Raw genomic sequence first — 144,179 nt, forward strand, 5'->3', positions numbered from 1 at the left:
ACTTCAGATCTTTCATCAGAGTTTGGAAATCTGTAGGGACTCTTCGAGGAACGTGCTTTCCTTCTGTGCAGAAACATGCAGTCTTTGGGAGAAAATTTCCCAAGCTGTAAACTCCATTAGGCAGCCTTCCTTCTTGAACATGATTTCCATCTTTGCCCAGGAAATTGTCTCCCCACTCCCTCTAGCCCCAGCATTCTGAGCAGCGGTGAGCTAAACCAGCTCAAAGTTGTGTGAACAGGGAGGATGAGAACTTGGCTGGGCTCAGAGCAATAAACGATACAGATTCCAGGTGTTTTGTAAAGCAGTGACATATCAGTTCATGAAAGATGCAATGCAGTGGGCCTAGGAGCCTGCCCATGTCCACGGCGACATGATTGTATTTTATGGCCTAAAAACCAGCATTGCAAACTGTGTGGGGCGGGGGGCAGTCAGGAAGAATTAGACATTTGGTTGGATCAACTCCACAGTCTGAAGAGAAACCAAGTGGACAATGACAGCTTTTGTGTGGAGTCTTCTTAAGCCAAATGAACTGTAAGATGTGATGTGATGTATGTTTTCTGAGGTAATTAGCATTGTATTTGTTTACTCACCTGTCATTTAATGAGCAGGTCCCCCGAGCTAGGTGGCACTGTGATAGACCAGGGAACAGAAGGAAATTGGATCCTGAAGCAGCTCTGCCTACCAAGCTGGAATCTTGAAGGATCTCAGGGGCCAGAAGGACAAAATCCATCTAAACAAAAAGTGAAGTGGGACCACTTCCCCAGAGAAAAGAGGTAACAGATAATTTTACGTCTTTGATGCATGGTTGGTAAGCAAGGTGGCTATGGTCATGAACTCCAGAGCTACACAGTCTGGGATCGAATCCCTGCTCTGCTAATCACTTCCTGTGTGATTCTGGGTAGGTAGCTTAACCTCTCTGTGCATTTGCTTCCTCATCTGTAAAAAAGAGGATAATGATTGCTCCTACTTCGCAAAACTCAATCAGGACAAAAATAATGTCAAGTGTAGACACATGGTAGGCAACACAGGTCCGGCAGACGGCGAACATGCAACGAGTGTTCTCCAGCTCAATGAACTTGCACTAAAAAGCAACTTCTTTGGAACTATTCTCTCATTTAATTTCAGATTTGCCCAGTTTAGGTAAATAAGGAAACTGGCTTCAGCACTGACTTTCTCCTGTCCTCATCCTGTGAACTAAGAAAGCATTGTTCGTCTCTGGGCCTTGATTTCTGTAAGTGTAGAAAAGGAGAAATCAGAAGCTTGACCCTGATGCACAACAAAGTCCCTTCAAACTCCAGTATTGTATACTCCAGGAAGGGGAAATTGATGTGGGCTGTAACTTTGTAATTCTTACCAATTGCCTAAAGAAGCCCTGTTGGACTGAGTGTTTAGTAAAAAGGCCAATATTTCCCTCTAGTGGTGAGTTCAGAGCAGTGACCTACCTTGCCTGAGTGATTCTTTCGGGGTGCTTTCAACGTAGGGACATACAGGTGGGCAACTCAACAAAATGATTCTAGGTGGTACATTGACACTCATTTCTTCATTTCAGTATAGATAATTTACATTTAACACGCTTTGGATGAAACAGTGCATCAAACTTAGTGATTGCATGACTATTGCTTGTTCTTAGTTAAAGAAATGAAGCACTTTAAAAAACGATTAACTAATATATTTCAGCTTTCCATTAATAGAGATGGTAAAAGTCATACAAAGGAAACTTAGAAAACAGTAGTTTTAATTTAATTTTACTTTTTTCAAAAGTAAACATGCATGTGTTTGAAAAACATCAAATAGAGAAGACTTGTTAAGAAGAATAGCAGTCAAAAAAAAAAAAAAAAGAAGAAGAATAGCAGTCATGCCCCACCTTAGACACTATATTGTTCTGAGAAGCACTTGTTTGTAAATTTTTTAGCTTATTCTTTGGTATTTGCATCCATATTTTCCAATGGCATGATTGTACTTCTAGATCTTTCTGTTTTAGACATTACACATTGACATCCCAATATGGAAGATGGAAGATGGGATGTCGCATCCTTTTATTCACCCTTCCCCACCACTACCCTGTCTTTATCTCTCTTACTTTCCCCCATATTTCCTATTGCTCTATCCTATGCTTACCTGGCAATTTTGCTTCAGTTCAATATTCAGTATTACATTATTATTACCATGCATCTGCAACTCTTAGTAATGGGATTGTCTCTACTTCCCTGCAAAATATGAAGTCAATGATTTTTTTTGTTTTATTTACTTATTTGCTATCTACATATGATTAACTCAACTGTGAACTCTTCCCCAGTTATACAAATACCTTTTGAAAACACACAAATAGCTTAAGCATTTAAAAATGTCATCTTACCAGAGTAAACTCTTTTTGCCTGCCCTTCCTCTGGCCTATTGCATAGATAACTCCATTATTTCCCTTTGCTTCAGGGATATATTTTGTGTCTCCCTTGTATTGGATCACCTATTGGAATCCTGGATTCCATGATTTCTTCTTTTCTCCTGGTTTATGCACTTTTTTCAGAGAAAGCAGATCAAATCTGAGAAAAAATACACTACTGGAAACTTTAAGATCTTGCCTGTCTAAGAATATCCTATTGTGTCTTCATATGATATCAATAGATTGTGCAGGGAGGTCTTAGGGGGCAAATCATTTCCCCCTATCATTTTTAGCTTCCCATGTTGTTGTGGAGAAGTAAAGTGTTATATAGATTCTTGATCCTGTATGTAAAACTCCCTCCTCTGTGATATCTGGCCCCTTTTCTGGAAGCTTGTGTAATGTTGGTTTTTGTTTTCCTCCCTCCAATATTCTGAAACTTTCTGATGGTACGTCTTGATGTAGGATGGTTTCCATGCTTATGCTAAGCCCCTTGAAACAGAAATTTATGTGCTTCAGACTTGGGAAACTGTTTAGTTATTTCTCTGGTGAATGCTTTACCTTCAAATTTTCTACTTTTTTCTGAGAGTAATTCCTAATATTTGGATATTGAATCTTTTGGATGTGTCACAATTTCTTTTTGTTCCATTCATTTTGCATCTCTATTATTCTGTTCTACTTTCTATGAGATTTACTGAGTTTTATTTTGAAAAGCTTTCTTTTTCTGTGGGTTTCTTTTCATTTCTTCTCTCATATTTTTGCAATATCTCTATATTCATTAATATTTATCCTAATTCAAAGAGCTCTTTTTGTTGTTCTTTGGGGGTTCCTGTTTCATAGCTTTCTGTTCTTGTTTTGTTTATTACATAGTCTCTTATCTTTTGGAAGATACCAAAGATTGCATTTTTATTAAGTTCTCTTCTTTCTGTGTGGTTTCTCTTTCTTTCAATTTTCTCTCTCTCTCTTTCTCTCTTTCTCTCTCTCATCTTGACTTTTATATTAGATTCTCTTTTTCAATGTCAGGTGAACTTAGCTTGTTGCTGATTTATAAAGATGAACACTGATACCTGATTAGAAGTTTCATCTGTGTCAGTTGGCTTTTTCACCATAGGAGACTTAGCTGGCTGTTTTCATCAGAAACTCCTAAAACCAGTACTTTTAGGTCTATCCTCTTGGATTAATCCAAATCTCTAGAGAGAACTTTTCTGATCTTCAGGATATAAGTGGCTGCCAGAACTCTCAAAGCTGTGTTGGGAGACAGCAGGGAGGTCTCTATGACTCAACATTGAGTATGTAAACTTGTACTGTGTTTCCTGTTTTTACTACAGCATTCCCCTCTTCATGCCCAAGTGTGGCTGGTATTTGTCTCTCCAGAGACTCTTGATTTTACCATTCTTTTTATAAGTCTTCCCTTTTCTACCAGGTGAGTGGAATACTGTATAAACAAGAGATAGAGATCTAATGATCCTATTGTTTTTCAATAGAGTTTCGACTTGTTCCTCTTTTATTTTGCCTCACCTTCTCTCCCATCCTCAGAGGTATATGATGCTGCCAATTTCTGAGCCTTTCAGGAGTTCTGTGGTATAAATCAAGTTGCTTCCTGGATTCCTTTGCTGCCAGCTTAAGAATCTATTTTTGTGGGTCTGCTAAGTTAGTTACTACAACTCAGGCATCTGCTTTCCAGCTTCTAAAATTATGCTATTCTCTTCTCTTTGTCTTTACAAATTTATGCCTTTAAAAATAAGTTCCCTGTCCTTTTAGTGTTTATTTATTTATTTATTTATCTTTTTGAGGGGAGGAGCGAGTTGAAGAGGAGGATAGAACATGCGCTACACGTATAGTGTGTGCTTGTGGATATATATCTGTGCTCTATCTACTTTCTTTAACTGGAAGTCTCATAACAGTTATTTTCTTAGAATTCCTTTCTCATTCTCTGGCAAAGCATTTTTAGTAGGAATCCTTCTACAATGTGACTTAAAAAAAGAAATACTTGAAGGGTAGCAGTCATTTGAACTTTCTCTGGGTGTTCTATGAAAAATACCTGACTGGGGCTGAATACATGATCATAGTTCAGTGGAATCATAGGAGGAGAAAAAGAAATTTTAGAATCCCCACCATGTGTCGGCTTTACTCCTTAGCAAATATTGCCATATTTCATTTTAATGCAGCAGTGATTCCATGAAATAGATGTTGTTATCCTTGTTTTACAAAGAAGGAAACAGAAGGTAACCCATAGGCTAAAGAAACACATTGCATGTGAATAAAAAATAAAGATTCAGCTAAGGTTTTTTTGCAAGTGAAACTCATAGTCTCTGTACTCCAGTAAACTAAATTCATTGTGTGGCTGAAGCATGGAAAGGTGACTAAATAGTGCCTGGTTATTTACAATTATCCAAATTCTTTCTTGTCACAAACTCATGCTTGACTTAAAAGAAGGAAAGAGATTGCCTAGAGTGTGGTCTCTGATTGTGAACAAGGCTAACTCATTCTGTGACCTTGGGCACATTGCTTCACTCTCAGGGCCCCAATTTCTACATCAGTAAAACAAGGTCATCAGAATAAATGGTCTGTTACATTCTGATGATCTATCTTGCAGATGGTGAGCTAGAGGTGCTGAGAGCTTCAAGTCAGATGGGAAGTCCAATGCTCGGCCACCCTCTAACTCTCTGTTTATACTCTTTGCAAGAAACTTCCCAACAGATAGTTGGACGGCCTTCCAAATGCCAATGGGCATGAAATATGGTTTGCTCCCAAGTCCCTCTTTAGAACTGAATCTCTCCACATCCCCTTCAGGGACTGCAGGGTCTCCTGTAAGCTTAAGGTAAATAAATACTCCAAAATGTGGAATGGGAATGCAAGTCAAAGGAGTGATTTGGGAAAGGAGGCAGCAAACCTTGGGCCTTTTACCAGATGGGCTCAACACTTTTGATTATTTTATGAATGCATGAGGTGACACATTGGTTTCTTCAAAGCCATTCTTGTACATGCCTTTCAGGGTTATAATTCATGTGAATTTAGATAATGAGGTAATTGGGCTTAATGACTGAAGTAGTGATACAAGAAAGAAGAATTCAAATTATTTATAATAATAATTGTTACTGATACTGTATGATATTACTAAAGCAACATTAAATTGGTAATAACTTCCATTTGAGAAATGGAAGTAACCATACATATAATTTTTCTCAAGCCTCTTGTGTCTAGGTAAGGAATCTAAGACCAGAGACCCAATGTGACTTGAGCAAAAATTTGTCTGAAATTATGCTAATTACTAATTCAGTGCTTTTCCCATAATACTCCACTGTTCCACTGCTGATTAGTGTTAGCACTTCTCCCTCTTCAAATGTTACAGGGCTGATTTATAACTATTATGAATATGTATGATTAGATATTTATTGATTTTCTGATTACTTTGATTAATAATGATGTTCTAAGCAAAGTTAGTTTTAGATCATTAATAGGGAAAATAAATTTAATAAGGCAGGGTGAGGCACCTGAGTGGCTCAGTCAGTTGCGCATCTGCCTTTGGTTTAGGTCATGATCCCAGGGGTCCAGGGATTGAGCCCCAAATTGGCTCTCCGTTCAGCAGGGAAGTCTACTTTTCCCTACCCTCTACCTCTCCCCCTTCTCATGCTGTTTCTCTCCGTGTGTCAAATAAATGAATAAAATCTTTAAAAAAAAAGAAATCATGGCAATATAATGTTATTTTTAAGATAAAAAATTGTCCAACCACAACTGTGATGGTATTAGTAAATGAAATAAGGCCATTTCATGTCATGGCATACATACATTATATTTTAAAAATTTGCTTTCAGGGATCCCTGGGTGGCGCAGCGGTTTGGCGCCTGCCTTTGGCCCAGGGCGCGATCCTGGAGACCCGGGATCGAATCCCACGTCAGGCTCCCGGTGCATGGAGCCTGCTTCTCCTTCTGCCTGTGTCTCTGCCTCTCTCTCTCTCTCTCTCTGTGTGACTATCATAAATAAATAAAAATTAAAAAAAAAAATTAAAAAAAAAAATTTGCTTTCATTCAATAATTTCATTCTATTTTTTCCAGGTATCTTATATGTCAGGCATTTTTTTGTATGGTTTGGAAGGATTATCTCATAAAACCTCATAATATTAAATGAAGTAGTTATAATTATTTTACTCATTCCCTGGAGCTGAGAGAGGTTGGCGGGTCTCTTAAAGTTTACACATGGTATTCGGCAGAATTGGAACACAAAGCCAGGCAGACCTACCCTGGAACTCAGGATCTGTAATGCTAAATTATATCCCTAACACTTTCCCCCAAATGGAGAAATTTTACATGAAGCACACTGAAGAAAAATATCACACCTATTTAAGGTAGGCCATATTATTGCAATTTTTCCAACTTTGTCACATTGTTTAATCCAAGCCAAATTTTTCATTCATTTTGGTGGCCAGTTGTTTAGTGGTATCTAACTTTTTACCTTTATGTCCTGTTGACACCAGAGTAAGACTTTGTAGGAGAGTCGTTTGTGAATATGTTAAGAAACAACTTATTCCAAACCAACTTATCCCAAACAATAACACACTGCACTACCTTATTGATATCTTAACCTCTTCTATTATCTCATATCTTAAAAAATGACATCTTTCATCTTTCTATTCCTTAATGAAAGAAAAGGTCAAAACTCTATTTTTTGAGACTTATGAAAATAGGTAAAATTTTCAACCTCTTTGTATTTCAGATTTTTGTGGAGTTTTTATTTTATTTTATTTTATTTTATTCTATTTATTTATTTATTTATTTATTTATTTATTTATTTTTCAGAGAGAGAGAGAGAGCACAAGCAGGGAAGTAGCAGGCAGAGGGAGAGGGAGAAGCTAAGCAGAGAGCCTGATGTAGAGTTTGATCCTAGGACTTGAGCTCATGAGCTGAGCCAAATGCAGATGCTTAACTGACTGAGCCACCCACGTCCCCCTGTATTTCAGTTTAATTAGTTCAAAAATAGATAAAATAAAATAATTCATCCTTTGATTCAATAAGTCATTGATCATTTGCACTGTTAATTATAATAAAATGTTCATGAAGTTAATAAATTAATTAGAGTCAGAGACAAGATCTCAAATGTTGACTTTGCCTATTTATTAAATTATTTGGGGTATGTTTTCTTATCGTAATTTATAAAAAGTAGAACCATTATTGTCTCCCACCCAGGGTAGCTGGCTGAAATATCACACATGAGGGAGGATAAACCTCAAGAAACCCGTCACATAATTGACGGTAAATAATTGTTTCTCATTCATTTATCTAAGCTATTCACCCCCAAGGCTGCCTCTGCCTAGTATCTAGAAAGCCTGCCTCTTTCTAGACCTTGTTATTGAGCAAGCAGATTGCTTATACAAGGTAAGCAGTTCCAACTGTATTGAAATCATTTGCCTGAAATGTTTTCTTTCCCATTCAACATTGCTTATTTACATGGTGTCGGATCAAATGGAAGAGAGAAGAACAATGTGATTCATGATCTTTCTCCAAGGAGGCAGCTGCAACATAAATGATGTCTCAGGAAACAGGATAATCTGTTTGTGTGGCCACAACTCTGTGATCCCTGACCTGTCTTAATCTTCAGTAGTGGATATATGTGTGGCACTTTTGTCCCCAGGTGGAACTGAATGTTGAAAAAATCCCACAATTCATTTGGATATTTTTCTTCAATCACTGTAGATAGCTTAAGAACTATCGGTGAAGGCTGTAAATCTCTTTTTTCATTGGGCTCAAGAATTCATATCTCCTGTTTTCTAAATGAAATAAGGACCTTCCTGAAATCTCATCTCTCTTGAGGATTTGGGATGCTCTTGGGTATCTGCTGCAGTAAGAAAACAAGCTGAAGGAATGTGGAAATGTGAAGCCATCTGGCTGCTGGTCCACTTTCACACCGGCTCTAGGGGTCACTGAGAGCCCCCCAAGGGCTGTTGAGACCGAGCTCCGACAGGAAACATTTGATCTCAATCCAGCAGTGCCCGGACATGTGTACTCAGATATGTGGATCACCTATAAACACAGTGGTTAGAGAATATTTTAATTGGGGAATTTGAAGAAGTTCTTTGGAAACTGACTTCAGCTCCCTAGAATTATCAAAATTCCAAGTCCCAAGCACTTTGACTAAAAATCACATTTTGTTATATGTCAACTTTTTTTTTTCTTGAGTGTGTGTCATTGGAAATCATGAGCATTCAGTGTGGGAGAGACTTTGCTTAACATTAGTGGCATAACAATGAATGAATGACATGTAGTCCCTGCCTTCCAGGGTAAGTCAGCAAATGAATAAGCATTGGCAATATGAGGTGATGTATAAAGACAGATTCCAAGAGACTGGTTAAGACAGATTCATTCCTTTTTTTTTTTTAATTTAATTTTATTTATTTATGATAGGCACACAGTGAGAGAGATAGAGAGGCAGAGACATAGGCAGAGGGAGAAGCAGGCTCCATGCACCGGGAGCCTAACGTGGGATTCGATCCCGAGTCTCCAGGATCGCGCCCTGGGCCAAAGGCAGGCACCAAACCGCTGCGCCACCCAGGGATCCCAAGACAGATTCATTCCTAAAAGAGAAGGTGGGTACCCACTTCACTCAGAGGATTCAAAATGACTGGACCTGTCATTCATTCGATGGGTAATGAGCACCCTAACTCTGTGTCATACTCTGTGTACTAGTTTCTGTTGAACTGTCGTAAGGGGTGTATTGGTTTGTTAGGGCTTCCACATAAAATTTTTAAGAATGAATGGCTTCTTTTCTTAGAAATATATTTTCTCACAATTCAGGAAGCTGAGAAGTCCAAGATCAAGATGCTGGAAAGGTAGATTTCATACTGAGCCTTCTTCTGCTGGCCTGTGGGTCATCTCACTGTGTTCTCACATGACCCCTTTCTTTACATGTACATGGAGACAGAGGGAAAGAGAGAGCTCTCTGGAGTCTTTTTTATAAGGACAATAATTCTATTTGATGAGGGCCCTGCTCTTCTGACCTCATTTAACCTTATTATTTCCATAGAAGTTCCATCTCCAAGTACAGAGACACTGGGTATTGGGGCTTCAACATATGAATTTGGGCAGGAACACAGACATTCAGTCTATAAAAAGAGGTGATGAGGACTTATCCATTTAAAGTGCATGGAAGTGACACATGAGAACTCTTGACATAATAGCATCTGTATATCATTGAGGGATTAAAATAGCATTGTCAGATAAAAATACAGCATCCAGCTACATTTGGATTTCATATTAAAACAGAAAACTTGTTTTAGTATCAATATGACCCAAATATGAAATAGGATATACTTATACTAATAAAAATAATTCATTGTTTATCTGTAATTCAGATAAAACTGAGTGTTTTATATTTTGATTTGCTAAATTGGTCAGCCTTTGATTGGAGTACTTTTATATTTATAGAACTGGTTATAGAATAGTCAAGCTGGCACATTGGGCAGGAGACATAAGGATCCTGGAGAAAAAGTCAGGACTTGTTACGTTTAAGGAGTGCCAGGTTGTGAGTCATTACAGTGACAAGCCCTAATCTTCACCAAGCAGAGGATACAATGAAGTGCCCTTGTCTCTTTCAAGTCTGCTGCTTAGATAGTCACAAAGACCATGAACAATCCAAAGCAAAGTGGCATACTCATTTTTGTTCAGTCTTATTGTTATGGGCTGAATTGTGTCACCCCACATGTTCATATGTGAAATCCTAAACCCTAGGTTTCAGAGCAAGACTAGACTGTATTTAGACATAGGGTATTTAAAGAGTTACTCAAATTAAACTGTGATTATTAGGATGTGCTCTATTCCAATATGACTGGTGTCATAGAGGAGAGAAAATCTGGAGACAGGGAAATGATCTTGAGAGATGACAGGTGTCAACAAGCTAAGGAGACAGGCCTGGATCAGACCTTTCCTTTATAGCCCTCAAAAGGATCTAACACCTTGATCCTGGACTCCTAACTTCCATAACTATAGGGAAAATAAATTTCTGTTGTTTGAGCCCCCCAGTCTATGATATTTTGTGATGGCACCCCTAGCAAACTAATATGCCTACCTAAAAATTTTTTTAAACTGTAAAGAAAAAAGAACTCTAACATTTCATTTAGTTAAATTAGTATAAAGTACAGTATGAACCCACAGAAGGTCTAATCTGAACTTCCCATTCCTTTTTTTAAAAAGATTTATTTATTCATGAGAGGCACACAGAGAGAGGCAGAGACACAGGCAGAGGGAGGAGCAGGCTCCTCACAGGGAGCCAGATGTGGGACTCAATCCAGAATCCTGGGATCACACCCTGAGCCAAAGGCAGATGCTCAACTGCTGAGCCACTCAGGCATCCCTGAGCTTCCCATTTCATGATAAGAAGGCTGAAGATTATAGGGTTAAGAATTAGTTTAAGAGTGCATGCTTAATTTGAAAGAGAATATGAAGAACAGACACATTTATATACATCAAGAAAACCGGAATACAAAATGTTTACTCACAGGTGAGGAGCAGAGTGGATCACACTCTTCATTAGACTGAATCTACACTTGTAGGCATTTATTTTGCATTGCTGTAGGTTATCTACAATTTACAGAATTGCAAAGAGCTTGAAGACTAGGATGAGCTAGAACCAGAGCCTGTGAGGTCAGGCTATGCAAGTAGACAAAGCATCTTTGTTTTCCACTGAAATACATTTTCCTTACCCCGGGATAGGAATCCTGACATCTAGCAACAGTTAGAAGCAGAAATTCATTATGTGAATTTCATTATGTGAAACACAAAATCATTGTGTTTCAACACTGAACATCAACATGCATATTCAGGTGTCAGGAAGGCAAACAAGAATGTAAAGAGACAAGGGCATGCAAGAATCTAAAGGGATGGTGGAAGGCAGGAAGGAAGACATCTTCTCTCTGGACAGTTTTTATTGAAGAATTTATAGAATCAAACAATGCTAGGGCTGGTGGAGTCTGAGATATTGTCTAATTCACTTGTTTCATGGAAACAGAAGTACCTGTTGTTGAGGCAGGGTGGTCCAGTTATCTGACGTTGGAGTGAGATATATGGGCTGCTGAAGCCAGTAAGATCCTTCTGCCATGACATTCTGCTGCTTGGGTGCCTTTTACACCACCCTACACCTCTTCAAAGTGGTGCACAAAAAGGGCTTTCTCCTGGAAAGATCAAGTGGAAAAATGCAGTGAAAGAGGGTCAGCCACACCTAAGTCTTGAACACTTATATTTCGGGACCTGGAATAATTAAGTGCTTATTAAATGCTATTAGAATGAATGACACTGGTGGGGTGTCTGGGTGGTTCAGTCAGTTAAGTGCCTGACTCTTGGTTTCAACTCAAGTCATGATCTTGTGGTCCTGGGATCCAGCTTCGCATAGGGCTTTGCTCTCAGTGAGGAGTCTGCTTCAGATTCTCTCTCCCTCTCCCTCCGCCCCTCCCTGCTCTCTCTCTCTCTCTCAATCTCTCTCTCAAATAAATAAATAAAACCTCCTAGGAAAAAAGAATGAATAACACTCATGAGTGTTTCATTACATACCTTTAATATTTTTGAAGAGGTTGGGATCTTGTTGGTACCTAGAGGTGGCCTTCAAGTGGTGGCAGAGAGAGGAAATGGTGAAGTAGTTGGGGCACAGATCAAAGAGCCAGATGACACCTCTCCCCCTTCTGATCACTCTCATCCTTTGGTCTTTCTGCCATATCAGAGGCCCATCTCTGCATTTCAGCTTGACATTTCATTTTAGCATCTACTTGAACTGCATCCATTTACTTAAACTGAATCAGTACTTCACTTTTCTTAAACAGAACCCATGTTGTTGTATTTAAATATTCCTTATACTGAATATCTAAGTTTATATGCTACTTAAATGAAATAAATGCTCATTTTAAGGACAGAAGTCTACTTAAACTGAATCAATGCAACAATTCTCATGCACTTAAATTATTCACAGTATAGCTATTTTTTTCTCCTTTTTCAATGGAAAAGTCTAGCCCTGGGGCTCTTTAATGGACATCAGGAGATCATAGAGTTGCCCATGACCCTGAGAGTTTGCTGAAATAAAGCTGTGTGGAAAATAGTTCTCTTGTGGAATTTACATATATTACATTTAAGATGACATGATAGCCCATGAGACTGGTTTCATTTCCCTTATTTTACAGATATTGGACCAGGTTCAGAGGGGTGAGTTGCCTGCTCAAGACCAGCCTGCTGAGTGTAGAAGGTGGGGTTTGAAGTCAGGGCTGTCTGACTCATGTTTCTGCTGGTTGGCTCTGCCATCCCTCTTATCTTCCTAGCTCTGAAAGTTTGTCCATGTGTCTGTCCTGTGTGGACAGGCTGCGAGTAAGTGAGTAAATGACCCAGAGAGGAAAAATGATGCAGTTGCAGCTCCTGGGCTCTAGAACAACATCTCTATTGAAACCTTTTCTGAAAATTACAGCACAGGTTCAGTGGCTTCTTCAAAGTATCTACCAAAGCAAAAGGGTAATAAGACCTACTGTTGGATGGTTTTGATTGACCCATTCCCACCACTCTGACAAGGTGCATTAAACATTATCCTTGTTTAACAGGTGAGGATCCCCATTATCAAGTATAACAACAATCCTAGCCACTATTTATTAACTGTTTACTCTGGGCTAGGCACTGTTACAAACACTGTACCTGTATTAATACATTTAATCTTCTGTGGGAATAGATACCATCATTATTCTGGCTTTATCCATGAGGAAGCTGACACACAGAATGGTCACTTCAATCACCCAAGGTTTCAGTAACTGGTGAGCAGAATTGGTAGAAACAACTCAGGTCAAAAGCAGATCAGCTCCAAAGCTCATAATCACCATGCAGAAATTTTGAATGACTGGCTTGGGGTAGAGAGGCTGGTGCACAGAGAGTGGTAGAGATGGTCTGAGTCAAGGATCTGGCTTCAACGTCTATGTACTTTTTAACATACTACCACTCTAGATCACACAAGAATACAAGTTTGGAATCAGTTGGGTTTACTATTTGGCCCCTGTGTGGTCCCAGACAAGTCTCTTGATCTCTCTATGCCTGGAGATACTCATTTGTCAAACAAAAATGATCATTATCCCCATTTTATTATGTTCTTTTAAGATGAAATATGATGTTGTGTGTGAAGGCTTGGTAAACTACCTGCCATATGGAAAACAGTAAAGGTTAACTGCAATCATTTTTTTTTAAAGCTTCAGTTTATATTGTAACATTAGTGTTTACTAAATCATAGTTATTTTCATTAAAAAATGAGATATCTAAGTGTATTGGAAAGTGTCTTGAGAACGAGCAGCTCTGGGTTTACTCCTGGCTCAGAGAAGGGTATGTGGGAATATATATAAAGAAATGGGAAACTCCAAAAAACTATGTTTGAGGAGGAAGATAAAACAAAACCCAGACAGATCATCTGGGGCACTTGCTAAATGGCAGAGGCTAGACAAGCAGATGCATGGAGATGCTGGGGAGGGGTCAATGCAATTAGGCAGGTAAGTAAAATATTAAGAACAGATGAGAGAGGGACAAAAACACACTAGCTTTATGAGAAAAAGAGTTTCTTGAGATTTCTAAGCTTTCCAAGATAAGAAACTATATAGAGATGTGAGCAAAACATGTTGACAGAAATAACCTAATAGGCGTTGCTTATCAAGTTTCTTATGTATACATTTTTTGAGGTAATAGGAAATATACCTTATATAAATGGCTGCTTATGATATGATATTCATTACTATATTTATTAGCACTAAAAGTAAAAATTTCCCTGAAGCCAGCTATGATTGGTCAGTTTGCTTAAGCCCCCGTTGCTTCATTTACCACGTGGTAATAGTAACTTATTTTGTGGATTTCCAATTGAGATAATAAATAGAAAGCATAGTTTCAGGGATGTCTTAGGTGCTCACAAATGGTAGTACATTTTTTACTATAATTATTGTTTCCTAAAAAATAATCATCCCCAAAGTCCACCAAGTGGTTTGTCATAACGAAACCTGCCGCAGCTTGGATAGATGGAAAACCCAATCAACTCTTGTCAACAAGACCTGAGATGATAAATTAAGATGAAGCCAGTGGGTCTGGTGTGATGGCTTCTTGGGGGCTCATCTTGAAGTGCTTCGGTGAGGTCTGTTTTGTTTTGCTCTGTTTGGGATCATTTCTTTTGCCACTCCAGCTATGTAAAGATAATAATCGCACCAATAGAACGGGTGACCTTTCACCCTCTCTCCCTTTGATAAAGTCTCATTTTCTAGGAAAAGTATGACAAACGTCTCTACCTTCACCTTCAGCAAACCAGCAGATAATCTGTCTATTATGCTTAATATCCTCTTACTCCACAAGCCATTGGTATTTGGTTTGGGTTCCTCTGAATGGGGTGAACATTATATCTCTAACCTATGAAAAGGCTTTGCTCCTTTGCAATGTTGGTGGAGCTAAATTTGTTTTCACAGCTGGTTGTACTTGGAGAAGGGGTTAGCCGCCGTCTTGAAGGTTCTACCACAGCAGTTCATCACCAAGCCTGCTGTGTGGTGGGGGCTTTGAGCTGTTAACGGGAGGCGTGGAAGGAAGTCTAAATTAATCATTTATGATTTATTTATTCTTTTTCCATCATGGAGTAAAATGAGCAGATGCCAACATTTTTAGGGCCAAGGCTGTCTAGATGATGTGATGTTTGATAACTGACTCCTAATATTTATCTGCCAACAGGATCAATCTACAGGACTAATAAGAAAACCATATACTTACAGACCACTTCACAATTTACAGCTTGGTTTTCCTATTCTTGGCCTCAATGGGTTCCTGTAAATATCTAGGTAGTTAGAGGCTACATTCTTTTTATATCACTATTTTATAGGTGAGGATGAAGAAGCCTAAGAGTGGCTATGTGGCTCACTTTAGGTCACACAGCTCATAAATAACAGGTGACCGTCTTGAATCTCTATCTCAAGACTCTAAGGCCTGTACTATTTCCATGACTACATTGAAGAGGAGAAACCACATGGAGGCCTTCTGTGCCACTGAGGTGTTACTCGATTCCCTGTCCCCTTTCTGGCAAGGCTAAGAACCCTCACTCTCCTGCCACCCTGTGCCAATTTTGATGCAAGACTTTCGGTCAACCTAATGACCATCTGTTGCATTGGAAATATGCTCAGTACTCAAGGCGCAGAGATAAACTAAGACAGAGAAATTGCCTCCAATGGAGGAACTTTCCCACCAGAGCTATCTATCCAGAATGATGGCCACGAGCCACAAATGGCTATTTAAATATACAATGGAATATTACTCAGCCATTAGAAACGACAAATACCCGCCATTTGCTTCGACGTGGATGGAACTGGAGGGTATTATGCTGAGTGAAATAAGTCAATCAGAGGACAAAAATTATATGGTCTCATTCATTTGGGGAATATAAAAAATAGTGAAAGAGAATAAAGGGGAAAGGAGAAAAAATAAATGGGAAATATCAGAAAGGGAGACAGAACATGAAAGACTCCTAACTCTGGGAAACGAACTAGGGGTGGTGGAAGAGGAGGCGGGCGGGGGGTGGGGGTGACTGGGTGGCGGGCATTGATGTGGGTACTTGATGGGATGAGCCCTGGGTGTTATTCTGTATGTTGACAAATTGAACACCTATAAAAAATAAATTTATTAAAAAGAAGGAAAATGCCACATGAAGATGGAAGCATAGAATGAAGTCAAGGAATGCCAAAGATTGCTGACCATCACCAAAGCTAGGAGAGTGGCATGGAACAGATTTTCCCTCACTGCTGAAGGAAGGAACCAACATGCTGACACCTTGATTTCAGACTTTCTCTAAAACTGTGAGAGAGAAAATTCTGTTGTTCTAAGCCACTCAATTTGTGGTACTTTAGTACCCAAAGAAACAAACGCACATGGTATATATGTAGCGTGAATTTTCTTAACCATTCCCCTATATAAGACATTTAGATAGTTTTCCAATTATTCCCCATGAATAAAACTGCCAAGAATACTTTATATACTTAAATTATTTCCATGGAACACATTCCAAGTAGAATCATCATGTAAAGGCATATTAAAGCATATAAATATTTCAAAAAAATTTAAATGAAATAAAATTAGATATTCAGTCCCTTAGTTGAACTACTTACACTTCAAGTACTCATGTATTGCACATCACTGAGAGTTATTCAGCATAGCATTGGTCTAGAGGGGAAAACAGGTAGGCAGGCCCAAGGGGATATCTCTACAAAAAGCAGACAAACTTAAAAATGCAACATTACATTTATTGTGAAACCTGATAACTTTCTACAATAGTACTTATGTTGAAGTTCCTTTGCCATGTATTAGTGAATGAGATGATGTGATTAAATATTTATTCAATCAATAAATATTTGAGTGGCCAGTATGTGTACCATTCTGGGCACTGGGAATATACTGGTGAAAAAGACAAGGTCCTGGTTTATACCAAGGAGAGTCAAACAATTCAAGGAAAAGTGAAAAAGAAAACATTGTGTGTCATTGATTAGTAGTGTGTTATTGATTAGAAAGATAAGCAAGAAATTAAAATCTGCTGTTTTAAAGAGAGACTGACTATGACATGAGATGAGGTAGTTTGGAAGATGTCTCTGGTAAGATAATACTTAAGATGAGATCTGAGTGGCAAGATGGAGCCAGTCACGACAAGATTAGGGGTGAGCTACATAAACATAGCAGCATAAAACTTCCAGGCCCTTCATGGAAGAGCCAGAAAGAACATTTTTGTTGTGCTCAAGGAATTTTAAAAAGGATTGCTTATCTGGAACATAGTTTAAAAGTTAAAAAGTAGCCTTAGATGTTGAAAAAGGAAACAGTGATTAGCCGGAGTTAGGAGTTTGAATTTATCATAAGGCAATAGAAAACATCTAAGGTAAAAACTTTAAAGTAGGAGTATGGCATAATCTGATTTATAATACAAGGAGTGACTCTACCCAAAATATGGAGGATACACTATAATGGAATAAAGACAGGAAGTGTTTGGTAGATTATCATAGCAGTTCATGTAATAAAAAATGGTAACATGGACCAGGGAGCAGCCAGCCAAAATGTAGAGAAGTCAGTTAGGGGATATGCTTTAGAAGTAGAGTCAATCAGATACGCTGATGGATTAGATATAAGAGAAAGAGAGAATATATCCTAGATGTTGAGCTTGAGCAATGAGGCAGATGATGGATTTATCTACTCTGAGTAGGAAGAGGGTGGGTGAACTAAAAGTTAGGATCTAAGGGACAATCAAGAGAGAATAGAGTTGTATGAGCTGCACATTAAGCAACCAAGTAAAGATAACAAATAGTAGTTGTATACATGAATTTGGGAAATAATTCAGGGCTGTGAGAAACTTTTTAAAAAAAATATATATGCCAGGGGTATTTAAAACTAAAACTCTGTGTGAATGAGAGAGTAAATGTTGAGGAGAGGTAAACTCTCAGGAGTGAGTTTAAGGTCACTCCAATATTTAGAGGGCAACAAGGGGGAAAAGAATCAGTCAAGAAGAGGGGGGAACCCAGAAGCATATGATGTCACTCAAGCCAAGAGAAGATAGAATTTAAGAAGCAGTAAGAGTCATCAACTGTGTCCAATAATACTGAGATTAAAATCACTAAAAATGGAATCATTACTTTAGAATTTTTGAAAGGTTGAGGTCATTTTAAACCTTGATTTTGAGATCTTGGTGTATTTCTGCCAAGAAAACTGACTGGAGGAGACTATAGGAGAGAGTGTAAGGTGAGTAAGGGGAGGAGACAGCAATAGGCAATTCTTTAAGACCTTTTCTTCTTAAGAACAGAGAAAAGAAACAGCAACAGAAACCTATCTATCCAAAGTGTCATCATATGCATCATAACATATAATCAATTTGAAAAGTTAATGAAATAATTTATACTTTTTTTTTTATTGAGCCAAGTGTTCAGAATCTGTTGTATGTTTTATTCACAGAATATCTCAATTCAAACCAACTATAATTCAAGCACTCAATAATCATAAGTGCCTGGTTGCTACCACAGTGGATAGTAGAGGTATGGGGAGCTGGAATGCCTGCTCCAAGTGCCATGGTGGCCAAAGTGAGAGCTGAAACCACCTTAGGAATCTTCTCTTGCTGACAGTGTTTTTTCTTTCTTTCTTTCTTTCTTTCTTTCTTTCTTTCTTTCTTTCTTTCTTTCTTTCTTCTTTCTTTCTTTCTTTCTTTCTTTCTTTCTTTCTTTCTTTCTTTCTTCTTTCTTTAATTCTTTCTTTCTTTCTTCTTTCTTTTTCTTTCTTTCTTTCCTTTTTTTTACATGGCAATGTGCTATCTCATACAATTTCTTCAGGATTTTAAGAATTATTTTTAATATCTTTCATATACTACTTTCTCTCAGATATGTGCTTAGAAGCCTCTAATAACCAATTTTGAAGAAATTTAATATCTGTGATATTTTAATGCAGAACTTGACTCAGTTTGGAGTAATGTCTGGAGGACTTCATTTATAAGAAGAAAAAAACATGATAAACATCAACAACTACTTTTTATGGTGTCTTTAGTTAAAGAAATGTAAATTATCAGAATATGAGGGTGAGCCAAATTTGGAGAACTCTGGAAAAGTCATTAATATTGTGGTTTGTATAGTCATTGTAGAAGTTGGTCTTTCTGAGTACAATTCAAACTAGGATATTGGGCATAGATAAAATCATTTTTGAGTCAAGTGTCTTGAATCTGAATATTAAAGAATGATTGATAAAAGAAAAGTGGATTCAGGTAGCAGTTACCAACACAGGGCCTGGTGTATATTCAATAGAGTTTTATCAAAATGTATTGAAGATCCATAAGAAAGAGGAAAACAATAAAAATATTCTCAAAAAGAAAAAAATTGGATCATTCACTTAAAGGTTGCATTTATTCATTTTTAATTAATAGTAGCATTATTTAGTTATTAAATAACTCAGTGATTTGGCAAATGTTTATCAAACACCAGTTTTAGCCACTGGCTAAGCTCTGGGGATATGGAACTAAATGACAAAGAGCTCCAAAGTTAGCTGGAGACTGGCAAACAGACAGCTTCAGGGAAACTATCATGTGCCTGGACAAAAGTAGGTACAATGAATTCTAGCAGCATAAAAAATGATGCAGGTTTTAAATATGGAAGGTTTAGGGAAATGCCTCTGGTGTAATATTGAACAATGTTTCATTGCTGAAAGAAATACTGAGATTTGAGTAAATATTTTGATAAATTATGAGTCTTTTATTTTTCTATTCATTAATCTATGTGCTCTTCATTGTTCACATGAGCTTGTGACTGTTCCAACTGAATGGGTCAATCAATTTATTTCTGTGGATTTGTGCCAAAATAGTTCTAAAAAACTGACTATAATTTACTGGACCAAAATATATGTCAAATGATGAGAAAAGAATTCAATGTGGAGCTGAGTAAAGATGCAGCTGATGTGACCAGGATTGAAACAAGAAAAAAGCTGAGCAAGAAAGTGGCCAGTGCCCTGGAGCAGAGAAAGGTAAACAAGAAGGCTATAGTATAGTTATCATTGAACCAGAGAGAAGTGGTCTTATGGTCAAAAACCAGTCTTGCTGGAAGATTGGTACATAGAGGAGACTTGAACAAATAAAGTAACATATCAAGGACAATGGGAGTCTTGTTTCTCACTTTTGAAGAAGGGATTTAGAAATTGGAAAGGGGGAAAGCTAGATCATCTTAAAATTTAGATTAGAATTGGAGATACTGGAGTAAACCAATTGTTTTCAATGGATAGATATATAAACAAATATAAAAGTAAATGGGCATGTATATTATATAGATATATGCATACATATTTCTTAGTTCTGTTTACTAGAGGAGCTAAAAGCAATGAGATCCATGTTGCAATGAATACATGTAGAGCCTAGATGCTACTTTACAAATAACATTCTCTACTAAAAGAAATGAGGATTTTTGGAGAAATGAATGATTTTGAGTTTGACACTACAAAACCACATATTGAACATAGAACAATTTATTTTGACAGAAAGTAAAACAATGTTCAAAGAATAATGATAACATCACAGAATACAAAGGAGCAAACTGGCCAAATTTGGGATAAATTTATCATCAAAATAATATTATTGTATTTTAATCCACTGAATAAAGTAGGAATCTATGAATCTATTCTGATATAAATAAATAAATGGGGAGAAAAAGAATCTCTTCCTAATAGCAGAATGCAAACTAATCAATGTAGATGGAATCATAAAATTATAAAATAACCATTTGATAACCTTCATAATAATAACTGAGTAGAGTAAGAATCATCAACGGATCTTTAAACTTCTCTGTGAAAATTTAATGAGAAGTAGGATATTTTCATAATCTCAAAGTATCTGCTTATAAAATACTTTATAATTACAAAGGAGGATATGATTTCTATAGTGCAGATAAACCTGGCAGATAGCAAATTGACTGTGTAGTCATAGTTTACCTTGCCAATACTGATTTGTCACAGTATTATATCTGTGATTTTGCTGCCTCAAATGCATAATCTAGGTCTAATCATTAGGAAATATAGTATCCATGTGAATTCTTTGATTCTGAGGGGTATAATGAGGTTATATAGGAGGGTTTCTTTTCTCCCTTTGTTTTTAGAAAATACATACTAGATTATTTAAAATTATATGGGATCATGTCTACAAATTAATCTCAGCTCTTTCATAAGAAAATCAATATGCATAGATGTAAGATGGAAGAAAATAAAAAAGTAAATGTAGTAAAACAATAACTGTTGGGGAATCTAGATAATCCCTGTGCTATGATTGAAGCTATTATTTTGGTTTGACTTCTTCATTACATAAAGTAAAATTAAGGGGAAATAAAGAAAAGAAGAGAAAAACCAAGATGGCAAAGTCTGGTATTTGGCTAACTCCGCACTACTTCAATATAGTTTTGTTCAGATGTCAGAAAAGGCGAGCCCAACTACTTTATCTAGTAGATACATGACCCAGTTCTGGCTAATTAACTATAAAATACTGGAAAGTTTTTGGGGGTAATCTCCTCCATGAAAACAGGATGCTCTATGAAATAAAAAGACTGCCTTTCCTATGATTTACTTGCCTTGCCCTCCCACCCCCAAACAATCTTGCCTCTGAATGTACCTGTATAAGTATGTGATACATGGGACAGTTGTAGCCATTGGGTAGTCATGAAGTCAAATGGATCTTAGAGATGCTAATGCAGAGCCCTAATATCATTTGCCACTAAACCAACACCAACAGCAGATATATTTCGAGACTTCTGGTTATTGGAGAATAACAAATAATTGAGTTTAGGCTATTTGTAGTCAGATACTGTTACTTGCAGCTGGAGGCATTCCTAACAGACACAGATAATTATAGCAATAACACAAATGACTTCCACAGAGGAAGTGGAACCATCACAAAGATGTGAACCATCACTCCAGAAAAGCATAACTTAGGGTAGCATCAAATAAACATTATGTTAGATTTCCTGTGGAAAAGGATCAGTTTGCTTATTAATGTGTGTGGCTTCATAACCACAAGGATTGGTTAAAATTTTTAGGAAAACAGAAGGGCATTTTGTCTACCTCCGTCTCTTAGCTTTAAAATGTTGTGGGCATTCTTAGCACTTTATAAAAACTGAATCTTAAGAACTCACTGTTTTATGCCTGTATTGCATCTACCCTATGCAGGGATTTTTAAGAAACACTTCAACATTTTTGTAAAAGGACCCCTGCTGCCTGAATATTAGGAATGCACTTCTGTACCAGGATGTGGTCATCTGTTAAGACAAAAATGTTTTTACTGAATTTTTATGAATTCATTTTCCCTCTTCTCATTTTTTGGTAAATTTCATGTAATCTTAAACCATTCTATGTTTTCAAATACCCAGTTAAAACATAAGACCTAACATTATTTATTTTAAGGATTCACATAACCCAGGAGTGAAAGGCAGGCAACTACTGTGTGGCATCTTGGAATTAGCACAAAAAAACACAGTAAGTATTTCAAATAATAAAGCAAATCTACAAGCAAATTTTCAGTGAAGAGGAAAATGTGGTGTGACCCCACACAATAAATTCTTGTGGAAAAGTGGAGATTCATTTTCTAAGCCAAATATTTTCCTATCAATACACCTATATTTTGTCCAGCACTTTGCAGCCTATGAAGTTCTTTCAAACCCATTATATGATTTGATCTTCACAGCAACCTCATGAGACAGGTGGGAAGTAAGTTATCCATCTTATGGATAGACAAACAGGTCTATAGAGATGTGATGATGCTGTAGATCATCCAGCTGGCATGTGGAAGGGCTAATACTTAAACCTGTGCTTTATGATGCTGATTCTGGTCATTTCTCCACATGGAATTAATTAAGTTTTATAATATATTCACAATGTTTTTTAAATAAAATAGTTAAATAATTAATATATAATGTGCCATTTAGTGTTCTATACATTTATATATATATATAAATAATATATATATTATATAATATATAATATATAATATATAATATAATATAAATATAAATATATATATATATATATACTAATTTAGTTCTCACAAAAACTTTGTCATCACTATCATCTACATTTTATGGATGAAGACACTGATGCATAAAAATCTTAAATAATATGAGCAAGTTAAAGTAATTATTAAATGGCAGAGTTGGGGGATCCCTGGGTGGCTCAGCGGTTTAGCGCCTGCCTTTGGCCCAGGGCGCGATCCTGGAGACCTGGGATCGAATCCCACATCGGGCTCCCGGTGCATGGAGCCTGCTTCTCCCTCTGCCTGTGTCTCTGCCTCTCTCTCTCTCTGTGACTATAATAAATAAATAAAAAAAAAAAAAAAAAAAAAAAAAAACTTAAAAAAAAAAATCTTTAAATGGCAGAGTTGGAGTTCAAACCCAGAATGTTGGCCTCTAGAGTCCATGCTTCTAGCCATTCCACCATACAGTCTTCTCAACAGCGAAATGCCAGTTTCAGACTTAATCATGTCTTACTCCATGTAAGGAATACCACTGTTTCTTCTCTACACTCATGCTCTTTTCACGTTCTAGAATACTAAAACTACAGAGAGACTGTAGTCCTCTATAAAACTCTTATTTTATATAGCAACCTGCTCAGTCCAAAATAAAACTTGAATTGGTTGCTTCTTAGATTTTGAATCTGCAAATAACTTCTTTCCTCTTCCTTTGAAGATCTGGGATGGATGGCATGGGAAATCCTAGGAACTGCATTATTTCCTCTTCTAGAATTCAAGACAATAGTTAGACATCAGTAATGTTTGTTTTTTTGTTTGTGTTTCTGGGGTCCTACCTAGTCCTTTTAAGCTGATAACCACACAAACACAGGCATTGGCCTTCACTCAGGTTAGAAGAATTAAAAGAGAGTCTCCAAAAGTAACTGTTGATCATTTTGTTCCTTCCTGTGTCCCCTGTGGGTGGGTGTACTTGACTAGCTACCCCTCTCTTTGAGATTAGGAAAAGGAAGCAGGCGCAGGGGTGTGTTGTGTGAAAGAATGAAACCATTATTTCCTTACTAAATTTCTATTGCTCAATGAGGCCCTGGAAATCATTCATAACTTTTATATAATTTCTTCATAAATATTCATCAGACTTAAACCCAGCACACCCATTACTTCTTCAAGGTTGCACTACTACAAATTTACAGTGCAGATGATCTAATCTTTCTAATTTCTGAATCCTTGCATAGTGCCTGTTCACATATATCTTCATTTTCCCTCTCTACCAAAATCTTGCCCTCTGGTCTCTAACTTCTTGTTCTAACAGTATAATAGCAGCTACTTGTTACTGAACCTCTGCTGTGTGCTAATAAATGAGCATCAGCAAGTTTAATAACTCGTACATGGTTACAAAGCTTGTGAGTGACCGTCTCCATAGAGAGGGTTTCAGATGCCAGAATCCTTGACTAAATACTGTTTTTAAACCATCTTCAACAATTTTTATGGTTAGCAGTTCTGCTACAGTCTCATTCTCTTCCTAAAACATTTGCTATACTTACTGCATTTTACTGAATTCAATTATGAAGACAGCATCTCATCTACAGCCCCCTAAGGATGCTCATTCTTTCTCATGATTTAGAGGTTGGTTTTGTGTCCTTCCTGATTCTGAGAGCTCTTCCTCAGCATTATTCCTTAGTCTTCTTTATAAAATGTCAGCTTCTTAAAGGTCTTTGCCATTTAACAGCATAATGGTTTTCATCTATCAGCCTTATGAGAATTTGCCGTGATTGCCTGACACTTTGGCATATGGTCCCATGATCTTCTCTTCAAGTCCTGCTGTTATCTTTTTTTAAAAAAAACACCCTGATGTGGAGGTGAATTGGCATTGTTGCCACTGCCCAACAACACAGAGAATTTAGGGTAAGGCAGTGAAGTAAAGTGCTCACAGGAATCCTCCTGCAAATCACTTGTAGAGTCTAGACATAGTATTAAAAAAAAAAAACAGCTAAAAAAAAAAAAACCCAACAAAACAACCATTTAAAAACACTGGAATGTATCCAAAGTCAGAGAGATGCCAGAGGAGCATTTATTCTTTAAAAATCTCCAACAGTAAATGGTAATGATTGCAAGTTTGTGGCTTAGTTGCTGTGGGGCACTCCCCATGAGTTGGCAGCAGAAACTCAAAAACTTATTACCTCAAGGTGTCAAAAAACAGAATTTAGTTCTGAAAGAGAACTGGGCCCAATATCCAACCATTGCTATGTGAAAATCCTTGGCTGATCATTCAAGCTAGTGGTTAGACTGAAGGGGCTTAATGAAAATGCAAGCAGAGAACTGTGAGAATCTATCCTTAAAAAACAGAATTGCACTAGATGAGATCCATGAATGTGCTGTTTTTTTAAAATATTACTATTGAATGCATTTTCCAAATATATAGCTCACATGGCAAAAAGCTGAGCCTTACTGGTTTGGGAGATCAAAGGATGGAGACTGAGGTAAGCAGAGCAATTAGGGCAGGAATTTCCAGAATCAAGAGAATTAAGAGAAGATAAATCAAAAAATCTGAGTAGAAGCCCAAATCTTCACTGCCCAAATCTTTACTAATGACAAAATTACAAGCACAAAAGGGACACCCCAAAAGGATTGGGCTAAAATAATAGCAGCTTGAAGTTGTATGAAGTATGCAATGATTGCAGCTGATACATACCATGGAAGAGACAAACATTGTAGTTTGAATTCAAGTAAGTTAACTGCTTACTTACTAGAAAAAAAATAATCAAAACAATATAGAAGAATGCAAAGTGCCTATATAATATCTGAACTATCTAGTTTTAAATATAGAATTAGAAGATGTACATCAAAATCATAAAGTATGATCCATACTCAGAAAAAAAGACAGTCAATAGAATGGACATTGAACATGTCCATATGTTATATTTGGCAGATAAATCTTCAAAGCATACATTATGAATACATTAAAAAAATAAAGATAAAAATTCATTCAAAGAATTAAAGGAAAGAGTGGTCTTAATGAATGAATGAGAGAATCTCAACAGAAAAGCTAAATCAAAAAAAAAAAAAAAAGCTAAATCATTAGGAATAAATAAATGGAAACTCTTCAGCTAAAAAGTACAAAATCATAATGAAAAACTTACTAAATAGATTCAATATAAGAAAGTTCAGTTAAAGATAGATCAATAGAAATTAATCCAAAGAACAGAGAGGAAAAACAAAGGCTAAAGAAGTTGAATGTACTCAAGGTTATACACATGAAAACAATGACAAGCATTGTTTGAAAAACAAATGAGCTTAAAGGAAGGCACCTGAGAGTGAGAGAATGGGAGATTTACTGTTGAGTTTCCCATTCCTGATGGGTTGGGAAGGGCATAGCTGCTCTAAGCTGTTGGATGCTATATATAATACTCACTAAACCTCTGTTTACTTATGTTAGAAACAGTTTGAACAAGTACTCTGTGCTATTCAATAGATTAGGAAGAAATAAGACACTTTATGTGTAAAGATTCAGGAAGTAAATGATAGAACTAGTATTACTTGGTGTTGTGCAATTGTTTTTTTTTTCTTTTTTTAATTTAAATTCAATTTGCAAAGTTATAGTACATCATTATTTTCTGATGTAGTTTTCCATAATTCGTCAGATGCATATAACACCCAGTGCTCACCGTGTTTAAAATTGTGTTATTGGCACCAACTTGTCACTTTTCTCCTGTATTCCTTTAACTCTGCAGCACATTCACACCAAGGGATGTGGGCTGGAGGGATACATTTATACCCCAAATCTTGGCATGAGACTTGCTTTGTTAAAGAAGAAGTTTGCAGAAAGGAAGCAAGCAAAGTTTTGAGAAGTGTATTCATGGTAGACTTGTTTGCTCTTATGCTTCCAACATTTTCTTGAGAAGATCATGTGAGGGGATGAGGAACATGAGAACAGTGCTGTCTCAGTTAAGTTGCCTCAGCCCAAGTTAGAGTTAGAGAAAGGTGTCCCATTCAATCTTTAGATGCTTGTATGAGGGGATCAAAGATCAGACGAATTGCCCTGCTGAGCCCAAGTAAGTCAACACTACCATCTCACGGATCTATAAATTGTATTAATAAATACCTGTTGTCTAAGCCACTTGGGGTTTCAGGTAGTTTGAAATACTTAACCAATAGACTATTTAAAAGTGTCAGGCATTGGGCTAGATGTTTTATCTATATTGTCTTATTCAACACTCAAAACATCCTGATGAGATAGGTACTATAATTGTTTTTTAAATTTTCAACAGTGCATGTTCAGATGAGAAAAAAAATGGATTCCAAATGTTATTTCACATGCCAAAGTCATACAGCCATGAAATGAAGCCAGGACTCAAATGTAGGCTGCCTATGTTAGATATCCTATGTACATAAGAATTTGTGTCAAAGGATTTGTCTGTTAAGAGATTTTTCTATCTCCAAGTTGTCAGAATTACATGCTGACAACGGGAATGAAAAATAAACTGAGCTGTAGCAATATAGAACATTTCACAATGTGTTAGAACAAGAAATTTCTTTTTAATCTTTCTTCCTACACACCATTGACATATACAAATGCCATAATACAAATGCTTAAAGTAATGAAACACCAACTTCTGTGCTTGCTTACATTCAGAGTCAAAGTGTGCCAGGAAAAACACATGCCTGCTGCCATGCATAGATATTAGTTCCTGGACCTTCAAGATGCCTCCTATTAATTTATTTTCATCACTGGCAGTTTGAATTGTATCCCTTTTTTTCATCATTCAGCACCATTTACAAAAAGTGGGAGAAAAATTAAAGCCCTCACTCCCAAAATTTCAAGCATGTGGTGGGGGTTAAACAGATTCTATGGGACTGAAAAGCAGGGGACCTGAACTCTTGATTTGTTTCTACTCCAAAGTATCTACAGGTTGTCAGGTGAAACTCTACATATTACTTGGAACCTTAATTTTCTTTTCTGTATAATAGAGTCATTACCAGCTCTGGGAGCCTAGAAAACCCATTTATTTATTCATTCTGTCAATACTTAATTATTGTAAACCATCTAAATGTCAGATACAACACTACTCATGGGAGATAGAGAAACAAGACAAAATCCCTGCAGTTCCCAGTCTGGGACACAGGAATGGAGCCAACCAAGTAAAAGTCACAGACGAATGTACTTAGTGCTTATTATTATTTTTTTCTGTTACAAAAACCATACATTGACCATAAATTTAAAGCAAATGTGTTATTGGAATTTCAGTTAAGTAATTTATTGTTAGACATGATTTTTGCTTTCTAAGAGAATAGAACCAAAAACTTTCATTAAAAGAAACTTAACTTTGGTCATGCTTTCATCAGAAATTATTTCAGTTTTTTTTCTTTTTCTAACTATAAATGTCAAAGGCATATCCCTGCCTTAACAATATCCACAACTGTGTCATATATATGTGTGTATATATGTACACATGTGCATGCAAGTGTTTGTGTGTATACACATATGCATGTGTGTGCACATAACAAAAATAACGAGTAGAGTGACTTAAAGAAAGGCCCATGATGGCTCTGGCTCTTGGGATAAATGTAGAAGGAAACTTGGCATGGCAAAGTCATTATTTATTTACATAGCAACACAAGTATATGAATACTAAACATTCTCTCTCTCTTTTTCCCCCCCTTTCCCAATATTTTCTTGGTGGTATCCTTGGAGAAGTTGGAAAGACTATGCACTTGGTTTAGAAATACATTGATGAAAACCTACATTTTATTATCCTTGCAATTGACGTCTGCATGTTGTTTTAGTTAAGGGTAAGTCTGGCTATGACTAGCAGAAAAAATTAAATGGCAATGCTTTTAACAAGCTGGAAGTTTATTCTCTCAAATGGGCAAGAAGGGCTGATAATTTTTAGGATTTGCTATGTACCAGACACTATTCTGAGTGCTTCCCATTTGTTGATTCTTTTCATTCTCACAAAATACTACAGGATCTTTTTATCTCCATTTTACAAATGAGAAAAGTGAGACACAGGGCAATGAACTTTCCTGAGATTGAACACAGGCTATCCAGCTCCAGAGCCCATGCTCTTCTCTCTCTCACCCCGTGCCTGGAGACAAATCATCATGGGTGAATATGGAACTCCCAAGGTTCCTTTTGGAATGGCCCTTATTTTCATGGTGCAGTGTGGTGTCCACATTCTAGGCAGTAATATAGGGCCCAAGGTGAAAAACAGGACATATGCAGGTAACGGACTTACAAATGAATTCAGTTTCAATTGTGACATCCGCTGACCTCTTTCTCTTGGCCAAATCCAGATTCAGAGCTGCCTACAAGTGTGGCCTCCATTCTAAGCTCCTGTGCTCTGGCTAAAACTGTTCCATGTCCAAGGAAGGAATAGAAGGGAATATTGGTGGCAATTAACAGTTTTCTGCTCACCGGTCTCTTTTTATTGTCTTCAATTCAGAAATGTTTTTTATAAGGGTTGTACATATATATTAAAGACTCCAAATTGTTTTTAGTAAGTCTATTTGGAAGAAACATTGTTTTTCTTGTGTTCTAGAGGAAACATCCATTGTTCTAGAACATGAGAACACTGACTGTTGAACTCTAGTTGAATCATCTAATTTATTTATACCATTTTCTTTTCTGCTGAGTTCCAAAAGTCCAAACTCATGGATAATTATCAGAGATTTTTTTTTCTGTGAGCCAAGAACTGAAGTGTCATTGGGAGCCAGTGAGTTGACCACTCTAGATCTCTGTGGCAGCTATCATAAAATAGTCAATCTGACAACGAATTATGATGTGATGGACATTATATAAAATTTCCATGAAAATGACTCTTTTAAGTGTGTGTCAGCATTTTCATGGGAAATTCTGGTTATTTTCCCTTCATTCTCAACTGGCTAACAGTTTGCAATAAATATATCTGATGCATGTCCCCAATAGCTTCTTCCACACCCAGTACATTTTTAGGAGATTATAAATTTTAAAAAATGAAATAATCTTTATTTGTTTGTTTGCCTTTTCTGAATTTGTTTCAACTTACACAGTAAAATAAAATTCCAAGTCACGTGAAAAATTTAAATTTCCTTTGTAAAGTACATGGCATAAAGGAGTATCAAAGGAAACAAAAATAGCATAACACAAGAATGATATTGTAGATCACAAGGAAAAATAACAATAATAAACATTACTGACCTAAGTTATCCTGTCAGAAAACCTTAATTTCTAGAATGGATTAACATGTTACATAAAACAATATTTGTTTGGAAAAATACATATGATCAAAGTAATTCAGAAAAATCTAAAATATAGTGAACAAAGCTCTATTTTCACTCCAGCTTAACACAAAGGGAAAATAAAGGTGCCAATATTAGAGTCAGGCAAGTTAGAAATAATTTAACATTATTAATAAATAGCATTACTAAAGTATAACGAAAGATATTCAATTATGAAGTTTTGACATAAGTAAATAGAAGTTAAGTAGCACAAAATCTGAATACATGAGCAAACAATTATTTGAGGCACATGAGAAGAAATTGACAGGGAAACAATTGTAAAAGGAGAGTCTGCATCAGCATGAGTGAATAAGAATACCTAATGATGCAGAATTGTTTCTATAAGCCAGTCTTTTTTCCCCCAAGCCATAGACAGTGCATGCATTTTCCCAATAAACTGAGTTTAATACTAAATATGAACAGTGGGAGAAGAAATCATACTATTAATAATATGGAACTAATAGTTTTCTAAGAAAATGTAGCTCATTATGAAGAATTACATCTACTTTTCAAAAACTCACGGCTTGGATTATTTGTAGATGTTGGCCACAACAAAATATCAATATATTCAAAGTACGGAAAATATGAGTCACTTTGACTCATAATTAAACATTAATATGTTTAATTCTCAAACAATAAACATTTAGAAAAGATTATTAGTCTTAAAAAGACTTTAAAAGACTAAAAAGACTTTCCTCAAAAAGGAAAGTTGAGGGGTGCCTGGGTGTCATAGTTGGTTGAGCAACTGACTCTTGGTTCTGTCTCGGGTCATGATGTCAGGGTTATGGGACAGAGCTCCACATTGGGCTCCATGCTCAGTGTGGAATCTGCTTGAGTTTCTCTCTCCATCTCCCTCTGCTCCTACCCCACACCCACACTCCTTAAATAATAAATAAATAAATAAATAATAAATAAATCTATCTTTAAAAATGTTGGGTTATGAGAGTAACTTAAGACCTAATACAGAAAAAAATTAAAAATAATAAATAGGACATTACATTTTAAAACCGATATCAGAGTAATTGAAGGTAATTGAAAGCCAGTTAAAAAACTTTTTTCACTATGAAATAAGGAAAAATAAAATTTATGATGTAACTTAAAACATTAAATTAAAAAGAAATCATGCATTGTTGATGGGGATGTAAAAATGCTGCAACTTTTTTTGGTAAACAGCTTGACAATTCTTTAAAATGTTACTATATGACCCAGCAATATCCTGGTGCACTCCTAGGTGCATATCCAAGAAACTATATCAAAGTAGGAGGAGGTTGGAAAATGCCTGCTAAGAGATGAATGATTTCTTTGGGGTCAGATGAAAATGTTCTAAAATTAGACTGTGCCAATGATTGTACGACTTTGCAAATATACTAGATATCATTGAATTGTATGCTTTACACGGGCGAATTCTGTGGTGTGTGAATTATATCTCAATAGAAATGTTACAAAAGAGAGGGGAAAAAATCAGGAAAATTAAAATATAGTTTTGTATCTGTGATTTCCATTTGCATTATAGAAAGAAATTGCCCAATTAATCCTTAGTTCTAATCCAGTTTGCTCTTCATCCTAGGTCTTATCCAGGGTTGATTCTTAGCTGTTATGTGTTGTGTTGATATGTATTTGGTTAAGGATAAATTACTTCACAATGCTTTGATGGAAATTTTCATACTGAAGAGCATTTTTGGTAAGTAATGCTTGGTGAAAGGAGCTTGAAATGGAAACTATGCCACATTGTCTTAGCTTAGAGGTATGGGGAAAGCTTTGTTATGTTCCTGAATACATTATTTGTGTTCAAAGAAGTTTAGGGGTGAAAAACTAAAGCAAGGATTCATGTCTGATATGATAAGAAACTAGAACAAAAGTGGTTCTATGGAAGAGATAATTTTTTAAAATTTTTACTTATGGTAGTCACACACACACACACACACAGAGGAGAGAGAGAGAGGGAGAGTGAGAGAGAGAGAGAGAGAGAGAGAGAGGCAGAGACACAGGCAGAGGGAGAAGCAGGCTCCATGCACCGGGAGCCCGATGTGGGATTCGATCCCGGGTCTCCAGGATCGCGCCCTGGGCCAAAGGCAGGCGCCAAACTGCTGCGCCACCCAGGGATCCCGGAAGATATAATTTCTATAGGTCTTTACTTCTCTTGTGTAAACTCTGAAAGGACAGCTTGATAGTATATTAATAATGTTTTCTTTTTTTAAGATTTTATTTACTTATTCATGAGAGACACAGAGAGGGAGAGAGGCAGAGACACAGGCAGAGGGAGCAGCAGGCTCCATGTAGGGAGCCCAACGTGGGACTCGATCCTGGGTCTCCAAGATCAGGCCCTGGGCTGAAGGCAGAGCTAAACCGCTGAGCCACTGGGCTGCCCTTAATAATATCTTCATGGAAGGAAATAACAGCAGGAAATCAAACAAAACAAACAAGTAATTGATGGAGTATGAGAGTGCTGACAGAAGAGAGATGTTGCCAGCCTCAAGTCAACAAATGTCACCTCAGCTCAATTCTGCTCATGGAATTCATATGATAATCAAATAAGGCTACATATAAAAATATTTGGTGAACTGTAAAGTGCCCTAAAAATACAAGTCTGTTGCTCATTTTGTTTTCTTAGACGATCTCCTGCAAAGCCATCAATTATGGCTTATGATTCAGTGGTTCATAGATCAATGTTCAATTGGTTAGACTGGTCAGAGTTCAACTCTCCTAGCTTATGAGTATTTTTTCACTTTCTCAAATATTGATACAGATGTAGATAAATAGATACATACACACTTAAGTATGTATATGTATGTGTGGGTGTGTAATATAAGGATACATACTTATTTAATTCTCTCAATAATTGTAATATGGGACATAGGCAGGGTAATGATCTGTTTAGGTAATAAAATTGAGACTCAGAGGCAAGGTGTCTGCTCACACTGGGGCAAGAATCTCGGATTTCTTACTCATCCTGGTCTTTAGCTCGATGTCACACTATCACCTTATCAGAGTATCTATGGCACATCCCTGTTTCTTCCCTCCTCACCCCTCTGTCACATTTCCCATTTCTCTCTACATACACCCACATACACAAGGATATTCATACAACTGGTCTGATGGTTTGCTCTCTCTGCCACCCTTCCCCTGTATATCCAAGCACATGCAGAGGAAAGTTACTTTTCAAAAAAGTTGAATATTTTGTTATACAGAGATACAAAGTTGAATAAGACAGACTCCCTCAACAAGGTTGATGCTTCTACCCCTAGCAAGAAAGAGGAGACAATGCCATGAGGGAAAAAGAAGAAGGAAGAAAAACCCACTCCTTGGATCCTTTCAGTTTTTATGTTTCACTGTGTTTCAATGAGAGTGTAGCAATCTGTTTCATCTGCTAGGGTATCATTTATCCATCATATTATTTATCATCAAATGCACCCAAATGCCTGACACTTAGTAGCATTTCAGTAACATTGGTCTGATGGCTTTTATGGGTGTCTATTTCCTAAATTAATAAATGGATAAAATTTTCATTTAAAAATAATATTGGTACAATCCATTGCTTCCCCTTTATCTCCTGATAGATAGTAAAGTTTAACCTAATCATTTTATTCGTTGAATATAGGCAGTAGGTGAAGGACGTGGCAAAATATTGCATTGGAGACAGAAGCTAAACTCAGAGATAATCTACAGTAGTGCACATACATAGTGAATGTATCTTTATAACCAAACATGAATATAAAAACAGCGAGGAGGAGCTAGTATACCAAGAACTGCAATGTCTGTACTCCTACCAATCCCTTTCTTGCATTAGGGAGTTTAAAATGCATGATAACAACAATATTGAAGTTGTGTTAAATTAACGTTTTCCTGGCTGGAGGAAATCCTGGCTATGAAAGCATTCTCCATGGGAAGTTGTTTACAACCTGGCTCCAGGTTCATGTCTGAAATTATTAGGCAGGGGCTAACCATTCTAAGATGTGTTTCTAGTCCATTTCTTTAATTTGGGATTTTATGCTAGCCATCATAAAAGGGAGGGTTAAGAGTGTGTGAGGCTACAGTAAGAAGGAAGACACAGATATATAGATTAGAATTTAGCTAATGAGGACTAATCTACATCAAACTACAGACATGACATCTGGGGATTTTGAAATCAACAATACTAGGAGCTGGCCAAATGAAAATCAAGAGAGTCCAGAAAATGTTTCTTTCTAGTTCCAATTTTTTCTTTAATGTCACTTTCCCATCACTAATTGAATCTTTTCTAGTTTTCATACCTCTATTTTTTCTAGGTTAGTTTGCATTCGTGTGTCACCAATTTTGTTTTTGTCATTTGTACAAAATCTACACTAAAACTCAACTTTGAAAAATTTAGTTCAACTAAACAAAAGATTTAACTTTTACTACAAATTATTTATTGCATAATTCCTATGTGTTAGATTCTTGGCCTGAAATAAGATGGATCTGAAGAGATGGGTAGTAAAGAATTACAATCTAATCAAAGTATCCTGTGAGGGATCTGTGTGGGGGATGATAGAGAGCAGGAGAAAAGCAGCTGTCTGTCTATCCATATTCTATCTATTATCTAGCTATGAATTCATGTATCTTAAATTCACATATCTATTCTCTCTATAGATATATATTTGTGAATATATTGTATGTATATATGTCTTTCTATATGTACATATTTGTATATATCTATACATACATATAATCTATATATACATGCATATGTATGATTATACAGATTTATTATATACACAGATTTTATATGATTTTACAAATATCTTATCAGAGAATACTTTTTTCTTTACATTTCTTTTTTTCTCTTAAAACTATGAGTGGAGATGACCAACTGTTAAAATCCACTTTCTTTTCTCCTATAATACTAGAATTGTAACTAAACACCCAGTTTTCCAGTTCCACTTGAATGTCTTTCACTGTGAAATCTCTATTCAAGTCAATTAATATCTATAATTTAAGATTTTAAACAAGTCAGGTTAAGGCTATAAATAGTAACCTTTTCCTATTTTTGATGTAAACATTTTCCTATTGCTCTCTTATGACTTTTCATTTTACTTTTATTATTTTCTTGCTGTGAATATATTATTTTTTACATAAACAATCATATCATTCCTTTCCATATAATCTCTTCCATAACATTTCAAGTGTTATAAAATTATGAACGATTCAAAGAGATGATTAATATTTCATTTAGAATTGTTTACTAATTTATACTAATTTATGATTTACACCTAGTACATTGCATTAGAGTTATTTATGTTAGTGTCTCCTTTGCTTATTCTTATGTATTTCCTTACAGCTTGTTAAATAGATAAGATACATTCTTAATTGAATTGAGTGGGATTAGAAGCCCTTTGAGTCAATTTTTCATAATATGTGAAAGATGGCAGTCAATAAAAAGTTTTAATTATACTATATTATAAATACACACCTCACAGGCCTTTATAGATAGAAAAAATCTTAATGTATAGAGCTGTAAGTCAGGTATTGCACCTGATTTTATACACATATTAAAGAATCCTCACCACAATCCTTTCAATTAGGACTGTGACCTCAAAGAATCAGTATTTTAGAGGAAGAAACTTAAAGAGATATGTGGCTGCCCCTACTCACATAATGTAATGGGTGATAGACTAGAGACTCAGTCATTAACCTTTTGATGACAAATGCTGAGCCACATCAGGGATCAGTTTGTGGGCTGCATGAAAAATGTGGAAATCCCCAGAAACATATTCCAATAGTGCTATTGCCTACGAGGATTACTTTTGGCTACTGGACAATGGGAAGACCTATCTCTTAGGCCTGTAGCCCACAGCCTTTATCACTCCTCTTGTGATAAGCTTGCAGAACTTTTGCCAGTGCATTTCCCTCTCTTGCGTGGGATTTGCTTACTTGGTATTAGGAAAATTGAAGTATTACTGGAAGAAAATGGCTAAGGTACATGAAACAGTTGCTCAGCCCTTGTCTCAGAGACAGTGTGCCATCTTAAAATGTGGATTTTGAATAAATTATTATAAATGAAGATACAACCCTCGAAAGGTATTGTATTGTGGTTTTTTTTTGCTATACCAAATAAGGGATGCAAGCCTATAATAGTAAGGAATAAATCACCTTTTGCATCAGAGTAAGAAAATTGTGGTCTTGGAATTTGATGGACTTTGGCTCTAATCTGTGATTTGATACTTGCCAACAAGTTACTTCCTTTTTAAATTTTAGCTTGTCTAAGATTAGAAAAAAATGTTTTAGTATTTTGTGAAGGTTAAAGATGACAGATATAAAGTACTCAGAACACTCAGTTATATAAAAGTTACCCAACAAAGGCTCCCTCTCCCAGTGCTCAGATACAAATATCCTTGCCACCTTTTGAAGGTTTTTATTAATATCCCTGGACTCTGAGTCAATTGTGACTGGACTCATGTACATAGAGTACATTATAACATATAGTATTAGCTTTATTAGTTGTGAAGTTTGGTCAGTGAGTATGAGAGCATAGAGCAGGAAAACTCTATTTTCTTCTAACTACTCTTCAGTCAGGCACTTGGGAGCTACCTGTGGGAAGAGCAGACACCTGCCCAGCAGTATCATACAGCAGCACAAAGAGTGGAGGCCTCCCTTTACCCTGTCAGTGCAGAAGAGACCTAGAGCTCTCCAAGTCTGATACTCACTAGTACTAAATATCTACCTCAATAATCATCACCCTTATGCAGAGGAGCAAAAGCAGGGAGAGAATAGCATAGGATTCTTGTCCATATTTTCCTGAGAGGGCTGATATCTTGTCAACCTTTCCCATTTTATGGGTTGGTTTTCACATATTATGAATAGAGTAAGAAGAAAAGAAAGTATGTCTATTAGGATGCTTTTGACAGAGAGTAATAGAAATTTAATCTCAAATGGATGTGAATATTATGGAAACATGTGAGTTCAGATGTGAAAGAATTCAGAGGTGGGTGAGCTTTAAGATTGATCAATCCAACTGTTAACAATATCATCAGGTCAGCCACTAGTTCTGTCCTAAGGCAAGTTCTACCATGATTATAATTTACCTGTTAGTAGCTCAGGATGCAATTTTCTCATTCTTGACTTGGAGGAAAGAGTAAACCTGGCTTGTGTTTTAAAAAGCCAGAAAGCATCTTCTCAGGAACCCCCTGCAAGCTTCTCTGCTCATCTGCCCAAAATGACTTAGAGTGTTTTATCCCTATGTGAATTATGAGTAAGAGGGCTTAGAATAATCAGCTAGAGTGGAAGAGATGTTGGAAAAATAGCATTTTGCTACAGAAGACTTCCTTCTAAAACCTGAAGCCTATTTGCTGGATTCAAGTATGTATGGCTTCACCCTGGCAGTAGCAATGCTCAGCTCAGGACCTCCAATAATTTGTGTGGCTGGATTTTCTATATCTACCCCTGCTGGGTGTTGAACCTGATGGTCTAGAGATGAAAACTAAAAATAGACATTTCCCTGAGTCTTTATTTGGAAGGAGAAACTACTTTCAGATATTGAAGCAACTGAGCGTAGACTGTCATTTAGGCTGTAAATGATCTTCCTTTTTGTTTGTATCAAATAAACTCAAGTGTGCATTTTCTGAGAGAGTTTTATTTTTCTGAACCTACATGATATTTTTTAAAAAGACTTATTTTATAACCCTTACAATCATCTCTGAACACATTCTTACACTCTTGATGTTTTGGTTAACAGAAATGATGATGTGTTTTTTCAAGTTTATAATACACTTGAACATTAGCTCCTGGAGAACTCACCAGATTGGATTCCATTTCAACAGTGCTTAAATGGGATATTTTTTGATCCAAAGAAATATGTTTTTTTTTTTTTATTCGGAAGACTTTCTGGACATAAAACAATACTCACAAAATATGTGGAATACTTAAGAGAAAATTATTCTTGAAACATAGGGATTGAATTTTCTTAGAAATTCACATGGGTTCAAAATTAAGAGATATTCAACACAGTGTCCTTGGTCAGCTCTGAATTGTTCCTTAGGGAATACAAAGGTTTCCTATTTTGAAATACACTGTTTCAAAAACAATTTACCAAATTGCCTCAATTTCCTTTCTGAATTTTGGCCATTTGTGAAATAAAAAAAAATATGGTTGGCAGTAATTGTAAATTGTTGGGAACTTCAATTTCCAAAATATAAGTTAATATTTGAGTAGATTAATGCCAAAGTTGTTCTGGATGAATTTCTGAGGCATTGCCTCATAAAAATGACATTCTTTTGTGGGAGATCTAGAAAGAAATACAATATTATCTTTCCATCACACCTTGTAAGATATATAGAGCTCTCTAAAAATCTTCAAGTATAATTTAAGGACTTGGCATGTCCAACAAATTTACCATTCAAAGGTCCTGTCCTAGTATTGTGGCCTCACAGTTGGTGAGTTTAGAGTGGGTTTACCTTTCATCTTTTGTACTGGAGGTAGAGTAAAGTTTAGAGTGGGTTTAGAGTGATTTGCCTTTTAGGTTTAGAGTGATTTGCCTTTTGTCTTTTGTATATAAGAGACTTGGTGTGCTAGTCTGACTAAACCTGACGGACTGTCCTCATGAACTGAAGATAATACCTGTGGATAAGGAGCACATCTGTATGGTTTGAAGTGGTTTGTTGAAATGCTGTGATCTAGGAGGTTAGGTAATAGAGGACAAAGAATGACATCCTCCCATTGGGGTGATCAAAGATAAGGCAGTTCCCTTGAGCTCAGGCAGTGATTGTTTTCAACAAGGGTAAACTGTTCTATTCTCTGTGAAGAATTCATATAGATGCCAGTCTTACTAACACTGAAAGCCACATTAGGGTTACCAGTGAGGTATCTAACCACCAGCGTTTCCTTTTTTTTTTTTTTTTTAAGATTTTATTTATTAATTCATGAGAAACACACAGAGAGAAAGAGAGAGAGGCAGAGACACAGGCAGAGAAAGAAGCAGGCTCCATGCAGGGAGCCCGACGTGGGACTCGATCCCAGGACTCCAGTAACACACCCTGGGCAGATGCTTAACCACTGAGCCACCCAGGCATCCCACCACCAGTGTTTCCACTTATTCTAGATATAAATTTTTATTACTAGTGGGGATCAGTGCATATTTTTGAAAATCTAATAAAGCTGATCATTTTCCATTTTGTTTAATAATTTTTACTGGTGTAGAAATAGTTTTATAATACTGACAAATTTTAATGTATTATCATATTACAAATGTTAACAAACAAAACAAAACAAAAAAAAAGCTAGAGGGTATCTGAGAATGACAGCCAGGGCATGTGGTAAATCCCCAAAATGCTGGTTAATATTGCCAGATTTTATTTTCCAATTTCCTTTTCTTTACAAAAATCATATGACTAAATGTAAAGTGATAGTAGGGGTTATTTATTGAATTTAAACTGCTAATCCATCCAATTCTTCTACTTTTTCTGCTTTGAAGTACATTCTGATCTGAGACAAACATCAAGTTGCCACTCAGTTCCAATTCCTCCAAGACACTTTTCCAATCCTACTTCAGATTAAGTAGTTTTTCTCTTCTAAAAGAGAAGATTGGAATGGATGATAACCAAAGTCATTGTCAGTTGGGAAACCATGTGGTATTATGATCCACTGTGACACTGCTTAGGTAATATAGGCAAATTCTAATAATCCTCAGTGTGATTGTATTAGAAAGTGGAGTCTCTGGGAGGTGACTCAGTCATGACATGAGAGCACAGCCTTCATGAATAAAATTAGTGCCCATATATATTAGACTGCAGAGAGATACCTTGCCCCTTTGGCCACTTGAGGACACAGTGAAAAGACTGCTATCTATTAATAAAAAAGCTGGCCCACCCTAGACATCTGACTGTCTGGTGCCCTGATCTTGGACTTCCCAGCCTACAGAACTGTGAGAAATCAGTTTCTGTTTTTTATAAACTATTTAGTCTATGGAATTTTATTATAATGGCCTGAACAGATTGAGACAGAAATTGACACTAAGCTGTGGGATGCTGCTGCAACAAATACCTAAAAATGTGCAGCTGGCTTTGAAATTGGGTCATGGGTAGAGGTTGTAAGAGTTTGGAGGTACATGCTAGAAAAGACTTCATTGCTGTCAAAGTACCATTAAGGATGATTCTGGTGAAGACCCAGGAAGAAGAGAGCTATAGGTAAGGTTTCAATCCTTTTATAGAATCCTTAACTAATCCTGAACAAACTGTTATAGTAATATGGACAAAAAAGACCTTTCTGATGAGGTCTCAGACAGAAATAAGGAACATGTTGTTGAACACTGAAGGAAAGAAAATCTTTGTTATAAAGTGACAAAGAACATGACTGAACTGTGTTCCTGGCCTGGAGGCTTGTAGAAAGTAAAATTTGAGAGCTCTGGAGTTGAATATTTGACTGAGGAAATGTCTAAGCAAAGTGTTGGAGGAGCAGTCTGATTCCTCCTGTTTATAGGAAGTATAAGAAGAGAGAAATGATTTCAAACAGAAAGTCTGTCCAGGAATGGCCAAATAACCCTTTCTTAAGGAGATTAGGCAACAAGTAGATGGTCCTTGAAGACACCGCGGGGAGGAAATTAGTTAACAAAAGCATACAGAATAAAAAGGTAGAGGACTGATGTCATATGAATGGGTGCAGAGGGGCAATTCAGTTCATAGGAGTCTCCAAATATCCCTTTCCTAAAAAGGATAAGAGCCATTGGATTTAAGGCCTATCCTAAGCTAGGACCACCTCACCTCAACCTGACTGTATCTGCAAAGACACCTGATCTAAAAAGATCATATTCAGGAGTTAAGATTTTAGCGTATCTTTTTGGGGACACAATTCAACATACAAAAGCAGCAAACACAATTGTTGAATGTATAGAGTTCCTAGTGCAGAAATCAAGGCAGGAAACTATGAGCTTCATGCCTAACAGTCCATATTACCTCAAAAAATTGAAATACACAGTTATCTGAGAGGTAGAAGGGAAATGCTGGTCTATAAATTCCAATACACACTGAAAAACACTTTTATCAAAGTCTGATTGTGGCTCTTGTGGGACACAGCAGAGGGAGTGGGTAGGTAGGTATAGGCTGGGAGGTAGAAAGGTTTCTTTTGAGGAGAGGACATGGACTTCTATGTAAGATGGGTAGAAAAATGCCCCAGGGGCACCTAGGTGGCTCAATGGTTGAGCATCTGCCATTGGCTCAGGTTGTGATCCTGGGTCCCTGGATTGAGTCCCGCATCAGGCTCCCCGCAGGGAGCCTGCTTCTCCCTCTGCCTATGTCTCTGCCTCTCTCTTTGTGTCTCACATGAATAAATAAACAAAATCTTTTTAAAAATGTCCCGGAGAAAGCACATGTGGTTGGAGACAATTACAGGCAGATAGAGGACCATGGGAAAAGCTGTAGGGCTGCAGAAAGGCCAGAGAACTTCATTAACTGCCCACGGTGCCACAGCGAGCTGTGGGAGGACCCTACATTGGAGCTCAGTATTGTTTACTCAAAATTCCTTTTTCTTCCACTCTGCCACCCTGGAAAAGAAAAGAGGGATGCTGATTCTGGTCCAGCAGTGTTTCTGTTCTGATTGAGTATCCTCTTACTTACTGTCCCATTATCAATCCCAAAAGGCCTTGAGGCTTAATGAAATGCACAAGGTGGAAGCAATGATTAATGCACCCGGGCCAAGGAGCTGCAGGAGTGGGGATGCCTGCCTCCTCACAGAGATGCCATTGTTCTTCCCTGAGACGATGTCCCTCCCTCTCACACCCTGACCACTGCTTCCCCAAGCAGAGTGTTTATGTGTTGAGTGCAACACTCCGTGGACTTTGGGGCCTAATGGGGTGTGAGAGGGGGCCTGGGGTTTTTCATCTTGTTTTCAGCTGTACAAACACCACACACTTTCCTCATCCACTCAGGGTCTAAGTTCAGGCCTTCTAAGATACCAGAGGCTGCAAGGTGGTGGCAGGGACTCCACAAGTCAAAAAAGAGGGACCAGGCACCTTCCCCCCTAACACCAAACACATTCAAAGTGTTTATTTTCTCAGCCCCCATCTAAGCTCTCAGATAAACAACTCATTGGTGGTTGATACTTTAGGGCTCCTCAGAAGCTTTGTTTAAAGGCAGCAGGATGGGCTCTCCATTGTCCAGAGAAAGTAGAACCTGCTTCCCCAAAATGCAGTTAGAAAAAATGAATTAAGAAATTTTCTTTCCTGCCTGTCATGTTTTTTTCTTCCTTCTTTCATCTTTCCTTCTTGCCTCTCTCCCTCCTTCATTCCTCCTTCCTTTCCTTCTCTCTTTCTAGCTTGTTAGCATTGACTTAAGACTTAAGAAAGCAGCATCTGCTGTACTCTTGGCTGCTCAGGTTTATACACCTTTCTGTAAACCCCTCCCCTTGAGTGAGAGCAGGATCTGTGATTGGCTTATAATGAACAGAATATGGTGAAGGTGATGGAATATCACTTCAGTGGTTATTACATTATATAAGATCTTTGTTGCTAGTGAACATGTTACTATTGAGACTTTCTCTCTTGATGACCTTGGAGAAATAATGAGCAAAATTGGGAGTCCTATATCACAAGAAGGTAAGGGTGTTTTACGGCCGACAGCTCACAATGGGCTGGGTCTCTCAAACTGCAAGCAAATGAGTTTTGCCAACAATTCTGCCCAAAGGAAAGACACACCTGGAAAAATATCAAAATCTGGATGTGCAGACCTCAATATAGTCCTTTCTCTTTGTTCTGCTCTAATGAGGCATATTTAGCCACTTTCTGTTTCAGAGTGTTATTTTGATTTTCTTTAGGCTTGATTATGATACCAACTCAAGACATGTTGACTTGTCCAAGTGGTTTTCTGAAGCTTCCCTTACTTTATTTAAGTGTAGGCTGGGCATGTGAGTAGGAGGACACACTCTATTCTTTAGAGAAAGGTGAAGAAAAGCATTATACTCCAGGAGTAGCAGTCTCCTAGAGGCTCCCATTACTAATAGAGTCTTTATCTTGAATTCCTCCTCTCTCCCTCCTTCCTTCATCTCTCCCTCCTATCTCTCTCTCATTCTCTCTCTCCTTCTTCTTCTCCTCCACCTTCTCCTTCTTCATTATCATCATCTTGAATTCTTCCTTTTTACATTGCCTTATATGCCCTGGTGGTAGGTAATGGGCTGATGGCAAGTTTAGTGGCACCATCTTTGCAAGTTCTGTACACATGGTTTTCAGTTTTGGAGGCTTAGCTGAAAGACAGAAATAGAGTGAATCTATTTTACTGTTTTTTTTTTTTTCAAGTGGGGAGAGGTAAAGTGAGAGGGAGAGAGAGAACCTTAAGCAGACTCCACACCCAGTTTGGAGACCTAGGTGTAGCTCACTCAGGACCCTGAGATCATGACCTGAGCCATCATCAGGAGTCTGATGCTCAACCAGCTGAGCCACCCAGAAGCCCCATCTATTTTACTATTTTCTTTATCCAATATAAATTTTGGAACAAGTTGCTTTTTCTCTGATCATCAGTTGCATCACCCATACAAAGGGAGTATTAATAATGCTGACCTGTCAATGTCATAAACCTGGCAATGAGGAAGTGCATAATAACTCTTTTATTCTTAGGAGTGGTCGGTCTTGCAAATACCCACTATTTGCTTCGACGTGGAGGGACCTGGAGGGTATTATACTGAGTGAAATAAGTCAGTCGGAAAAGGACAAACATTATATGGTCTCATTCATTTGGGGAATACAAAAATTAGTGAAAGGGAATAAAGGGAAAGGAGAGAAAATGAGTGAAAATATCAACGAGGGTGACAAAAACATGAGAGACACCTAACTCTGGGAAATGAACAAGGGGTAGTGGAAGGGGAAGTGGGTGGGTGGTTGGGGAGACTGGGTGATGGGCAATGAGGGAGGAACTTGGTGGGATGAGCACTGGGTGTTATGCTATATGTTGGCAAATTGAACTCCAATAAAAAAAATTTAAAAAAGAAAGGAGTGGTCAGTCTTCTCCTTGGGTTGCTCTAGTAAAGAGGTTAGAAGCTTAGATTAAAAGAAGGGAATCCTAAGTTTAAATCTCAACTCAGCTGCATACCAGCTTATTAATGTTGTACCATAAATAATTTATCTCTGTCATGATTTTCTCATCTGAAAATAGGGATAATAATAGTATTTCCCAAATAGGGTTATTATAATAACCTGCATTAGCCAGCACCTACCACACACAAAATGTTCAGAAATATTGGCTACTTTTAATATGAATACAATGTTAATTACTGTTACACAAATATCAACAAGATATATCCTGGGATGTTTTATACAAATGACTACTCACTTTCTCAGTGATAAAAATGTATAATGATACAATTTTTGTGCTGAAACTATTTGTCTTAGAACACTGTAAAATAGGGGTTTATAAACGACAGAAATATATTTTTCACAGTTCTGGAGGCTGAAGTCCAAGATCAAGGCACTGGCAGGCTGAATGAGTGGTGAGGGCTTGCTTCCTTGTTCCGAGGTAGACAACATCCTTTCACTGTATACTCATAGAGATATCTCTGAGGGTTTCTCTCATAAAAATATTAATCTCAGACAGCTATGTTCTGTTGACCCCATCACTTCCCAGAGGCTCCCTCTCCTAATACCATCACATTGGGAGTTACAGTTTCAACAAAGGATTTTTTTTGCAGGGAGCATACTTAGTCGATAGCATTCTTCCTTGGTCTCCCCAAATGAATGTTTTGCTCTATGCAAAACATGTTCATTCCCTCCCAACACCCCTAAAGTCTCAGTTTGTTCCAGCATCAATTCTAGTCTAAAATCCAAAGTCTTATCTGATGAACCACTAATCTGGATTTCTAATCCAACTTTTTAAGTCCATCTTTCCTGTTGCAGCTATAGTAAACTCTGTAAAATGGAAATCAGATTATGGTACTTTCCTGTTCGTTTATTTATTTATTTATTTATTTATTTATTTATTCATTTATTTATTTTTAAGTAGTCTCTAGGCTCAGTGTGGAGCTTAATGTGGATCTTGAATCATAATCCTGGGATCAAGATCTGCGTGGAGATTAAGAGTAGGGTGCTTAATCCTGTTTTATTCATTTTAGAGTCTCTCCTTAACCACTTATACAATAACCACTATAAGCTGCTCTTGCTCGCATCTTCAATTTCTCCCCCACCACCTCTCTCACCTCTACTTTGCCTCACAGATGGTGATCTAGACATACCCTAGTATTTTTGGTTCCCATGTGATAGATTTCCCATTTCACTATGCCTTTGTTCAAGAATGTCCTTCATCAGAAGCTACATAGTGAAAAGCTCTCACCTCCCATGACTGAGCAAGCATCATTCTTGCTCACCCCAGCTTCAGATGGGATTACCACATTCTTTGTGTCTGGGGACATCCCATCTTTGCTTTTGGCCAAAAGTTTTGCATTTTGCTTGCATAACCATTTTTTTCCCATTAGAGTGTGAAGACATTTAGGGCATGCACTATGACTTGCACATCCATATATTCCCATTGCCCTTCATAAAGTTAGATAGACACACAGTGGGCATACACTGAGTTAACAGAGGAATAAATTAATAAATAAACTAGTGGATAAATCTACTAGAGATAGAAACGTTCATCCTATCTTCCTCTCAGGGTTTATGATGAAATGAGATGATGAGTATCAAAATGCCTAAATGTAGACCCTAAAGAATTATAGACAACCACCGAGTAAATAATCTTATGCCTAATTTGAAAGGAAATCCCTTATATTGCCATTGTTACCCTAGGATTTTCACTTTAGTATGTTCTTTGGGGGGTCCCTAACAGGGTAGAAATTGAACAAGAATTCACAAAAGACTTTTCATCTTTTCTCTTTCATGTCTGCTAGGCTGGAGCAAAAACATGCCTGGACTGGAAAGCAGGAGATCTGAAATCTCATGGGACCTTGAGCAATTTACTTCCGTTCTCTCTGCCATAGTTAGAAGGTGAGTCTTAGTATTGGTTGAAATATGATATATGCTGTTTGTGTTTTCATTTCACAGATGGAGAAACTGAAGATTGGAGAGGTTAAATAAGCTTAGGGTCGAGCCAGGACTGGAACGTTGCCTGAATTTTGGGTCCGTGCTCTTAACTGCTCTTAACTGTATGGTACATTGCCTTTCATGGAGTACATATTTGTTATAAGAGAGATGCTAAGAGAAACAATGAGATAGTCATCTAATTTTTGAAATAAAAATTGAGTTATGTAGAAAACTAAGTTTTTCAGTCAGGTTATTTTCTTGAAAATAAAATTATTATGTTCCTCTAGGTCCTGATCTTAGCCTGAATTACTAAAAAGAAGTCAGATAAGAGCTTGATACAGGGGATTATTTTGGGAAAACCCTCCAGGGAAGGAGTGGGAAGCTGGGATGTACAAAACAGAGAAGGAGAAAAGCCCATTTGAGAGTGCATTGTCACGTTGATCACAGCTGGGCAACTGGGGCTAATCCCTCTGGGGACTCTGATTAGTATTATCCCCAGCTCTCAATCCCTTATATGATGAATTTCCTGAAGGGATGGTTCTCTAGCCTCCCAAGGTGATATATGCATCAGAACAGCTGAGTGTATTTCTGGGGTATCCCAAGCTGCAGAAGCTTAGAAGTCTGGGGCAAGACTTACACAATCCAGCAGAAGCAAGGTGCAGTCAAGTCACACCTGTCCACAGAGGACTGCTGTGACAGTACCTAGTGTAAAAAGGTAGGCAAAAGAAAAAGGAGGATGTGAGATGGAATACAGTAGGTATGTGCTACACTCTCTTTTTAACATATTAACAATGGACTCTGGAGGACTCCAAAGCGATGCCCCATCTGTACGGGCGTCGGTGGGTTGCCCCGTATTAGTGTAGGTAGAAGAAGTAATAGGAAAGCTTGACCTTGCAGTGATGCCAGCCGATTGTGTCTTCTCATTTACCACACTGAGGTGTATCTCAATGAGATGTATTGAGAACCTCTGGTCAAGTTTTTAAAGGAGAACTGAGTTAGCTGGAAACTGAGCCCTGTCCAGCAGATACTTTCTCCTTCCTGCTGCCTGGAATGCAGACATCATAGATGGAGCTGCAGTGGTCATTCTGTGACCATGAAACAATCCTTGAGAATGGAAGTCACTTGCTGAGGATAGTGAGGATGGTGAAGAATGATAGAAGTTGCTTAGGTGTCTGATGCTATCTTTGATGTACCATCTACACCAGCCTTGTGTATTTCTAAACTTGCTTTTTCTAAGAAAAAAAAAACCCTTAGTTTTTATTTTAAATACTCTTACATGCAGCCAAACTAAATCCTCAGTGATATATTTCTATTCTTGGTAATTGATACATTCATGTCCTTCCAAACAACGGTTGTTGACTTACTCTTTACTAGAGTTTGTTTGAAACAAAAGAAATAAGCTCAGTCATTTTCACTTAAATTAGAAGTAATGCATTATATAAAACTAAATTATGTGCAGAATCACAAGAGATGTAATCTACATGAAGTAAAAATATCTGCTATGGGCAAGGTATGTCCAGAGCCTCCCCAACATGGAATCTGTTTTGTCACAGATGTCCAATTATCCTGAGTCTGGCATGTAATTTGTGAAGAAATAATAGATGGCAAATCAGAACTTGCTTTTGGAGGGAAAGTGGCAGTGGCCTAAAGTCCCTGACCCTGGAAAAAGATTGAGTTTATTTGCTTGGTTCAGTTTCTATAGAACTATAAGTAACTAGATACAGTGCCCCTAATATCAAGGCAATATGAATAGTGTGGAGGTGTTAGTCCATGGCTGGAGTAAAGTGGCAGGAAGTTCTAGGATGGCTGCTGGCCATGCAAAACCACTTGCCATCACAAGAGGACAAACAGTTACTAAAATTGGCTCTGTCTTCCAAGAGCAGAGGGATCAACAGAGACCATATATTGCCAATTTAGTGGGCTGAAGATCAAATTATAATGATTGTGAAACCTTGGGATATATAGTTTTTAAAATAAATGGTGATGATATATATATATGCAATTGAATATTGCTCAGCCATCAAAAAGAATGAAATCTTGCCATTTGCAATGATGTGGATGGAACTAGAGGGTATTATGCTAAGTAGAATAAGTTAGAGAAAGAGAAATAACATATGATTTCACTCATATGTGTAATTGAGAAACAAAACAGATGAACACAGAGGAAGTGAAGGAAAAAGAAAATGAGATAAAAACAGAGAGAGAAGCAAACCATCAGAGGTTCTTTTTTTTTTTTTTTAAAGATTTTATTTATTTATTCATGAGAGAGAAGCAGAGACATAGGCAGAGGGAGAAACAGGCTCCATGCAAGAAGCCCGACATGGGACTCGATCCCAGGACTCCAGGATCACGCCCTGGGCTGAAGGCGGCACTACACCGCTGAGCCACCTGGGCTGCCCCCATCAGAGGTTCTTAATGCTAGGAAACAAACAGGGTTGCCAGAGGGGAGGTGGGGGTGGATGGGGTAACTGGGGGATGGGCAGCAAGGAGGGCACGTGATGTAATAAGCACTGAGTGTTCAATGCAACTGATGAATCACTAAATTTTACTCCTGAAACTAATACTATACTATATATTAACTCACTTGAATTTAAATATAATCTTAAATATGTATATTTTTTTCAAAAAATTAAATTAAATGGCAAATAGCAAGTTGATGTGTATTTACACGAAGGTGTGATATTTGAAAAATGATTCATGGAACACTGTAAACATAAAGTGGATTAGTATATAGAATTAATTTAATAAATTAGAAATGTCTCTTAGTGAAATATTTCTCAGCTACAGAATAAAATCACTGATTTTTTTTATCAACTGAGATAAAACAAAATTAAAAATAGCTAATATTTACTATATGCTGATTTTCTGCAAGGCCTTGGCATATTTTATGCTTATTATTTCATTATTTAAGCTTCTCTATAGCCCAGTGAGATAAGCACTCTAATGATTCCCATTTTACATAGCAGGGGTCAAGGAGAGGTTTGGCTAATTTTCCCAGAAGTCCACAGCTAGATTCTGGAAAGCCTGGTTTTGAGCGTGGATAGTAAGTAGTTTGACTAAACAGCCTGTGTGGCCTCTGCTGTGAGCACAAACACTAGAAGAGTGCTTCCATTCTCACACAGTAGGCGCAGTGCCTTGGTGTAGGATCTGTGGAGTAACTAAGGTGTTGGTTAGAGTGTTGTGCTATAATGCTTCCAACACCTTGCCCCTTCTCTATTCTCATAAAACACATTCAACTTGCTATTAATAGACTTCTTCCAGTCCCTTCCCTCCCTTCCTCCTTCATTCCTTTCTTCTTTCCCTTCCTCTCTCCTTCCTTCCCTCCTTCCATACATATTGGCTTCCATACATATGTCTTCCATATATATAGTCAATTTTCAGTTTTCATGGTAGCTATGTTCTGTAGTCACTATGAACACTGAATTAGCCAGGACTGAGCCATCACTCCTAGGGGAAATACAGATTTAGCTTCCTGCAAGCTCTGGTCATAACATCTTAACCAACCAATCAATACATAATCTTGTCTTATGTGCATTTTCATTTAAAGACATCTTATTCAATATACACTGTTGATGCATTAGTATTGAACTCACAACCAACAGCACTATAGCTCATATCTGAATGAAGCTTATCTAATATATACACTTTCTCTGTAAAGTCCATCACAGCCTTCTTGCACTTAGAAACTTTAAACAGCCTTTTAACGCTACACTCAAGGACCATTTAAACAGTGAAATTCATCAACAAAATATGCAAAATGAGGAAACATGCACATTAAGTAGAAAAGAATATTTGTTTACAGTATGAGAGCTATAGCATGGAGAGAAAGCACTGGGTCACCTTGTTTGACCTCAGCTGGGAACATGTGTGTCAGGTGCTCACATTTTTTGTTACTTTGTCCCTGTCCATTATTGACTATGAAAATGGCTTGGATATTGATTTAATTTAAATGAGTGAGAACACTTGCAAATACATGAGAATCAACTGTTTTCTGTTCCAAGTCTTGTGTGAGGCATTGAGGATCTAATAGTAAGCAAAAAACAAAAACAGTCCCTTCTTCTCACCAATAGTACAATATCTAGATGAAGGGAGTGGTTATTAACGAATAGTCACATAAATATAGAGAAAATTCTCATAAGTACCATATTATATTGTGTTCCTTAATTGATCAGTTTATTCATCTAATTATTACTTTATTTAAAAGGACATTTTTGCATGTTTGCTACACATTAAGCACTACGTAAAATAGTCAAATGTATTATTACTGCCCATTTTTTTTGTTTGATCTTGTCACCCCCTAAGGATGTTAGCCTCTTGAGGACAGGGAGAGCATCTTACACATTTTTATATTCCTTCACACATAGATAATTGTTTAGTGGATTTGAGATCAGGAGTCCCCAGGGTTCTGCTATTTTTTTAGTAAAATAAGGAAGTTTGACTAAACAGTCTCCATAGGCCCACTGAAGTCTGAGTCTATATGAATCACTCAATATTTGCTGAAATTGATTTATGGGAACTTCTCTCCTAGGACTTTCAGATAAGAAATTCAGTGGCAAACTCTGATACTTCAAGTAGGAAAGGCATGTATGAGCAGTGATAGAGTCCAATATTTGATTCTGAAGAGCAAACCTCTAACTTTTGCTTCTGTGGGGCTCCATGACTGCAAGTAAATTTTAAAGATGCTATGTAAGCAGAGTGTGTAGTTCTCACAGTGAATATGAAAGCCCGGGAGCCACATTCTAGCACATTATGGGTAGTTTATGGAGCACATCAGTTCATAACGTGAGACAAACTGGCACCAGGGACTCCAATGGCTGCAGTCCAAGTGGACCACAAAGGAAGAAACATGAAGGGAATGCCAGCAAGAGAAGGTCTTAGGGTCCTCTCCTTACAACTGGAGTTTCTAATTCCTCAAAATGTTCCTTTAACAAAAGGCTCACATCCTAGTCACTTTATACTTTGTGACTCGAAATGAGACATGCAGGCATTCATTTGTTCACTCAGTCATTTATTCGTTCATCATTTAATGAGCAAGGATTTGAGCCCTTAAAAAATGCCATGCAATGTGGCAGGTTTGGGAATTATGGGGGTGAAGGGAATTCTCTATGTCCCTGACCAAATGGAATTTAAAGTCTAATGGGAAAAATCTATACTGGGACAGAGCATTGTACTACATAGGATCACAATCTGGGAGAACTAACCTTGTTCTACAAGGCCTCCTCCTTGATGAGTTAGAGTCAAAACTGGCATGATGGGCAATGATATAAGGGATATAAGGGTGGGGAGGGCTGGCTGGGGAATAAAAAGCCCTAGGCACAGAATACCTCTCTGTAAAGAGAGTGCCTGATCCTATAGTGTATTAAAAGTCCAGACTGGAAAGCAGGGAAGTAGTAGGAATTTGTGATGGAGCTGGGGAAGGAGGTGGATGGAGCCCAGGGCCTCCAAAGCCCCATAAACAATTGCGATATATATATATATAATCTCACATTCACCATAAAATAGGAAGATTTGGGGGGAATATTAAGCCACGGGAGGGACATGATCAGATTTGCATCCAAAATGGGCTTTGCTATTCTGGGTGAAAATAGACTGTAGCCAGGACAAAGCATAAGTGGAAAAACTAGTTAGGGGCTGTCATTATAATCCAGGCAAGGAATGTCCCTGGCTGGTACTCAGATGGCAGTTAAGAAGCTGGAGAGATACACTTGGATTCCTAACAGGAAGTAAAGTTGGTAGGACTTGACAATTGGTTAGCTATATGAGCAAGAAAGAGGAAAAAAGACAAGGCTGCCTCTCAAATGTCTATGTGAAGTGATGGAGTGATTATTCAGGAAGGATGATTCCTTACTGAGCTATAGTTCACAGCATGGCAAAGTTCTTTAGAAGGGACATTAGTAGCCAGGTTTTGAAATAATGCTTTTTAGGGGATGGTGAGAAACCCATACAGAAATGTCACTGCAAAATGTTAGCGAAAGGGTTTTGAAGGCAAGAGGCAAGACCTCAGGCAAGAGGTCTGGGTTGGAGACCCAGAAGACTAGGGAAATGAGGAAGGCTTCAGAAAGCCTGTAATTTTCCAGGGAAGGAAAACAAAGAGAAAAGGAAGGGAGACAAATACAGGGGACTCCCAAGTTTTGAGGGTCAGGCAGGGAAGAATACATGTTAGGAAGCCATAGAGGCCTCTCCAGGGAGTGTGCTGACAAACCAGGATCATGTCTTCTGCTTGCATGGAGACCTGCAACAAGAAATATCTATCCAAGTCTGTGTTTATTATGACAATGTCATGCAAGAGTTTTACTCACCATATTACCTAGAATTTCCAAATTAGAAATTCTTAGCTTTGGTAACTAGAAAAATTGTACTCTAGGAAAAACTAGCCTATTCCCATATTACAGATAATGTGCACATTACAGTGCACAGGTATTGCCCTTTTTATGTGGATATGAGGAAGCTCTGTGATATAATTTCAGTCAGAGTTTTATTTTTATGAACTTTAAGAACTTTGGGCAGGTATCTCTATTCATGGCTCTCTATTACTTCATTTTTCCATTTAACTCTTATTTTTTCTCACTTTCATTTATTTTAAACTATTTCCCCCTACCAAATACTTTATATTTTTGTAATCTACCTAATGCCATTTTTGAAATGAAATGGGATATGTATTCACTACATGAAAATATTCTCATTTAATAACAATGTTTTTGACTGTCATTGGATTTATTATTCAATTCAGTTGAGAGAAAACAAAGGAAACTCCTAAAGCTGTATTTCATCAAAAAATTTCTTTCAAACTTATTTAGGTTGTCTCAAAGAACCCTTCATCATTGTGTTGTCACTGGAAAATGGAATCAAATGACTAATAAATATCTCATTCTGGATAGAAACTTGTAATACAATTTTACTATAGGTGCATATTTATATCAGGATTTATTATTTGCTGCTAAAATGTCATTTGAGCTATAGACAAGACTCTAATGCAATTGCTATGTGCAAAAGGAATATAGTGATTGAAAATTCAAAAGCAGAAAAATATAGGTAGCAGAGGGTTGCTTTTAGGGGCATTATTCTGTCCCTGGCAGAGGTAGAAGAGTCAAGGGAATTAAAGATGATGTTACAGGGACCATCGGCATAGACATCTACAGCTAAAGCCCACCATATTTGCATAGGAATACCCGTCCCTTCTTTTTGTCTTATGGCAGAGAGGAAGGAGAGAGAGAAGTGGTGGGGAGTGGATGGAGGAGCACAGCAGTGGCTCCCAAACTTTCCTTACTGCAGGTGTTCTTGTAAAACATTCTTATCTCAGCCAACATTCCTCTATATACTGGGAAGCACAGCCCCAGGTTCAATGATGGCAATAATTAATTGTTTTCAGATCGGTAGTGAATGGACAATAGATCTGAAAGATCCCTTGAATCATTCCATGTAAAATTATATGGTAAATTGTGCAAAACTTACCAACACAAAGATGTAAGTCACATGTATGGTAGCTCTGGATCAGAGAATGGAGCAGGAAGTCAAACATGGTAAAATACACCCATAAAACTTCTATTCAAACTTTAATACATGAACAGTGCTCTTTCTCTGTGAAGACTTTTCCAACTTTCCCCAAAACTCTCAGTAATTTGTTCATCCCAGAAGCTAATTCATGTGGGTGAGTGAAATGTTGACTAAAGGATCATCTGTTTTTGAGCTTAAATTTAGACTTGTGACATGATCTCCAAATAATTTTTAAAAGATTTTTTTTTTAATGAGAGACACAGACTGAGAGAGAGAGGCAGAGACATAGGCAGAGGAAGAAGCAGGCTCCTCACAGGGATCCTGATGCAGGACTCTATCCCGGATGCCCGGATCATGACCTGAGCCGAAGGCAGGCGCCCAACCACTGAGCCAGCCAGGCGTCCCAACCTCCAAATGAATTTCTTTGTATTGTCACAGAAAAATGCCAACAAGATTGGAAAAAAAGACATTAATCACATATTTAGATTTTCTTTGTATTTAAATTCCAGTCCAAATTGATTATTAGCTTTAAATTTTACATTCTTATTAAATCCTGCATTTATTTTATAAATAGTACAATTGTGTGAGTTTACTTTTTTTGGTAATTTTGATTTAGCTTCTTTAGTTTTTAGTGTACTGAGAACCCCCAAAACACACACAGAAATGACCTTGGGACCCTTGATATTTTTGAGAGATCCTGATTTATTTTCTATTGTAGATGTTATTATCATATTTAATGATGCCCGTTTTTACACTTCCTCTATGTACTCTGAACTTCTACATGGCAGGGTCTATGCCTTACACAGGTAGTTCCCAACTTATGATGGGTTGAGCTATTATTTTTTAAATGATTTTATGTATCTATTCATGAGAGACACCAAGAGAGTCAGAGACATAGGCAGAGGGAGAAGCAGGCCCCCAGCAGGGAGTGTGATGAGGACTCTATCCCAGGACCCTGGAATCATGACCTGAGCCAAAGGCAGATGCTCAACTACTGAGCCATCCAGGTCCCCAATAGTTTGAGTTATGATTACTCAACTTTATGATGGTGTGAAAGCCCATCATTAGAAACCCTTCATTAGAAGCTGTATTTGAAATTTTGAATTCTGATCTTTTCCCCAAATAGTGATCTGCAGTATGATCCTCTTTCATGACTTTGGGCAGCAGCAGCAGCTCCTAATCAGCCGTGTGATCGCAAAGGTAAACACCTGATACATTTACAACCATTCTGCACCCACACAACCATCCTGTTTCTCACTTTCAGTACAGTATTCAATAAATTACTTGAGATATTCAACATTTTATTTTAAAATAGGCTTTTTGATAGTTGATTTTGCCCAACTATTGGCTAATATAAGAATTTTGAGCACATTGAACATATACTAGGCTAAACAGTGATGTTTAGTTGGTTCAGTTGTATTCAATGAATTTTCAACTAATGATATTTTCAGCTATGATGGATTAAACAAGATGTAACCCCATCATAACTCAATGAAAATCTGTATTCATCTTGTCAAAGTGAACTGAAGTAACAGTGGTGTTTAAATGATGATGCGCTTAAAGAAACATCTTGGAAAACTGTCAAAAATCCATAGTCTTGGGGCTTAACTACAGAAATTTGGATTCACTAGGATTTTGCTGGGGCTCAAGGGTTGCAGTTTTAGTGAGGTCTCCAGGTTACTGTAATGCAGTGATCTATGGACTGCACTTTCTTAATGGAGACCCAGGTGTTAGGTATACTTGACCCCTTATGCCAATGCTTCTCAGTGGGTCATGGTGCTACCCAGGGAAGTTTTAAGAAGAATTATATGGCTGCACTATGTTTCAATGGGAAATACTTCTAAACCAGAAAAATAGATTGGTGTCAGAATGAACCTTAGCTCTGTATTGTCAGCATTGGTTTAAACCAAGAAGCAATAAGGGAGCTAACACTTATTCAATGTTTTCTATGAATCAAAATCTATACTAGATACTTACATACAAAATCATTTGTTATCTCATCTCAGTCCAGTGAGTCAGGAAGGAACAGAGAAGTTAATTTGGTTGAGATCTTACAGGCAGGTAGTGGTGTTGGGGTTTAACTTCTCCTCATTATTAGTCCATGTTTTGTCGACTTCATAGAAAAACTGAGAAGCTTTTCAATGGCAAATTAAAATGAGTTATTTCTGGACTAAGAACTCTGATATGCAAAATCAGGTTGCTATCTGCAATACTAAGTATTTTATGGCTTTCTTAATGAATTTGTCAGGACTTGCCCTGTTATTATTCTGGTTGACTGATGAACTACCTGCCTGGGGCTGGATGTCTGAATTGATAGATGGTTTTGCCTGGAGCCTGTGTGCTGTTAGGGCTCAAAGCACTTTTATGTTATTCTAAAAGTCAGTTTCAATGTGAAAAAACTTAACATATTTTCAAATATCCTGTGTCAACCTGTGTAATATAACTTTGAAAAATTAGACAACGAATTTGGTTATTTTGTGTTTTAATTCCTATAACAAAAATATTTCAAAACTGTTTTTAAAAAGTAAATGTGACCTTTATGAGTAGCTGCATGAAGTCAATGAGCATGCTTGACATTGTTTACTTCTGTTGGCTGTTTGTTAGATAAAGAAAAAATATATTGAGAAATCAATTTCATATTTGTTGAGTCTATATAATGGTTCTTTTTTTTAAAAAAACATTATTTATTTATTTATTTATGATAGTCACACAGAGAGAGAGAGAGGCAGAGACACAGACAGAGGGAGAAGCAGGCTCCATGTACCGGGAGCCCGACTTGGGATTCGATCCCTGGTCTCCAGGATCGCGCCCTGGGCCAAAGGCAGGCGCCAAACCGCTGCACCACCCAGGGATCCCTATATAATGGTTCTTATAAAATTTGAAAAAATGCAATAAAAATGACAAATGTGAGGGCCTGGGTCACTCAGTCAGTTAAGCATTTGCCTTCAGCTTAGGTCATGATCCCTAGGTCCTGGGATTGAGCCCCAAGTTAGGGTCCCTGCTCAGTGGGGACCCTGCCTCTTCCCCTCCTTTCTGACTCTCCCCTCTGCTCATGCTCTCTTTCTCTGTCTCTCTGTATCTCTCTCTCAAATAAATAAAACCTTTTAAAAATCCAGTGACAATACACACATGTATTCACACAAATAAACACAGAATAATTAGGCCAACTTATAAATATGGAATGGGATAGGGATAGATTTCAATCATTCTCTGAAAGTCAGATCATAGACTTGTAGAATTTTATTAATTCAACTGAATGTACTGCATGCTAAGAATTACACCAACAATTGTAAATAATCAGTTGTGTAAGACATGATTCTCTGCTCTCATAGAGAGCATTATCATGTATAGAAAATAAGTAAACCTATTGAATCACACTCTGTACTTGGGAACACAGAGGCTGAGAGATGGAGAATCTAAAGCAGTTTTGGGGATGTGGGAAGTCCTCTCAGTAGAGGTGATGTTTGTGTTGACAAAAAAGGGGAAAAGGAAAAAGCATTTCAAATATCAGCATGTGAAAAAATGCAGAGACATGGGATTGACCGTGAAAGGAGGTGGTAGGGGTTGCAAAGTAAGGTTTAGGTTTCAGGTAAGGACTTCCTGATCAAGTAGATGGGTGAATACTAACTTCAAATTTCTGGTTCTCTGTTTCTATGCATTATAATTACATGGAGACTGAATGAAATGGTCTGATTCTATATTCACTCATTCAACAAATAGATACTGAAAATTTATGTACCAAGCACAGTTCTAAGCACCTGGAATCTATCAGTTATTATAATAAGATTCATAAAGTCCTTTGGTGTGCCTGGGTGGCCCAGTCATCTAAGCATATGTCTTTGGCTCAGGTCATGATCTCGGGATCCTAGGATCGAGCCACTCATGGGGCTCCTTGCTCAGTAGAAGTTGCTTCTTCCTCTCTCTCTGCCTCTCCCCCTGCTCATGCTCTCTCTCTCTCTCTCAAATAAATAAATAAAGTCTTTAAAAAAAAAAGATTCAGGGGATCCCTGGGTGGCTCAGCGGTTTGGCACCTTCCTTTGGCCCAGGGCATGATCCTGGAGTCCCAGGACTGAGTCCAACGTCAGGCTCCTAGCATGGAGCCTGCTTCTCCCTCTGCCTGTGTCTCTGCCTCTGTCTCTCATGAATAAATTAATAAAATCTTTTAAAAAATGCGTTAAGTCCCTTTTTTCATTAAGCTGGTATTCTTGGGGACTTTACAAATTAAATACACATAAGTATAAATCATATAGTATGTAAAAAGTAGTAGCTGCAATGTATAAAAGAAAAATAAAGCAGGAAGAAGAATGGCGCAGATTCTAATTTTAAAAAGGTGGCCATGAAAGATAAGATGAACCAATGCAGCCTAATTTTAAGACTTACACAACTACAGTAATCGAGTCAATATGGTAATGACACAAAGATAGAAAATATATAATGAAAAGGAGTCCAGAAATAAATCTACACATAAATGGACAACTGTTTCTTGATATAGATGCAAAGGAAACTTTATGGAGAAAAGTTAATAGTGTTGGAACAATTAGTTATCTGTGAGCAAAAAAAGAAAATATCTGTATTTGTACCACATTAAGAAAAAAATCCCCTCAGAATGTATCATATGCTTAAGTCTAAAACTTAGAACTAAAAAAAAAAAATAGCAAAACAAAATTATTACTTTGAAATTAGTAAAGATTTCTTCTTATATATGATAACAAAAGCATAACTTACAAAAGAACAAACTGATGAATTAGATTTCATCAAAAATATTTGTAAATGTATGTTTTGAAAGACACTGCAAAGATAAAAAACAAGCCATAGACTGGGAGAAAATTTTGCAAATCCTATATCTAGTAGCCAGAATATATAAAGAACTATAAAACTCAGTAATAAGAAATTAAACAACCCAACTATTTTACTAAAGAAGACATGGATAACATATAAGCACATGAAAAAAAAAATACCTGACATCATTAGTCATTAGGGATATGTACATTAAACCCACGATGAGATAATAGTATACACCTATTAGAAGGACTAAAATTAAAGAGACTAACAATACCAAATGTTGACAAGGATGTAGAGAAGATAGAACCCATCCATTTCTGGTAATGCTGGAATGTGAAATGATACAACCACTTTGGAGAACAATTTAGCAGTTTCTTAAAAAGATAAACATCCATTCCACCATTCCACTCCTAGGTATTACCTAAAAGGAAAATAAACCTGAGTTCACAAAAAAGACGTGTGCACAAATGTTTATAGCAGTTTTTGTTTTTGTGTTTGTAATAGCCAAAAACTAGAAACAACTCAAATATCCATCAACAGGTCAATGGACAAACAAGTTACAGATAGGTCAACATGGTGGAGTACTACACAGTAATACAAAGAGATTGTTATACAATCACATGGATGAATCTAAAAATAGTTAAAAATAGTTAAGCTCAATAAAAGCAGTCAGACCAAAAAGTACATACTCTATGATTCATTTCTGTAAAATCCAGAAAATTCAAACGAATTTATTGTTAAAGAAATCCATTGCCTGCAGGTGGAAAGGAAGATCAGGTCGGAGTGGGAGGAGCTGCAGGTGAGATCAGAAAGGGACATGCAAAAGCTTTGGGGTTGGTGGATATGCTATTTTGTCTCTGGTGATGATGAGGTCTGTTCATATTTCAGAACATCTAATTGTATACTTTCAATATATGCAATTTATTACATGTCAAGTATATCTCTATGAAGCTATTAGAAAAACAAAACAAAACAAAACTAGTCACACTGGGTTTCATTGAGAAGATGCCATTTGAGCAACATTTTGATGGAATAAGGAATTCATTACTTAGCTATTTGGAAGAAGAGCATTCCAGGCAAAAAGAACAGTTAACAGCAAAACACTAGGTTGGGAACATGTCTAGCAAGCTTGAAAAATAGAAAAGAATCTAAACTGAGTGAGCAAGAATAGAGACTAGGGCACGAGATCAAAAAAGTCATGGGACTCAGCCTTTCAGAGACCTTGAGGGGGTTGTTCTAATGATGTTGGATTTTTTGTGAATAAAATAAGGATTCATTACACATTGTGAGTAGATTTCTTTTTTCTTTCTTTCTTGTCTTCTCTCTCTCTCTCTCTCTCTCTCTCTCTCTCTCTTTTTGAAGAGAGAGCTTATATTATAAAAGGACAGATCTAGGTGCTGTTCTGAAAACAGTGTAGAGAGGCGAGAGTTGAAGCTAATGGACCAGTAAGAAGACAAACTTAATAATTTAGAAGGGAGATGACAGTGTCTTGCACCACGGGGTAGTTTTAAGTGTGGGAGGAAGTGGCCAGAGTATTGGTATCTTTTGAAGATAGATATTATAGATTTCCTGAAATTTGATTGAAAGTTGAAGGATAATGAGAGTGGTTAAGAATGACTCCATGTTTTGTTATGTTTTTGTTTGTGCTTTTTACCTGAGCAACTGAAAAATAAAGTGTTTCCATCAACTGAGATGAGGAAAGCTATAGATAGAGCAGGTTTGGGGATCGGCTACAGCAGGAAATCCAATCAACCAACCCTCTGCCTTCAAGGGTTTACATTCTTGAATGGGAAATCAGAAAATAAACATAAATATGTGCCTATTTCTAGACCCTGGGTTGATGAAAGGAAGAGTGGGAAAGAATCAAGTCATCTCTGTCATTATATTTTGTATAATGTAACCCTCTTGGAAGATGATGAACTGAATGCTTTTCATCTCTGCTTCCAACCTCCCCAGATGCTTATCCTAAGCCAAGGATTCTACAAGCAATTTGGGATGAGTAAATTCTTTGGTTTGCTGACAACCTGATGGGGAGAGCTGGAGCAAAATAGTTTAAACTTAGAGCAGATAAAGCCCAAAGAGCAGTGGGAAGCCCTAGAGCAAGAACTGAAATGCTGAAAATCCTGGGAAGAGCTCATTCCACAGAGATCCAAGGAATGTTATGAAGAAAATAAACACTCACCTCATGTTAGTGTACTTCATCTTTCATGATAGGAAAAATAAGCTCATTTAGATGGGATGAGCCTCTTGATCCTGAGGTTGGTGAAGTTGAATAATACCAGGGAGAAGGGAGACATCCTTTTGGGGTCCTAAGAGGAGACTTGATGCATGCTTGCTGCCACCCATTCCAGCCATTTGAACCTTTCATTACTACTACTTAGAATCAATAGCAAACTCCAATAAAGTCCACAAAGAAAAATTACACCTTTAGAGGGGTCCAACTATCAGAGAGAATAACCTCTGCTCCTACAGCTGAGGAACAGAGCAAAATAGAATTTCTGCAGACAGCTCTGAACTTGAATAAACCAATTAAGAGTATTTCAAAATTTTTGTATGGCAAAAGTAATGATTTTGAACAGAAAAACCATTAATATGCAAATTGACAGAAAGAAGAGTTGACATCAAAATCTGAATACGGGACCTAGATAATCAAGTGAACAAACTGCAAGAACACAGCAAAATCCCAAAGCTACGGAATTCATAAAGGAAATGATAAAAAGTATGAAGGGTCGAAGAGGCAAACAATCGGATTTCTACATGGCACCCAATAAACATAGGAAGAACAGGAAATAATCACAAACGATATGAAAATTTTTTCTCGAGTTGGAAGAATGACTGCATGTTCAGAATGAAAGAGATGTTTAATGAAAAAAGATTCATACCTAGACATATCTTAGCAAAATTCATGAATTTCAAAGATAATGGTAAGAATGAATACCAGATGTAAAATTTAGCTACAGAGAAAAACAAAATCGTTTGATAAATGGACTACTTACATGAAAGAGTGGAAAACAGAAGATGGTAGGATAACATCCACGCATATTGTTGAGAGAAGAGCTAATACCTATTAATCATGCACTTATAACTCATTGATAGGATAGAAGAAAGATACTTGCAGCTATTAAGAGATTCAGAGCCTACCATCCACTCATACTATCAATAAATTAATAAAGGAAAGACTTTGATCAAACAACAGAGACAGAGATCTCAAAGTTGTAGTTGATAAAGAGGAGGAGACAAGATTGAGCAAAGGTGTCTGGAAGAAATTACTTTTCTCAGGCAAATAGAAGTATGAATACTTAAAAAAAAGAAGTATGTATACTTACCTAATATTACAAAATTTTGTCATTTTTACATATACTGAATTCCTTAAATGCAGAGTTTATACTAATGTTATTAGTGTCCTTGGCAGCCTTGGCCAATGTTGGTTTCATTTTTTATTAAGCAACTTAATTATCTAATTAAAATACACACAGTATGTATGGTATATTAGGCATAGTTCTTAACCTACTTCTTCCTATAGATATTACTATTATCTCAAAGTTACAGGTGAAATGGCCGGAATACAGAAAAGTTACATAACTGATCAAAGTTGTAACTAAGTAAATGTCAGAGTCAGGATTGAACTCTCTACCTGTTTGACTCTGAAGTTCATGCTCTTAACTACTATCCCATGCTAACGAAAGTAAGGATGAAGGAATCAAGGGATGTTAAGGAACACTGAAAAATTTTGTTTAGAAATCCTCTTGGTCAAAAGAGGGGCCAGTTTATCATTTTACAAATCTTCATATCATACATGAGGAAGCTGAGATTCGAAGACATTTGGCAACTTTCCAAATGTACTGAGTCAGAGGTGGTGGGAGAGAAACTCACACCAGCATTATTTGACTAAATGATCCAAGCGCATAACTACATTTTTTGTTGTTGTTGTTATCTTCACTGTGAGATGACCAGAACATGCCAGTTAAAGAAAAAAAATACACATTTTGAATCTGTTGGAAAGTAATAGAAACAGGCAGACTTTTGCCAAAATATTACTTCTATAAATAATAAAACTCTTCTAAGAGAAAATGTCCTTGCTAAGGGAGAAATTACTCTCCAATGCTGAACCTCGGCTTCAGGTAGGTTCACTACCCACCTGCATGAAGGGAATATCAGAAAAGGAGTAGACTCCTTCTAACCCAACACAGGGGGAAAGAACAGGGCATAACAGTCCTCAGTGAAAGCTGGCTTTGTGGTATTTTAATTTTTGTCTGGCAAACTGGTTAACCAACTCTTCTAAATCATATCCTAACTTCTATAGTAGAGTTGAAATGGTCAATTTAATTGAAATATAAGAAGGAAATGCCAGTTTTGTTAATTTGAGTTGTCATGACCTTTCTCTCTTGTTCACTTGACAAATTACTGTCCATTCTTACAACTCCTGCACAAATATCATTTCCTCTGAGAATTCTGATCACTATATGCTGTTCACCCTCAGTCCTTCCCTGGCCCCATTACACTTTATCTCCCACTGCTCTAAATTATCCCTGAACCAGGTGTGTGCTCTGTATCCTAAATATGCACACAGTCCTGCATTCTAAATTCTTTGGTGTTCTGGGTCTGAGACCCCTGATGTATTGACAAGAGATAAGACCCTATCTATGTCTATCTGCCAGGCATCCAGGAAAGTTGCCAGCATTGTATTAGGCCCCTACACTGGACTTTTGGTCAAATAATTAGATTCTAAAGATTTGTTGAATTCAAGGACATCTTTGATTCAGTTCCAGAGGAAATATATAATTGTCTGATTCCTTCAAACTATAGATAAGAGAATGGTGATAAGTTCTAAGGAAACAATTATGAACATCTCTTCAAAGAGCAGCTGCACATCTTATTTTAAAGGAAAAAAAAAAGATCATATCTATGAAATGAAATCTTATATTTCCCACTTCCTCATTTGAGAGTCAGAGGCACTGAAGGAGTACAGCAGATGCACACACAGTGATCAATCAATTGGTTGGAAATGTCTAATGTGTTTAGTTATCTGTAAAATGTCAAGAAATTAGTGACATCTGATTTAAAAGACTGACACATTCTATGGCTCTTCCCTCATCTTTTTTCTTCACCCATTTTCACATTAGGGAAAAAACTTCTTTTTCCAGATGGTAGCATAAATTTTCGGGTCAAGTGATATTAAAAATAGATAATAGCCAGGACCCCATGAGTCTCTACAGAAAGACTAAACAGTCACAATGGGAGCTATCATTGTTTTGGTTTTCTTTATGGGCTTTTATGTACTCAGCTGCTTCTCAGGCAGGCTTTTACTGCAGTGGGACCTGCATCATTCTGAATTCCGGTTCCACATCACTTCCCATCCTTTACACTGAGCTCCATGCCACACAAGTCAAGGGAAAAAGCCTTACAGCTGCACTCAGATTCTGAATAGTGCTCTCCCCCAAGGAGCTGGCTTGGTTTGGCTTCAGGAGTCAGAATTCTATACCTCTCCTCTCTCGGTGCTGATGTTTATACATACTCTGCTGTCTTCAGGAACTTGTACTGACGGAAAAAATGTAAAAGGGGAAACCAAGTTATTTCAAATCAAGTTAAAAGGTTCAGCTAGTTTTGTTTAAAAATTATAGTGATTATTATTGATTCAGGTTAATAATTATTCTTGGCTAGTATGCTCAATCCTCATCTCAAATCAAATGCTACTCCTTTCGGGAAGCATTCTCCAACTCCACCAACTCTTAAATGATCTCACTGTTTATACTTTCTAGAGTTCCATCCCTTCATTCTCATGTGCTCCTAAGTCATGAAGCACTTGCTCCGTAGAACATTCTGCATCTAATTGTTAGTGTCCTTTTTGGTGGCTGGCTAAGGCACTCAGTTTATATTTGCTAAATGTTATGGACATAAGCTGTGATATGTTCAGAATTTTGATACTATAAACCTAAACTCATTGAATTATTAATGTTGAATGACTACCTTTTTATCGTTTTAATTAAAATAACCATTTCATTTATTATCAATATTTATTTGTATGGATCATATTCAGAATTACTGCAAAAATCAAAATGGGCAACTTGTAAATAGGATCAAACCAAATAGCAAGTAGAATACAAGTTTCATAAAAGTTAAAACTAAGAGGGACCCTAAAGATATCATGTAGAATCCTCTTACTTCATAGATGAGAAATATTGAGGCTTGAGTTGCGTTATGCCAGATGGCACAGTGAATCAGTGATCGACTCTAGGCTAAACTGAGGTTTTAAGAGAAGCATTACCTAATGTACTCTGACAGGTGTGGGTTTTCTTGAGACTTCATTCCAATTGTGTAACTTGGGCAAATTACTCAAAATTCCGAAGATTAACTGTGATGTTGTGATTTATAGTAAGTAATAATATATTTGGTCTTCATCCTCCATTCTAGCTCAGGACTCTTAAATCCCGGGAATTTCCTAAAGTGTGAAAACAATAAATGGCTATTTTGTTATGTTAATGAGGTGGCTTTAGGAAAGCTGCTAAAAATGGGGGCTGGTTCCCAGGGGTAGTCAACCCTGTGATTAGAAGATTGGAACCTTTAGTTTCCCTTACTCCCTACTTCCAGGAAGGGGAGAGGGCTGGAGGTTGCATTGCTTGCTAATGGCCAATGATTTAATCAACCATGCCTATGTAATGAAGCCTCAGTAGAAAGCTTCCAAGTTGGGAAACACAAGATGAAATGGGGAGAATGGTTTCTACAGCTTTTCCCTAGACATTGCCCAGTTCATCTCTGCCATAAGAGATAAGAGCCTATCTATATCTATCTGCCAGGCATCCAGAAAAGTTGCCAGCATTGTATTAGACCCTTACACTGGACTTTTGATCAAATAATTGAATTGTAAAGATTTTGCTGAATTCAATATCTATAGTCTCAGAGAAAACATATAACTCCTGAGCCATATCTTTTATAATAATTTTTTTTTTTTTTAATTTTATTTATTTAGATAGTCATACAGAGAGAAAGAGGAGAGGCAGAGACACAGGCAGAGGAAAGCAGCTCATGCACGGAGCTGATGTGGGATTCGATCCCGGGTCTCCAGGATCGCGCCCTGGGCCAAAGGCAGGCGCCAAACCGCTGCGCCACCCAGGGATCCCCATATCTTTTATAATAAACCAGAGATCTAGTATGTAAAATGTTTCTCTGAGTTCTGTGAGCCCCTCTAGCAAATTAACTGAACCCAAGGAGGGGATCAATCTACAGCAGGTCTGTCAGAAGCACGGGTGACAACCTGAGTTTGCAAGTGCATCTGGAGTGGCAGGGGCTGTGGTGGTGGTCTTGTTGGATCCAGCCCTTAATCTGTGGGATGTGATACTATCTCCAGGTAGAGTATCAGAATTGAGTTGAATTGTAGCACATCTAGCTGGTGTCTGATAATTGCCCTGTGGTGTGGGGAAAATCTCCCCTACCCCCATGAATCAGAATTGGTGACCAGAACCTTCTCTGATTCTTGAATTTGTAACATAGACAATAATGTCAGCTCCACAACATTTCTATGAGGATGAAATGATAGAACATAAAGGAAAATATCTGGTTCTCCATAGCAAATTCTCAGTAATTATTAATTGCTGTTAAAAGGCTAGTATCTCACATAATAAGGTGAATTGCCATGTATGTAGTTTCTGGTATTTAAGACACATGTCCCCCTCTAATCCTTTCTTAGTGTTTGTTACCTTATGTCCAACACTAGTGTTTTGTCAGCAAGTATGCCTCTTTTCCTCTAGGAAGAAAGTGCTGCAGGCATGTCAATTGCTAACTCTAGTAGGCAGTTAAGGGCCTTAGGAAGGGCCACCCTAAAATGCACATGTAACTTCTATTGCCTTGCTTGTCCTATGAGTGACACTGACCTATCCGGTCAGTGGGATCAGTGGAATTCTCCCTAAACAATTAAGAACAGTGACACCGAGAGAATGAGTGCATGGGAATGGCAGACACTTGCATTAAAAAATCATGCAGAGTATGCCCAGTGTTAGCAATATGCCAAATTAAAGCCCCAGAGAGGGCCTTTGGAGAAGAGGAGCTGTGAATGTAACAGAGAAAGCCAGACCAAGCAGGTGAGCAGAGGACCAGAAGAAGAGATGCAAGGGAAGTAATGATACAGCCCCTGGAACACTGACATTGATTTGGACCCGTGAGATGGTTAAATAGTGCCCTTGTGGGAAAGCATGCTTCACTTCCACTAGCCTGAGCACATCCTCGGCTGGCAATCAAAACCCCATGCCTAGAACTGTGTGTTAGTGGTACAGATAGCTTTTCAATGGCTAAAGGAGAAGAGACATGACTCATTCCAAATACCAGAAATCTACTGGCAGTGTTCACGGTAATTCAGAATGTTTATATCAGTCTCTTTCCAATGTGACATCATGTATCTTTCCTATAGCATACAGTTTTGGCACAGGGGACTGCTCTTCCACCCACCCCTGCCTCGGTGCAGGCCTCTTCTTATTCCTTCTCTGAATTCTTGAATGGTGACCATGTGAGCTGCCACCCAAATGTGTGGTCTGAGCTGGCCTTTGAAGATTGCCATAATGATCTTTGCTGACTTCTGGCCTGTGCTTTTATTTGGAACCCCTGGTTAGTTGTTTGCTTTCCTAAATGTTAGCAGACTCTGAGCTGATGAGTTTTAAGTGCCTACAGTGATCAACACCAGGTCCTTCTTGATAAGTGACTAAGTTTTGTGTTCATAGATTGAAAATGGAAAATGTAAAAGAGAGAGAGCATCCTGCGTTCCTCCTTTCCTTGCTTCCCTCTTTCTTTCTTTCCTTCTTTTTCTGTACTTTCATTTTCCTTCTTTTCCACGATTTCTTAGTTTTGAACATAACTGTGTGATAATAATGAAAACATTTACCTTTTCTCCGTGGTTTCAAAGTTATATTCATTATAGAAAACTTGAAAAATAAAAGAGAATATAAAGAAAAATACTAGGATTCTACTACACTGAACAATTAAAATTAAGTTTCTGGTTTACTTTTTTTTGTTCCCAGTTTTGTCTCAGATACACAGATCAATCGATGGTTGGATAGATGATAGATAGACAATACAGAGACACAGAGAAAGAGCTGGTATAATATATACACATTTTGTTTCCTGTATTTATCACTTTATATTTCATATGCATATTTTTCAAAGTTAAATATATCTTGGAAATCATCATATTTTAAAAATGTTTTTAAGTTTTTATTTTAATTCTAGTTGGTTAACATACAATGTTATAGTAGTTGCATGTGTACAGAAATCATTATCTTTATTTTTTTAAGATTTTATTTATTTATTCATGAGAGAAAGGAGAGAGAGAGAGAGAGAGAGAGAGAGAGGGAGAGAGACAGAGGCAGAGACACAGGCAGAGGGAGAAGCAGGCTCCACGCAGGGAGCTGAAGTGGGACTCGATCCCAGGTCTCCAGGATAACGTCCTGGGCCGAAGGCAGGCACTAAACTGCTGAACCACCCAGGGATCCCTGAAATCATTACCATTAATGTCTGAAAGTAATATCATATAGATACATCATTATATATTTAATTAATTCTGTACTTCAACTAATAAAGTTGTTCTATTTTTTAGATGTGTAAAAAGTTATAATGAACATTTTTCATATCTTTATGAACAAAAATTAAATGTGTAATTGATCTTCTCTAGGATAAATTAAGATAAACAAATTTATATGGCTGTATGGCATAAACTTCTTAAGAGATCTTAATGTACATGCTGAGACTATCCTCCAGAAAGTTTATTCAAAGCTAAATTTAAAGATACCATTAAACAAATACATAAATAAAATGTAAGATAATTAAATGTGATCATTATTCATTTGTCCTGATAAATTATTAATGTGAACAAAATAACATGAGAAAAATATCATGCTCCTATATAACTCAAATGAAATATAACTGGGCATTTACAAAACAGTAGTGACAGCTTTATTCTTGAAACCTAATTCCATGACACAAGAGGTGATTAGTACTATGCATTTAATGATCTATACCAAATCAAAAAAACTAAATTTCTAAACAATTTTGTTCATCAATGATATGTAACAATAATATTCATGCATTTGGGTGGTAAGAGTGAATAAGCTCAGGCCTTGAAGTCACATGGATAAGAAGATCAATATTATTGGAAGGTAAAGAAAGAATATTGCCTTCCATTTAACAAAGACAGCATAAGCATGGGAATTAACTTATAGAAGCCGAGTCTTCAACCTAAATTAGAAAGCATATGGTCATGTTCATCACTCCATGAAAGTAAGAGTTGTAAAAAAATTACAGCAATCATCTTTAAACAAGCTTAGAGTTTTCAGATTGATAAGAGCAAAGGCTTCTACTTACGGATCTACGGGGCACTCTATAATTTGAAAATTTCTCCCAATAGAAAATGAAACTACATATATGTATAGATACTATAGGCATATAACTATAGTTTTATATATATATCATTATCTATTTATTTTAAAGGTTCAAATTCCTGGCTGAGCTAGTATGAAAGGAATCTATAGGAGCCATAAAATAAGCAAAAGCAAGAACTCTGTAATTAAAGGAGTTTCCTTTCTCTCTTAAGATTCTTGCTGGATTCTGGGGTCCTGGAGCTCCTTGGTAATAGCTGCACCGGACGTACCAAGCAGAGACAATATGGGAACTACTATAAGAGATCCATGTATAAAGCTGGGACCCAAAATGACAGTGCATGCAGTATAAGGGTAAATGCTAACTAATAGACCATATAAACATGCGAATAAAAAAATTGCCTTACTCAATACTTTGTAAATTAGTGACTATAAGATGGAAGACTCTTGAGTTGTTGGGGTGGCGAACTCATGCTACCTATGTGTCCAAACCTCAGCCAGATAATTTAAAGTGTAATGAAGTGATAATGTTCAGAAATCCCTGCAAGAGGCAAACATAATTTGTGTCTAGAGACAATTCAGGGCACACGCTGTACCCTATATAAAGATTCAAGGAAATTGGCAACTTCCAATAAAAGAAAAAAATAATAAAGCATGCAAATAAATAAGATGTCCTGAATGACAGCTAAGAAGCAGGGGTGGGGGAATCTCCCCACTTACAATAGAATTTCACTTACAAACATTTTAGATATTTGAATTCTTTAAAAAATGATATAAATTAACCAGGCTTAATATAAGAGAAGCTTGAAAATATGAACAAGGCAGAGAGGATTTCAAAATAATAAAGAAACTCTAAAATTGGAACCCCTGGGTGGCTCAGTGGTTGAGCAGATGCCTTTGGCTCAGGTTGTGATCTCAACGTCCGGGGATTGAGTTCTGCATCCGGCTCCCTTTGGGGAGCCTGATTCTCCCTCTGCTTATGTCTCTGTCTCTCTGTGTGTGTCTCTCATGAATAAATAAATAAAATCTTTAAAAAAAACTTTTAAAATGGAATGAAATATGTCTATAAATGAAAAGGTAATAACTGAAATTCAAAGCTCAACAGATTAGGTACTTGTACATTCATGCCCATAGCAGCATTATTCGAAAGAGCTACAATGTGGAAGCCCAGTGTCCAGCGAGAGATACACAGATAAATAAAATGTGACAAATACATACACTAGAATATTATTCAACTTTAAGAAGGATGGAAATCCTGGCACATGCTACAACAAGGTGAACCTGGTAAACACTATGCTAAGTAAGCCAGACACAAGAAGGCAAATACTATATGATTCTACCTGTTGAGGTATCTAGAATAGTTGAATTATTAGAGACAGAAAGAATGGTAGTTGGTAGGGGCTGGGGGAGAAGGGAATGCAGAGTCATTTCATAGGGACAGTGTCAGTTTTGCAGGATGGAAACAGTTCTGGATATTGGTTGTGCAACAATGTGAGCATACTTAAAGCCACTGAAATGGCATTATAGTAATGGTTATGACGGCAAGTTTTATGTAGATTATATCACAACTAAAAATTGTTTTAAAAGAACAGAAAACACAATAATTAAAGAGAAAAAATTTAAAGACTTTATTTAAGAGAGAGAGAGCACACATATGGGGAGGGGCAGAGGAAGAGTGAGAGGGACAAGCAGACTCCTCATTGAGCAGGGAACCTGACTTGGGCTGGATCCTAGGACCACGTAATCATGACCAGAGTTGAAGGCAGGCACTTAACTTACTGAACCAACACAGGCACCTCAAAGAGAAATATTAAAGTGAAATATGGAGCTAAGAGATTGCCTACAATATAGCTCAGAGAATAAAAGAGAGGGAGAGATTTGAAAACTATGAAGTTGTACCATGTTCTGATTAGGGTACCAGAAGTACATCATAAAGAGAATAGGAAAGAGGCAACACTCAAAACGGGAGAGTTTGAAAACCTCACAGAATTGTTGACAAATACTAATCTTCAGATCTCAAAAGCACAATCGAACACCAAGCACAGAAAGCTGCATGAAATCCTCACCTAGAAACATTTAAACACCACAAAAGAGATTTTTAAAGCAATCAAGAGAAAAAAGATCAAACATCTAGAAGGGATTGCTGGAACAGAATGGACTTGTTAACAGCAATAACTACAGACAGGAGACTAGAATAATTTTTTACTATACTTCAAAAAATAATGCTTGTGGAGCTGGAATTATTTACATATGTAAATTATCTTTTATGAATGAGAGTAAAATGAAGTTGTTACAGGCATAAAAATGACCTTTTACCAGCCACTGTAGGAAATTCTGAAAGATGCAGTACTTCAGGCAGAAAGACAATGATCCCAAATGTACAATCTCAAATGCAGAAGAAAAAGGCGAGAAAATATGTTGGTAATTTTGAGGGTGACTTTAAACAATTATTGACTGCATAAAATAATGACAATGTCTAATGTAAGGAAAAATATAAAATAGAACCAAAATGCTGAACAAAAATATATAGAATTTGGAAATGGTTATTGTATAAAAAGTAATATAAGGTTTATTAGTTTTATTAATTGTCACTGTTATTGTTTTGGAAGAGAGTGAAAATACTAACTAATTTTATTTTTTATTTATTTTATTTTATTTTTTATTATTTTTTATTTTTTAAAAAATACTAATTAATTTTAAGCTTATCAGGTCAAAGATACCAAATAATTCTTCTAACCACTAAAATAACATGCAGAGTCCATTATTTCCAAGCAAGTAGAAGAGAAAAATGAAGGAAGAAAATGAAAAAAAAAGTTAACTCAAAAAGGGGAAGAAGGAATAGCAGTGAGCAAAGAATAAAACTGAGCAGAAAGTACATAATAAATTAGCCCACATAAACCCAGAATAGAATAGTGACCATAAAAAAAAATGTGCAGGGAGTCACTATCTAGTTAAGGACAAAACTGTCAGTGTGCCTTAAAATCAAATCCAACATTATGTTATTTAGAGGAGACATGCAAAATATACAGAAGTAAAAGGTTTTGAATTCAAAAGATATAAAATATTTGCCATGTAAACAACCAACAAAAAAAGTTGATTTAACTATATTAATATCAGGTAAAACATATTTAGAAACAAAGGATAAGATATTAGAAACTCTATAAAGTTCAATGACTAGACAACATATTATTTAGAATATTATATATTACATAGGTAGGATATATATATATATGTATACAATATATGTATATATGCCTACACATATTTATCTATCTCCGTATATTCCCTATATATCTATTCCACAATTTATATACATACAAATATGAAGGAAAAACAAGGAAATTATTAGAATAAATTTATATATTTAAAGATTTTATTTATTTATTCATGAGAGACATAGAAAGGGAGGCAGAGACATAGGCAGAGGGAGAATCAGGCTCCCCAAAAGGAGCTTGATGCAGAATTTCATCCTGGACTCAGGGATCATGTGCTGAGCCAAAGGCGAAAGGAGAAAAAATGAGTGGGAAATATCAGAAAGGGAGACAGAACATGAGAGACTCCTAACTCTGGGAAACGAACAAGGGGTGGTGGAAAGGGAGGTGGGCGAGGGGTTTGGGTAACTGGGTGACGGGCACTGAGGGGGGCATTTGATGGGATGAGCGCTGGATGTTATGCTATATGTTGGCAAATTGAACTCCAATTAAAAAAAAAAAAAAAGGCAGACACTCAACCGCTGAGCCACACAGGCAACCCTAGAATGAAATGTAGAGTAGACATTAATTCTGGTGGCAGCAGCCTGGGGGAATCCAGTTGAGGAGGGATGTGAACAGAATTCTAGCATACCAATAATCTACTTTTTAGTCATCAGTGTGTGTGAAATGAAAATTTATTATTTCTACTCGAAACTGGTGTTTGCATTTTATTCATTTTTTTATGTGTGTTTAAACACACACAAAAATAATTTGCTAAAGGATAGCATTTTTCTTTGGGATGATACATGGAAGTTACAAAATATATATTGGTATATTTGGGAAAGAAGCAATTGGCAGTCTTGGAATTGGGAATATATATAATGATGATGGGATTAATGCGTCTGACACTAGACCTGAAAACCCAAATGCAATACAAATTTATAAAATGACAAAAAATATTAAAGACCTTTCAAGAACATGTAATATACTCAAAGACTCTATCATACATCTACTAGATGGTTTGGAAAGGGAGAAAAGTTTTAAGTCCACACACTGAAAAGTTTTTCCAAGTATGGAAAGAAATTATTTTTAAAAATGCATATTTGGATGCATCATAATACATTAGAGAACAACAAAAATAAAGGGAGTTTCTAAATGTAATCTAAGAGAATACACTCATAAATTGTCTACAGAGGAGTTGATTCAGATTGATGACAGACTTCCTTTGAGCAATGATAGATGCCTGAAGATATGGATTATTGTGAACCAAGTAATCAGAATAAATAACTACTGCTCTATGATTCTAAACTCCTTAATGAGCAAGATGAAATAAAATCATGTTTAGATGCATAAAGGATAAGGGAGAATAATTACCCACAGACATTTGTTGAAAAAAAACCATGAAAGAATAGTCTTAGTAGGAATAAAAATGGGGGCATTTTTAAGTGGTCAAAATGCTAAATTTGTATCCTCTAAATAACTTAACTTTGTAATGTATAAAGCAGAAATTACTAGAACAAAAAGGAGAAATAGATAAATTTGGAAGTTGGTAATCGTATTATGTACATCCTCAATATTCCTACTGGATTTTGACTGCTCTGCCTGTCAGGCACCAAAAGTCAGAGATTGAAATCTCTCATTTCATTGGGAATTGGAATTCCATTTCTAAATATCTTATAGGGTGTACCCTATGACCCCACAGAAATGCTTACATATATACACCCCCCAAAAGTGTTTAAGAATGCTAAAAAAAAATAGCCTTATTTGTAAGGTCTCCATATTGGAGATACCCAACTATCTTTTCACAGTAGAAGGGATAAACTAATTTTGGTACATTCATGTAATAGAATACTATACACCAGTGGAAATAAATTTCATTTACTTATTTTTCCTATATTCACATATATAATGTTGAACAAAAGAAATAATGTATGATTTTATTTATATTCAGTACAAATGCAGGCTGAACTAATCTCTGAGAGCCTGAGAAAGGGTTATCTTTGAGAAGGAAGAGTTAGTGCCTGGGTAAGAGAAGGAAGGGCCATCTGGGTGTCAGCACTGTTTCTTCACCTGACTGGTGGTAACTCTGGCACATTTATTTTGTAAAAATTCATCAAGTCATAGCAGTCATATAGGTAATTTTCTATATGTTTGATATCAGCAAAGCAAAATATTTTATTAAAAAATACATGTACATGGTTTAAACAATGAACTAATTCTTTAAGTTTATGTATGTATGTATTTTATTTTACAAAATCACAGCCATGGTCTCTCATTTCCAGCTTTACTTTCAGCCACTTGACTCTGTAAGCTGATGGTTTTGGTGTTAACCTGTAGGATAACATGTTTATCTCTACTTCTAATTTTTCAGTATTAATATCATTTTTGCCTCTCAATAAATATTTGTTCATTGAAGAAGTCCAGGTTTTATTTATTGCTTTCTCTTTTTTTCTTTGTTGTTTTTAATTGAAACATAGGTGGAAATATTTATAAACATATTATTACAATACATGTATTGGTCATAGCATGGCCCATTTAAAGACCGTTCTATCTTAAATTAGTCAGTGTTGAAGACAAACACAACCACGTAGTCATAGTTTGAGGGTGAGTGTCACTGTATATACACACTGCATGGAACCAACTGCACCAACTATGATTTTGTAGAATTATCTGTATTATGTATTATGTGTGTGGGTGACTGGGAGAGGTACGACAGAGAGAAAGACAAAGCACCACTCTTGTTAAATAGCAGGAAAGGGACAGACAACTTGACAATGACAGCAAAGTTCTCTACCTGGAGTGGTGTGATAGTCTCAGAGAAAGTTCTGAGAGTATAGGAGTGGGGCCTCCTCGTGAGCAGGGTGAACCGAAAACCTCCTCTTGGAGGACAGGGAATTCCAACTGATCCTGGAAAGATGAATAATTCAGCAAGGGAGAAGAAAAAGAAGGGATTTCAGACAGATGAAGCCAACATAGAAATCAGGGTACTGTGATGCTTTCAGATAAGCTTGGGGAGCAGAGCACAAAGAGTGGGAGGGGTTGTGGGGAGACAAGTCAGCCACTGCAGCCAGGCCCAGGTGCCTGAAGGGCTCTTTGTCCCTTTAACCAACCTTGCTCTCCAGTGGGGCTGCCCCTTCTTGCAGGTTTGGTCTAGTTCCTGGTTGTGCAGAATAGGAAACAAGGCACAGAACAGCACTGGTAGGTTCCAGCAAGCATGTCATAGTGGGAAGCTACTTTTGCTCCACGAGATTGAAGTACAGCTGGTCCTTGAACAATGTGGGAGTTAGAGGCACGGTTGAAAATCCACATATAACTTATGACTCCCCCAAAACTTAATTACTAATAACCCACTGTTGACCAAAATCCTTACTGATAACTAACAGAGTCCATTGACACATATTTTACTATTTGTACTATGTTATCTGTACCATATACTGTATTCTTACAATAAAGTAAGCTGGAGGAAAGAAAGTGTTATTAAGATAACATAAGGTAGAGAAGATACATTTACAATGCTGTACCATCTTTTTCAAAAAACAAAACAAAACAAAACAAAACACCCTTCCATGTAGGGATGACTGGCTGGCTCAGTCTGTAGAGCACGCAACTTTTAATCTCTAGGTTGTGAGTTTGAGCCCCACTTTGGGTGTAGAGATTACTTGAAAAAATCTTTTAAAAATCCATGTTTAAGTGGATCCATACAGTTCAAACCTGGGCTATTCAAGGGTCACCTGTACTTAGAACCCAGTTTTAAGGGTGTGCAGGTTAAGAAACACAAGACAGGAACTAGAAGGGAATAGAAGTCCCTGTGGTGCCTGTCTGCTGTGTGCCAGAAACGAGGAGAGACTCTTCTGCATACATGATGTCATTTCTTCTTTGCAGCAAACAAGCCACAGATGGATGCAACTCTGTCCATTCCGCGGATGGGGGACACTGAGGCTAACAAGAGTTGATCAAAGTCACATGGCTGGTTGAACGGGGTGGCCAGGATGCCTGGGGTTTCCAAGCTGAGGATGCTTTGGCTTAATTGGTTCTGGGGGTGAAAATCAGTTGCTGTGGGAAGCGCGGCAAGATTTAGTACTTTCCTGACATCTGAAATGGAGTCTAGGCACCGGGGGATGACTACACATTTAAGTCCTCGCCTGCTATTAACTCTCCAGGCAAGGAAACACGCGTCTCCATTTATACTGCAAGCCTTGGCGGTCATGCTGGAGCATGTGTTTCTCCGTGGCCGTGGCAGGAGGCCACACGCCATGCCTAAGTGCACGGTAACATGACATAAATGTTAATGTCCTGTTCTAAAACCAAAGCCTGCAGGAGAGGAAATTCCACCCCCGCCGTACCCAGGGCCCATGTTTGGATACTGCAGTCTATATTTTGACTCCAGAGTGTGATGACTATGTAACTTTTCACAAGGATTTCATTTTTTCCCTGTCAAGCCACATTATTTTAAGGGTGACAATAACTTGGCTGCAAATGAGCTGAAACCATCAAGGTGATAAATGAGTTTCTGGGGGAGGGAGGCATCGGCCGGGCCCCTACTTTGCAGGACCACACACCTCTGTCGCCCTTCCACCTTCTTCGCAGAACAATGTGTCACAGATCTGCCCTCTCCGCATCTCTCGAGGCCCCCCTCACTCCCAGTCTCCTACCTCTTAAGCCAATACAGCACTGTGAGCACTTGCCTTTGGAAAATAACCTTATTTCCCAGAGTTGGGGAAGTGGGGGCCCTGGGGGGAGAAAGATTTGATATTTTCCTCTGGCTCTTAGCAAGGATCTGATTTATAAAACTTCCTTGGAGACAACTCCTCACCCTGTTTATTTGCTCTGTCACCCAGGTCTGTCTCTGAAGTGGGGTTGCCCATGGTCAACTCAGTGGTCAGCTTGCGTTTCTGAATTGAAACCCAAGAGTTGTATTCGGAAGGACCTGGTGAACTGGGGAGCTGCGTTTCTTATCAAGAAAGATGACTTTCATTCTGATTTTACTGGGTCAGTTGGGAAGTAATGGGAAAGGCAGGTCACAAGAGTTTTATATACATGATCTCCTCTAAATTATTCTCATTTTACTCTTTTAACCTACCTATGTTAAACAATTTACTTAAGGGATCTTCCTGAGATTTTTAGCTGTCAAATTTGAACCAAGAGCTGTTGTGCTCTGAAGCATCCCCCTCTGTCTTCCCCTTCAGTTTTGTTATGCGAGGTAACATTCACATCACTGGGAAGTACTGGCAAAAAGTGGGCTCACCACTGTCTTACACACTCAATGGAAAGGAACACTTGGGAGCAAGGCTTTGTCGTGGTAAAAGCGCATAAAACATGGTTTCGAGCTGTGCCCTTTTTATTTGCTGTTATTGTTGTTCGTATTTGCTAGTCATATTCACATCTGTTATGTGATGTCTTGAGCGTGGGAAAGAGAAGGGGCATCAGGGAGTGGGTTGACTTCACATCACCAAAGGAAGTAAGGAGCTTCTAGCTGGTGAAAAACCTCAGTGTCTAATGACTTCATTCCACGTGCCGTGGAGCAAAGAGAGGCGTCAGTTGGTTAATTTCGACGTGCGAAGGGATAGCCTCTCTCTAAGGATGGTGGGCTACAAGGACGGAGTTCCTGTGTCATGAAGACCAGAAAAAATGCACTTGATTGCTTTCTTTTGCCTTTTACTTGTTTTGCTATTGCTCTCAGTGCTGTGTGGAAGTTATGTGATGGGTTGAAGTTCAAATGCACAGATTCGCATGTGTTTAGAGCAATTATTTGTGTATGTCATGTAACACCTTCTCCAGGCATGAAGCGGCTGGAGGGCATGGCTTTTGTCTTAAGCAGTTGTATTTTCCCAGAGCTTTGGACACATGCTCAGTGAGGGTTGGGGGGCGTCAGTGATGGGAGAGGTAGATAAGTCTGCCTGAACACTCGGTTTACTTCCTTATCCTAGAAGTAAAAATGCCAGTCTGATGGGGCTGCTGGGAACATCCAAGAAAAGCAGCTATGGGCAAGACGTGGTGTGAATGACAATATTATTTTTGAGAATATATTTTAGAATACTTAACATATAATGAAATTCATTTATTAATAATTGTACTATGTACACAAGTAACTCAGAAACCAATCTCCGTTTCTGCCCAGTCTTCTCCATGTGGTTATTTGGTGGCACCTAAAATTTACAAGACAGAAGGTTACATTCTACATAACCCCAAACTCCTCCCTAGGCTTCCAATCTTAGGAAATGTCATCAACGTTCTCCCAGTTGCTCAGACCAAAACATTTGGAGACATCTTTAACTCCTCTCTCTCTCTCTCTTTTTTTTTCCCCCGCATCCATAGCCTTATCACCATATTATGTTTTAGCTTCAAATTTATTAAATTCACTGATCTTTTGCAAGCTCAGGACTTTTAGTTCTATTAAGACTTTCTCCACCCCAATTTTAAAGTTACTTATTTTTCTACTAGTGTTATTTTGATTCGGGGCGGTGTCAACATCATCAAACCATATGGAGTGTATTGTGATGCAAGAAGGGATGGGTAGGGGTAAAATCCGATGGTTATTCCAGATGGCTAATAGGCTGTTCCTATGCCATCTACACAATCCACTGATAAACAATGTCACATTTGTCATATTCTACATTCTCGTACATGTGTGAGTCTCTTCTGTTGACTCCTCTCTACTTACACATTACCACTACTACTCTCTGTGAGCTTTTGTTACATGATTTAATATCCTGTGGGAATTATCCACTTCATCACCATTCCCCTGGCACACCGTTTCTGGTTCTTTTTTAAATGAGGCTTGCTAGATAAACTTCTAGACTTTGAAATAAGACTGGGTTCAAATGCAGTCTTTGCCATGTACAAGCTGAGAAATTTTAAAATTTCTTAAATTCTTAAAATTTCTTTAAATTGCTGTCTGTAAATGTGGAACTACAATAATGCCTTTCTCCTACAAATGTTGATACAACTGTACCGTTTAATATGTGGACAATGCTTTAAAATGCATCTGGCACATCATCAATAGTTAGTTTATTTTGATTTTTATTTGTCTTTCCACATGACAATTATATTCACATTGCCTAGATACTAGAAAATTGATATTTTGTTGTAGTTTTTTAAGTTTATAGATTAATTTAGAAAAAAAAACTACACCTTTATGATACCGAATCTTCCTCTCCAACCACAAGATACACTTTTCCACTTCGTCCAATATTCTTCTGAGACTCTCATAGCTGTTTAGCATTTCCTTGTATAGATCTTGCTAATTTTCAAGAAAAATTTATCTGTATTTTATCTTTTTTTCTTATTTCTTATTGCTGTAATGTACTATTTTCTTCACTAGATTTTTAACTGGTTTGTATTTTATATAGGAAGACTGTTATTGCATATGTTAATCTTGTTTCCAGTTACCTCTAATATTTACTAATTTACTGTACTATGGTCTGAAAGTTCATGTAGCCCCTGAATTTATATCTTGAATCCTAACCCCCAAAGTGGTGGTATTAACAGGCAGAACCTTTGGGAAATGTTTAGGTCATGTGGTCAAAACTCTCATAAATGGGATTAGTGTCCTTATAAAAGTAGTCAGGGGAAGCTCCCTCACCCCTTCTGCCATGTGACAGAGAGAAAATATGGGGGTCTATGAATCAGGAAGCAGGTCCAATTCAGACACTGAATCTGTTGGCTTTGTGGTCTCAAACTTCCAGCCTCCAAAACCCTAAGAAATAAATTCCTGTTGTTTTGTTCCTAGCATTTTGTCATAGCAACCCAAATGGACCAAGACAATCCTAAAAAGTGAATTTGATGTGATGATATTTATAGTAATAAAATGCTTGAAATATTTCCTTGCACTTTCCTAAGGAAATGTAAGCATTCATTTGTAAAATCTTGCACTGAGATAAAAGGGATGAAATCACCAACTCTCTTATTGTAAATTATGCTTCCTTAAATTTTTCTGATGACTTTTTCTCTTTTAACTCAAAAGCTAGATGGAAACAACAAAAATGCACTACATATTTGTTAGAGTGGCTCAAATCCAAAACACTGACAACATCAAGTGCTGGTGAGAATGTGGAGCATCAGGAAATTTTTGTTCATTGTTGGTGGGATGTAAAATGTTACAGTCACCCCAGAAGATGATGGTTTGGCAGTTTCTTTCTTTCTTTTTTTTTTAATTGATGTATAGTTGACATACAATGCTACTTTAGTTTCAGTTGTACAACATAGTTATTCCACAGCTCCCTACACTATGCTATGCTCACCATGAGTGCAGTTGCCATCTGTCACCACACAATAACACCCCCGACTATATTCTCTTTTCTGTACCTTTCATCCCTATAACTTACTCATTCTATAACTGGAAGCTTGCACCTTCTATTCTGTTTCACCCATCTTGTCCATATCCCTACCCTCCTTCACTCTGACAACCTTCAGTTTGTTCTCTGTATTTATAGATCTGTTCCTGATTTTTTATCTCTCTGGTTTTTTTTTTTTTTTTTAGATTCCACATATGAGTGAGATCATATGGTATTTGCCTTTCTCTGACTGGCTTATTTTACTTAGCATAATACTCTCTAGGTCCATCCATTTTGGCAGTTTCTTACAAAACTAAACATACCCTTACCATAGGATCTAGTTATCACACACCTAGGTGTTTACCTGAAGGAATTCAAAGTTTATGTCCACAGAAAAATCTGCACAGGGATGCTCATAGCAGCTTCATTCATAATTGCCAAAACTTGGAAATACCATGAAGATGTCCTTCAGTAGGTGAATGGGGAGAATGGATAGAAAAACTGTGGTACATCCAGACAATGGAATATTATTGAGAGATGAAACCAAATGAAATATCAAGTGATCAAAAAACATGGAAGAATCTTAAACACGTATTCTTAAACTAAAGAAGCCAAACTGAAAAGGCTGTATGCTATATGGTTTCAACAATATGACATTCTGGAAAAAGGCAAAATGATAGAAACAATAAAAAAGATAAAGTGGTTGGCAGGAGATCATGAGGAGAGAGAGATGTGTAGTGGAGCACAGAGGAATTTTAAAGCAGTGAAACTATCCCATGTGATACTGTAATGACAGATACATAACATTTGCCCAAACCCATGGGATGTACATTATCAAGAGTGAACTCCAATGTAAATTGTGGACTTTGAATGATATTAACATGTCAACAATGTAGGTTGATGGATTGTAACAAAGATACTACTCTGGTGGAGGATGTTGATAGTGTGGGAGGCTGTGCATGTGGGGGAAGGGGGCAAATGGGAATTCTTGCTACTTTCTACTCAATTTTGCTCTGAACCTACAATAGCTCTAAAGATAAAGTCTATTAAGAATTTATGTAGTATTCAAAAGGGATGCTTAATATTATCACACAGAGATGGTAGGCATATACAAATCCATGGGTGCACTTTATTAATTCAACAAGCATTTGCCGATTCCATTCTGTTCCATCCCACAGTTGCACATACTAAGGCTATTCAGTCGGAGAGGTGCTACAATTTTAGTGACAATAGCAGCCTGGCAGAGGAATACTTATTAACACAGCCTGATGAGTGCTGTGAGGAAAGTGAGCATTCTCTCTTAATCTTTCTGTTCCTGGTTTTCTATAAATTCACACAGTAAAGGCTAGAAGACAAAGAATCTGATCTGGTATTTGTTTTGATTGCTCTTCAATGCTGCACCTGTGACCTCAAAGTTCTAGATGACTAACATTGACCACTAGAGAAGCTGAACTGACTTGCCCTGACCTTTCATGACCTACCTTCTGGCTAAATCTACGCCTAGAGGAACAGACACTGGTATGGACAGAGCCCTGTTTCAGCTGTGTTTATCAAAAGCAGATCACAGGGTTGTCTTTCTGCAAGGCAACCTTCTCTCTGTGCATTCCATTTTCACAATGCTTGGAATCATTAATGCATGTATTGCTTCTGTTCTAATCCATCATTTAAAACAGTGTATGTCTTCGTATCTGATGATAGGATGGGACTCTGCCCTAGCAATCACCTTACAGTAAGTGAGAGTGGGAAGGAGAGCCCAATCTATTGTCAAAATTTCCCAAACTCCCTCTGTGTGGAAAGCAGGCCTTATCAAAGTGGATAAGCTTCGAGTTCTGATCACAGGTGACTGGAAGAGGAAGGAGCAGAGGACTCTGAAGTCTACTTTCTGCTTCACCCTTCACTCATAGGCCATAGTATATGATTGCTATTGCTCTGTCATTGCACTTAGTATTACTCTACATGAGCTGCTTCCTTTTTCTGATTCTCATTTCCTCAAGTGTAAAATGAAAATTGTAGCCTACATCAGCAGTCTTCACCCCGTTTGCACATCAACATCCCCTGAGAGGCTTGTAAAAATGATAATCCCTGGACCCTATCTCAGATCAATTGAATTCAAATGTTTGTGGGTTTGGTTATTGGCTCTGGCATTTTGTTTTGTTTTGTTTCACCTGTCCCAGGGGACTCTAACATGCAGCCTACATGAAGAATCTGTTGGAAAGAGCATCTCAAAGAATCTGTTGGAAAGAGCATCCCAGAATCTCTGATTCTCTGAGATTTTGCAAAGGCTAACTCCTCTCCCAAGAATGGACTTTCTCTTGAGCAAATTTAAAGTAATCAATTTATTTTAAATGTTTAAGTTCATTTAAATAGGTGCAGATTGAGGATGTGTTGTGCCTTAGACCCTGTGGCAGTTATTGTGGAAAAAATGCTAATTCTCCAGCCTCCTCACAGGGCTTCTGAGTCAGAATCTTAAATCGGAGGCACAAAAGCAGAAACAGCTAAAGAATTTATGGGACCCAGTGAAAAATGCACATGAGGACTCCTTGTTAAAATTATTAAGAATTTCAAAATGGGGGCAGCAGAATATTGAACCAAAAGCAGGGAACTTCTGAGCCGGGGGGGCCCGTGAGACTACATAGTCTGCATGCTCATGAAGATGGCTGAGCACAGGGGATGCCTGGGTGGCTCAGCAGTTGAGCGCTTGCCTTTGGTCCAGGGCATGATCCTGGAGTCCCACATCCGGCTCCCTGCATGGAGTCTGCTTCTCCCTCTGCCTGTGTCTCTGCCTCTCTCTTTCTCTGTGTGTCTCTCTCACGAATAAATAAATAAAATCTTAAAAAAAAAAAGGTGGCTGAGCACAGGACTTTGTTATTAAAAAAATTTCTTAAGTCATTTTGATAGGGCACCTAATTTCAGAAACTCTGTGGTAGGGAATTAAAAGACAAATAATCCACATTATTTATCCCAATGCAATGGGGAGAACAGGCCAACAAGTCAAGGGGCTAATCAGGTATCTTTGCATACAAGGATTAGAGACTCACTCAAGGTTTTATTGAAAATGTTCAAAAGGTACTTGAGGAGAGATGAGACTTTTAGAGGGATAAAGAAGCTCTAGTGCAGAAAGTCTGATGGATACTCCCTAAAGCTGACCAGGGGCGGCTGTTTAGAATCCAGGGAGCTCTCCCAACTGGTGGCATCAGTTCGAACTCTGTTGCTTGTGAGAGACAGAAACCCCAATCCACTTACACATAAAGAAAATTGCATTAGCTCACATAACAGGAAAGCTTGTCTACGGGGCTGGTTTCAGACATTCTTGGCATAGGACCCGGTTTTTTCTGTTCTTGACTCGGTTCTATTATCATTTTATTGGCTTCTTTCTGGGACAGATGTTCTCCATAGTGTGAAAATGCTGCAGCTGACACTGGAGACTTTCTGTCTGGTGGGGAGAAGGGCAGCTTCTTTCCCCAAGGATAGAATTGTCTTCTAGGAGTGACTCAAATTATTCCTCACACTAATTCCTTATGCAATTAAGGAGGACTGGGGGATGAGACATATTAATTAGTATAGGTCAGTAAGAGCCCATTGAGAGAAAGTTGTTCTTCTCTCCTCTTCATGGATGAGGAAATTGAAGGAAAGAGGGTCATAGTTTGCCAAAGTCATAAAGCTAGTAGGAAAGAAGCCTGGAATTTAAACCTACACACCTGACTTCAAGACCCACTTTATTAACCACTTAGCTATCTTAAAATTTTTGATTAAACAGATTTTTAATTTTTCATGGTTTCTTCTTACTTATAAATTCAGCTGTCTCATAATTTCAGCACACTGGTGGCCCCTCATGACTTACTTTCTGCCCCCTGATATTTTGGTGGAAATGCCACTGCTGCTAACTCCCTAATTTCCTGTTTTTCTTGTTTCAGATCTCTGACTGTGATAATATGATTGACCTGGTTTGACCTTGTTTGAGCAGAGCTTTAAATGTCAAACCTCTTCATCAGCCACTGGCCACCGTATTGTGGTAGGTGAGGGGTCTCCTCTTGGTCTAATGCCCTTGACAAGTGAAGCTGGTCATGATGATATGATATATAGGCTGAGTCTCTTTCGCTTTTTCCTTGTGTACCAATCCATGCATCCAACTGGAGCTTGGAGCATGGCTATTTCTCTTAGATGTGCATACTGGGATTGATCTATGATGTATACACATGTGTACTGAGAAGTATACTATGAGGCAGAGTAAATGTATGTCCTAAAGCAATGCAAACCCAGTGCTGTGAAACTGAAGAAAAGAGAGGTGTCATTTGGCATGGGCTTTGGAGATGTGGCCATAAGGATGGTGAGTCTGGTAAAGGGGACTGCTACAATAAGGCAGAGTCTGATTATTATAGACATTGCGATTAGTCACTTCCTCATTCAAGAGATGTATGTTGAACAAATACTATAGTCTCAGGGAGGTTATATATATATATATATATATATATATATATTATATAATTTCAAATTCAAGACTTCTGAAAGAAGACAGTTTAGTTGGAAAAGGAGGGAGAGTTTCCATGCACAGACCTCTTACTGCCATGAGTCAGAGGGGTTGCTACATTAGTTCTGAAGTTCTACAATCCAAGCTCAGGCACCCTCTGTAACAATGTCTTTGCTTCTCCCCAAGGAAAGTTGGCTGATCCTCCTGTGTGTGAGTTCAGGTCTTCTGAGAAGCAGACACTATGACAGAAAATATTTAGTGGAGGGAATGTTGATGAAGGGTAAGTAGGGTGAGAACAAGAGACAGTTGAAGAGAGTCTTCAGATCATAGTGCAGGTCTAGCATCTGCAGCAGGAGAGAGAAGAGTAGGTTGGGATGAAGGAACTTTAGATCATAGTGCAACTCTGAGAACGTGTCAGGCCCAAGGGTGTCCAGAGCCAAGGCTACCCACCAGAGGAGTCCTACATTTGACAGGAGTGGCCCATTCCAGCACAGCCTGAGAAGAGTGTGACCTTGCTCTGAACATGGTGGGTGATCCCAAAGGTGCAGCCACCTGGAGGCTTTCAGCCAGCTACACAACTGAAGGCATCTTAAGAAATCTAGGTAGCACACACCCTTATGACAGTTCCATACCTCCAGAACAGTAACTCATATTTGATACTCTATGTCATATGATTTGAATTATCAATGTATTTTGTCCTTTTTACATGTGACATAATAATTACTTATGTCTTTTGCCCCACTAAATTTAGCTTCTTGGTACAAAGACCATGTATTATCACTCATTTCTGCATCCCAAACATCTAGCAAAACATAAGGTAGGTATTCAGCAATAATTATTGAATAAATGAATGAAAATGAATGCTGATCCAATCAATTAATCAGTCTATGAAGGGGTGGTCAGAAGACATGAAATGATTGGAGTCAATCTTTTTGGAAGGTTATTGTGGCATTACCATAATTTTAGAAGTACAACTGAAAGACCCTGGATTCTCAAGTCTGACAGTTTTCAATTTGAATCAGATTCATGCTGCTTATTTTGTTTGTATCTTTGGCTGAAAGCCTGGCTTTTCTTACACTCAGTTTTCTCATGTATAAAATGAAAATTGCACTTACGTTATGGCTTTTTGTAAGGGTTAAAGATATGGTGCCCATAAATGGCTGATACAGAGCCTAGAACACAGGGCAACTTCTCTCCTTGTTGCATGCTTCATCTCTTTTCCTTCTGAGATTGAAGGGGGCATCCCACCCGTGACTTCTATGGCCCCAAACTTGTCATAATAACAATCTGACTGAGTACTTACCACATACATGGCATTTTAATCATCATACTAGCCTCTAATTAATGGAACAGAGTATATAATAATGCTATTCTCACTTACAGAGGGGGAAGTAGAAGTTTGAGGTGTTGAATCACTCTTCTCTAGGCTGCATTTCAGTAAGTGGAACTAGTAAGATTCAGATTCAATTCTGTATTGAATCTGAGCTACTACCAGTTATACTGGCTTTCTAGGAATGGGCAAGCAGTTAGGTGACCCCAAGTACTGAACCTGCTCCTGAGTTCTCTGAGGGTATTCCCAAATTCCCAAGAAGCTGCTTGAGGGGGCTCTAATCCTAAATAGCAGGAAACAAATAATACCAATCTAGAGAGAAGATTTAGGACTGTGGGAGATACCTATTCCTCTTTTGTTAGAGTGCTCTGCCCTCTACTGGTTGCTTTTAACGCTTTTAATACACTTGGGTCATTTAAAATGCCATGTATATTAGCACCGGTCTCTAACTAATTGAACTATATAACAGCTGATTGAATTTAAGTTTTTTTAAAAAAGGAAAAAAAATGCCATGTATACACATGTTTTAGGTCCCTTTGGTGATTACTTCATAATATGTGTAACTATTTTATACACAAGTCTGACTACTCGCAAGGATGTCTGTGTGTTTGCAAGCATGTACCCTCACTGACAAAGCTATAAAGCATAGCACAATGCCTGTTACCCAATAGGTGATGAGTAAATATCCCATGAATGAAAGACTGGAAGCTCACATACAGGAAGAACACCAATAATTACAGAGTTGTGTTGAGTATAGGATTAAGGCAATAGAAAAAAGCTGGCATAGCTACAAGGAACCTTAGTAGTTTGTGTAAGTGCATTGAAAAATAAACTAATTCCCATCATTGTGCACTAAGAGAATGATGTCATAGGAGCTTAAAAAGCTTGATCAAAATCTTACTCAAATGAGTTGCCAGCCAGTTTTCCAACTCCAATACCTAAGTTCAAATTGGCTTCTGGGGCAAATCAATCCCACATCTGCCCTAAGCTGGTAAAGACTTCAACACCAAAGCTTGAAATGAATCATGGAGTCATAGGTGATCCAGAAAGTATGAAAGGAAGTGAGAGTTTGGATGCATTCAAGAGTAACACGTGCAGGTGTAATGTGAAGAGATGCAGGACAGAGACTTACAAAGTCATCATGATGATGAAGAGCTTAATAGAAACCTGGCATGCTGATATAAGGTTGGCAAATACTGTTTCATTTGAGTAGCAGAACTAAAAAGTAGAGTTTTTCTCAGTGTTTTTGGATTTAAAAAAAAAAAAGAGGTTCAAAAAGGGCTCAGAAGTTGAAACTTTCACGGTTACCTTTGTCTCAGGAATTGATAAGTGGTCTGGGGCCCCAGAGTGGCAACATCCAGAAAAGACAAGTATCAAAACATTTATATGGTGATTTTTCTGGATCCTAGGGCCTTGTTTAAAACAGTATTTCTTTAAGTTTAATGTGCACACAAAGACCTGGGAGTTTTGTTGAAATGCAGGCTTCGATTCATTAGTTCTGGAATGGGGCTTGAAATTGTGGTCTTTTTTTTTTTTTTTTTTTAAGGTTTTATTTATTTATTTACTTGAAAGAGAAAAAACGAACAAGCAGAGGGGAGAAGCACAGTGAGAGGGACAAGTAGACTCTGCTGAATGTGGAGCCCAATGCAGGGCTCAATCTCAGCACTCTGAGATCATGATCTGAGCTGAAATCAAGAGTTGAATGCTTAAATGACTGAGCCATGCAGATGCTATGAAATTGTGCACTTCTAATAAAGTTGTAGGGGACCTAGTTGTTCTGGTTCGTAAGCCACACTTCCATAGCGAGAATCTACATTGCTTCTAAATACTCAGCTTGTCATCTGGCAAAAGGTTGATGTTCCATTGTTTGTTCAATGAATGAATGAATAAATGAATGAATCAATCAATCAATCAATTAGCCAGTGTTGACATATTTTGCAATTGCAATAGAATCATAAGTCAACAAAATGTGTCCTCTTTTGAGCCTAAAATCAGTTTAATTAACAAAGCTGTTTTTCCTTATTTTGCCCTCTTGCTAGTCACATTGAGATCTTTGCATCTTCTGCTTTCTGGTTAAGAAAGTCATCAGCATGAGAGAGAGCACTACTTCCCAGGCTGGGAGATTTTGGAGACAACATTTTTAAGTAAGAATATCTTGATGTATTGCTGAAAATATCTGACACTTTGGGCTTTAGGGATTTTTCTCACTCATCTCCTTCCTCTCCTCCCTCCTCTTCATCAATGCTTCCTTCTTTTTATCGAAAAATAAATGTGAAATGCCTGGATTTTTGTGATTTCTATTTTCCCTTGTTTTCCTTCTCTATCGGCGACACTCTTAAGGACATGAGGAACACAGCTGCAAATGGGGAGGATGCTAGGCCTCCTTTCCTTATTTCATCCCATCCAAACCCCAAATGTAGATGAATTATTTTGGAAGCGATTCTGGCACTTTCCCCACTTCAGTGTCAACTAACTCACTATTTCTAGACCAAGTATGCAAATTCATCATGCAGATCAGCAAAATCAGGAGCTATGCATGGGTACATGGACTTAATGAGTATTTTATTACTTTCAAAGCAGTGCTAAGAAGGCTGCCCATTTAGTATTTTGCTGAACACTGCTCAGAACTGTTGATATCAGCCCAAACCTCAGCTGATCATCGCCAGAGGCTTCACTCTCCAGTTCCTCTAGGGAAAACAGAAAAGTGTTAGAGGAAGGGGAATGAGGGCATGGTCAGAAGTGATGGCACCTACTTTTCTGAATTTTCAAATTGGAGTCATTTGGATTCTAAGTAAAAGGAATCATAGAAACAAGGAAAATATCTCAATGCTGTAGTGAGACTTTTTCTCTAAATTCAAATTCTGAAGTGAAAACTAGGTATATATACACATATATGTGCACATATTTTTATATAAGTATATATATATATGTTTTAAAATGACTTTATCATGGTAAGTGCACTCCTTAAGCTCCATCCCTTATTGCCTCCATTCCTCTACCCATCTCCTTTTTGATAACCAATAGTTTGTTCTGTGTAGTTGAGTGTGTTTCTTGGTTTGTCTCTCTTTTTTTCCATTGCTCATTTGTTTTGTTTATTAAATTCCACATATTAATGAGATCATATGGCATCTGTCTTTTTCTGACTGGCTTATTTCGCTTCGCATGATACTCTCTAGCTCCATTCAGGTTGTCACGAATGGCAAGATTTCAATTTTTGATGACTGAATAATATTCCATTATATATCCATAATATTCCACATCTTCTTTATCCATTCATCAGTTGATGGACACTTGGGTTGCTTCCATAGTTTGGCTATTGTACATAAAGCTGCTATAAACATAGAAGTGCATGTATCCCTTTGAATTAGTATTTTTGTATTTTGTTGGGTAAATATACAAAGTAAAATAAAATAATAAAAAAATAATGACTTTAATAAAAATCTATGCTTTAGTTGCTTTGAGTCACAAATGGCAACAATAACCCAACATTGGCAGCCCACCACACTTCCAATCAGTTAACAAGGGGAATTGGGTGTTTTCCACTATAACTATAGCAATAATAAATTATATATAATGTTGTATATTAATATAAAATATTATAGTACTATATACTACTACTTTATTATTAATAATAATGATATTGTCATAAAATTATTCTAAAGGTTATAAAGCCATGGTATTACGACAGTTTGGAGAAAGAAAGGAAAAATCATCCCCACCCTACTATTTTAACACAATCAGTGCATACTGGATTTCATTTTCTGCCTATCGTTTCATTACACATGCCAGATTTCATAGGTAACCTTGTAATTTTGTGCCCTGATCTTTTTTTCACTTACTGTTATTCATTTATCATTACGAGCATATTTATATAGAATGATCTGATATTTAGGCTGATTATTTTTAATAGCTTAGTAATGTTCTATCAAGTAAATACAAACACTTAACTAGCAAATCCACTATGGTGTTGTCCATTAATAAGAAGAAGTTTTCAAAGGTACAAAGATGCTCTATGATAGTGTCTAGAATTCAGATTTAAAAACCGGCATTTTCTTGTCCATAGTTAAAGCCACAGGTAAGCCAGGATGAAAAGAGGGAGTCAGCTGGCTTGGATCCTATTACTGGCTCAACCAGTCATGCTACTTTCAATGCCTTGCTTAATGTTAATCTTTGGTTTCTATGAAATAGGGCTTAGTGACATCTGTTTAAGCTTAGCTTAACGTGCTGTAGTGAGAACTCCATGGAAGAAAGCATGTTTAGATCTGGAAAGCACATATGTAACAAATTGCAATGTCGTTTGCTTGTCGTCATTTTTTGTTGTTTGCTGTTCTCTTACTATGCCCTTGATCTTGGAAAGGCAGGGCACCCTGGGCAGCTACTGGAAAGCATAGCTATCAACATCAAAATTAAAAAACAAGCAAATGATAGACTTCTCATGGCTAGCTGGGGTCCAGAATGTTCAGCATAAGGCACGGTGGGCTTTGCTTGTGACTTTGGGGGCTGCCCAGGAGGTTACCTTTTTGGGGGGACCTCAGAAACTCTCTGCCCTAGAATCCATCTCTCCATCTCTCACATGGCCACTTAGATTCACTGTTCTTTCAGGTGGGGTCCTGCCTCTATCCTAGGCTTGTCTCTCATTTAATTACAGCTGGGTTTTTTTTTTTTTTAGATTGAGTGAGAGAAAATTTCGGATTTGTGAGTGCTGTGGTGAAAGGGAAGACAAGCCAAGCTACATGGCTTTAGAAGCAATTACTTATAAAATGAAAGAATCAGATTTTTTTTTTTTACTTCGCTGATAAATTCTGGTACATTGTTATGCACAATCTATATCCCCGTCTCTCTCTTTGTCTTTCTCCTTGATATCAGCACGTGTGAGATGGTAGGAAATAAAATCTGTCTTGCCACTTTCGTATAACCAAAAACCAGCAGACACAGTTAGGTGTGACATACCAGTGAATACTGTCATAACAAGAGCCCAAAGGGGTAAAATATGGTCAGGAAACCATTGATGAAAGTAATATACAATACTACCTGATCCCCAAAGCAGCAGCAACATGCATATTGTCTCAATAGCACCTTGTGTCACGCCTTTCTTTTGCTAATGGACACAGAACAGTTTGGAGCCTGAGGGGAAAGGCTAACTACAAATGGAACTTTTCTCAGTGAGACACTATGCCATTTCCTTCCATTTGTTGTCTTTCAAAATTATTTTACCAATGTTTTCAGAGAAGTATTTGTCTCAAAAATGCCTTCCAGTAAGTTGAACTTTTTTGAATTATTTTTCCCATTCATACAAACCCGTAGACCAACTGTCACCTGTGCTGCTTTCAGACCCCAGAGCAGAGACGCTTACTCTCCCTCCACCTGCGTGTGCCGTACTCCTTGTTTCTAGTCTACCTTGCAGGTGGGTTAGGTCATGCCACCAATTTTGGTAAACGGATTGAGAACAGAAGTGGTGATTAAACCTGCTTGCCTCTTCTACCCCTTTCTGCCCCTGCTGCAGCAACCTTGAGGGTCATGCTTTCCAGATGGAGGTTCAAGAGTAAAAAAGGTACAAAATAACATTTAAAGCAAAAGCAGCCATTGAATGCATATCAAACGATGATACAAGTGAAAAATAAGGTCTTATTGTACTAAGCCATTGAGATATCAGGGCTTCTGTGTTGCGCGAGTTAGCATTAATTAACCTGACTAATACAGCTTTGCAAAAAGTCAGGTTCAAATGCCCAAATGGCTTGGGCAAGGGACACATCTGCATATATTGCCAGTATTTTGTGCATCAAATTAGCGAACCATGGATGCTGCATAGATAATTTAAATTCACTACCCAATTACTTTGAAAAGATTGTTTTTATCATCCGAATTTTGCACAGTGGCCATAATTATCTCTTTGTCTCTTCTTAAGATGCTTTATTTCTGAGTGTGGTCATCTTTACTAGATTTTTAGATGCAGAATAACTGACATTATGAGAGGAGTTTCTATCCCTAACATGACCTAACCTAATAGAGTATTCGGTCAGCAGGCGGCTGATGCCAAATCTGCTTCATGAACGAATGAATCAGGGCATTCATTTTGATATCTATCTCATTTTCAGAAGTGGCAATTTACTGATTTGTTTTCTTGTAAGACAGATAGCCAAGACTTTTTGCAAGATTTCTATCCTTCCCCAGATTGTACCCCACTTCCCTGAAAATAGGAAATGGGGAGATATTTCATTGGGTTGTTGTGAAATCATATGGATAAAGTTACCAAAAGTATGTGAGATTTCATCACACAGCAAAAGAATTTCTCAACCAACATTAGTTATTCTCTATAAACATTAAATTCTTTAGGGGAATCAACAGCTTCCTGGGAAGAAAGGAGGAAAAAGGCCCGCAGATTCAGGCGATTTTTGACATATGACCACCAGGTGGCACCATTGAGTCAATATTAACGTTTTTCCTGGCACAGAGGGGGAACCCTCAATTTTGAAAGTCTAAAAATGTACTTTTATCCCGTGTGATCATAACACAGATAGTTGCTAAAGATTATGCAATCTCTGTGTTATAAGAGCAAGACCTATGTGCCGTATCTTTCCATTATGATTGTTTTCTAATACTTAGGAAATCACCATTGACAGATTTTATTGTATTTTTTTTATTTTAATTTTAATTTTTCTTATGCAGCGAGAATGGAGATGTTTTAACTTTCTTTTTTTAAATAAATTTATTTTTATTGGTGTTCAATTTGCCAACATATAGAATAACATCCAGTGCTCATCCCATCTAGTGCCCCCCTCAGTGCCTGTCACCCAGTCACCCCCATGTTTTAACTTTCTTAGCCCAGAGATGTTTATCAAGGAATGATCAGACTTTCACAGAAGGAAAAGGAAACTTTTAAGTTCCTTGTCTAAAGAACATTTAAATTTTGCCAGTGCAGAAATAAGGCTTTTCCCATAAAGATTGGCCCCTGAGTGAAAGAATGAAGAGCTACCCACATGCCTCCACACACTCCTTTGGGAAGCTGAGCAATAGAAAATGAGTAGATGGAGCTCTTAGGGAATGGTCGTCCTTTGTCTTCAACTTCTGGGGCTTGTCAGAGGGGTCCTTTCCTTGGTCCTTAGAAACTCTCTCCACTGCCAATCCTCTCTTCTCTCCACAAGTATCTCCCTGTCCTGGATTCTGCTCCACTTCCTGCTGGGACCCTGTCTCTCCCTGCCCTCTGGACCATGTTGGAAGTCACCGGGTTGCCACGGCTCTTCCACTGTGTGAGTGCCTGAGGGCTTCAGATACCCACCGACTGGGCAGGAAATGGAGAACAGCTTCATTTCTTTCTTTTTCTTTTTTTTTTTTTTAAGGAAATATTTAAAGCATTTAGAAAAGTGTGGAATATGACAGTACTTGCATACTCACCACCTATATTTTACCGATATTACCATTTCATTATATTTATTTCGGCTTTCTAAAAAAAAAAAATACAGACCACTGAGATTATCGACCACGATCCTATTTCCTCCTTTCTCTCCCCAAGAGAACTGTTACCAGGGAATGGGGTGTATCTTGCAGTGCACATTTTGATTCTTTGGCTACTTATTTATATAATGGCTATGAAAGTAATTCAGTGCCATGCACATACTTTCTCTGCTTTGGAAATGGAGAGAATGAGGCAGACAGAGGTCGGTAGATTCATGCAGTGGTCCCTTGCCCTTCCCCTGCTCTGCACCCAGTGACCTAAGCCAACATCCGCCCAATCCCATTTTGCTTTCCTGCTCTCATTTCCCAGGTTGTGGCTCAGAAAGGAGCATGCTGCTTATCTCAAAGGGCAGAGGTTGTGGTCCTAGTTCTGCCGTGGATGAGCTAGAAGAACTTGTGCAAATCACATCATTTCTCTGAGCTACATCAGGTAATCAACGTAAAGTGTATGAAATAATACTGTTTCTATAGGGATCATTAATTTAATGTGCAATTACACAATGTAGAGTTTAACTACACTTGAAAATCACATATTTCTCATGCTTGGTATTAGAAGCACAAACTCAGATAAGACAGTATCTCTAAGAAAAAAAATCCCCTTCTTGAATGGAAAACAGGTGCATTAAAAACTGTTAGTGTCGGATGTGATCCATGTTATAACCGAGGTGTTTATTAACTGCTGTGGGAGCCCAAGAGAGGAAAATGTTAGTTGTGCCTGTGGGCATCAGAGGGAGCTTTTTGTTGTTGTTTACTTTTGCATTTGATTTGTTTTAAAGATTTTATTTATTTATTCGTAAGAGACACACACAGAGAGAGGCAGAGACATAGGCAGAGGGAGAAGCAAACTCCCTGTGGGGAGCCAGATGTGGGACTGGATCCAGGGACTCCAGGATCATGCCCCCTGGCTGAAGGCAGGCGCCAAACCATGGAGCCACTCAGGCATCCCTGCATTTGATTTTTTAAGGTGACAATCAGAGTCGTGCATGGAAGTGAAAAGAAGGGAGAAGTCAACGTTTATTTGATTCTTACTGAATGAATATCCATCTCAGCTATCCATTCATATTTTTTTTTCTTTTCTTTAAGGCTTATACTGGGCTCGGTATTAAGCACATGATATTTAATCCCTCTTTTCTACATAAGGAAGCCAAAACTCAGAGAGGAAATACAAAGCACCCAAAATGCCAGGGCAGGTAAGGAATGAGGCGAGTTCACACACCCTCTTATATGTCACCCCTGGGTCAGGGCAGGGGAGTGGGCATGGGGACCTAACCTCCACTCCAGCCCATCTGAAGCAAAATTATTTGGTGATAACTCTTCCCGGTCAAAAATGGCTTCATTTTATTGGCCACCTTTGTCATCATCTCAATGAGTGCTCTTCCTTCTACCCCTTTGAAGCTTTTGGTTGCCTGGGCTGCGAGGACCTCACCTGTCTTGGCTTTCTGTTTGCCTCCCAGACACCATCTCTGCCTCAGAGGCTCCCACCCCTACCCGGAGGCTACATTTGTCACAGGTCCTCACACCTATTCTCTGGTTCCCACCGTCTGGTCTTGTCCCAATCCCGTACCTTCCTACCCTCTTTCCCCTACAACACTAACTATGATGTGAAATCACAGAAAGCACGTGGTTATTGGTTGAAGACTTTTCTCTTCTCCAAACACTAAGTTCCACGAAGACAGAAGATTATCTGGGTGACTCAAAATCGCATATCCATCACCTAGCCTGACAACTGAACATGGTAAGTACTAAGTCAATATTTGTTCAAAGAAACATGAAAGCAAACGACCAGATGGTCATCTTTAGTTTACGCCATATCACTTTTGTGAACTCTGAGCTCAGATGTCTGACTTGCCATTGAGCGCCCAACAACCTGGATGTCCGCACACTACAAGACACCACTTGGGTTCAAACTTGCTTTACCCCTGTGTCCTCTACATGGCTAAATGTCTTCGGGTTCCCAAGGCCCCCTGGGACAGCCACCACCCTGAGTTTCTCATTTATCAGAGATTTCTCCTCCTTTCCTTCTTCTCCTGATCCATTCAAATAATCCCCCATTCATGCTGACAGTGCTACTATGTATTTTGCAAATCTCTGTTTCATCTCATTGGATCCACATGTTTACGGACCTACTTCAAACCCCATCTGCCCTTCTGCCATCAGCATTGCTTGCAACAGTTTTTATATAAAGCTACCCCTTTGGCTTGGTTTCCTACCACCTTCAGAATCTCCTTTGCTATATTGATCACATCTCTGTAGCTACTCTACTGTTATTTATATTTTGAAAAATCGACTTCTACACTCTTTTTAAACTTAGCTCAATTTTTGCTAAGCCACGATATAAATTAAAACGATTTTCATATACTAGTCATAATTTTTCTACTATACAATGAACATATAATCATTAGTATGAAAAATATTAATTTAAGTGCCACCTAAAACATGTCATGTCACACACCCCCTGTGGAATGTGTCACACAATCTCCAAACATTGACTTGGTCTTTTCCACATCCTGTTCATGTTGTATCTCACTGAACAGTCTATGTCATTTCTGAGTCATACTGTAACACCTATGGTGAGTGTGAATATCTCTGTCTTACAAAAGAGAGCCTTGGGGGTTAGAGTGCTTTGGTAATGAGCCCAGTTGGAGAACAGGCATCTGGGATAAAAAGTAGCATCTGAGTGATGGATCCCACTTTGGCTCAGAGCTCTGCTGACCCTCCCCAGGCTCTCTGCTGTTCCTTCTGGTCCTGAGTGCTAGAAGTTCTTAATTTGCACCATTTAGTGTTGCCCTAAGCTTACAGGAATAAGTTTACACACCTTAGCAAGGTATAGGAGACCACAGTAGACCTACTGGTGTGGCACGTTGCCCTATTATGTCTCATCTTTCACCATGCCCTGCCTTGCAGAGCTGTGACTCGCTGGCTGCAGCTCACGCTTGCTCAGTGGGGTGATTTCTGGCTTCGTGCTTCTGTTAATGCTTCCCCTTGGGGATGGACCACTCCTCTCCATTGCTCTGCCTCTCCCGATTGGTCCTTATTCACCACCTGTCCATTAGCACTTAGTGCAGCCTCATCTCCTTTGAGAGGCCCTCCCTGCACACTCCTTCCCCCATCCTGGGCTGGATTGCTAAGGTCTTCTACCACAACTTGCATGATTCTAGGTCTGGTGTCACCACTTCCTATTACAACAACCTACTGTGTTTCTGTCTCTCTGTGAGAGGACCTGTATTTTTCTTTACACTCATCTCTGTGTCCAGCATCTTAGTTCAAAACCAGGTCCAATAAATCATAATTAAACATGAAGGAATTCTATTTCATGGAAAACTTCATGAGAATAGGAACTCAGATCCATCTTTGTATTCATTTCCCACATAAAACATCGATATTTGTGGAAATAAAGAATTGAGGGATCCCTGGGTGGCGCAGCGGTTTGGCGCCTGCCTTTGGCCCAGGGCGCGATCCTGGAGACCCGGGATCGAATCCCACGTCGGGCTCCCGGTGCATGGAGCCTGCTTCTCCCTCTGCCTGTGTCTCTGCCTCTCTCTCTCTGTGTGTGTGTGACTATCATAAATAAATAAAAATTTAAAAAAAAAAAGAATTGAAATACCTATTGTATTTAAGGGCATTATCCAGCAGTTCTGATGTAGTTGAAAAGTGGATTCTTGATGGAATTTAGTTGGCTTTCAGAGACAATATAAAGCACATGCTCATCTCATCCTTCAGAATCAAGTGACCTTTTATAGAGAAAAGGGGGGAGCACTTTAGGCCCCTGCGATTTGCTCCTTCAAGAACCTGGCTGTCCAGCCTCCCGAGAAGCACGACTCCTGTTTCTGTTGATGAAGACATTGCTGGGGAAGTACCTTCCCGCATGCTGACTGCTCAGCTTTTGGATTCCTGCCCTGTACTTGCTAACTCTTTTTAATTAGCCCCTTGGTAATCTTCCCTCTGTCCAAAAATACCATTTTGCTTCAGGGAGACAAGGACAATTTCTTGTCCCCAAGAGATAATTCTGGATCGCCACTGCAGAATCAGATAGAAGTTATAACATATTTTAGGGGCCCTTGTTGTCAAAATGCATCTGCTAAGCCCCCGCCACCCACCTCCGCATGGCAAATACAGTGCATTGTCTGGTGACACATGTGGGTCACACGTTCTTTATTTAGAATCAGGCTATTTTCACAATCATTTTGATCATCATTTAATCCCTTCTTCCTTTTCCTTTGCAGTAGATTTGCCTTTTTCTCTGCTGGGTGAAATGTCACTCAGACCTGGGGATCTAGCAAATGTTATTCCTTCTTAGCTTTCACTTACACTATTCAAACTACTTCTGTCAGAACAGGTTCCTTCTCCTGCAGCGGGGAAGAGGGCATCGCTTCATTTCTGTTTCAGTGGAAATCATCTACAATGGAGCTTGGTGTGTTGATGTCTCCTCTGCTGAACAGCGGACTCCCATAGACGAAGGGCACAGCTTCCTTACCTTTGCATTTTTAGTGCTTGCACACTGAGAAAAATGGAAGCAAAGTAGTCGGTCTCTTTGTCTCCACACTTTCCCATCTTTGGCAGAGGGACCTTCCTGAAACAAAGTTCTGACCAAACTGTCTGGCCTGACATGGGACATATGTAGGGATATGGCATTGGGTGTGGCTTTGTTCTTCTCTCTTCTTTTCCTTAGTTGGCCCCTGAGCCCCCTGAGGCCCCTTGGAGCTGCTCAAGTCTCATGTCCAAACCCATCTTGCCCACATCCCAACTCTGCTCTGTGTTCTGAGCATGACTTGTGTTTGTCATAGTCTAACATTTGGCCATTGGCGGTAAGCTCTTTGAGGGGTGGGAAGGATCTAGGTTCTATTATTCAGGCTCATAATCTGGGTGCCTGGTATAGCATCAACACAGAGTAGTACTCATGAATACACGAAGAGAAAATGAAGGTGCCCATGCTCTTCACTGCAATGCCCTCTCTTGCCCTTCTTCATCTGCCAAAACAAACTCATGCTCTGAGACTCAGGCCAGACACATCTCCTTGTGACAGCCTATCCAGATCACTCTCCTGGCCTTTGGATGAAGTGCCCTCCTCTGTGATCCCATAATGTCTTCTGTAGACATTTTTACTCTCTTTATCACACCATATTCTTTTTTTAAAGATTTTATTTATTTATCCATGAGAGACACAGAAAGAGAGAGGCAGAGACACAGGCAGAGGGAGAAGCAGGCTCCATGCACGAAGCCTGATGTGGGACTCGATCCCGGGTCTCTAGGATCTGGCCCTGGGCTGAAGGCAGGCACTAAACTGCTGAGCCACCCGGGCTGCCCAATCACACCATATTCTAATCCCCCTGTATTGGTCTCTTTTCCCCCTGCAGGACTGTGAGATATATAAAGATAGAGATTTTAATTAAGTCATCTAGTTTTCTTGATGTTTAGGACTCTACCTATAGCAGGCACTGAAGGCATACTTCTTGAATAGATGGATAAGAGCATATGTAATATTTGGTGGCAATACCATGTTCTTTGAAAGTTGGAGAGTCAGCCCAAATAATCAACTGAAATACCACTATCTGTCTGGTGAGGTGCAACCAGGAAGAAAAGGGACAACATAAGTGAAGGAATAGATCATTGATCTGGTAGTCCTTGGGGTATAGAAGATGCTTTTGCAAGCCCTCCACTGATTCCCAGAGACCTGCTGGGACTCAGGTGTTAATTAGCAATGTGCAGACAAAGACAATAAGGGAAATGAAGCATCCGTAAGTGTATTCAAAGCCAAATGGCCCCAGTAGGGATATTAGCAAGTAATACCCCAGGAGAGAGGACAGCTACTGTTAAAAGGTGCTTGCACAAGGAAGCGAGCAAAAAGTTATGTTTTAGTAAAAAAAAAGGCTTCATAATATCCAGCTGTAAACTATTGTTCTTGAAAAAAATGGCTGGCTATGAACATTTATGATGCAATGCTTTGAAAAGTTGTCCTTTCTCATTATTTTATGGACAAAGAAAATGAGGCTCAAGGGATTTCAAATTGTTAATTTTTGCCTATTTTGCTCCAGAAACATGGAATCTGGGACCATATAAGGTTATGGCTAAGAGTATGCATTTGGAGGCCTGCTGGCCTCAAATGCAATCCATTTTCTACCCACAACTGGCTATGTCATTTTGCCTGAGTTATTTAAACTCTTCTACACCTTGGTTTTCTTTCTGCAAAACTGGACACGTTATGATATCTACCTCGAGCTGGTGGGAGAATGAAATGAGCCAATGCAAATAAAGTATAATGCAGTTATTACTATCTTGGGGGAAAAATGACAAATAATGGCTCTTCAAATTTGTCTCGGAGAAGCTAACGGGGAATCCTTAAGCCCTCATTGGGTCATTTGTCCAAACTCCTTGCCCATGCCCAAGTAGACTTGCCTGTTTCTCCCCTTGCCAGCCCAATGGGGAGAAATCATGGGTTTTTCTGCTCCCACTGTCCTGACCTTTGCTGGTGACATTAGCTGACTCTACTCACCTTACTTCACAGTCACAGAGCTTCCAAGCAATGACATGCAAGCAAGGAGTTCAGAGGAGGGCCAGAAAGGAAGGAGAGGGGCATTTATTCTCATACTTCCCCTTATTACACTTTTTCAATGTGGTGAGGGAAAATCCCGATTCTCAATCTTTTCCAGCATCCCCTAGCCACTATCTTTGTGCCTTCTAGAAACACAGTTCACACACTATTAAGCTTAGCACAGTCATTGCTGAAATAGAATCCTGATTCTGTATCTAACTTAATCAAGGTTACCTGGCTAATAAATGCTAGACTTAGGATTCATCTAGGAATATCATCATATGTCTCAGACCATCAAATCAATTTATTCATGCAAGATCACTGAAGGGGCACCTACCATATGGCAGGTACTTTACAAAGCACTTAGGAATGGAATGTCAGTAGGAACCAATCATATCAAAGGAGCGCTCTTATAATGTATTAGGAGCTCAGGATGGAAGCACTTCCTGTTGTGGGATCCAGGTGTCTTTCCATCTCCATAACTCAACACATGGCTGTGGAATTGAACTGAGACAGTGCTTCTATTTATGTTGTATTGCATTATCTTATTCTGAACTTCATTCAGTAGCCATGGTATAAGCAAATGAATCCAATGAAGCTCAAATAGCTAAATTTACAGGTTTACTTGTACTTAAAAACAGGTTAGGCTATGGTTAAACTTAATTATAGGTCTTAAAAACAAAGCTCTTAGTACATAAATTCAAAAGTCAAGCTCATATAAGAGTCCACTAAATCCAAGTATTGGTCAAGTGTTGGAAAACTTCAACTCTGCTACGTGATAGTAGACCTACCAATATTCATGAGTTGAAAGTTCACAAATGGGAAAATTATAATGAGTAAATTTACAAATAGAAGAGCTTCTTTACTTGGCTTTAATCATATAGTTCTAAAGAGTGATGGGAACTTAATGCCCTAGCTTTAGCTTTCCTGCTTCACAATGCTCATTCCTACATGTCACTGGTATTTGTGCCCTGAATTTTAAAATAAATATATTATTCAAACAAACAATTATCTGTAATAATTGCAGAGCAAAGTGAGGCATAGATTTTCAGAGCCATTAGGTAGTACTGATGATGATGATGCTTGTGGTGGTGGTAGTGAATCCATTAAGTGATTAATCATCATAGGAACTAATAATTATTGAGTGTGTGAACAATCAGGGCACTAAAGTATGTAAGTATTTTAAAAATATTTTTACTTAACTCTTACAAAAAACTATATATCATCTTGGGTTTCAGATGAGGACGCTAAAGCTTTGGGACTTCCCAACCAGCAGAAACTAGTAAGCAGCACAACTGGGACTTGACCCCAGGTGTGTTTGGTTCAGAGCCAAGCCCCTAACACACACATGATTCCTCAGGTTCATTAAGTAAATCTCTTTCATGTCACAGCGTCATGATCAAAATCTAAGAAGTTACGTCTTGTGCCTGAAGTCAGTGACAGAAGATGGTGGGAACTTAAGTGCTCTGACCCTAAGGTTATGTGTGTGTGTGTGTGTGTGTGTGTGTGTGTGTGTGTATTTATATAATATTTATATATGTGTATATATGTATTATATACATATATAATATTCAAATATAAACAGTTTATCAAGCAATTTCAATGGAATTCTCAGTCAAGATTATTTTCCTTTTAGTGTCTTTAGTTTGTAAAATCCATCCCATGGCTCATTCTCATTCTTCTGTCTCAGTTTAAATATCTATCAGTCATGACAGGCTGGGTCACACTGCAGTTAAAAAGAACCCTAGTGATTTAAAGCAACAAACCCTCACTTCTTGTTCATACTCCATGTCCATTGAAGGGTAGTTCAGTGCTCAGCTCTGAGTATCTCACTCCAGAGCCCAGGCTGATGAAGCACCTGTAATCTGGGAGGGGTCTGATCACTACACAGAAGGTAGAAGAATACTGAGAATTTTGCACCATCACTCAGGGCTGTGAGTGGAAGTCCTTTACTTCGTATTTATTCACATCCCTGTAGCTAAAAAGAGTGACACAGTCCCACCTAACCACAGTGGGGCCAGGAAGAAGAGTCCTACTATTTGCCTGGTAGGTGGAGATCCAGATTATTCCTCAGGACCTTGAGGATTGCTTTGTTATGGAAGACTCAGGGCCCCCTTCCTCATTCTCAGCAGTTGATGTATTTTCGCACATAAGGTCACAGTTCGGGATCCCTGGGCGGCGCAGCGGTTTGGCGCCTGCCTCTGGCCCAGGGCATGATCCTGGAGACCCGGGATCGAGTCCCACGTTGGGCTCCCAGTGCATGGAGCCTGCTTCTCCCTCTGCCTGTGTCTCTGCCTCTCTCTCTCTCTCTCTCTCTCTCTGTGACTATCATAAATAAAAGAAAAATAAGGTCACAGTTCTTGCTATTATACTTTTTGTCAAGTTCTAGTAACAGTTTTTCTCCTTCCTACTGCTGCTGGCTCTTGGATGCTTCCTCATCTCGTGCTGGTGTCCTTAACCCTGCCAACAACCTCACAGAGAGTACCTTCATCAAGCTCTCCTTCATTACCCCTTGAGTGAGATCTATTTCTTCCTGGATCCTCTGTGTCTCCAAACCAGCAAACTCAGGTCTAGGTGTAGATCTATCCCACTATTCCTTCTAAAAAGGCATTGATATGCATAATGAAGCCTCCACTGTCTCTGTGACATGCAGTGACAAGTCTTCTGCTTATTTGACTCTCTTATTGTGGTTCTCCCCAAAGTTACCGGTAAGCTCCTTTTTGGCAAAGAAAATGGAAGATATGGTGTTCTTCCCTCATTCCACCTGCAATCATAGGAGCAGCACAGGTCATCCAACTTCTGCCTAATAGCAGATAACCAACTAAGAACATACACACTAGGCTTCCCTTGGTCTTTGGACCATTGTGATTAGGGTAGGGGTTGGACCTAGCACCTTGAGGAGAGTGTGGAGAACACCATACTCACGAAACTGCTACTGACCCTTTTCCTCCCCCTGGATATCTTCTTAACACAGATTCAGGGAGTTGTACTATAACTGAAGTACTAGCTTTTCATTGCCTTAGAGCTTTTCCCCCAAATTTTTGCAGACATCTTTAGGATCTGTAGGTGCTTTATATATCTGTCCTCAGGTTTAGCTCCCATCCCTGATTTGGGGATGACAGTCTCATTCAATATAGTGCTATATGCTTTGTTTCAGTGATCTATCTCTGTATAAAAATTCCTCAAAACTTAGTCCCTAAAACAACAAACACTTTATCATATCTTAGAATTTTGTTGTTCAGGAATTTAAGCAAGGGTCAAGTAGGGGATTCTTCTATGACATGCTGGAGCTGACTTACATCAGCTCATTAGAGCCAGTTGCTAAAAAAAAAAAAAAAAGATTCAGAAATTTTGTGAGCTCTAAAGAACTTGAAAGTGACTGTAGAGGGAATGTTTACATCATAGAAATAAGCAAGCACTAGAATCTTCTAAAACTTTTTCCCAGAGAGCCGGTTTACCTATATACCCACTGCCTCTGTTAGACATATTCTTGAGAGTAGTCAGTATTCAGCTGGTGGTGAGTTAGTCTGGAATTCCAAGAAGGTTTCACCCTCATGTCCGGCACTTTAGGGGCACAACATAGTGGTTCATAACTTAAAGGGCCTTAGAAAGTTCAGCTGGGACTGTCAATGAGAACATGTACACATAGGCTGTCCAGCACAGTGGTCTCAGGGTAGTCAAATGTGGAGACCACTTGGCAGTTTTCAGGGCCTACCCCGTGTCCTCCCACCCTGGGAACAACTTTATCTTCTTTCTAAGGGTGACAACTCAAAAACTTATTCAAACATTGCATCCGTTCCAAAGCCCACGTGTGTAAGTGATCTATAGTCTCCATGAGACCAGATATTGTTCCTTGTAGTTCATTGACCCAGGACTTAAAATTCACGTGTATCTTTCCTCATAAGCTGCACTGCCAACCAGGAGGGAACAAGGCATAATAACTGCAATATAATTTCAAATTTGGACAAGGGAAAAGGAGAAGACACACATCAGTTCCTGGCCCATAGTAATTCATGTCCAATTCTTGCTGGATAGAAATTTTGAAGGTTTTCTACCATAAAGGAGGGGAGAATTCCAACTTTGGTCACCATTCTGCTCTCAAACAGGAACTCTACTACCCATACCCTCTAAAGTCACACGTTCTACCTTCTGGGGTTCCTTGGTGTCTACAATTTCCCTTGGCCACCGCCGAAGGGATATGAGCAGTATTTCCTTCCTGCCCTGGTTTTTCAGCTTTGTTCCTACTCACAGAAGATTGGTGATTGTAGTTATTTTGAGTCTTGAACAAAGTATTTTTTCCCTTTCTATAGTTATTTTTATTCCAGTTTCATATTTTCTTTGGAAAAACAATTTCCTTATGAACTTTGCAAACTTTGATTTATTTCTCATTAGTCAGTCTCATGCGGTCATTACCATACCCGACTTTCTTCCGTAAATCATGATTCTCAAGTCTGATTTATTTCTTCCCTTTTTTGCTGCCAGACCTCTTCCTTTAGTGAAGGGTAAGTGCTATCTTGAGGCATTCTGAAACAACATCTAGGAAGGCCACACCCTTAGTCTGATCTTTGCCATAGGGCTGAGTCCTTTTGTTCATAAGAGAAGTCCTACTGAGTCTTTCATGTGGAGCTTATTAAAATTACATCTTGTACACTAAAGGCCTTGGAATAATTAGCTTTTCCAAACCTGTATCACTTTGAATTTCTAGACTTTGGCATTCTTTTTCTTTTCTGCTTGCCAACCAGCAAACTCTTTCCTGGGCTATTTCTTTCCTTTTATTTAACCCTGGCCAAATGTTACCCAGTAACAACTAATACACACTAGTAAAATCTGTTTACAGTTTCTTCTGAAGCTCAAAAGAAGCACAATCTGCCTTCCAAGGTATCACAATTTTATCAAGTGTGTAACATGGATCTTTAGCCATACAGCTGCCACCCTGTCACCTGTCAATTATTTTCTTGTCATCTGCCAATGGGCCTAGGAAATGACACCTAAGTTAAATTTATTTTGTTTTGTTTAGTTTCTGTTGTTTGGTTGGTTTTGTTTTAACAACAACATCCTACTTCAAAGTAATAATTTCTTATTTAGTCAGCATAAGGTCACTTCTGTGAGAAACGCCAGCAAACCTTGTTGGTCCTTGCAGAGGACTATTTCTCACTCACTATAATGTGTGCATAGTGGTTTTCCATTCAATGATGATTAACAGTCCCAGGCTGCTTCCATTTTGTGGCTCCAAAATCACCCTGGAGTCCCTCACTTAGAAGTCAGGAGAAGAAAACATGAAAGTTCATTTGGGTGATTTTAGGAGCAGGGGCCAGAAGGGATGCACATCATTTATGCCCACATTTCATTGGCTAGAATTCTGTCACATTGATCTGTATACAACACCACCTTCCTGTGAGACTGGGGGGAATAGTAGACAAGTTTGCTGAATATATAACATTATCTCAGTCCAGTCTGCAAATTGCTTCTTTTCTTCATTTTTTATTCAGTTGAATAATAACATCGTTTATTTGGCCATGGAAACAAAGGTAAAGACAAAGAAGTAAGGCTGCTCAGCCCATCTTTCACTAAGTCCTATTCCTTTGACACCTCTTTCCACATCCATGTCCTTTTTTTCTACTGTGACTGTCTTAGTTTACCCTGTGGGATTTTTTCTGGTCACCACCTACCTGGTCTGCCTATTTTTCTTTAAGACTTTGCCAGACTATGGTCCACCCTGTTGCTGGATTTGTTTTAATGAAGCAAGAATACATCATCTTGCTCCAGGGCTTGAAATCCTTCAATGACCCCCTGTGTCTTTTAGGATAGGTGTTAAATTTCCCAGAAACACAAAGTGCTCTAATGATCTCCTTCAACTGCTCATTCAGTTTTACTTTTGGCCTCTCCTTTTCACTTTTTGCTCCAGCCAACATGACAGCTTTTTAAAATTAAACTTCCTTATTTTGAGATAATTGTATATTTATATGCAGTTGTAAGAAATAATATCCTAACCACTTTTTACTCTGATATCTATCATGCCTCTTCAACTTTCCAGAGGGGTATTTCTTATTTATTTATTATTAATTATTTATTTATTTATTTATGTTTTTATTTAAATTTTAGTTAGTTAACATCCAGTGCAATATTGGTTTCAGGACTGGAATTCAGTGATTCATCACTTACATAAGACACCCAATGCTCACCATAACAAGGGTACTCCTTAATCCCCATCACCCATCTAGCCCATCCCCCATCCACCTCCCTCCATAAATCATGTTTGTTCTCAAATCATAGGAGTCTCTTATGATTTGTTTCCCTCTCTCCTTCTTTTTCTTCTTCCCATATTTTCGTCTGTTTTGTTTCTTAAATTCCATATGAGTGAAATCATATGGAATTTGTCTTTCTCTGACTGACTTATTTTGTTTAGCATAATACACTCTACTTCTATCCAAATCATTGCAAATGGCAAGATTTCATTCTTTTTTCTGTCCACATCTTCATTATCCATTCATCAGTTGATGGACATTTGGTCTGTCTCCAGAGTTTGGTTATTGTTGATAATGCCATTATAAACATCATGGTGAATGTACCCCTTCAAAATCTATATTTTTATATCCTTTGGGTAAATATCTAGTAGTACAATTGCCAGTCCATAGGGTAGTTCTATTTTTCACCTTTTGATGAACTTCCATACTGTTCTTCAGACCAGAGGGACATTTCTATCTACCTCTTACCCACTACTTGCTCCTTGTTTCAACTTTTACCTCCTCCTCTAACCTTTCAGTGTTGCCCTCCTACCTCACATATCCTCAGCTTTTCATGAAACTTGCAAAGTTGGCCTGCTAGATAGTTCACTTACCATAGACAGGGGCCATTTCTTTTTCAACCTCATAAGACTTAATTATGGCTTAAATCTTGGCCCATAGAAGGTACTCAGCAAATAACTGGATTAATGCTTGGAGAAATCCATAATGGCTAAGCATTTAGGCTTTGGATTCTGTCTAATTGGTATTTATGCAACAAACGGTGAACTCAACACCTGGGGTGTTCAAACTCTGCACATTCCAAAGACAAGGCTGGTCCTTAAGAAGCTTCTTCATGATAACCTCTATGCACTTGGAAAATCCTGCCTAATAAGAATGTCTTTGTATATTTGGGGACTTGGGCCACTCTGGTTAATCTATGCTAATAGTGTGATTTATGTCAGGGATCTGGGCCAACTAGCATGAGCTTGGTATCTGGAGGGACTGGACACTGAGAAATTAAGGTCATCCAAATAGGTATCCATCTGTACATGATTGACTGAGAAGGGAAACCCCAGACACCAAGGCTCAGGTGACCTTTCCTGTTTGACAATATTCCATTGGTCATCGTGCTTTGCTGTCTGTTCTACTCCACTGGAGAGGACAACTGGAAGGTTTTTCACCTTACTTTCTGTTGCTGATTTTAATCTCTATTTTTGCTGTAATAAACTGTAACTGTGAGTACAACAGCTTTTTGGAGTTCTGTGAATCCTTCTAGTAAATTCCTGACCTTAGAGAGATATTGGGGATCCAGAATGGCACAAAACCTCATTTCCAAACTAATCAGCCATGTGACAATGGACAGATTGTCCAAATCCTACAAGTTTTAGTTATATCATGTGTTATGTGGGATAATGATAATAACAGCCTACCTCTTGGGATCTTATCAGGACTCATATTGCATGCAAAGCACTGAACTTATAATTAGTGATCAAAAAACATTAGCTTTCATCACTATCATAATTACCATACCATGATAATTTCTATACTATTGCATATTTTATAAATATCATCTTATAGATATAATTTTATAAATATCATCTTAAATATCTATATATTTTTCCATTAGAGGTAACACTGTTTATTTAGCCATCCTTTTATTGTTGGACTGTTAAGTCTTTTCTCATTTTTTTCATCACTATAAACAACATGGTACTGTGCCTGCACATTATGATTTCTATATTTAGGATTATTTCCTTAAGACACTTTCCAGAGATGAAATTTCTAGGGCAAAGGATTAAACATTGTGACATTTCTTGATGCATACTGACAGATTGCCTTCCAAAATATTTGTATTATTTTGAACTTTTCAAAGCTTTTAAAGTAAAAATTTTTTAAAGTAAAATTTTGTCCATTTTATTACACCCAGGAAGGCATAAGAAAGAAATTATTTCTTTGGATCAAATATCACAGAGTAACCATTCATTCTAATGTGACCATAAATTTCCTGAAACAAACTGAAAAAAAATCATTTTTGCTCTCACTTGTGCTGAAAATGGAAAGTCCATATTTGCACAGACTGCAATTAAACATATTATTTCTTCACTCATCAATGAATAAGGTGTGAATCCAACTAATAAATGCATCATAATGCAGAAAAATAACTTCTATTAGCAAATATGCATCTATTAAAGAAGATTAAGGGGAAAGGAAAACATTTTTACCTTTAGTTCCACAGAAGGAATTAATTCATTAGGCAGAGTTATGCTAATCATATTCATGCGTAATGTGATAGTCTTGTCATTAATGTTTGCACAAATCTGAGGGAGGAAATGAATATTTTTCCAGAGGTGAATTTTAATTTCAGTTCTCCAAGTGTATCACTGCCATTGTTGCATTTTTTCACTTTTCCTACACACTTCTTATAACAAAATGGGGGTGACAGGCCAAATAAAATTTGTAGCACACACTAAGCTTTTATCCTTTATCTTTATATTGGAACTTTTAATGCTCAGTTGCCTCTGCTTATTGGCAAACAGGAATACAGCACAACCATCCTGTGAATTCTAATTGGTAGAGGAAACTTGACAGTTCTCTGAATGGCTTGAGATCACAAAGTAGCTTCCTGGCCATTGACAGCCACTCTTAGAGTGAAGACTTTGCAGGCTCATTTTGCCCTCCCCCCTTGACACTCAGCAGCAGAAAACACTGCAGTAAGTATGTTGATGGATAATTGGGGCTTCTAGGGGTGCTGTACAGAAGATGTGGATACATACAGAAAAAAAAAAAAAAAACTTGTGGCTTCATCCTATCTACCTTGTCAAACTTACCAGTCACTGCTCCTTTAAACGATCCCATCCCCTAGACTTGCATTAAATGCTGCCCATGGTCAGATTGTTTCTGGTGCCTTACACCCATTCCTCTACAACCAAATTCTAGATATCCCTGTAGACTCAGCTGAAATGAGTCTGCCCAAGATTCCTTCTCTACCTCTCTTCTGGAATGTTCCATATGCACAAAAAATTCAGTCTTGTGTCATAGTAATTTCTGTGCATGTCTAGTCTCTTCTATTAACTATAAGACTCTCAAGGAAAGGAGTTTTGTGTGATTTATATTTATATTTCATACAGAGACTTGAACATAGCAGTTGTTAAAGATGAGCCTGCTGATGGATAAATGAGTTTTAATTGATAGTTGGATGGTTATAGGTTGTAGTGTAAATGTGTTCTGTGGAGCAAAGAATTCTGGTGTTGGGGACATTCATCCCTTCTTTAATATATATACATTTGTTGAACACCTATTATGCTCAGACACATCCTGGATCTTTTATCTAATAGGCTGGGTAATTTTGGACAGACTACTTAACCTCTCTGAGTCTCCATTTCCTAATGTGTAAAATGCTCTGGGAACATTCACTGTGAAAAATTACATAGAGCTCATAGCATAGTATTTGCTTAACAATTGATATTTTCCTTCTTCCTTGCTCTTCTATCTAACAACAACAAAATCAATCAAAAACCACAATTCCTTCTCCAGTTAGCACTATGCGATTTCCCACGCTTCATAGAAGAAAATCAAAAGTAAGGAAATCACTTCTCAAAAATAGTCTTGGTCTTAACTTCTAGAGTGTATGAAGGATATTTCAAATGCTAATGTGTAACAATATATCCTTATAATTCTATGATGGACCATGGCTCAACAATCTTGTGAGTTAGAAGGGGCTTAATCCTATTTTTTTTAATGTGGGACGTGAGGCTCAGAGGAGTCAGCGGGCTTCATGGCTCTGCAAGCAGGAAGGGCCTGAGTGAGTCAGGGTACTCCTTCTCCTGATGTGAACAGAGCATTTCCCAAACCCTGAAACCTCTGTAAGAAGTGTGGCTGCCTGAACACACACTTCAGCAGAGACTTCTCTCATCAGAAGCCTTCCGCCTATTATTTTCCTAGCGGGCCTCTCCTTTTCAAACTCCCAGAATCCTGCAAGCAAGGCTTGGTGAATATGTCATCGAAGCAGTGTGTCATAAATCCATCAGCTTTCCCCAGCCCTGTCACGATGCTGCTGGAACCCTGCAAGCATAGCCCAGGTATGGCTATGCTGCTGAGCCATAATGGGAAAACAAATGAGCCTGCTTTCAATGATCTGGAACCTTCTGCCTGAGTTAATGTTTCAGTGGATTTGTTTGCTTCCTACAGCTGGCTAAGCAGTTTTGGTGACTGTGACAACAGTTTCCCCGGATTTGTTTTACCCCTCATCAGGCTTGACACGTAGCCATTCTGTTCTTCACTTTCCATGCTGGAAGTGCTTATGTGATCATTGCTCTGAGAATGAGCTGAGGACACCAGAAAGAGCTGCAAGAAGGAGCTCAGCATACCCCTTATCCTTTTCTGAATCAGGGCCTTACAATTCAAGTCTGACCCCATGAATATTTCTTTCAAGGAGATAATGCATTGAAAGAACTCTGGCCTGGGAGCCTGAGGATGATAGGCTTTAGTACCCCTTCTGAGAGGATGTCACTAGGCAACCACAGACAATTCACTTAAATTATGAATTTGCCTGACCATAAGAATCACTTGGGACAACAATTGGTTGTAAAAAGAAAATATATGGAGTCTTGAGCTTTCCTCAAGCCTCCAAGGGATATTTCTGGGGCCCTGTAATACCTTTAACAAGTCTTTCAGGGGGTGTTTGAAATCAGATATTTTGGGGGGAAATACTGGCCTTAAGTATCTCTATGTCCCTGGCATCTCATATTTAATAACATATAGAAGTCTTTTTGTATTAGGGGTCCACATTCCACCTGCTTCAGGTTGCCTGGAGAGTTCACTAAATTTAATGCAAATTTCCAAGCTATACTGAAGACACGCTGAATCAGAATCCCTGGGAGTACATCTCATGTGCTTTTATGACAGGTTTTCCAAGTGATTTTTACCCACACCTAAATTTGGGAACCACTAATAGCATTTCTTTATACATTTTATTATGTTTGGTGAGATTATCAGCATCCTAAAGCAATTGTGAGGATAGCAAGAGACAAATTATTAAGCATAGTTTCTGCCGTGGGCGAGTCCTTAATAAACATTAGCTACAAACATAATAACATGGTTGGTGCTTTCCTTGGGCAGGGATTACATCTTCTACTTAGGATTTTCACAACATACCGGGAGGGTCATAATGGCCGGTCAATATGTTCTTATTAATCTAATCTGCTTCTGTATTTCAAAGGTTTATGCTTTCAGTTCTGCCGTTGCTCTTCTTCCCTATGCCTATTTTTGTACTGGAAGAGTCTCAGGGGAATGAGAAGTGCACCTTGACAAGAACTATTTTGGTTGCCATAAAATGTTTCATTTGGAAGGTTCCTACAGGGCTGCTCAGGCCATGTCTTCACAGATGACCAGGGTAGTTATTATTAGTTTTGTTTCAGGTGTGAAAAGACAGAGCCACAGGGGAAAAGTGACCTGGTTACAGTGTTATTTTGGTGGTTGGTAAGAAATCCAGGACTAGAACTCAGATGCTCAGTCTAGCATCCAGAGTCTTCTCCATTTGACTCCACAGCTTCTCAGTGTTGTGACTGTAGGACTTCCACTAACATCAGTTCTGTTTTCTAAAACTTCACTTCTCCTTCCCTTGTCTTCATCCTCCTCACTCACCTCTCTGCCTTTTGGTAATCCCATCTTTCCATATTGGCTCTGCGTTCAACTAATGCACAATAAATAAATCAGAGTACAGGTACAAAGGAAATTAGTTGCTTCAGTTGTGCTTGCTTTTACAAAAGAGCAATATGCATGAGAGGTGACTGACCCCAGCCTGTAACATGATGGTAGAAATTCAAAACATGGCACCTAAACAGGTGAAGGAGATTCAGGTAGTGAGTTCTTGCATCTCCTCAAATCATAATTTTGAAGGCAACTTCTTACTCTGTCCATGTCTGAGATCACTGCAGACAACAAGATTATAGCACTATATTTTTGTGATGAGATCCCCATCAGTGATATTTAGATAGAATACAGACTCTATGGATCACTCAGTATCTTGGAATTCACTTGAGATACATTCTCCTTTTCAAGTACCAATGTAAGAATGATGTCTGGATTCTACCAGAATGGAGGCCACAGAGGGAGACCAAATCTAGCTCAGAAATCAGTATCCTGATCATGACCGACAACTTGACCATGGGCCTCTAGATTGATAGGAAGGTCTATTTAGTGCTGAATTAATACAACTTCAGTCTAGTGTTTCATGACAGTATAATGTGATATTTTCATACATTCTTCTCTGGGACATAATTTCTACTTGGAATTTTGCAGTGTTATATAATTTATTCTTTACATTTTATTATGTAAATGAATTGTCTTTCAACTGCACTTAGTACTCAGATTAATTAAAATACATTTCTTCATTATTTTATATGAACCATTCTTTTTTTTATGAGAACCCTTAAGATTTAGTTTCTTAGCAATTTTCATATATATTACAACAGTGTTAGCTATAATTATGCTGTATATGACATCTTTAGTATTTGCTTATTTAAAACAAGAAGTTTACCTTTTGATCATCCTCCTTCATTTTTTTATAATAGATTTATTTTTTATTGGTGTTCAGTTTACCAACATACAGAATAACACCCAGTGCTCATTCCGTCAAGTGCCCCCCTCAGTGCCCGTCACCCATTCACCCCCACCCCCCGCCCTCCTCCCCTTCCACCACTCCTAGTTTGTTTCCCAGAGTTCGGAGTCTTTATGATCAACTTCCTTCAATTCTCCCTTCCCCACCCCATATTTCTGGCAACAATACATCAGATCTCTATGTCTATAAGTTGTTTCCTTTTGATTTTTAAATAGATTTCATATGTGATATCATACAATATTTGTCTTCCTCTGTCTGAGTTATTTTGCTTAGCATAAATCTTCAAGGTCTATCCATGTTGTTATAGATTGTAGTATGATCTCATTTTTATGGTTGAATAATATTCTATTTTATATATATTTATCCATCCATCTATTAATGGTTACTTAGGTTGTTTGCATGTCTTGGCTCTTGTAAGTAATGTTGTAATGCATGTGGTGGTACAGATATCTTTTCCTACTACTACTAATACCTTGAGGGAGTATCCCCACCATTGACTCTATTGTTTTGTTTCATTGTTTTCTGGAAGTTATTATCTCTGTTGTACAGAGTGACATACTAAAAACAACTCAGGTATCAAGTAAACATAAGAATTAAAATATTTTCAACCCCAAACAACACGGAGGCTGCAGATGGGTGCTTGATTTAACCTTCTTAACATCCATCTGTATATATTTGCACATACTGCATACTGTGCTATCATTAATACTAATATTGTTCATCTCCCACACTGTTTGCTTTTTGATGCCCCTCATTCTACATGCAGACCAAGACTACAGTTAACAAAAAAAAAAAAAAAAAAAAGAAGAAGAAGAAAGAAAAAAAAAAGAGTACTTCTTTTTTAAAAACCCAAAGTAAGCACTAGTAGGATAAGCCCCAGCAGCTGTTTTCAAGGTGCAGTTAGAATCTTTGAATGTTCTAAAGGAATGTCCTGAGAATATCCTAGTGTTGTCTCTTCATTCTGTAGGGGAGGGCTGCTGCAAAGTTAGATAGATCAGGTTTGGAGAGCTGTGGCGTTTCCCCAGGAAGCCTCATGAGAAGGCATCCATGTGGGAGATGAGATATTCCACGTGCAAAATGGTCAGTGTCTGGAACTATTATCAGTGTCAGAGAGGACATTGATCTATTTTGCATACAGCAAGGATTACGCTGGTTATTGGCATCTACTGGCTCTAGTTATAACTATCATCAAAATTTGTGTGAATCCTTCAAAACATTCTCACAACGTTCTTAAAACATATATTGAATAAGAAAAAGAAAGTGTTACTATATTCATGATGCAGGAGAAATACCATTTGAAAGTCTCTATAAATGAAGCAAAAGAAAAATGTAAAAGCATCTGCTTTGTGTAATGAAGAGCAGGAGAATTTTTTGCCAGGGGTGGGGGTGGTGGGAGTGGTTGGGGTGGTGGTGGTTAACTCTGAAATAAGATTTTAAAAAGTTGTAGGAGAAAAAAAACCACACACACACACACTGTGTTGAAGAGAAAAGTGGCTGAAAAGCAGGCTGAGTTGAAAAGGGAGCTGAGTAAGCAAAAGAAAGCCTGAAATTAAAAATTAAAAATATTTAAATTCAAATTGGTATTGGGACCAGCAAGGGTAAGAATTGATAATGCAGAAATAAAACTGTCATTTTTGGATAACAAAGCTGCCTAGAAGAAAATGGGGAAGGAGACAGAAGTCATGACTGAGAAGCAAGAGGTGTAGAAGACACGTGACCAGCACGCAGTCTAGAGATAATTGAAGCCATGACCAGAACACCTGGATGAGAATAACAGTTCAAATGGGAGTGAGGAAAACTTAACTGCACTCCGAATGCTTACATATATTAATCAAAAGTCTGCTGAATATCAAGAAAAAATTATACAAGTAAACACCAAAAAACCCTCTTGAATATTTCCAATATTTTATTGTAAAGGTTTCTAACATGTGTACAATTGATCAAAGCTAAAATGCCTGTCACATGCATGATACTTTGATCCCATCATTAGAATTTTTTTATAGTTACCACACTTCTATGCATCTATTCTTCTCTCTATCCATCCATCAACTCATGTTTTCTTTGATATATTTCAAAATAAGCTGTTGACATTTGTGTGAGTGCCCCTAAATACTGCAGAATGTATATTATTAACTACTATTCAGTATTTGCTTAGAGTGTTTTGTCTTCAGATATACAATTTATACTGAATGAAGTGAATAAATGTTATGATACTTTTACTGATTTTGACAAGGGCATGCACCAGGGATTTAACCGAAACCCCTGTCATGATGTAGAATATTGCCATCACCTTCATGCCCATCCCCTTCAAGCCTTCCCTCACTGAGCCAACTACTGTTCTGATTTTTCCAACTCACATTAGCTTTGCCTGTTTGGTAATAAGTGGAATCACAAAATATGTGCTCTGTAATGGGAGGCTATATAAGCTTTACCTATTCTATAACTTCATGTAAATGAAATCACAATTATTCTATTCTATTATCTATTATAGGAAACTTCTTCCATTCTCTAAGTATTTTGAGATCCTTCCCTGTTGCTTATGTCATAAGGTTGTTCGTTTTTATCACTGAATGGCATCCCATTGTGCAGGTAAAGAAGTTTGTTTATCCATGTCCCTAGTTCCAATTTTGGTTTATGATAAATATAGCTGTTATGAACATTTGTGTACAATTTCCTTGTGGCTTTGTGAGAATATGTTTACATTTCTTATAGGCGAATGCTTAAGAAGGAATTTCTATGTCCAGAGTAGTTGTGTTTGATTTTATGAAAAACTATCAGAACTCTTCTCAAAGTGGTTATAAAATTCTAGATTGCTACTAATAAATTAATATAGTTCTGGTTGCTCTTCACGTTTACCAAAATTTGGTGTTATTTATATTTTTAAATTTAGACGTTTTGGTACATACATACTGGTATCTCATAATGGCTTTCTTTTGAATTTCACTCATAACTAAAGATGTTAAGCAATTTTCATTTGTTTATCCATGTACTTCCTTTATGAAGGGTTTGTTAAAACAACTTATTGTTCTTTTTTAAAAAAATATCCTATTATCTTTTTAAATTGCGTTGTTGAATTCTGTAATACCAAGTTTGGAGTTCCTTATAAATCCTGGAAATTAGCCTTTTATAAATAAGATGTATGCTTTTAAATGTCTTCAAATCTGAGACTTTTTTTTTTAAGATTTTATTTATTTATTCATGAGAAACACAGAGAGAGAAAGAGAGGCAGAGACACAGGCAGAGGGAGAAGCAGGCTCCATGCAGTGACCCCGATGCGGGACTCAATCTTGGGTCTCCAGGATCAGGTCCTGGGCTGAAGGCGGCACTAAACCACTGAGCCACCTGGGCTGCCCGAAATCTGAGACTTTTTATTTATTTTCTTAAAAATATCTTTTGGTGAGCAGATTATTAATTCTAATAAGCATATATATTTTACGCTGATGAAAGCTGATTTATATTTCTTTCTTTCATGAATATTATCTTCATGATTCATCCATGCCTAGATTAAGTTACGGAAAGTGTTTCATCATTCACTGGGTGGCTAAGCTTTGTGGCCTAAGTTAACAGGCAGGTAAGTGCCACCCATGGAAGAGACCTGCAAAAGATTTGATTTCACTGAAAACAGACAACACACACACCAGGCTTAAGTGGTCCCACCCATTTACTTACAACAGGAGAGGAGAGTGCACAACACTTAGTCCTTGAAATGCAGTGGTCACCAAGCCCAGCAGTCCCACTCCACATTTGATGCAGGCAGTGTAGCTGCACTGACCCCATTTCATGTCACAGTAGAAGGATGCTACATCTCTCTAGTGGGATGTAAAATAAAGAGAACTGGAGGCCTGCATGAGAGCCCCATTGATATATACACTTAAGCAAAACACAGGTGTATACACATCAAACTTGGAAGAGAGAAAGGTAGTTTCTTTCAAGACTAAAAGTCTAGCATGGGTTGTGAGGGTTCTTTATCTCTGAGTAAAAAAATGTTCTAGGCCCAATATGACTCAAACAGCCATGCAGAGGGTGAAGAAGGGTGTCCACTTCTCCCATTCTCGACTCCACACATACCTGCTAGGATACTGTGATAGCAGGTAAAGTATTTTAAATCTGGAGAGTTCACTGCAGGAAGAGGCAGAGCTGGGGGCAGATGGCTACAGTAGCCCAGTGTACTCCATCAGCTTTATTTTTTATGGATCCATCCATGAGTTAAGTCAAACCATCAACTGGAACATCTTCCAACTGTGAACTCCACTTAGCTGAGGGAAGATCAGGAGTGGCCCTGTAGGTTATTAAGTCCCCTCCAACAAGGCAGCTACTTGTTCATGAAGCTGTGGAGTCAGTTGACCCTCCAAAGCCTGGTTAGTCTCCATCTTTCCTACCAAAGATAATCTCCTATATTTTTTTCTCTAAAAACCTCATAATTTTAGCTTTCATGTTCTGAGAGTTGATCCAACTCAGTTTAAGTTTTGAGTGTAAGTGGAGGATTCATTTTTTTCCACATGGATATCCATTCGTTCCAGAATTATTGGCTAAAAGGTTTTTCTTTTCCCCATTTTATTACTTTAGCACCTTTGCCAGAAATCAAATTGACTTGTACATGTGGGTTTTCTAGGTCCTCTGCAATATACTATTGATAACATTTGTCAACTTATATGCCAGGATGATGCTTTTTTATTGAGATGGAACTTACATATAACATATTAGTGTCAGGTGTACAACATAATGATTTGATATTTGTATATGTTGCAAAAAGGTTACCACAGTAAATCTTGACATCCATCATGACACTTAGCTATATTTTTTTCTTGTTATGAGAATTTTTGAGATCTACTTTCTAAGCAGCTTTTTACATATAGTACAGTATTATAAACAATAGTCATGGTGTCTGTGTATTAGAGTTCTAGACTCATTATCCTATGTAACTGCAACTTTGTAACTTTTGATCAACGTCTCCCCATTTACCCCACCCTCACCCCAATCGCTGGTAGCCACTGTTCTACCCTCTGCTTCTATGAGTTCAAGCTGTTTTGTTTTACCTTTTAGATTCCACATAGAAGTGATCACATAGTATTTGTCTTTCTCTTTTTGGTTTGTTTCACTTAATAGAACGTCTTTCAGATTCATCTATACTGTTACACATGGCAGGATTTCTTTCTTTCTCATAGTTGAATAATATTTCATCACATATATAAATATTTATATATAAATGTTTTATAATAATATACAACATATTATTTAAATATACAACATATAACTACATGAAATACAAATATATTTATATTATATAATATATTAATATTTACATATATTTTACATATAAAATATATATATCTTCTTTATCCATCTATATATTAAACGACGTTTGGTTGTTTCCATATCTTGGCTACTAAGAATAACACTACAGTGAACATGGGAGTGTAGATATCTCTTTTTTTTTTTTTTTTTTTGTAGATATCTCTTAGAGATAATAATTTCATTTTCTTTGGACACATACCCAGAAGTTGGACTGCTGGATTGTATGGTAGTTCTATTTTTAATTTTTCAAGAACCTCCACACTGTTTTCTGTAATGGCTGCACCAATTTACATTCCCACCAACCGTACACTAGAATTCCCCTTCCTCCAACCTTCCCCAACTCTTGCTATCTTTCTCTTCTTTCTTCTTCTTTCTTTCTTTCTTTTTTTTAATTTTTTTTTTAATTTTTATTTATCTATGATAGTCACAGAGAGATAGAGAGAGAGGCAGAGACACAGGCAGAGGGAGAAGCAGGCTCCATGCACCGGGAGCCCGACGTGGGATTCGATCCCGGGTCTCCAGGATCGCGCCCTGGGCCAAAGGCAGGCGCCAAACCGCTGCGCCACCCAGGGATCCCATCTTTCTTTCTTTCTTTCTTTCTTTCTTTCTTTCTTTCTTTCTTTCTTCTTTCTTTCTTTCTTTCTTCTTTCTTTCTTTCTTTCTTCTTTCTTTCTTTCTTTCTTTCTTTCTTTCTTTCTTTCTTTCTTCTTTCTTTCTTTCTTGTTTCTTTCTTCTTTTTTTTTTATATTAGCCATTCTAACAATTGTGCGGTGCTATCTCACTGTGGCTTTGCTTTGCCTTTCCTTGATGATAAGTGATGATGAACATTTTTTTGTGTACCTATTGCTATCTCTCTTTGTTAAAAAATGTCTATTCACATCCTTTGACTTTTTTAATCGGGTTGTCTCTTGTTATGGAATTAGTTTGAATTCTTTATATAGTTTGGTTATTAACCACTTATCAGATGAATGGTTCACATATATTTCTCCCATTCCATAGGTTGTTTCTTCACTCTCTTGATTATTTCCTTTGATGTGCAGAAGAACCAAACTAATGGTGGAATTCCATTTGTCTAATTTTGCTTTTCTTGCCTGTGTTCTGGGGTCATATCCAAAAAAGATCAATGCTGAGATCAATGTTAAGAACCTTTGTCCCTCTGCTTTCTTTGAGTAGTCTTATAGTTTCATGCCTTACAGTTAAATCTTCAATCCATTTTGAGTTAGTTTTTGTATATGGAATGAGCTGAATCCAATTTCATTATTGTGCATATAGGAAACTAGTTTTCTCACACCATTCATTGAAAGGGCTGTCCTTTAAATGTGTTCTTAGGCCCCTGGTGAAATATCAATTGATTATTGCATGGATTTATTCTGGAGTGGAATTCTTGAAAAATAATCAAAATTGCAAAATCATAAAAATAATTTACAGGGACTAATGTTATATATTAAAAATGTTTATTAGTAGATTATAAATGTTAAATGCAAATTATAACAATGTAATAAGAAAATAGGACCAATATAAATAAATGAAATTATTAAATCTATTAAATAATGACTAAAATCACTTGTTAATTCATAATTTAAAATAAATTAATTTAGAATTATTTTCTAACTCCCTAATCCCACGTAAATTAACAATGATTATGTTAAGTCCTGGTATAATTTCATCTGAATCAGACAAAGGCTGAAGGACTTTGTTAAAGCAAACACACACCCACTAGTAGAACTAAAAACTGGCTATGTACTTTCAAATACAGTACAATAAGAAGCACAAACAAAGGGGAAATACAGATTCTATAAAACCCAGAAAAATAAATTATAATCGTAAAATCTTGCCATGGTTATTTTCTGGTCATATGTGGGAAAGAAAGTAGTAATGTGAGATTTTTTAATCCCTTATATCTTTTTATATTTTTCAGATTCTTAGCACTGAGCATAATTTGCGTTAGTAATTGAGATAAAAATGAAATATTCTGTTTATAAACACTTGGAAAAAAATTTTTTTAAGTAATTTACGTTCTGAATTGACACTACCACCTTTGTCTCACTTTCCAAGTTTAAAGGAGTTTTCTTCCTAGGAAGTATTTCACTAATGCCAAGGAAAAATGTCCACTGCACTTCACCACCGCTCCTGGAGAACTCATTGTAAACCTCTTGGTATTTCTTATATTTACATATGTTGCTGTTTTACAGAATAAACATCTACCTAATGAACACCGAAAAGCAAGATATATCTTAAATTCATTTTCCAAACATAAAACAATTCTTCAGCTATATATAATTACAACTTGGAGAAATATATATATGCAAGTTTCAAAGGAATGCATCGCTAATGACTACATGTTTGTGTCCCGCCAAAATTCATATGTAAAAATCCTAAACCCCAAAGTGATAGTACTCAAGAGGTTAGTCCTCTGGCAGGTGATCAGGTCATGAGGATGGAGCTTTCATGAATGGGATTAATGCTTTCATAAAAAACAAGTGCCAGAGAGCTCCCTCCCTCTTTCTGCTATGTGAAGACATAAAGAAAAGACAGCGTGTACCAAGAAGGAAAGAGGTCCTCATCAGACATTGAATCTGTCCACACCTTGATCTTGACTTTCCAGCCTTCAGAACTAGGAAAATTAAATTGCTGTTTATAAACCACCTAGTTTATGGTGTTTTTATATAGCAGCCTGAATGGACTAAAACATACATTTAAAACATACAATCTTAGTTTCAACTTCAGACAAAGCTGGGATGGCCATCCTTGAAAGCACAACTCAGTCACCAAGGAGGCAAGATTTATCACTGATTAAAATCCAGGGCAGCCCTGGTGGCTCAGTGGTTTAGCACCACCTTCAGCCCTGGGCATGATCTTGGGGACCCCAGGATCCAGTCACACTTTGGGCTCCCTGAATGGAGCCTGCTCTCCCTCTGCCTGTGTTTCTGCCTCTCTCTCTGTGTGTGTGTGTCTCTCATGAATAAATAAAATCTATAAAAAATATTTTTTAAAAAATCCAAAGTAAGCAATAGTTACATAAGCACTGACTTAGGTTCTCAAGAAGCAGTTAGAAGCTTTTTCTAAAGAATGTCATAGTGCTGTCTCTTCATTCTGTGGTGGAGAGGTCTGAAAATTCAGATATGCATATAGGAGAAAAGGCAGTCTTGCATCTTTGACAATGTAATTCAGTGAAAATAAGGAGAAAGGACATGTACTTTATGGGGTGATCTTTCGGGCATACTGAACTGTGCTATAGGAAAACATGACCTACATTGTGAGATGAACTCAATGGCCTTGGAGAAAGAGACCAGGTGGCAGAAGGTGTCTCTACATTTGGCTCATGATACAAAGGTTCCTCACAGTAATATGGGTAGCCTACTCTGGAAGGAGCAGGAGAGACACTGATGTGAATATCCTACACTGGCTGGAAAGAACTTCGTGGGAAAGTGGGGTCAGAAGTTCTTCCATCTTTTAGGATAAAAGTGAACATCAAAAACCTGTTTTAGGGGAAACCTTTCTTCTCCTTTCCTTGTATCTCTGCATCATAACATAGAGGAAGGGACTTCTGATAATCCATCTGCCTTACAAGGAAGGGCTGCAGGAGCTCTTGCTTCTCTGTGGTCGCCAAGGAAGGAGGAGCAAATAATCTGGCCTGCACTGGGATATATTTAAAAAGAGAATAGAGATAGTATAGAGAGGCTATGGTCCTGATCTCCTGGCCTCTTGTGTTAGCCTGAACTGAGATTCACTGGATGTCTATGCTCTCTTGCTTTCCTCCTTGACCTTATTTATGATTTTCTTTCTTTGTGTGTTACACAGATCAGGCCTCTGTCAGCACATCCAGATTCTCTGCAGCTTTGCAATATTTTACTGGCAAAGGAGTTATATAATACCTGCAGAATTCACCTAGGGGCTTCCGAGCTGGGAGTGAAAATGCCTTTTTGTTTTCATGTTGAAAGCTTGCCCTCTGATAAAGTTTTTCAGGAACTATATATTTGGGAGTGATTAGATTCTTGTTCAATCAATAATAAACCTGAGTCTTTGAACTCTACTTGATAGTGATTCCTATTTCTTCATATTTGTTGGACTTTCAGTGGAGAACAGGGGTAAGCTTAGCTTGTTTCCACACTAAATTTCCAACACTGTTTTTAAGATAAAGTATTATTGATACCCTTTTGTTAATAGAGAAAACTTAATATTTAATCAACTTAGTTATGAAAAATATACTGACATTAGAACATGGATCATTAATCAGCATCTCCATTTAATAAGAACATGAAGTTCTCCAAACATTGCATATATTACATCACCTATTTCTGAGCACTGACAATATATTCCAGATGTGGTAAACACTTACTGATATGCCTTTTGCATCTACTTCTGTGAATTGTTTCTTTAAAACATATCTAAAAAATATCTGCCCTATCTAACCTACCTGTACAGTATGAATGCATCTGATTCAAAATGAGTCAACGAGAAATCTTTCCCTATAATTTTTCACACTACAGGTGCAAGAGAGAAGACAGGATGCTGGTGTGAGTCTGGAAGCTGTTTATGGACATATATGCCTTGCTACATGGAAAAGCAAGCTTGTGGTAGGAGAAATGGAGTCAACCTAGCCTAAATGTCATTATGAAGACAATGAGAGAGGAAGTCCTGTTTCCAGTCATGTGGTCTCTGGCTTACTCTGACTTCTGCTTCTTGGAAGTTTGGTTGGCCAACTCATCTGAAAGATTACTCATGTATCCTTCTAATAAATTCCCATTTGTGTAAGCTTGTTTGAGCTGTGTTTCTGTCAATTTCATCCCAACTAATGCACCAGATGCTTACATTAATTTCTGCTGTATTTATGATATCCCTATAAGATAGATATCAATTCCATCTACAGATGAGGAAAGTTAGCTAAATTACTGGTATCATTTCAAATCCCATGCCCTTTCCATCCCATCTTTAATGACTTCTGAAAATACTTTGATAATAATGCAACTTGTTAACCTTAGGCTAAAATAGCTGAATGTCCTGAAGTTCTATTATGGATGAGATGGAGAAGTTTATCTGTGTAGGAGACTTGTAAATTCTCCAATCTACCAAGTTGTGCCAGATGCTCTTCTTTCCTTAATCAAGGAGTTATTTTTTTTTTTTTTTTTTTAATCAAGGGGTTAAATGGTTTGCATTCCTGCACAAGACCCTGGAGAAAATAAGACAGCTGAAATGAATCTCAGATCTTCAGACCCCCGGGCTCTCACTGCCACATGTTACTCTCTACAAGTTTCCTATTGACACAATAAGAATTTGGAAGGCTATGATATTAATTAAATAAACAGTGAGATGGAGAAGATATTGGCAAGTGACATATCTGGTAAAAGATTAGTATCCAAAATATATGTAGAACTGATATAACTTGATACCCCAAAACCAAATAATCCAATTAAAAATGGGCAGAGGACATGAACATACATTTCTCCAAAGAAGATATACAGTCAACAGAAACATGAAAAAATGTTCAGCATCACTCACCATCAAGAAACTGCAAATCAAAACTTCAACGAGATATCACCTCACACCTGTCAGAATGGCTATAATCAAAAACACAAGAAACAACACATGTTGGTAAGGATGTAGAGAAAGGGAACCCTTCTGCACTGTTGGTGGGTAGTGACTACCATATTGGAAGCACAGAATTACATGCTTGCCTCTTCTACAAATACTGACAATCCTAAATTTTACTTGTGAAGAACTTCTCCATATCTTCATACCTCCGTATCAAATTGTGTACCAGACATTTCACCTGTTTCCATAGGATTTTCATTCCTACATTTCCAAATCTAACTTCTTTTACCATCCTAAGTTTATCTCTTGTCTCCCTCCTTAAGAGTTGCCATTGACTAGCCAATTGTCTAAGCCAGGTATTAAATTTAGGTGTTTGTCTCTCTTTCCCAAAACAAATAATTTATCAAAACCTATTTATTCTATCTAACTCCTTTCTTAAGTCCTTGCTCTGCAGTGCATTCTTGCTGTCACTGCCCTGATTTAGTTCCTCAAAATGACTTGCCCAAAATTCTTGCAAAAATCTCCTAACCTGAGTCCTCCCTCACAGTTTTACTCCTATTCATATACTCTGCTGTCATGGTCAATCACACCATCATGATGCATATTCTAAAAAGTAGATCTGGTCAGATCCCTTTCATCCAGAGTCTCCTCAGCAGTTGCAAGATGAAACCTAAATTGTGCATAACCAGATGTCTGTTGGGTTCCTCCATCACATCACTTTGAGATAAGAGTACCTGGATTTCATGATCCACACATATACAAATATCTTGACTTTTCCGGTGAATTTCCAAAGTAAGGGAAGCTATGGTTTTCAAGAAATCCCTTTCTCTCTTAGTTTCAGCCTCTGGATCTCACAGTGTCAACTCAGCCTCTATGTGAATTTCCACAGAAATTATCAAACAAACAACAAATGTATTAATTATCATAAAAAATTGAGGGAGACAGTGGGTTTTAAAGAAGAACTGGGGTTTGCACACACATGCACACATGCACCCACATCAAGCAATATAAAATCTGTAATAGTCATTTCAGTTCTTGAATGTCCTTTTCGAGAGGCAGTATGGCAGAGTGGTGGTGTGTGCTCTGGCTAGTTTTGAATCCAAGCTTCTGCACAAAGAGCTGGATAACCTTGAGGAAGTTCTTCAACTTATCAGCACATTCCTCAGCTGGGAAACTGGCATAAGTAGCAACAACTGTCTCTTAGGGTAACTGTGAAGCATGAAGGCATTAAGGAACATAAAGTGTTGGTAATGGTGCCTGGTCCTGGTGTTTAAGAAATGTTTGCTCCTAATAGAATCAGTCATCATTGTGGCATTAGCTCCACCATGAGAAAGCCTCTCTGTTCTTTCTGATCATTTCACTTCTGGCTTCCTTTCTCTAGCTTTTCCTCATCAGTAGCCCATCTCTCACTCTTTTTCTGACCTTCTCATTTCCCCCACCTACAACAGCATCACATGGACAAGTCTACATTGCTGAGAGAGAGGGTCAATCCTGTTCTGTGCCTTCATATCAGCACATGCTAGGCTCAGGATGTTTGCCAAGTTATTTTTCCTTACAAAAAGGGGTCTCATTCTATGAATAACTTTAGTATTAGACATTAGCAAAGTTAATAAAAGGACAGTGTCTTCTTGTTTCACATGGCAAGTCAGCTTTTCATAAGCAAAATGGAAATCAATTTCATGATTTCATCTCTTACTATTGCCCAATATGCATGCTGAAATTTTTTAAAATAATTTATTTATGTATTCATGAGAGATACAGAGAGAGAGAGAAAGAGAGAGAGAGAGAGAGAGGCAGAGACACAGGCAGAGGGAGAAGCAGGCTCCATGCAGGGAGCCTGACACAACTCGATCCTGGGTCTCCAGGATCAGGCCCTGGGCTGAAGTCTGCGCTAAACCGCTGAGCCACCGGGCTGCCCTGCCTACTGAATTCTAGGCCCACTGAATTGCTTCCCATAAGTCTTTTATGCTAGTATGTCCTTGCCCTCCCCTCTGGAATTCCAAGTTGTCTCCTACATTGTTGAAGGTCCACATCAAATGTGATGCTCTTTCTGACCTTTGGAACTTAGTCTGACCTGCCTAACTGGGAGTTTAGAATATCTGAAAAATAGCATCCATTTTCCCCAATAGCATCCATTTTCCCCTTTAGATTCAAAGTATAAATTCTAGAAGTTCCCTATTGAATTCAAAAATCTCAGACAATGATATATTGGAGCTGACCCCTCCTAGGTAGCCAGAGCTAATTGTGAGCATCTCACCCCATGGTATAGTCAGTGACTTTTTTTTTTTTTTTTGGTAGCTTGAAATCAAATGTGGTAGATGTATTTTCACCAAAGAAATCTTCAAACACTACACATCACCTTGTTTTTTCTGCTAGAGAGCAATTGTTAAACATTTACTGCCACCAGTGATATAATGGAAACCATGATTTAAAAAGATATAGCCTATTTGTCATTTCTAATGGCTGAGGAATATTCCATTGTATACATAAACCACATCTTTATCCATTCATCTTTTGATGGACACCGAGGCTCCTTCCACAGTTTGGCTATTGTGGACATTGCTGCTAGAAACATCGGGGTGCAGGTGTCCCGGCATTTCATTGCATCTGCATCTTTGGGGTAAATCCCCAGCAATGCAATTGCTGGGTCGTAAGGCAGGTCTATTTTTAACTCTTTGAGGAACCTCCACACAGTTTTCCAGAGTGGCTGCACCAGTTCACATTCCCACCTACAGCAAATACCCACCATTTGCTTCAATGTGGATGGAACTGGAGGGTATTATGCTGAGTGAAATAAGTTAGTTGGAGAAGGACAAACATTATATGGTCTCATTCATTTGGGGAATATAAATAATAGTGAAAGGGAATAGAAGGGAAGGGAAAAGAAATGGGTAGGAAATATCAGAAAGGGAGACAGAACATGAAGACTCCTAACTCTGGGAAATGAACTAGGGGTGGTAGAAGGGGAGGAGGGGGGTAGGGGGGAATGGGTGACGGGCACTGAGGGGGGCACTTGACGGGATGAGCACTGGGTGTTATTCTGTATGTTGGCAAATTGAACACCAATAAAAAATAAATTTATTATTAAAAAAAAGAAATAGGCTATTCTACTGATTGATCTTATGGAGAACAATCTATGATAGATCTGATCTCCTAGTGCCATCACCAGGTTGAGGCAGACTAGGCCACACATTTGTGGATAGGGCTGGGAAACCATAGACTTCTTGAAAGCTCCCAGGTCTTACAAAGAGGATTATCACATGGCCACAAGCAGAACAGAGAACATGGTCTCTTTCAGTGATGAAAATACCCATATCCCTTTGCAAGCTCTTGCAAGAGTCACAACTCTTGGGGAAGAGTGAAGACTAGCATGAGATACCAAAAGTCTTAAATAGATGTTTTTCTCTTCATTTCACCAGAGAAGGGAAAGGAAGGAAAGGGAACTTTATTGAATTATAAAGTTAATTACATTTTTTGCAACTTTGTTTACCTTCCTGTCTCTCCTACTAGGCTTTAGTATTCTTGATGGCAGGGACTCCAGAATGAAAAGGCAGTTTCAGGAACATGGTAGTAGCTCAATAATTGTTGAATGGGTTACAAGGTCAAGACTGGCTAATGAAAATGTTGAACTTTACTCAAGCCCTATAATCCTAGAAAAGAGTAATCATTAAAGAAATTCTTCTATTCCTGGTGTTCCTTCCTGCCCTGTGGCAATAATATTTCTGAATAGATTCCCTTCTCACACGTCTGGATTTGTATTTGACATCAAGCACCCAGGCAATTTGATATCCAGTAATAGGTGCTACAAAGTTGAGACTTTTTAATCCCTATAATTAAGGGTAAAGTTCCTTGCAAGATTTTGAGACATGGAGCATCTAATGGCCACAGATGTTGGTGATAGCCAGAAGGGAGGGCAGGGAGCAAATTAGATGAGCACTAGCAATTGAATTAACTGTAATCCTTAGAAACTCTTGGGAGCTTTTATCAATGCCCCAGTGCCAGATTACTGAATCAGAATCTCAGGATGGGAACCGGGAATCTGCATTATTAAAGAGCTTTCCAAGTGATTTACATTCACAATCAGTCGGAGGAAATTTTAAAACTTTTACTCCTTCATTTGAATCCTCTTTATTGAATCTGCCAGTGTTTCAAATTATGCATTTCAATATTAACAGAATTGAGCTGTGCAATTTAAATTTTTAATCCCTAAACATTTAAAATCAGGCATTAATTTCCAGCTCATGCCCCCCTCCTTTGAACGTGACCTTTATTTTAATAGTGATGAAATTTATGAAGCATGCTTCATTTCCCTGATTTACTATAACACAGCTAAATTCATGTTGGAAATAATTAGACTGTGGCTTCATATTAAATCCTTAATATACACACACAAGTGAAATTATTGGTTCTTCTAAGCCACCCAGTTAAAAACATAGATAATGGAAATCAAATTTCCAGTTAAATTTCCCCTTTTTATGACTCAACAGAGCTTGTCATTGCCATACAAAATCCATGAAACGATAAAGGGAAGATGACAAAGAAATGAAGGCCCTGCCTTCATTGAATTAGGTTAATTGTTAGACACCTGATGGCAAATAAGCAGCCTGAGAGATTTTCTTTCTGAATAGATTGGTTTTTTTGGCACATTATAGATGCAGCCTCAGGCTACCTAAAATGAGTGACTGATTCCAGTATATGCTTTGGCCTCAGATTTATTTTTTCCTTATTCCATATCACTTGCCAACACGGTAGGCAGTAAAATGCAGTGGGGAAAATATGAAGCCAAATAACACAACAAAATACTGGAACACCTCTTAGGGTCAGTTTTGAATCCATAAAGTGGCTGTTAATATTTTCCAAGATTCACTCCAAAGAATGTTAGTGATCACTATGGTACTCCTGAATCCCCTCTGGAGTAGATAGAGAAGGACAAGAGGGGGAAAGTAGATTGTGGAGACATATTTCCTTGTAGAAAGATGGAGTCTAGAAGTGTGCTTGAAAATAGGTATGCAGAGGAGAGAGGACATTAGAATAACTGAGCAGCACCTATATACCAGACATGACATCAATTCTTTCATTTAATCTTCACAAAACCTTGCAAAAAATATGTTATGCCTCTCATTTTACAAATGAGGAAGCTGAAGCTTACAGACTCTAAGAAAAAACACCATAATGGCAGATTCAGTTTATAGGTCTCAGATACCCAGAAAGGAACAGAGGACACCAGAGTCCAATAATTGTCCATTTAATTCCAATATTTCCTAAAATAAAGTGGCCCACTTCTGTATGTATTTTCTCATTTCAATCTGATAACAATCTTGTGGGAAGGGGAAAGGTAATTATTATATTCCCCTAACAGAAAGAAATGGGAAGAAATAAAAGACTTTCATTCTTCTCTGTTATGTCTCTAAGAAGGATACCTTCATACCAGATTTATTTTTAACCCTTCAAGCTTTTACCTTCCAGATACAAACTTTATATATCTTATCATTGAGAGACTATTGTCCTAGACCTCCTTAAAAGGCATCTTAAAAGATGCCAATCTCAGTTCTGCCTCCTACTATGTTACTTAATTCGGCTATTTCTCTCTGAGGTTCAGGGGTGCATTGTTGCTGGCACACTGTGAGTGCCTTTCAACATACATGCTCTAAACTATATGACAGGGACACTGGTCAGGCTCAAACTGGTGTGGGCCAGCATGGTGAGCAATGAAGATGTGGTATGGACTGAGTGCTAAGATCAGATGGGGAGTTCGGCATGAAGAACATCGAGTTAGCCAAGGGTGTGGTAAAAGCTGTGTCCTAGCAAAGACTGTTTCATCTGAATTGTTTTTTCTTGAGGCAATATTTTTCTTTCAACAAGTCTTTGGCCCATCCATTATAGCTTCTTCACTCCATGCTCTGACCTGGTCACTCTATCCATCACTTCTGTTGACAGAACAACACCAGCTTCTTCTGACAGGAAGAGCTTGGCACTGCTTTCACCCTCATACCTGGCTGGGACTCTAGGCTTTGGAGGCCTTCCCAAGTTTTTCTTTTTCTTTTTTTTTGAAAGATGAGGGTTCAGTAAAATATGTTCCATTACTTTGGCAATATTTTGAACCAAATATTCAATGCAAATGTATGTGTTGCTTCTTTAAGTGGCTAATTTGAGAAAAATTTCATCTAGCGCATTTTAAGCATGAAGCCATATCTAGTTACTTGCCATATAAATATCATATAAATAATATTTTAAGATGTATTTTTATAATGCTATATTATTAGTATATAAATGAAAACAACTGACATTTATTAGAAGCCTACTATGTGCTAGATACTGGGCTTAATATTCACATTAGTTTCCCAGGGCTACTATGCCAAAGTATCAAAGCAAGGGTCTTTTTTTTTTTTTTTTGATTATTTATTTATTTATTCAAGAGAGACAGAGAGAGAGAGAGGCAGAGATATAGGCAAAGGGAGAAGCAGGCTCCCCACGAGGAGCCCAATGCAGGACTCAATCCTCTGCCTGGGATCACACTCTCAGTCCAAAGGCAGATGCTCAACCCCTGAGCCACCCAGGTGTCCCTCAAAGTGGAGGCCTTAAACAATAGAAATGTATTTTCTCTTGCTTCTGGAGGCTACAAGTCTGAAATCAAGCTGTTTGCAGGGTTGATTTCTTCTGAGGCTTCTATCCTTGGCTAGTCTATGGCCAGCTTCTCCCTGTGTCTTCCCATGATCTTCTCTCTGAATGTTTCTTTGTGCTAATAACCTCTTCTTGTAAGGTCATTAATCAGATTGGATTAAAGACCACTGTAATGACCTAATTTTTACTTCATTACCTCTATAAAGACCCTACAAATGCACACATATTTAGAGGTACTGAGGGTTAGGAGTTCAATATATGAATTTTGAGGGAACATAATTCAGCCCATAATAGGTATTTATATGTATTATTTTCTATAATAATTGTAAATTTTGTATAATTGTTCAAATTTTTGAATGAGAATAAAGATACTGAATATCCTTCCTTAGGTCAAAGAGCTGATAAGTAACAGAATTAATATTTAAGCCAAGTCTATGACAACTTAAAGCTCTAATAACCAGTTCAAACAGCCTTTTCCAGTCTTTGCCATATCTTCTTCCAGTGGTTCTATCTGCATATATTATATTAACTATATTAACTATATATAACTATATATTATATAATAATTATATTAATATATTAATGTTCATCTCTCCCTGAACATTTGCACAAGTTGACTCTATGTAGTTGTTGCCATAGGTTGATAACATTTTGCCACATGATGTTAAATCTTGCCTGAAGAATAACATTTCATTTCAGACATTATATAGCACTGCCTTAATCAGTTTAATAGAACTTTGATGCAAAAAAAAAAAAAAGAACTTTGATGCAAGTGTAGTTAGAGGAGTATGTTTTGTTCAAGTTCAGAACATTTTAAGTAGTTTTGTGTGAGTTACAAGTTTTCCATTTAAATGATGTTGAGATGTAGATTGGTTCATGTCTTAGTCACTTCTGGCTGCTATAACAAAAATATCATAGACTGGGTGTTTTAAACAGATTTTTCTTTTTTTTTCTCATAGTTATGGGTTCTGGGAAGTCAAAAAATAGGTACTGGCAGATTTGGTGTCTCATGAAAGATCTCTTCCTGGTTTGCAGACGGGCATGTTCTCGTTGTATCCTCAAATGAGCTAGAGAAAGAGAAAGCAAATTCTCTCCTAGCTCTTCTTATAAGGGCACTAATTGCATCATGAGGGTTCTATTCTCATGACCTAATTACTTTCCAAAAGCCCCATCTTTAAATATCACCACACTGGGGATTAGGGTTTCAACATACCGTAGACACAAACATCCAGTCTATAGCAACTCATGAAGAAATGATGACTTTGACAGATATGTGGCATCACTTTTTAACATAGGCTATATTATCTGATCTTAGTACATATGTGTTCTGAGATAAGAAAATACCAATTTCATTATGACTTAGTTAAATTGCCCTATTTCCCCTTCAGACTTCTCAGTGCAGTGGTCAGACCAGGCTTTTATGTGTTTATAGGACAGGTCAGGAGATGGTTATTGTAGGACTTAAAAAGTAGTAGTCATGGACCATATTCATGGGGCATAGGTGCAAATAAGAGCAGGGAAGAGGAGGAGAGAATTGATTACAAAACTTATGGAAGAAGAGATTTCAAAAGGGTCTTTTTTTGGCCACATTTATGGATACATATCACTTGTGTGGGATTCTGTTGGTTTCCATTAAGACTAACTACTATACAGGCATGAATCACAACTTCAGAAAGAACTCTGTCAGGGAAAATAAGATAAATATGCACAAACTTAAAATACTGATAGGCAGGAAATTAAAATATAAGGAGGTTTTAAATTGTTTTCTGCAGAAATGTTTTAAACGTTTTCTGCTTCTTTATCATAAGAGGGGTCAATTTTATCTAAAATGATCAGCTACGGGATGCCTGGGTGGCTCAGTGGTTGAGCATCTGCCTTTGGTTCAGGGCGTGATCCTGGAGTCCTGGAATCCAGTCCCACATCGGGCCCCTGGGAGGGAGCCTGCCTCTCCCTCTGCCTATGTTTCTGCCTCTGTCTGTGTCTTTCATGAATAAATAAATAAAATCTTTAAAAATAAGTAAATATATAAATAAGTATCTAAAAACATAAAATGATCAGCTGTAACATAGTAAATTTGGCTGAAACTTCCAGCGTATTAAAGGGAGTTTCTGATTTGAGAGTGAGCAGAAGAGGATTATGGGATAAGTGCAAGCTTGAGAAACTGGTGGGGACGATGTGGGTAGGAAACTGGCAGATAAGACAGTAGTTAGAAAGTGATAGGGGAACTGTCTCTAGATATGATTTGGTCTCAGTTTATTATGGAATACAAGCAGGGCTTCCTTGATAAACTAAGGGGTGGGATAGATTCAGAAGGCAGTGAGTATTGTTTACCCAAGGTAAAATGTCTCTCTTCTGAAAAATCATAGCAAAATTTCTTTTCTGGATTTTGGAATAAAGCCACTGTCATCTATCTTTGCTTTTTAAATTTTCACATCAGAATTTGATCCCAAAGCAATTGGCCCATTTTTTTTCCAAAGGAAAAACTCTTTTGATCACTCTCCAAAAATTAACATTTGCTTTAACTGTTTAATAAGCATTTCTAGAGAACTAAGGTATGAATCAAAAAAAACTAAGATGCAAACAAAGATGGTCGTAAGAGCAATAATATCTATAATAGTGAAAAATTAAAAATGACTTTCATTTTTCTGTTTAGAGGAATAGCAAAATAAATTGTGATGTATCTATGCAATAAATTACACTGTGGCCATTTTAGAGTTCTGGTTATGTATGTAATATTAAACAGAAGTACAACAATATTTCGATAATCTTGATACAATCTGGAAAGTTTTTTGAAATGAATTTTTAATAAATTTGTCTATTTTCCAAGTTTTAAAAATTGATCACATATTTATTAGATAATTAGAATAAAAATTTCAATGAATCTGAAGTCAATTCCAGACAATGGTTTCCAGTAATGGCAGCACCTGGAAATAATCCATAACAATAAAGGATATGATTTTGAAGGAAACATATTATCGACAATGGTACATTTCAGTCATTGATATTCTAGCCCTTCAACCTATATGTGGTTTATTTTGTCTCCAAATCTTTGTAAATAAAAATAGCCCCATCCTCTGGGCCTGAGTTGGTTGAATGGAGGTGTCAGTGGCACCCATATTCTGGTCTTCTGATTGGAGGCTCATGACTAAATTTAAATACCATCAGAGTCTAGAACTGTGCTTGACATATAAACATCAAGGCATATTTGTTAGTTGTACAAAAAAACGAGTCAAAAGATTTGTTCATTTCACAAATAGTGTATCATTCATCTGAGAATTTTGTCCAAATCTGTTTTGGGGATTTGCCCAAATCACATACTCAATGTATTTATTTGTTTTATATAGAATGCATGTTGCTGAAATTTGCTTTATGCGGTGGGGAAAATCCCAGCTATTATCCTTACTGGCTTCATAATCATGGACAAGCCACTCATCTTCTCTGATTTTTATTTTATCAAAGAACTGACATTAAAGTTAAAATTTAAAAAGTGTGGAAATATGTAGCATTGGAAAAAAAAAGGTAGCAGGTAAATGTTGTCTGAGTTTGAGTGGATTGCTTTTTTGGTAAACATGATTGACTGCAGGCATTTTGGAGAAATAATGAGCCTTTCAGAAAAGAGTGGGATCATAGCAACAAGTAATGATTACAATGAGTAATGTAATGATTACAGGTGGGGATGTGTTAAAGACAAGACCTGACCCCACTTAATATCAGGGAAAATATCATGGCTGGTTGCAAAATTCTCCAACTGTCTCCCAAGCATCCTACAATAGAAAATAACACATGGGGTTTGAGAGTCAGGTTTAATCTCAAATTTAAAGGGACATTTGCAATATTGGCTAACTTATGACTATTCCAAAGAGTTCCAGGAACTCATAGAGAAATCTTGATAAATTTACAGTGATTTTCTCTATTCTTCAAATGTTTCATCACTCAAACATGCTATGAAGACAGGAGAAAGATCAAGGGACATGTGACACGAGGCCATGTAATAATTCCCCAAATTACATAATAATGTCCCATAGGAAATGAGCCCCAGCCACCAGGCATTAACAGTACCAGTCCTTTATGCTTTCTGTGGATTGTAGAGGCACCGCCATCTAGTGGACAGAGCAATAATTTTTGGAATAGGAAGATCACATTTACTAACTCACTTTTTTTTCATGTGTAAAATAAAATTAATCACATTTCTTTAAAGTAGGAAAGAGGGTAAACTTTTTCTTAAGTGAATTTCATGTGTATACATTATATAATGGAATAGTATCTTATAATAATCCTTCCATTTTAGATGAGAAAAGTGAACTTTAGGGACACAAAGTTGTTTGATGCTATTTGCTTTTCAATGACAGAGTGGACTTGCTCCCAAGTCCACCTGAGATTCAAACAATGAGAGAGCAATGTTTACTCCATAGCACCACACATGTGTTAATGTTAAATATAGAGAATGCAGTGGGCTCACTGTCCAGAACTGGAATTTCATTTGTGGCTCTGATAATTATCAACTGTGTGATCTTGTACATTTTATTTGATTTCTGTAATCTTGAGGTTATCCTTACATAAAAAGTGAATATAAAACAAGAACATGTATTTAAGTTCTCTATAAATTCTAAAGGCTCGGGTTTGTTATTATATCAGCAAGCATCTCTATTTTAGGTTCATGTTTTGTATAAACACAGAAATAAAATAGAGAAGGATATGAGAGGAATATGGGATAAAATGGTGAGGATGGAAATTGGATATAGGATGTGACTTTTTTAGCTCTTTGGTTGAAAATTTCCAATCCCAATACTACTTTTGCCAAAAGAATCAGATGTCAAAATAAAGACTTAAGCATGTAGACATAGGAAATTAGATGGTTACTGCATATTTCCCCAACCCCAGCAAATTTGCACCCCTATTAATGGCCATCAATGAGATCTAGGATTTTTTTTTTTTGAGATCTAGGATTCTTTTGCATTATATGAGGTATATGGATAAGCCAGTTTTTATTTCTTAGATTTTTAGAATTCTTAGTTTTAGGTATTAGAGCTTCCAATTTCTTTTCTTTTCTTTTGGATCACATCCATTCAAAGACATCTTACTGACAAAAAAAAAAAAAAAAAAAAAAAGATGTCCTCTAATTCAAGACTCTCAGAAAATATCTCTCTAGACAATTCCTTGGGTTATAGGAAATAAATAAAATGAATACTTCAAAAGGATCAATCACACTAGTATTGCAAAAAGTACTTTTTTTTCTCGCAACAAAGAGATTAAAAAAAAAAAAAACTAGATTAGAACCTAACAGGAATTAAATACAAAATCTGTGTGTTCAAATCCAAGATTTTCTTTTTACTAGCAACGTGACCTTTGACAAGTTATATAGTATGCCAATGCTTCCATTTATTCATCCATAAAATGGAGTTAATAATAATACCTGCTTCGTAACTTTGCTGTAAAGTTTAAATAAAGTGATATGTGTAAGGTGCTTAGGGCAGGGACTGACACTTAAAAGGTTCAGTATAAGTGTTAATAATTTCTCCCTTGCACAACCAAAATGTTACATGTATGTGATCTGTCCCCATGCTTTTATTTTTCATTATTGTAGCTCTTTGCTTTTATTTCTTTCCCCACTAAACTGTGACCTTCTGTAACAGCGTTGTCAAACAATAGCCCATGTTCCACAATAGCCCATGGCCTTGTCTCTTACAATCCATGATTTTTACCCTTTACATGGTACGCAAAATAAGGAAGAATATGTAACAGAGACCATCTATGGTTCACAAAGCCTAAATTATTTAACATCTGGCTTAAAGTTTGCCATTTCTTGTTTTAAGAGACAAAGACAATGTTTAATTTTTCTGCTTTATGTATTTTTGGTACCAGGAGAAAAGGTAAAGAGCAAAAAGGAAGGAAGTATGTCCAAGAAAATACCACTGACACTGTGGGAGAAGTTACTTAACATATACATCATGGGCGGTTTCATGTAGGACTTTAAAAATGGAGGTGATCTCAATGAGAGATTTGATCAACTCAAAATGGATTAAAGATTTAAACTTAACACCTAAATCTATAAAAGCCCTAGAAGAAAACAGAGGGGAAAAACTTTATGACATGGGTCTAGCAATGATTTCTGGGATATGACACCTAAAGCACAAGCAACAAAAGCAAAAATAGACAAACAGGATTTCATCAAAGGAAAAAGGTTCTGTACAGCAAAGGAAGCATTAAAGGCAACCTACTGAATTAGAGAAAATATTTGTAGATCACATGTCTGAGAAGAGGTCAGTATCTAAATATAAAATAAATTCAATAGCAAGAAAACAAATAACCCAATAAAAACATAGACAAAAATCCTGAAAAGACAGTTCTCCAAAGAAGACATACAAATGGATGACAGGTATAAGAAGAGATGCTCAGCTTTATTAATCACCAGGAAAATGCAAATGAATACCATAATAATATATCACTTCACCCCTGTTAGGGTGGCTATTATAAAATAAATCAAATGGTAGGTTTTCTCAAGGATGTGGAAAAATTGAAATTTTTGTATGCTAAATGTTTTGCATGCTATGAAGGAATTTCAAAAATTATATTTTTATGATCCAGCAATCCCACTTCTGAGTGTATATTCAGAGGAGCCAAAGTCAAAGTCTCAAAGAGATGTTAGTGCTCATGCTTATTGCAGCATTATTCACAATAGTCAAGTTATGGAAACAACCTGAATGCTCATTGACAGAAGAGTGGATAAAGAAATTGTGGTATATACAAATGATGGAATGTTATTCAGCCTTAAAAAAATAAAGAAATCCTGCCATGTGTGATAACCTGGATGAAACTGGAGATTGTGCTACCTGAAATTAGACACAGAAAGATAAACACTGCATAATTCTACTTATCTGATGTATTTAAAATAGTCAAACTTAGAGAAACAAGCAGTTTCCAGGGGTAAAGGAAGGGAAATGGAGAGTAAGTTTCAGGTAAAAATGATAAAGAAACTCTAGGCATTAGATGTATGACAATGAGACCAAGAATATTGCCTATTTTTATCAGTCAGACTAGAAAATTTCATAATTATGAGGAATTGGATAGAGGACCCAGGAAAGTCTTACCTCAGTAGTGTGCAATACAAACCCTAGACTAAGCCTTGCCTAGACACACAACATGTCATGAAGCAAACCCAAAATATCCAAAGTATCCAGGTTACTTATCTGTATTATAGCACAAAATTCAAAATTGTGTATAAGATTGCAATATAGAGCCAATATTCTTGGGTCTTGGTCTTTTTAAAAATTCAATCTGGCAATCTCTGCCTTTTAGTTGAGGTATTTAAAACATTTACATTTAGTAAGATAATTGATGTAGTTAGGTTTAAGTCTATTACCTTGTTATTTGTTTTCCATTTGTCTCATTTGTTCTTTGTACCATCTTCTCCTCCTTTTCTACCTTCTTTAGATTATTTTTACAATTATATTTTATCTCATTTGTTTGCTTATTTTCTATACCAAATAGACTCCCTTCTGTGGCAGAAGCTAGAAATATGTTTCTCATTGGAGGCCAGATGGTAAAATTCACCTTAGCATCTGTTTTTATTAGTCACTACTAGAATGAAACAATTCCATTTGAGTTTCACAGGAAGTAAACTCTGAGTTGAAATTTAGTACCCAAAATGTTTTTTAAGCAGTGTCTGTAGGATCAATACCTATGAAAGATAGCTAAGGAAACATGAGAGGGCAGACAAAGATGTTATCAGGAGTTATCCTTAAATGGGACGAGATGACCTGCCTCCCACATTAACCTGTTACTGAATGAAGGCCACTCCTGTAAGAATTTTGAGTTTGCAAAAAACAACTTTCTGTAAGTGAAGTAATCCTGTTGGGAGATGACAACTATAGACTGTCTGCCAACAGTATTCTCAGAAGCTGAATCAGCAAATTTTTCACTAAAGGCATAATTGGGTAGCATATTACAGAACTTGTCATAATATTTTATCAGAATTTCTCAATTTACTCATCTATATCATTTGATTTTCCTTTCTCATTTGTTACCTATTTATTTTTCTATGCTACTTTCTTAGTGAATTTCTCTGTATCACCTTATAATTGACTGCTTCTCTTAGATCAGAGAAGATTGTGATATTATTTCCATTTCCTCAGAAGTAATTGTCTTCTCATTTTCTTTGTTTTTTTTTGGCATTTATGTGCATAGTAAATTTTGAAATTTTACTTCAGATTGAGGGAAAGGGTTTTTTAGGATTTTTTTTAACTTCATGCCTTAATTCTTTTTGTAGAGATTTTATGATTGCTTTTATCCTGTTCATTGATTTCTCCAGTTGTAAACCTTATGTCAGGATGCCTGGGTAGATCAGCAGTAGAGCGTCTGACTTCCACCCAGGGCTTGATCCTGGAGTCCAGGGGTTGAGTCCCATATCTGGCTCCCTCCATGGACCCTGCTTCTCTCTCTGCCTATGTCTCTGCCTCTATGTCTCTCACAAATAAATAAAATCTTTTAAAAAAAGAAGAAAAGAAAACCCTATGTCTTGTTGTGGCTTTAGCTTTGTTTCATAGTACTACAGTAAACTATTGATCTGTAAATTATCCCAAAACCTGGCAGTTTAACCAATAATCATTTATTTGCTCCTAATTTTGCATTTAGGCCTAACTCTGGCTTGTTCGTCCTCATGAGGTGTAAGCTAGATATATTCATTTGTATTCAGCTGGGAGCACAGTAGAGCTTCCTGGTCAACAAAGGCCTCAATATATATCTGGTCATGATACCTGCTATTTGATGGATCATTTTGGTTTTTCTCCTGTTGGACTCTCTCTCCAGTAGTTCAGACAAGTTCGCTTACATAGAGGAAGAAGAAAAGCAAGGGATTATTAGCATCATCTTTAAAGACCATCTACCACACAGAGGAATGAAAAATATTTAACCACTAAGTCAGCACATCTTTAACATTTTTCTGATTATTACACTGTTGCTTCACTTCCTCACAACCCCAGGCAAGAAATCCACTACTGTCCCTGCTCCTAGACAATGGTATCAGGAGTAATCCATATCTGTTCCTACTGGTCAACCCCCTGCTGCACACGATGATCCTATTTCTTATCTTTTACCATGTGGGACTGCTTTGAATCTTTGTTGCTTTTTGGTGGCAGAAGAGAGTCCCTTGTATTGACCAGATATTCAAAAGGAATCTAATAATTAGAAAATCTATGTGGACTACTTTAAGATATGAATCATCAGCCATTAATAACCTTCAGGCAGAACTATGTAACTGTGTTTTGAGCATTTCTACATAGAGTAAAAGCTAGAGATAACTAATGTCTTAGTTTTGTTTGTTTATTTTGTTTTTCATGTTTTTTTTTTCCCCTAATACTCAGATTCTTTTTTTCTCTGTTCAGAAAAAAATAAGATCGAGGAATATAGATTCAAACTAGAACTTAGGAAAATTTTGAAAACTTTCCCATTTCCCCTTCATGGATGAGAAAATCCTATAGAGATATCTGCAGTGGTCTATGGTTGTCATGAGCAAAGGAGGTCCAATTTGAATGAGCTCTGTGTCATGTCTAGCTTGATTTGTGAATGAGTGTTCCTGTTGTAAATGTAAAACTCAATTTTAACTATAAGTAGGACAGGCAAAAGAGTACAAATCATCAAGCTCTTTAGTGTTCATCGACATAAAACCTCACAGCAGATAATTTCTCTGCACTGTAACCCATGTCTGGGAAAAATGTCAAATGCCCTTTGACATACCTATGTCCTATTTAAAACCAAGTCTACACTTCCAGCATTTCAATGGTGCTTTTTCCCACACAAGAGCATTTTTAAGTAGATTCATAAAATATTACATGTATGAAGGATTTTTGGACATCAGTCTTTCATCTCACAGATGGGATTATTTTTCTATGCTGGGAAGTTATCCAGGGCCTTCAAGACAATAGTAGATGATGATGATGATGATGATGATGATGATGATGATGATGATATTAGCAAATCTCATTTCTGAGCACCTGATATGTGCCAGACACTGTGCTCAATGATTAAAAAAGATTTACTCATTGTACTTATCATTAATACTCATCATAATCTTCTGATGAGAGTACTGCTAACCCCTTTCACAGATGAAGAAACTGATGCTTGAATAAAATAATTCACTTGAAGTTACAGGTGTCAAACAGCTCTGGAGCTCAGTGAGACTTGACATTTGGTAGCAGAGTGGTTCTGCCTACTAGTACTGAAAAAGTCTGAAGACTCAGATATATTAGATACCTATTGTAGGATAATGAGACTACTGGCTTTGGCTCCAGAAAGAGTTGGGATGAAAACCCACACTGTTCACGTTGTATGACTGGGAAATTTTTTTAAAAGATTTTATTTATTTATTCATGAGAGACAACAAAGAGAGAGGTAGAGACATAAGCAGAGGGAGAAGCAGGCTCCCTGTGGGGATCCCAATGTGGGACTCAATCCCAGGGCCCCAGGATCATGACCTGAGCCAAAGGCAGACGCTCAGCCCACCAGGTGCCCCTGATCTGGAAAAAATTAATCAACCTCTCTGACCTTCAATTTAATCATGTGTCATGAGGTGGTGGTTAAAGTCTCTATCTTTCTAAGCTGTTGAGATAAATAAACATGACATAATAAACACAAAGTGCTTAGAACTATACTAATATACAATAGGCACTAAAAGCTGATAAATGACACATATAATAAATATATATGTTATCATTATCACCATTTGATACTCCAACCCTAAGCAGGTCTTTGCCTAAATTTACCTGGCCAGTGTGGCTATCTCTGGATATCTTTAATGTGGCAGACCAACCTCCCCTCCAGCACTCACTATTCCCGTCCCTACTAGACTTTTATCCACAAAATTTATCAACAGCCATCATACTACTAATTTATTTATTATTTGTCTTCCTATACTAGCTCATCAGAACTGACTCTTTTATCTATTTTGTTCATTGCTTCTAGAAATATACTTTTCTCAATAAGTATTTGTTGTATTACTACTACTACTACTACTACTACTACTACTACTACTACTATTTTTGTTACTTTTGTTATCCAAGCATTAGTCACTTCTCTTCACCACCACTGTGAGGCACTGAGTCATGTCCTTAAAAAATTCATACACGGAGTTCTAACTTCCAGTACTTCAGCATGTGACTATAAGGAATACAGAATGTAACTTTATTCTTTAAAGAGGCAATTGACTTAAATGAGGTCATTAGGGTAGACCCTATGCCAATATGACTCATATTCTTATACGAGAAGGAGGTTAGAACAAAGACACATACAGAGGGAAGACCATGTGAAGACCCAGAGAAGACAGCCATCAGCAAACCAAGGAGAGAGGCCACAGGACCAACCCTGCTGACCCCTTGGTCTTGGATGTCTAGGCTTCAGAATTGTGAGGAAATAAGTTTCTGTTTTCTTGAGCTATCTAGTCTGTGGCACATTATAATGATAGTCCTATAAACAAAAACAGTCACTTTTTCCCTAGTATTTTGAAAGTAACATGTTTTTTTCCCATATGCCATTGAATATTATACTCAGAAGCTTCTTTGGCCCACTCTATTTTGCCCATCACTTAGCTCTTCAGCATGCAATTGCACTGTGGTTATGGCAATAATACACCCCAATTTGTCTGCTCTTCAATCCGCCTAGAATTTGTTGAACTGAAATCCTCTTTAAACATAATTCTCCTAACTCTGGGAAACGAACTAGGGGTGGTGGAAGGGGAGGAGGGCAGGGGGTGGGGGTGAATGGGTGATGGGCACTGAGGGGGGCACTTGACAGGATGAGCACTGGGTGTTATTCTGTATGTTGTCAAATTGAACACCAATAAAAAATAAATTTATTATTTAAAAAATAAAAGAAAAAATTAACATAACTCAAAAAAATAAAAAAATAAACATAACTCTCAGCAAAGGGATGATTGTTGAACATGACTTATCACTTTATTTTAATGTTTATTTGTTTGCTTCTCTATTGTTTTATTACATATATCACAAGCCTGTCTGTACATATAAAGTAGACCTACTGGGCAGCCCAGGTGGCTCAGCAGTTTAGAGTCGCCTTCAGCCCAGGGCCTGATCCTGGAGACCCAGGATCGAGTCCCACGTCGGGCTCCCTGCATGGAGCCTGCTTCTCTTTCTGCTTGTGTCTCGGCCTCTCTCTATGTGTGTGTGTCTCTCTCTCTGAGTCTCTCATGAATAAATAAATAAATTCTTAAAAAAAATAAAGTAGACCTACTGAATTCTTAAGTCAATAAAGGACTTTTAGAACATAGCAATGCAAAAAAATTAAAATGGATTATTAGATATCCTTCCTTCATCAGAAATTTCCCATGGGTCACTCTTCTCCATAGGCTCATCTTCGTAGATTTCTCTTCTATTTGAAGTTTTCTCTTTTTCTCTTTATTTTTCTGTCTGTTGTCTCCAAATTACCATGATAGTCTTATGAATTTTAATTTAACTCTGTTTTTATATATGGCATTTTTTCCTAAATCTTGGCTGCTTATTTTTATTTTTATTTTTATTTTTATTTTATTTTTTGCTAAGAAGTATTCTATTATCAGTTAACATAGCTGTTGCTTTTGTTTTTTATTATTTTGTTTTATCCTGCTACTTTATTATATTTTTAAAGATTTTATTTATTTAATTTGAGAGAGAGAGAGAGCCCATGAGTGGGGGGAGGGACAGAAGAAGGAGAGAATCTCAAGCAGGCTCCCCATTGAGTATGGAGCCCAATGTAGGGATTGACCCTGAGATCATAACTTAAGCCAGGTAATGAGGGTTACCTCATTTAAGTCAATTGCCTCTTTAAAGAATAAAATTACATTCTGTATTCCTTATAGTCACATGCTGAAGTACTGGAAGTTAGAACTCCGTGTATGAATTTTTTAAGGACATGACTCAGTGCCTCACAGTGGTGGTGAAGAGAAGTGACTAATGCTTGTATAACAAATGCTTGGGACCCTGAGCACCCAAGGGGCCAGTCTGCTACTTTATTATCAATGAGTCAATAAGCATCTCTGTCATCAAGAAAGCAGGAGTTTTTTGCTTTACTTCCTGCTTGTATCCCTGATTGCTCTTGAATGACTTCTTTTCCTCTACAGGAAGACCAGTGATCCTCAAGTTGTGCCTCCAGCAGCAGCAGCAGTATCTCCTTGGAACCTATGGAAGAGCAAATCCTCAACCCCATCCGAGACCTATTGAATCAGAATATTTAGGGATGGACTTCAGTATTCTGTGTTTTAACAAGCCCTCAGGATAATTATAGAGCATAGGAAAACTTTCCAAGTTCTACTCTAAGCTATCCACAATGCTTTTATGAACCTAATTTTTCCTGACTATGAGCACTGTTGAAGGATAAAAATGATGTATGATATGCAGTGGCAGATTAAGGGTTGGAGGAACCTAAAGGTTATAAAAATTGGAGGAATACTTTAAGAATAAATATAAAAGTGAAGAATATAAAATTAGTTGAAAAGATAAGAATTTAGTTAAAAGGACAAAAAAATCACAACAAATGTCACATTTTAACAAGCTGTGAAATACTGGCAATATCAGAAAATCTGGGAAAATAACATACTACTTTCATTCATTTAATTCATTAATATAATACTTTTTTCTTACACTTTTGGCTGTATATTCATCACCACTTTATATTACAAGAACTTGGTGATAAAATTTCCATGGAGGGAATAAAATAAGTGTCTCCCTCTTCTTTTTTTTTTTTTTCCAACCATGGTTGCCTACATTCAGCATCTCTGTGAATGATAATTTAGAAACATTTCAGCTTAACAACACACTAGAGGTATTGCTATATAAATATTTAGGATTGCTATAAAATTTGGCAATGTCATTACTGAGTTTCTTTCATTCTTAAACTGTTGCAAACATGCTTACATTTTGCAATTCTATTACAGATTCATGCCCTTTAAACACAGAAATTCTGATAAATTTTATGTCATGT

Source organism: Vulpes lagopus, chromosome 4 (assembly GCF_018345385.1).
Source record: "Vulpes lagopus strain Blue_001 chromosome 4, ASM1834538v1, whole genome shotgun sequence".
NCBI lineage: Eukaryota > Metazoa > Chordata > Mammalia > Carnivora > Canidae > Vulpes > Vulpes lagopus.